Source organism: Bidens hawaiensis, unplaced genomic scaffold, assembly GCF_021521415.1.
Source record: "Bidens hawaiensis isolate Kalapana, Puna unplaced genomic scaffold, B.hawaiensis_p1.1 tig00023933_1, whole genome shotgun sequence".
NCBI lineage: Eukaryota > Viridiplantae > Streptophyta > Magnoliopsida > Asterales > Asteraceae > Bidens > Bidens hawaiensis.
The window spans coordinates 203,042-347,220 of NW_027493765.1; the positions used below are offsets into that span (position 1 = coordinate 203,042).

Genomic DNA, 144,179 nt, shown 5'->3' on the forward strand with positions numbered 1-144,179 from the left:
GTTGCTATAATTCCCTACATGCTCTACTTTTACTAGCCACCACTAAAAAACTTCCAGTTTGAATCTTCCTCAAGAAGCTTTCATTCCTTCACCGGCCATCACAAAACAAAAAAAATAAACAAACGGTCATGATATTGTGTTATATTATTCAATATGAAGCATATTAGGCTCTTCTCAATTTTTCAACTTACTTGATATGAACCGAGTGTACTCACCACTTAAACAAGACAAAACTTTCAGGTTTCCACATACTTACACCGGTTCTTAATATTATCATTCAACACTGAACCTACAAAACCCCCATCTAAACATAAAAATAATACTAAACTTAAGCTCAAACTTAGTGACAACGAATATGTGTTGAAGTGAAGACAACTATGGTTGGTGGTGTTGGCCGACGGTCAAGGTAGTTGGAGTTTAAAGAAATCGAGAGGAGTTTCGAGATGTTGATAACGAAAGCAGTCAAGAAATTGAAAGTTCGTTCTGGCAATGTCAATTTTCCCAAGTAAGCCATGTAACTGATTCAAGATGTCCATACCAGAAGCAACCAATAAATTGAAAGTTCGTTTCGCAATGTCAATTTTCCCAAATAAGCCCTGCAACTGAACGCCCTTTGCCAAATTTTGAATAATAATATATTATTGATAAATAAATAATATTAAAAATAATAAACATAAATAACAATAATAATAACAAAAGAAAAAAAAACATAATAAGACAAAACTGATGGGTATAAAGCTATGTGCGGCGTATTGGTGAGTTTTTTAGTAAAAAGAGTGGTGGTTGTAGAAAAGCCCTAAACTATTATATAACCGTTACTTATTCTCTCTTCCACCGCTTTGATGATCTTTTACTTATGCGCAATTTATAAAATAGTTGTAGTTCTTAAAATATTAATGATTCTAAAAATAATATGGCCATATATAAGATACGAAGGGTGTTCATCAAATCGGTTTGGGATATTCAAATTGAAAATTTTAATAATGGAATTCAACTTCTAATAAAATTCGCAACACCTGATTGAAATAAACTATACAAAATTCGGTTTTTTCGAATAAATCAAATAAAAATGAAAAACCACAAAACATCCATAACTAAGTTTGAGGCCCGTATTTAATGCCCAACTCAATTGATCATAACATTATAAAAAAAAACACTACATCATCTTAATTCGGTTTATTCTAATTGGTTTCTGATTCCTAAATATAAATTCAAACTCAAAACTTAATCCAGATAAAACCGATCCAAACATATCTATTTTCGAATTCGAATTCAACTTAATTCAGTTCAAATTTTGGGTTATTCAAATCCGATTCAAATACTTATCAAACTATAACAAACATAATCCTCTAAAACTTGGAGTAAATAAACAAACACACATCTCAACTCAACTAATTATAAACAGTAAATAAAAAGAGAAAACCAAAATCAATTTTACCAATTTAGAGTTTGGAATAATCAAACTCCAACTCAACTTTACTTCATCATCACTTTCCTATATAACCAACCAAACAACAAACAAACACACATCTCAATTCATTCTATACAAACTCAACTCTGTCGGTTAATCCATCTCTCTCTAGAAGCTTCCTTCAATGGCATCTCCGTCTCAAGCAAGTCTTCTTCTTCAGAAACAGCTCAAAGGTTTTAATTTCTACTTTTAATTCATGGGTCGTTTTGATTTTAATTTAATTTTGTTGGGTCATGATCCGTTGTTGATTTTGCAGATCTCTGTAAGCATCCGGTGGATGGATTCTCAGCAGGTCTTGTGGATGAGAGTAATTTGTTTGAATGGAGCGTTACGATTATTGGACCCCCGGATACTTTATAGTATGCTTATTATTATTAATATTATTATTGTTTTTGGTTATTTATTATTGTTATTGTGGGATTTGTTTGTTGGTTTAAGTTTAGGAAGTTAATTATGTGAGATTTATGATTCTAGGATGTTAGGGTTTGGTAATTACTATTGTTTAAGTTTAATTTTATGGTCTTGTTAGGTTATTGATAATCGGCCTGGTTTATATTGTTGTGTTGAATGTTAGTTAGGAGTGTAAATTAGCAAGAGGTTGGCTTGTTTTGATACACGAGAAGCTCGGGCTTTTTTTTTTTGAACAACAGAGGATCTCACGTGTAAACCTACCTTTCTGATGCGCGGGAACCGGATGGAGATCCACTTTATCGGGGTTCGAACCCTGGATTAAAGCCCTGATTCATCCGTTAACCCAGATGTCCCTCGAAATGGACCAAGTGGGAATCGAACCTACGTATTTGAGAAAAACTTTAACAAGCCTAAGCTTGGCTATTAAGTCTGTTAATTGTATTTAGTTAGGGTTTTAGCCCATTTGGTTAGATAGAGCCCATGGGCCTTTTATGGGCTGTTAGCTAGGGTTTAGTTGTGTATATATAGGTGTAGTGGCTTATGTATTAGATACACCTTCAAGTAATAAACATTACTTTCACTACAACCATCTTCTTTACAAAGTCCAAAACAGTAAAAGCTTAAAAATACACTAGGCTTGTTAAGGCTCAACTAGTCTGAACTATTTTTCCATACAAGGCTCGAGCTTGGTCTTGATAACTAAACGAGTTTTATTTGAGGCTGCTTAGCTTGGGCTCAATATGGTTTCGCTTGTTTCAAGCCTTTTATCGATCAATCTCGAGTAGCTTGCAAGTGGCTCGGCTCGTTTGTACCCATAGTATTAGTTAGGAATTTTATTTTGTGAAATTTGGAAAGTTGGGGCCTGTTAATTGCTCTTGTTTTAGTTTATTTTGTATTCTCTTGGGATATTGATTTTGTTTGTGATGTTAGGGTTTATTTTGTTATGTTCAATATTTGTTTACGAACTTATTTTGTGAATTTGGAATGTTAGGGTTTGTTAATTGTTCCGGTTTTAGTTTAACTTTATGCTCTTGTTATGCTATTGATTTTATTTGTGATGTTGGGGTTTATATGTTATGTTAAATATCAGTTTAGGAAGTTAATTTTGTGAAATTTGGAATGTTAGGGTTTGTTAATTGCTTTTGTTTTTGTTTATTTATATTATGTTATTGATTTTATTTTATTTGTGATTTGTGATGTTAGGGCTTAGGGTTTATCTTGCTACGTTCAATATTAGTTTAGGAACTTAGTTGTATTGATTTTAATTTAGTTTATTTTGTATGCTCTCATTAGTTTATTTTGATTAACTGTTGAATTCGAGGTTAAATTTCCTATTATTTTACTAAATTGCGTTATAAGTTCTATTTGTAGATCTTGTATGGAGTTGGCTGATTACTATTACTAGTTTATAGATGAAATATATGTTTCTAACTCATGATTCGGGTTCATTGTTTCAGTGAGGGTGGCTTCTTTAATGCAATAATGACATTTCCACAAAATTACCCAAATAGTCCTCCAACCGTACGGTTTACATCCGAGGTTTGGCATCCAAACGGTTAGTAGTTTTTATGTGTGATTACACCATGCAAGAAAATATAAAAAAAACCAACACTTTGGGTTAAAAGATTATAGGTTTTGAATATTATATTTTGGTGTTTTGACAGTTTACCCTGATGGTAAGGTTTGTATATCAATTCTTCATCCTCCTGGTGATGATCCAAACGGGTATGAGCTTGCAAGTGAGCGTTGGACACCTGTTCATACGGTATGCATTTGTTATTGCATTAATATTCATGTTCATGTCTATTGCTTCTACAATTATCTTTGTCATACACTCAAAACTGTTTTCAAATATGAAAGTCTTAAAAGTTTACATTGCTAATTTGATTATATGATCACAATATGTTTCACATTAACGTCGTAGATGCTCGACTTTTAGTTATACCATATAGATAATTGTATACTTGTATATTGATTGTAGTGTATAAAAGGTTTATGCTGTAGTCTTTTATTATCTTTTTAGTTCAGTTTTTGTTTCATTATATAACATTATTGTGTGTACAGGTTGAGAGTATAGTGTTGAGCATTATTTCAATGCTTTCAAGCCCGAACGATGAATCACCAGCAAATGTTGAAGCTGCGGTAATATACTTATTGTTATATTTGTTGATTGATATTACTTTATATTGGTTGATTGTTGACAATATTTGTGATGTTTGCAGAAAGAATGGAGAGAAAGAAGAGATGAATTCAGGAAGAAAGTGGGGAGGTGTGTGAGGAAGTCACAAGAATTCATGTAAAAGTGGTATGCCTTAATTTTAAACCAACTACTTGTAGAATCAAACATTGACAATGCCATTGCTTGTTTTATGGATTTTTTTGTTTGTTTGTTTGTTTGTTTTGTATTGTGTTGTTTTTATGATTCCTTTTGTTTATGGCTGAAATCAAATCAAATGAAATGGTTGGTTTACTTGTAGTTTGTTTTGAATCAAGGGAAATAATTTCGGAATGTGAGTTTGCGTTTGTTTACATGACATTAGGGTGATAAATATATTGGATTGTTAGAGCATTTCAATATTTGTTTACATCACATTAGGGTGATAAATATATTGGCTTGTTAGAGCATTTCAATGCATGAGATATGTCTAATAAAGCATGTGACATAAGGTTAAAGGTTGTCCTATAACATTCAATGCATGAGATACATCTAATAAAGCATGTGACACAGGGGTAAAGGTTGTCTGGTATGAATCTCAATTTGTTAAAACACAGTTACGATAATGTTCGTTAAACTTTACTAACCTTTTATAAATTTAAAAAATAATTGCAACTTAACTCTTTAACTTTTAACCATATATTTTTTTTAATTTCATTTTTAACTCAACTTTCACTCATTATTTTTAAACGGTCATAAGTTTTTCATACGTCTATATTTTAAAAAAAATGCATAATAAAAATGAGCATTTTATTCTCTTTAATTTAAGTATAGTATTGCTATAGTTTGTTTTTAGTTAAAAAAATATTAGCATTTTACGTAGCGATGTTTGTGATCCGGTTTTGATGGTTTTTATAACAAAGTATAAAATAATCAAAGGAAAAGTGAAGAAACAAAACAAGCAAGAGGAAGAATGGAGAAAATAAAATAAGTAGATTCCATCCCACATTGGTGGAGGAAGTAAGTGGAATGCTTCCACTTTCGTATAAATAAGAATGTAAGTTCTTATCTCATATCGATAAATTACAAAACTTGTAAGCTCTTTATAAGAATGAGAGCTCATATGATAATATTTTTATGTGATAAATCACATCCAATGGTCGTCTGGCGGAGTGCGATGGGCGCAATGTGGTGCTTCAATGTTGCACGCTCACATCGTTGTGAGCTGCTTAAGGGTCGCCTTAGTGTTTATGTGGAAAAGTAAGATTTTTAAAATCCTCCCATCGCGCTACGCGACGGGTTAGATTTGTCTCGTCGTGTATTGCGACGACGTGTAAGTTATCCAAAATTATTGCGGTTGTCAAGATACCTAAGGACCTTTAAGTAACCCATCGCGATACGCGACGTGGAGGTTACGCTGAAGAGACACGTTGCCTGCCACGTGGCGTGTCACGTAGCCTATCTAGGGCTGACTTAGCAACCCTATAGGTCTCATCGGGAAAAATGTGAGTTTTCCGGGCAAAAACATTTTTCCGGCGACCTACAACTAATGGCGTTAGAATTCTGTTAGTCGCAGACCGTTATGAACAAATACGTTAAAAGTTGGGCCGTTAGCATTCGATTCGTTAGTTAAAACCGTCAATCACCAAAGACGATAGTTGAGATTAATAAAATCCAATATACCTAACATAATCACCTAACTACTTGTTTTAAGGAATCACGGTACTCTTTTCATGACTGTAGTACGTTTTTGCTTTTCCCGTTATAAAAACAATAAAGATTCATGCTTGTTACATGAACCTAATTTCATAAGTGTGTTACTTCCATGTAATGAAAATTGCAACATCAATCAAAACCGTTAAGACTTATTTGTAAATACAACGTTGGACAATATGCATAACCAGCAGTTTCTATGTAACATGGTTTATATACTTACATAATTATAAAGTTTATATTATTCAATGTGATAAATTAATTTGCGTGAAAAATATGGTTTAAGAGGTTTTATGCATTATAAAAATGCACTTTATTAGGATTGAAACGGGTTCAGATCCTTATAAGTGTAAGGTTTAAAGGATTTTGGGTGACAAAATTTGTTGTTAAGAAAAAGGCATCACATATGTCACAATCTATACTTTATTATAATACATAGAGTAAAGTGCCATTTTTGTCTTTGTGGTTTGGCAAATAATGTGAATTTAGTCCAAAAAGTTTATTTTTTGCACATGGACCATTCACATTTCCCAATTCTTGCCAATTACATCCAAATCACTAGCCATGTTAAATTTAATCGTTAAGTTAGGGATAGACATGTTTTTTCACTCTTTCTTTATTATATGAGTAAAGTGCCAAAATCGTCCCTGAGGTTTGGTCAAATTTGCGAATTTCGTCCAAAAATATTTGTTGTTCGCCATTTAAACTCTCGATGTTTCTCAATCGTTGCCGTTCAAATTATTAACTCAATCTAAATTCATCGTTAACTCAGGGGTGCCACTGTCCTTTTACATGTTTTATTATTATTATTATTATTATTATTATTATTATTATTATTATTATTATTATTATTATTATTATTATTATTATGTCTTTGTTCGATGACATGTATAACATCTCATGATTCCTATGTTTGAATCCAATAAAGTATCCGTTATATTTTTATTCTTTATTTTTAGTCATATAAAGGGGTTAGCTAAGTGTAATAATAATAATAATAATAATAATAATGTAAACGAACATGTAAAAGGACAGTAACACCCTTGAGTTAACGTTGAATTTAGACCGAATTAACAATTTGGACGAAATTGGCAACAGTCGGGAAACATCGAGGGTCTAATGCCGAAAAAATATATTTTTGGACGAAATTCCAAATGTGACCAAACCTTGGGGGACGATTTTGACACTTTACTCATATAATAAAGAAAGAGTGAAAAGACATGCCTACCCTTGACTTAACGATTAAATTTAACAACGTTAGTGATTTGGATGCAATTGGCAAAAATTGGGAAACGTGGATGGTCCATATACAAAAAATAAATTTTTTGAACTAAATTTGCATTCTTTGACAAACCACAAGGACGAAAATGACACTTTACTCTAATACATATGAAAATGATATTTTAAGAATTGTTTGATTTCACGATTTATGAGTGTTCATTTATATGGTAAAACACTTGACGCATTCGCTTTAAGGGGTAATAATTTTTTAAATGGTAAAATTGTATTTTGAACAACTAATAATAATAATTAGTATACATTATTAAATAACAAAAATTTAATTCATGTCAATGAGTTGGTGGTGGAGTTGGTGGAGGTGACCCGATTCATGCTCCCATCATTTAGTTTTGGTGGCACCGGGTGATGATGAGAGACTAGGCGAGCAGGTGACATTCATCAGTTGGATCCTTGAATCGAACGGATTTTATCTCACCTCCCTGCCGTACTTTCGGGCAAGTGTTGACAGACGTTAGCCTTAGGTGCGTGTTTCCCCATATCGAAAGACACGTGTATCCCAATATAACAAATTTAATCAGTAGTCCATTTAAAAGATTCACTGGCCATTTAAAAAAAAAGTCACTATACTAAGTAAAATGCATATTTAGCTCGTTACATTATTTAATGTAACCTCTAAAAATTATTATTTTTATTTTAATAATAATAAGACCATGCCTATACTTTTAACTTAAGTTAAAGACATTATACTTTCCACATGTTCGTTGACATTCATGAGAACCAAACTACAACTAAACTCTAAATCAGTCAACCCACCAATCTCCACCTTCCTCACTTCATTCTTGTTAATATTATACAACACCACACAAAACGGTTTAACTAACCTTTTATCCGCAAATATCATCTCGCCGGAAAGCGTAGTTCCGGCGAACTTAAACCTCCTGCGATCTTTCATCTCACCAAACATCACCGGAATCGTGACACACTTCTTTACCCATTCATCTTCACCATCCATTAATATCCACATAGTCAAAATATTATCATCACCATTTGTAACACCTTGATGGTCAACAATAGTCAATCTCCAGTCGAGTTCGATTAAAACGCTTTCTTCCAAATTCGAAACCGGTTCATCGATCATTTTAATTATTCGAAACTCTTCGCAAGTAACATCGAATGCGATCATGATAGGTTTCTCCAAAGCGGACATGCTCGGAAAGGCCCTAAAGTAGATGTGACCATTTATGCATAGGCTTTCGTTAAAAGGGAAAGTACGAAGGACCTTCAGCGATCCTTTGCCAGGATCCGGATCCTGATCCGGATCCGATAGTGAATACTCGATGCTCCATGGTGATGTTGTCGTTATGGCACGTGATCCAAGTGTCTAGCACTTGGTGTGGTTTGACCGATGACGTGTCGCTGGCGCTAGTAACGGCGCATGCGACACCGTCCATGGGAGTTTGATGAATTTGCGAGTCGAGGGGTTGCAAACACACATGGATCCTAAATTTAAGCAAACGATGCCGTTTAGTGATTGTGAGACGAACGGGTGGGCGAATCCGGGGATGGTGAGGAGTCGGGTCGGGTTTGGGGCGGGTCGGGTTTGGGGCGAGGGAATCTCGAGGGAGAAAATTGTGCGTTCGGAGGTGAAGCGGTTGATGAAAGTGAGGATGAGAGTTACGGGAGCGCCCGCGGTGGCGGAGTGATGGAAGTGGGTTTTGGAGAAAGATGGGTGGGTGATGGTGGAGTTCCATCTAGTCGAAACGGAGCGAAATTGGGCCAGGGATTTAACCGGGAGGCGTGTGAGGATTTCGGATATGAGTTCGTGTGGAATGGGTACAGATACTGGTACAAGTTCGGATTCGGGTCGGGTGTTATTTTCTTCATTCATTGTTTTCGTTTTATGGTTTAGTTGTATGGAGGAGTGTGGTGTGTTATATAGCACGTAGGGACCAATCCGGGTTAAGTTGGACTTTCTAACCGGATCTTGATAACATAAAAAAATATAAAATGTTATTATATTTCGCAACCTATTAAAATATTTAACGTTACACCGTATCCAATTAATCTTTTTTCTTTCTGTCCAATACTTTTGAGTGTAAAATACTTCGTGCTTAATTAGACGGACTGATGTATGAAGTATGAACTTTTCTTTGATGACGTGTCAGCCTAGCACCTCATAATTAACACTCGAGAAATAGAGATGATCGAGTGAATTCATGACCCATCAGTCATTTAAATTACTGTTTTGAGAAAAAAAAATCTAGTTTTATTATGATCGTACATGTTTGATTATATCAAAACACTTTTTGGAAAAAGTCTGGAAGGATTGAAACACATGCCATTTTACACTGATGTCCAAAATTGTTAGCTAAAGTGCAAAACAACCCATGTGCAAAATCTTTCATATTTATAGTTTTTACTTTTTCGTAACTTGAATGCTCGATTGTTATAACTATAAAAAGGTGACAACTGAATGACTTTATTAATGCAATTAATCATTAGCGAGATTATAATGAAATCTGATTAACAAGGCGTTTGGTATTAAACTAAGTTGTTGTTGAAGGTAAGGATGAAAATTAGTTCGTATTTTATGAGATACCTTTTTACTCATATATCGTATAAAGTTACTTTATACCTTTATTTAAAATTGGATTTCTATATGACTAAGCACGTGTATATTAATAATTTAATGTGTTACAATATTATACTATCATAGATGTTTCAGATTAACCCAACAGGTGTCTAAAGTTGCATGTTATTACTAACGGGTTAGATGAAGATTATATATATATACTAAAAACCAAAATCCATTTCTCTCACAAAAATCACTATTCACCCATTCTTGAAGCCACACAAAGTTTATACTAAATTTTTGATCAACGACACACATGCCATCATCTATCACATATACAATTTATAGTACAAAATAACTAACCCTTTATTCACTAACCAAAGAGGTGCTGCTCATCTGTCTCATTTGCCACAGATATCACCACATTTTTTTTATTTGGTAAAAGATTTGGACTTATATATATAGGGGAGGGATTTTTGAGAACCATGTTAAGTTTTAAAACTTAAGAACTCCATTCTATGCCACACATTTAATTAAATGGATTGGAATATGTGGTTGAGATTAAATCTGGCAAAAAAGTCAAAGTAGAAGAGAGAATAAAGATGTAACTGATTACACTAACTTTTACGTCCGTTACACATATGTAAAAAGTCGACTCGGTGCGTAAAAAATTCTGTAATTTTTTTACGTCTATGTAGCCTACATATATTACGCATGTGTAAAAAAGAAAAAAAAATCGTTACACTGAGTTCTTTCGAGTTCTTAAAACTCAAAGGGGTTCTCATTTGAAATCTCCCCTATATATATATATACACACACACAATAATTGTATCATAATCTTTCATTGCATTTTTTTCACCCTTCAATTTGACAAACATTTCAATTTATTGAACTGGGAAGAAACAATGAATTAGAGTTAATGCAGGTTGTCTAATAATAAAAAGTGTTCAATGTCCGAAGTGTTTATGGCTATTTAATTAGTCTTGCGAACGTTCTTATTACACAAAAAAATCAGACTCTACCGCGGCGGGTCAAACAACTAGCTTCACCTAAAAACATTAAAATCCAACCATCACCCTTAATAATATCAATTGGATGTAATCATGTAAGGCCAATCTTAGTCTAGGTTTGACTTGCCCGTAACATCTTCCAAGAAAGTATATAAATAAAATAACCTTAAAAACACAATACGGTCGTTTAAAATAATATATAGAGAAAATTACTGTTTGTATCATTGTGGTTTTAGAGCGGAGACACAATGAGTCTTCGAAATTCTTTTTGAAATGGTTGAGTCCCTGTGGTTTTAGAAACGAACAACTTGAGTCCCTATGGTTTCAGAAACGAATAATTTGAGTCCCTGTGGTTTCAGTAAAATGAAAGTATACCCTGAAAGTTAAGTAACGGCAGGGACTCAAATGGTTCATTTTTGAAACCACAGGGACTCAACCAGTTCAAAAAAATTTTCGAAGACTCATTGTATCTCCGTCTTAAAACCACAGGAACACAAACAGTAATTTTCTCTAATATATATTTAGTAGTTATGGACTTATGGTTTATTGTTTATATAGTTCATTTGTAACAATGGGTCAAGCACGTGAGACATGATAGAGTTGTTTTGCGTGCATTATGGTGGGGCTGCAAATTGACAATAGTCCAAAACCATATCTCAATTGTACACTTTACAGTATCGACAAAACAAAATAATTTACTTAATAATGCGTTAAGATCTTTTTATATGACAGCTCCGTGTTATGTAGTAGCAACATATATTTGTGTGGCTTCCGGCTGTAATCGGGTAGGTGGGTGTCCCGATCTATTAAGTATCAAGCAAGCTTGGTGAAGAAATAAAAGTGTTCGGGTTTATGTGAGTTAGCAATAGATCACGGTTAGGTGGGGTCTTTTTGAAGTATTGTTGTAGCTTCCGGTTGTAATCGGGTAGGTGGGTGTTGGGTGGTAGTTTTATATGTTCCCCTTGGTGATGTTTCGTTTTCTTTTTAACGGTTGAGTTGGGTGTGTTTGGCGTCTTGCTAGCTCATGTTTATATATGATAAGAATATTTTGTTGGTCTTAAAAAAAAATCTTTAATCTAAAGGGCTTGAGCTGGCTTCTTACTACCTACAGGCGCTACAAGTCAGCGCTAATAGTTTATGACAATCAATCAACGCAACGTGACTTATTACAAAATTAAACCGACATGTACTTAAGTTAATAGGTGATTATAAAAGATGGCGAATTAATGATTAAAACATTTTAAAAAAAGGGTTCAACATCCTCAATTTCACATTGTTGAACATGCAGTTGTCTGGCACTGCACTGCCAAATGGGGTAAGTAGTTGCCAGCTTTTAGTCTAGTTAAAACTTTAAAGTCTTCATATAACCATACCAACAAATACCATAAAAGTCGTATCAAGTAACTTATTAAAAAAGGTCCATGTGAGGGTCCCTTAAACATCAATGAGGCACCTTATAATTTTTTAACTAGTCATTTAGATTTAGACAACACCAACCATTATAAAATCTTTCGACATTCATATCGTATTCATTAGGGACGGATCTAGCACAGGTTGAGGGTTAGTCTCCGTGACCCCTCAACTTTCTTAGGAAATAACATTTTAGTGTATTTTTTTACTTCTTCCTTTTATGTATTTGTCATCCCTTAATAGATTTTTTTTTTTAACCCGTGGTACCCCTCAAATGTTCTTCTAGATCTGCTGTCATGAATCAATAAAGCATCCATTAAAAGCACATGGTGTTCTTGATAATTAACTTGATATTATCTTCATTTGCAATAACCAATTAATTATCACATAAATAACCTGTTATTTTGATTTAAGAAAAATCCGATTTTATTTGTAGAATTCATTCTAATAATGACATGAATAGTATCTTCCCAAATATAATGATAAATAATAATATTTTAAAGAATTATTTCTCATCTACTCACAATCACTCATAACCACCCCCGTATAGTTTCCACTCACAAATATATGCTACGAGGAGGAGTTGGGGGAATGCTCTTAACACAGTGGATTTCGCATGTATACATTTAATAAGGTGACAAAAGTTGTCAAAATTTATCTTTTGACATTTGAAGTATATTTTGCACATGCAAAATATTTTACTATGGCATTAACTTTCTACATTTTTAGTAAAAGAAACTTTTATTTTGTAATTATATCTAAAATAAGTTTTAGCATATCTCCTGGGATGTAAAATAGTTTCTTAAAGATATATTTAAAAGTCATGTGTTTAGTTTTGGAATTTAATACAATTTCAGAAAAATGATCCTAAGGTTATAAATATTGTTATCACATGATTATGCTATTGCCATTGGCGGTCTTGTGGTCCAGTATCAAGAGGGTGATAGTTGACGTTTGTGATCTTTGTGGTCTTTGGTTGATATTCTGTCTCAGAATGACTCACTCGAACATTAGGTGTCGTTTCAAACTCTCTTAAAGAAAAGGCTAGTATTGTTATTGGGCATGTCGTCCAAACCGCTCGACGCTCGAACTCGCTCGTCGCTCGCTCGGAATATGCTCGGAAAATGCTCGCTCGTTTTTTCGCTCGATTGTAAACGAGCAGTTCTGCTCGGTTCGGTTTGTAAACGAGCCAAGCAACGAGCAAAGGTCTGTTCGGTTCGGTTCGGCTCGAATATTTTTAATTTATTTTATATATAATTATATATGACTAAATATATAAATATATAGACAATACACATAAAACATAAGTATATAATTTTTTTAACCCTTTAAAATTTTTCCTCTTCCATCAATTTAATAGTTTTATTAGTCGAGTCAACTTTTCAGAATACTAAAAGTTTGTTTACATATTCATTATATCTCACTTCAAACTTCGAACTCCTAAAAATTTACAACCTATTATGCGTTTGTCTAAAAAACTACTAATTTGTTTACAAAATATATTATTTATAGCATTCAAACTTGTTTCTTATTAAAATTTTTAAAGTGAAAAAGAAATTAAAAATGCTCGAAATCGCTCGATGTTCGATCGAAAAAAGCTCGGTTCGATTTTGACTCGTTTCGTTTTTCGCTCGATTTGAATTTCAGCCGTTCGGTTCGGTTGTAAACGAGCCAATAAACGAACAAGCCTTCGCTCGATTCGGCTCGGCTCGTCAACAGCCCTACAAAAGGGCCAACCCATTTTCAAGGTCTATTGTCTATATACCCAAAGCCTTTCCTATTACCTTTCATTCTTAACCTTTTTATGGGCCTACTTCGGATTAATATACGGATATATGGTCCAATGTCGTTAGATTTCGATGGAAGCATTGTCTTTTACTCTTTATAAATAAACTTTAGATTTATTCTGGTGTTTTCTAATTAATTTTTCTAGTGAATTTAACATACAATACATATGAAAAGCAAAATTTAATTGTTACATATAATACTTTTTATGTAAATATAACATAAATATAATACTTTTCAATTCGTGTAAAAGAATACAAAAAAAATTTCTAGCAAATGTATCATACATATAAAAAAAATAATATAATTGTTACATTGAGTTCTTAAAACTTAAATTAGTTCTCAAATGAACTCAATCCAAGTTAGGTTGCTTGCCTCCTTGGTTAGCCAAATTTAGCGCGCAATTTTTATAATGCTTATCAAACGATGGCGTTTCGATTTTACCAGACCTGACCCTGTCAATTTTTAATAGCATTTGCATTTTTCCAACCGTTTTTCCTTCTTGTTATAAATTGCATCCATATGTTTTATACATTTAGCTTTGAGCTTTCTTTTTTTTTGCCTATCACTTTTTGATCTCTCAACTTGCATTTCTTCAACGGTCTCCTTCTCGTCAGTAGAAATATCTTCTGGTTGATCCATTTTATACAAATTCACTAGTGATTAATATCCATTATTATCACACAAAACACGCAGTTCATATTCATGCGATGGATGTCCTACACTAGATTAAACTTAACATAATGAAAATACATGGTTTGTGTTATTTTTGGAGATAAGAGATTGATATTCATGTAACTACATGCACGACTTGTAAGAAACATTATGGCCAGTTACGTGAAGAAATTGATATTCATGTAAATTTCAATCAATTAATATTCATGTTATCATGTAAAGTTCAATCAATTAATCGTGAAAGATTCAATCAATTAATTAATATTCATGTTACGTGAAAAAAACGTATTTATATTAGTCATGTAGAGTTTAAAGAGGAAAACTAAAATCACGCAAATACGTGAAAAAATTGTGAACGGTTATTCTTTATCAAGGAATAAGATAAACAAATAAAGACATGTGAAGATGCGATCGAACATATGCAAGAGATTGAGAGGACTTTATGAGGGTGTTTGGGATTGCTTATTTAACTCTAAAAGTGTTTTTTGTCAAAAGTGCTTATTGGCTTCTGGCTTTTTGAAAAGGAGTTTTTAAAAAAGTGTTTGGATTAGCTTATGTGGTTGGAAAAACCATGAGCACTTTTTAAAAAAAGGTCTGGCTTAGCTTATTTACATAAAATGACCAAAAAGGGTAAAGGGTGGGTAGATTAGTAAAAATCCAATCAAAAATCCAAAAGTATTTTTGAAAAGCTCCAAATTGAGGCTTTTAGAAAAATGTCTTTTCAAGCCAATTAAAAAGCCAAAACAAAAAGGGCTTTTACATTTGCCAAACACCTTTTTTGCTTATTGGCTTTTTGAAAAAGCCAATAAGCTAATAAGTATTTTTCAAACACAATCCCAAACACCCTCTATATCTGCCTTCAGGTTGTAAGGAGATCATCAGAGAAGATTAGCATACGATCGTAACTAGGACGTTAACAAACCTTGAATATGAAAAGTTCGTTATAGAGATACGGATTAAAATTCTGAATTTGAATCTCTGCTTCTTAGTTCCAGGTATTGAGCTTTCGGTTTTACCTTGAACCGGTCGAGGAACCGTTTAATGCAAAAACTGAGAAATTGAAACCATAAGGTAACACATTTTGGCGGTTTTGATACATTGGTTATGTACCTGTTACTTGGTTCTGCCAGTTCCGAACCATTTCTTGCTCACTCCTATAGATCATCATTGATGAATGAATATCAAGAATACATGAAAAAAATCAAGCATATCACACGTCTGTCACTAATGCATCAAACTTAGGGTTGGGGAGGGGGGTGATTGTTAGGAATATTCTTAAGCGTTCACGCAAAACATAAAAGTCTGTAAGAAAAATCGGAAGATAGACAGATGATTGAATTTTGCCGGGAAACATAATTTTTGGTTTTACAAGCCTAAAATTCGTCAAACCAAAAATTTTGAACCAACTATTTGAAATAAATTTGGAACTTTGAAGATTGAACCAAATTCAACCTACCGGTGTTAAGACAATCTACTTGTGTTAGTGGACAAGTGGTGCACAAATCCACAACGATAAACTTAAGGATAAGGACCCACATGTTGAACGAAAAACCAAAACGAATTTAATACTTGTTTTCGTCGACCGAAATACCCCTATAAATAGCAATTCAAAGTCACAAAAGAAGATGAATGAGTGCAAGCGAGCTTAACATGCACCGGATCACTTCCAAATTTGAACTTAACTTTTTACATAAAATTCTTAGTATTTTTTGTATTAGCAAATAACATTCAATCACTTTTGTAAACATTTATAGGTGATATAAAATCAAAATTCTATACTCATTCTTTTGAAGGTTTGATTTCTTATTGCACACAAATTTTTATTTGCTATGTTAAAATCAATAAGATAAACATAACTTAGCCATTATCTGCACCGTTTATGATGCTACAAGAAACTTTGTTGCTACATATCATCACACACGAAAAAGTGCTAGTGGTGAAGAGAAAAGTAACAGAGGGGGAGTGGGAAACACATAATGAATTAATTAACGTGAAAAAACTAAAGAAAGAGTGGGGTCCGTAAGCCTCCCATTACATATGCTCAATGTTTTAAAACCGGTTTTTTAATTATACCGTATTTGGTTTAAAATCGGTTGAATCGGAATGTACCGGGAGGTTCAACCGGGCTGGATATATTACCACGAAACTCCATATAAATACAATTTCAACTCAAAAATAGCCCAAAAGTACATTAATAAACAACACATATAAACCAAATATCACACATTAACAATGCTCGAGTCAATTAGGAAGTTAGTACTTTGTATACGAACTACTATCGAGCCATGGGTCTCACTGGAAGTAGCCTCTCTATTCCTACGGGGTAGAGGTAAGGCTGTCTACATCTTACTCTCCTCAGACCCTACCATAACTTTGCTATTGGTGGGATTTACCGAGTACGATGATGATGATGATGATGTACTTTGTATACGAAATGAATTAATTACAAAAGATGTAAATAAACCAACTTTGGATTTGCAAGATACAAAATTGGTTTATTAATGAATCGTCGTATACCGTGCTTACTCGTTTCAATCTTATCCGTTAGGTTAAAAATCATTTTCAAAAATTATAGGCATCAAAAAAATATCAAAAAATCTCTTGGGTTTAAAACCGTTTTCCCGGTTTAAACCGGTATTTTTAAAAAACCCGGCAGCAAGCAAATCGCTCAAAAATACCGGGCTTTAAATACCCGTTGTCTTATCAAAATCCGGTATAATCGGTTCAACCAACCGATACGTACTCATTTTTGAAACATGACATATATGCTCATTGTTAACCCCTTTCCGATAGTAAAAATAAAAACAGAATATAAAGATTAACCTAAACTTTTAAAAAGAACATTAAAGTTTCAATAAATAACAAAACACCTCAACACATGATTCCCCTAAGCCATCTCCACTTTGGTGGAATGGTAAATAGTAGGGGGAAAGCATTAACATTAAAAAAAAAAAAAAAAAACATGATTCCCCTAAAATAGCATACGGTTCATGAACCCCAAGCCTCGTTTTAACACATTTCAATACACAAATTGATTCATTCATATTCATAATTCATAATTCATATATATAATCATAATAACAAACACACACACACACACACACACACACATTACATAATACATACATACATTACATACACCGGCGAACGGTGGAGAGGCTGACAATGGAGGAAACCACCACCACCGCCGCCGTGACTTCTCCGGCGATATCTAATCCTGCTGCTACTGATGCACAACCGATCTCCGATTCATCGAAAATCAGAGAAGAAGGCGAGCTTTCCGCTTCGGAAAACGACGTACATCTCTAAAACCCTAGCTTATGTCACTCAATTTTAGTTTATATAATTTATTCGATTCGATTTGTGATGTGTAATTGAATCTGTTGTTGTATATGTTTGCATCTAACGCGATTATATGGACTGTAGTTACGTGTATGTTTGAGGCGGTTGTTTTAGGTTTATAAGAAGCTCAATTAAACAGTCGTATTAATGTCTATATGGATATGATGTGGTTGTGGTGCATTCAGTTAGTTGCTAACGTCTGTGTTGAAGGATTTAGGAGCTTCTGAAGCTGAAGTGATATTATTAGTTAATAGCTATTTCGGTCGAATTACGTGGTTGAATGCAGTCTACGTGTCAGTAGGTGCATCAGTTCATTTTTATGTTGGTTAAGTTATTTTATAATTTATACTCGTTTTGTAGTTATTTACGTGATCTTTTGGAGTATATTGCTTAATAGGCGCAAATGTAATAAATGTATGGCCAGTTCAATTGTTACGTAGTTGGGAACTGCGCAACGATGCCATAGTTCATCGTAGAGTTTGTATTAAACTCGTGCTGTGTCACAATTATATGAACTGTGATTGCGTATTTGTTTGATGAGCGTCTGATTAGGGTTTTACGTATTCGTTTTTATTTGTTTTTCGCATATAAAACAGGTTTTTTTAAGGTTTATAAGAAGCTAAATCAAGTAGTCTTGTAAGATTTCAGTCAGATTCATAAGAACATTATTGACCTATATGTCTTTAGGACTATCTTATGTCAGTCAATGATTTTGGTATTACAACAGCATGATTCAGCCTTTTCATTTTAGTTTGTGGTTGTATCTGGTACTTCAATTAATGTCTGTATGGATATGATGTGTTTGTGGTATCTTCGGTTAGTTGTTAATGTCTATGTTGATAATTGAAGTATTTTAAAGCTTCTGAAGCTGAATTGATATTAGTTATTTCAGTCAGATTACACGACTGTATGAAGAAGGTGGATTTATATCCAAATCTTCATATACATTTTAAATATATGATAAATTGTTTGGACAAACTCCAGCTTCATATATAAAAGAGTTAGGTTATCTGGATTTATATTTATGGTGCATTCTATTTTAGCATATTCATTCATTTATAATTCTTTGATTTCTTCCAATATAAGTAACTTGCCTAATTTGGATTTATATCTAATTCTTCATATTAGGTTGTCCGTTGTTTTATACTCATTTTGTAGTAATTTACTCGATCTTTTATCACGTTGTACATTTGGTGTATATCTCTTAATAGGCAAAAATGTAATAAATGTATAGCCATTTTAATTGTTATGTAGTTGGAAACCTTATTGTGAGCGGAACTTGCATTTTCATCTCTTTTAAATATAGGTAACTTGAACCGTTTTCATGCTAATACAGTGAGTTTCTTTCAGGACAATGCGCGTTCTCAGTTCCCTGATGGAACAATTCTTCCAGCACCTCCAGTGAACAGGGGCACCAGTGTTGCTGAGAAGGGTAGGTTGGACTAGTCATTTAAATTTGTTTTCTTTAAAATGTGCACAAAACAGCATTTTGTTCTGTTGGATATCTTTTCTTAAAAGGTAAAAGTATGTCAAACACCACAAAACAGGATCATTTTTAGGTTACCCTAACATTGTCATCAAATCTATGTAACACAGTAATATGTGCAGATAATCAAATCTATGTAACACAGTAATATGTGCAGATAATCTATGACTCCATCTTTATCTATTTTGAATTAAAACATGGTTGATAATCAAACATTAAACACCTTTTTTAACACTTTCATTCATAGTTTTTCATAATGCCATAACTTTTGTACTGTGCAAGTAGTAGGCGCGTACTCATTTACTTAATAAAGCATGTTATCAAGTTTAATATGGTGGTTTTACACTCTTTTGACTTCATTTGTTTATTAATAATTACATTTTCGGTGAAAATGCTGATATGTTTTGATGTTTCTTGCATACTTAACAGGGGTGTCTGCACTGATTCATAATCCTGTTGTAGCTTCAAGAGCAATCACACATTCAAACAAACGGAAAGGCAAGGAGAAGAATCGAGTCCCATTTGTGATTAGTTTCTCAGATGATGATGACAGTGGTAGTGACTCTGAGGAATACAAGAAGGAAACGGCAATGGAATCTGCTGAGATGACACATGGCACCATGGATAATAGAAAGTTGTCCACTTCCATGGTGAGTTCACGGTCACAAATGGTGCAACAAACTGCCAAAACAAACACCAAAAGTCCCAAAAAGTTATCCGCAAGTCGTACATTCGTCTCATCAGTTAACAGAGTGAATGGAGCCAAATTCAAGAATGGTGGAAGCGCGTTTGTTGGGGTGAAAACTCATCTTAAAAAGTCAACCCCGCCTAGCGTTATTAAGTTTGGTCAAAAGGCCCCAAACATTCATGTCAACAGTAATAAACTCCAAGATTTAAGGCAACTGATTGCGATTCGAGAAAATGAGTTAAAGAGTAAAGCTGGTAAGGAGATAGCTTCAAGTTCAAAAAAGAACGCTTCTGATTTGAATTTGAAAAACAGTGCTGTTAAGAGCCGAAATCTCACTGAGCATATAGTTGTTGAACCGAAGGAGCAAGAAAAGAAACGTCTTAAAGTTAGCGAGCCACCTAGAAATGTTGTAGTTTCTGTTGGTCAACATGATAGGCCTTCAGGGTCAACAATAGCTGCTGGAGTTGCAATGTCTGTTGGTCAACATGACAGGCCTTGTTCGGAGTCATTAGCAGCAACTGGAGTTGCAATTTCCGCTGGTCAACATGGTAGACCTCCAGAGTCAACAGTAGCAGCTGGTGGTCAACATGATAGGCCTCCTTCAGAGTCAACAGCAGCAACTGGAGTTACAAATCTTGGTCAACATGGAACTTCTGCACTAGAAAATGATTGCTTGAAGGGTAGATATGGCAAAGAAATCATGACAATGCAGCAACATATAAAGGAACTGAAAAATCATGATATCAATAATCTACTGATAGGTTGGGAATAAAGTTTTGCGTTATTAGTTTATATAGTTTGTGTTCATCAAGGTATAATACAAGGCAACTGTTTGTTGTGTAGGCAGTGGCATAATCAACAATAGCAGGCAGCATAACAGGATAACAAATCTGGGAGAGTCTTCTGCACAATTAACGGCTAAAACTGATAAAACTTCTCCACCTAGACAGGTACATATAAAAATTTTTATTGCAAGACTTTGTTTTAATCTCTAAAGCTTAATTATTGTTGATATGTCAAATCACAAAACAGCTTTTGGTTGCATTACTATAACCAAGGCATCACCACCACTGAACCTTTAAGCTTTATAGTTATTATAAAGTTACTTACAGGAATACATCATAATCAATTGATGAGTTTCTGTGTATGCTTTTTAGATGTTTTTGTTTCAATATCTATTTGGCAGTTCTTTACACATGGACTATTCCCATTTTAGAATATCTCTAGCATTGTTACATATATATTAGAATACTAGGTTAGAAACCCGTGTATTACATGGATAACTGATGAATAAAGAAAATATTAAGAATTATAAAATGATATAAGATAAGATATGATTAAAATTATGTATAAAAGAGGCAGGAAAAAGAATCTTGGGCCCACAGAATTGTGACATGTGGTGCAACCGATTACTGTTTATTAGGTATAGATTATTGTTAGGTTTTAATTATGTCTAGCACACAGGGCCGAGCTAGGTTTCTCTAGGGTTTATGTCCTATGTCTTGAGGTTTCCCCTTCACTGTAATTACACATGAATACATGATTCACTCAAAATGTAGTCAATTACTTTTACAAGCATATAATTTACTAAAAATGAAACGAAGCATATGTATAACTTGGGATTCACTTGCTTTCAGCCTCTTCCAAGTTCACTCTTATGCCACATTCCATATGTAAAAGGGATAGCCTTAGTAGGATAGTTTCTTCTTTAGGTATTACAAACCCAGACCGCAATGATTTTTGGTTAACTAAGTTTAAGCTAGACATGGGTCTAACTTGCAGCCTGTGATGTATGTTTCTATAAAAGATAATTCTTAAGAGAATAGTTTCTAAATTTGCGTGGTGAAATGATAGATAGCATTACATTGGCACTCATATTAAAACAAGGCTATATGCGATATATATTTCCCAAAAGGTTCATCGTAGACAAAATTAGTTTCTATGTTATGATGATCAGTGGTCATTCTAAACGCTTTAGAACTTATGGAAACAGTAGTCACTTACGGGCACTAGATACTTAGAATTATTCAAATAAATAAAAACAAAAGGAATATTAAAAGTGTGGCCAAAGGCTGTGAAGACGCTGAATACAAGAAATCATTCATGTTTGTTCTATTAGTAATCTGTTATGTTATGAACTTGGATGTGAAATCTATGGGTTGAAAGGGATTTTACCACCAGTGTGCTTTCGATTGAGGACAGTCAACATCTTATTTGTAAGATCTGTTTTGAGAACTGAATTATATTGGTGTCTTTGATTTTTCCTTCGTACAAGAGCTGTGAAGCATGAAAACAGGGTTTTCTTGTTCTGGGTTTATAAGTCTCAAACAAGCACATACGAATGGAACAAGAATTAAGAATACGATTACTTGCCTTTTTGACTTCTTATGTTTATATATATGTGTACTTGGCGGATAATTCTCGGTTTTCTTCATTTGGCGGAGAATCCAAAGAAGCGTGATTTAATGTGTTATGAATTCTTGGTTTCATTTCTCAACGGATATTATAATTATAAGTTATAACTATATATTAAACGAGAATTTGGTGACGCAGCCACGCGATTTGTCCATGTGGCCTCATGTGATTGGTTGGCATTTTTCAATTTTGATTTTGATTTTTTGCTTTTTATTTGTTTTTTGTTTTTAAATTCGCATCGGTTCGCTGTCATAAAACACGTTTTTTTACCGTTGATACCGTCAAATGATTCCGGCCGAATTCGTTTCAGCTCGCGGTCGCAACGCGGGTTTTTTTTTTGCCGCGGGTTTTTTTTGTCCATTGATTCCGGACAAATACGCTTCGTTTTGCGGACACAACGCGAGTATGTTTTTGTTTTTTGCTGCATTTTTTTATTTAAACATGCTAATTTGTTGTATTTGGGTGTGGACGAATTAATTTTTTGCTTTAACTTCAGTGCCGTAACCCGATACCGACCGAACTCGTGTCGGTTCACCACCACGTGTGGTTTTCTTTGCACGATTTAGTGCCGATAACGTCGATTTCGACTGAATTCGCATCAGTTTACCGACAGCAGCGTGCAAGTTTTTTTTGTTCAATCAACGAATTCGTATCAGTTCGTAACTGCAGCGCGTGTTTTTTTTTGTTCGCCGCATTTTTTTCTTTTTTAAATATGTTAAATTGTTGTATTTAGGTGTGGATGAATTTATGTTTTGCTTTACTTTCGGTGACAAAACCACCACAACGCATGGCTTTTGTCTTGCTAATTAATTTGTTGTATATGGGTGTTAACAAACTTTTTTGGGGTTTATTTCCGTTCCATAACCCTGCATCAATCGAATTCACCTCAACTCGCAGTCGCATCACACAGTTTGATAAGCTGTACGACTGTCTATAACATCAACCTGGCGCAACACGCCGAGAACACTACCTAGTTTGTTTTTAAAGAGGGGCATATGCACACACACACACACACATATTTGTGTGTGTGTGTGTGTAGGGGATGAATACTTTGAATTGACTTTAAAACTTTTTTTGCATGAATTGACTTTTAACAGAGATGCAACCAACGTTTACATTACACAAACATTTGCAATTTTTTACTTTTTACCTTGTAATGTAAGCGCTTGTTTCATCTATTATAAAAGTCGATCGATGAAATATATATTTTTTTGTTTTGTAGCTGTAACTTATAATGCATATGCAATTTTTTTAAAAAAAAATATCGTTAAGTGGAGTTCTTTCGAGTTCTCAAATGATCTCATTCGTATATGTATATGCATAAGTGTGTATATATATACACACGGCAGATCACCGTCAATTCACTCGTCACCAATTTGGGGAAAGTTTCTGAAACCCTACCCCCGTTCTTTCCTGCCATCTGCTGCTCCTGGTCATTGCTGATTTCATAACAATAATCCCCCTTGTAATCTTTTTGTTCAATTTTTTTGAATTGCTGATTTACATCCATTCATTTTCTTATTTTGGCTCATATTTATCGAATCTGTGTAGGTTTTAGATATCCTAAGTTCCAGATCATGTCGCAACATGGTTCAGCATCTTCTAGATCTGTGTATTTTCCGATTTCGCAACAGGGTTCAACATCTTCTATATCCGTGCGTTTTCCTATTTGTTTCAAGATCTATTCAATCTTATTTCTAGATTACACGGGTTTAAATAACACAAGCTGATAAGTAATTAAATAGATAAATTCTCTTTCCATTTCTATCTCTATTCTTATAGCTACCGATCATCACAATTCTGCATAGCACCTCTGTTTTTACAATGTTTACAAACAGTTAGCAATTGTTATTTACATTATGTTAAATGTTGAATTATGAATCTGCAAATAGCTTTTATGCAACAATTGTTGACTGTTCACCTTACATGAACAACTACCTTTTTGTCAACTGATTTTAGGGTTCTCTGGCAAATTCAAGCTTTTGGAATCATTTTGGGGCCACAACTGGCGAGATGGATATCAAATCACTGCTAGAGCTTGAAGAATTGCAAGATAAGGAGCTAGATGAAGCACAAGAGTATAGACGCAAATGTGAAATTGAAGAAAGAAACGCCTTAAAAGCTTACCGGAAGGCTCAAAGGGATTTAGCTGAAGCTAATACTAGATGTTCATATCTTTATCACAAAAGAAATTTATTTTCAGCTAATCTTCGCTCTCACGTGATGGAGGATTCAAATATGTTCTGGTCAAATATGTCAAACATGTCGAATCAGCTTATTGATGCTAATGTGAACTCTATAACCAACATGTCAGAAAACGACACACCACATCATCAGGTGCAGAATGACTGCGAGGATCCTGATTCCAGTGGATCAGAGCCTCAGGATGAAGAAAAAACAAACGATAGTAATAATATGTTAGCTGATGATGAACAGACATCTGCTTTTGGGCTTAAAGCTGGTGATTCAAGTTTAGATAGTCATGTGGAAGGAATATGTAATGAAATGAATAATAATTCAGTTCCTATTGGCAACAATGAGGACTCATTGCTTCTAGAGGCATCATTGAGGTCTCAACTGTTTGCAAGGTTAGGAAATAGACAGTCAAAGAAGAATGAGCCGGTTCAAAGCCTGGAGATTGCTACTTCTGAAAAAGAGGATGGGGAAATTATGGAAGATTCTGGAAACATACCATCTTCTGAGACGGAGAAAGACCAAATTTATGATAATGGAGGTACATTACTACAGTTTAGTAATTTTATTATGGTTTAGTTGGTGCATATAATTTTTTAACTTCTTTTTCTTTGGAATATAAAGATATTGTGATGTCAGAGAAAGACCAGTGCGATGTCAATTATGGATCCTTTTTGGCTGAACCAATTCTGAAAAGTGCTTTTGGTCATGTAAAGTTCAGTGAAAACACACGGATTCAAACTGATGACATTCCAAATGGTGTTTGTGGGGCCCACCCTACTGATTCAGTTTCCAGCTCTTTATTGGATCTTTATGTCGGTGAAGTCGGTTCGTATTCAAACAACTTACCAATCAACCCCTTTTGGCCTCATTGCATGTTTGAATTACGAGGTAAATGCAACGATCATGAGTGTCAATGGCAACATTTCAGAGATTATTCATCAAAAAACGTTGATTCAAACAGCAATGGTATGAAATTTTGAACTATGAACTCACCGTCTTTTGTTTTTGGCACACGTTTTTATTTGTTTTAATGTGATGTTATTGTTGCAGATCGTGGGTCCCTTTGCTTAGCTCCACCTACTTATCTGGTCTGTTTAGACAGTTTGAAAGCTTATTCACATCCATATAAATATCTTGTGGCTCCAACCAATGAACAGCGTTGGAAAAAGTCGTATAGTGCCTTTTTAGTTGTTTCAAGTTCAATGCTTGCAGATTTGAACTCAGATGAATCATGTCTACATGGTCCTGAAACACGCATTGAGGTTCATGGTGTTTGGAATCGACAATCATCGTATTTTCATGGTCAAAATGTCAAAGAGGTCAGTCTACTTTCTCATTATACACACGCGCACACACGGTTTACAGCCCTTATGAATAGTGATTTACATGTTTTTAGAGCACAAAAAATGTATTAAGTCTTGAAGCTTTGTTTAACAATACATGTTTTGATTTTTTATTTTGTAATTAAGTATTATGTATATACTTTATGTACTAGCTCTTCAAGCACAAGGTACAGCTCCTCAAAGCTACTATCATCTACATATTTTAATTACTTTTGAGCATATTTTGTTTTTCTCTTATAAGTTTTAAAGCATAATGTTTTACAAAATTCTGAATATACCGTTATAACATGTTCTTTTATCTACACGCTTTCATATAAACGATATTCAAAACTGAACCGGGTCAATATAATATATATTTTTTATCTTTTTCCACAACATAATGATTCTAAAATTCCAAAAGAAGCACTGCGAGATGCTTATTTCTGCCTATGTTTCGAACTTTCGTTATGAATTTATCTCAAAACCGAGCTGCCGTAATTCACTGGAAGTGATACAATTCGGTTATAATAGTGTGTTATTTTTTTGCGTTATTTTATATTTAGTTATATTTTGATCAACTTTAAATGATATAATTGGCATTCCTATGAAAATGTAAGTACAGATAAACTTTTATTAGCTAATTTACCTTTTTATATATAAATTATGTTAATAAAGGGTCAATCAGATGAACATATGGATGGCATCTATCAACGCCTTGAAACGGCTTTTCTTAATCTCAGTAAGGAGGTTAGCAAGGAGAAGGGACGTACAGGGGTAATTGTGATGTTACCGACTCTTACATATATTATTATTATTATTATTATTATTATTATTATTATTATATTTTTGATATTATATATTTAATGTTTGATCATCAAAAAAATTGCAGTGTCTTACTGTCCTCGCTCGAGCGCTTGAGGAACATCCTACATCTGTGCTTCTCTGGATTGTTTATTTACACATTTTCTATAGCAATCAGAAGTCAATCGGAAAAGATGACATGTATCGTTATGCGGTACGCACTTTGTTTTCTTTCTCTACTTTTCAATATTGTATATTCGTATTATTTTAACAAATCAGGTTAATATTTTAATGTAATAGTTTTTGATCATTTAAATTACATTAATTATTTAGAGTTATAAAAAGATTATCAAAAAGTGTTGCAGGTCAACCTGACCTGTTTTTAGCTGTACGTAAGAGCCGTCTATGTTGGCATGAACCCATTTGCCTCTTTGTTAGGGGAGTTAAACGAGCTGAGCCGCATGAGTGCTTGGCTCATTAAACTTTTATTTGTTAGTTATTTTATTTAAATACACACACTGACACACACACACATACTGTTTAGTTATTTTACCAATGTTATATTATTATATATACAAATATACATTGATTTTTATTATGTGGTATATATTTGTTTAGATTAAATACAAAATTTCATATAATTATATATATATATATATATAACAGGCTGTTTAGGCTCGTAAGGCTAGCCATACTTCGTATGTTAAGCTTGGGCCTCGGCACCTTTACTAAACAAGCTTCGATTTAGGCTCAAACTTGGGCTTAAGCTTAGCTTGTTTAACCTCAGCTTGGTTTGAGCTTTTAGCCAGCTGATCTCGAGTAGTCACGAGTGGCCCGGCTCGTTTACAACCCAACTCTTTGTCAGGGTGTTTGCCAATTTTTTAGTTTAATTTCTTCATCTACTTTCTTTTCCTTTTTTGTTATTTTTGAAATTAAACATATTTGTTTTTGTATCCAGATTGAAAACAATGAATCATCTTATGAGCTTTGGCTAATGTTCATCAATAGTCGGGAAAAACTTGACGATCGGTTACTTGCGTATAACACTGCGATATCAGCACTATGCGGTCATGCATCAACTCTTAACTGGGATAGTGAGTGCATCTTAGACCTCTTTCTGCAAATGATTAATTGTTTATGCTCATCTGGTCAAGTCAACAATGCTATTCAGAATGTATATGGGTTGTTATCCTCTACAAACACACCCACCTATCCCCGTCCACCATTGTTTCCTGACGTTCAGAAATCCTTAACAAATCCGGACACATGTGTCTTATGGCTTTGTTCTGTTTACCTGCTGTTATATAAAAAATTACCTGACACCATCATCCAACAATTTGAATGTCAAAAGGATTTATCGGCAATCGAATGGCATCCTGTTCAGTTAACAGATGATGAAAACCAGCAAGCGGTTACCATGTTAGAACTCGCCCCTGAGTCAGGTATATTAATGCAACAGTTTGCTGTTAATCACATCAGATGTACAGCTGTCATTAAAGGTTTAGATTCTTGTAAGCAACTGTTGGAAAAGTACCTTCGGTTATACCCATCCTGCTCGGAACTCATTCTTTTATCAATTCGGGTCAATGGGGTTGACTCGACTGAGTCAACATTCTCAGCATATGAAGAGGCTCTAAGCAACCGTTTTGAAGAACATGGTATCCAGTGTATTTGGAACCAATATGCAGAATATGCCCATGAAACCGGAAAGCTTGATCTTGCAAAAGAGATAATGGGCCGATGGTATCCAAAATCTGGGATTATGAATATAAGTCAATGGATGTCTAGTTTGCCCGTGTCCGATATCGTATTTGGTCTGCTTAATCTCTCACTATATAGACAGTTACAAAACGATCATAACGAAGCCCGAATTGCAATTGAGCAAGCGTTTGAAGTCTCTTCTGTTGAGGATTACACCCATTGTGTGAAAGAGCATGTAGCTTTTTCACTCAAAAATGCTTTTGGTAAACCGAAAGCCTGTTTAGACGCGTTTTTGAATGCAATAAACCGTTACCTAACGGATCCCCGTGCTTTACCATCTCCCGAACCACTTTCTAGAACCTTCATCAAAAGTATCGGGAACCAGAAAATTCAAAAACTCGTTAACAGTCTTTTATGTCCGGTTTCTTCCAATTCATCTTTGTTGAATCAGGTTCTTGAATCGTGTTTTGGCTCATGTCTGTTACCGTTTGAAGGCTGTGAAAAACCGACCGATGTTATAGATCTTGCTGAAGCGTTGATGGAAATGAGGCCCACGAATTATGGATTAGCACTTTCGATCTGCAAGAACCAATCGGATGCGAACGCTAGCGTGTCTTTCTGGGCGAGCGTGCAGCTGATCGATTCTCTGTTTCAGGCGGTCCCGGTTGCACCTGAGTCTGTGTGGGTTGAAGCTGCAGGCTTGTTGAAAGACGTGGCTGGTTTTAGCGCGATCTTGGAGAGCTTTCATAAGCGGGCGTTGTCGATTTACCCGTTTTCTTTGAAGCTGTGGAAGTCGTATCGCGAGCTATATGATAATGATAATGATAGTACCAATCAGGTGAATGCAGTAGTTGAAATGGCCAGAGAAAAAGGTATAAAGCTTTGATGATGGCTGTTTATTAGTTGTGTTGTGACTTGTGGTTGACAGAAAGAAATTTGTGACTAGATATTATGGTACTTAAAAACTTGTTGACCAGTCAACGGCCAAACTTTACATATAGGGACGAAAAGTGTATGGAAGTTGAAAATGCCTACACTTGTTTTTACTTTTTAGGAAATGGAATCAACTGATTTTTATAAACCATTTCAGTGTTTTTTATTTTTGTTTAGCAAAATGGTTTTTCTTGCTAGTGCTATGTTTGAGTTTATATACTTCACATTATTTGGGAATGGGTCATGCTAAGTCTTTAATATCTGAACTTATCATGAAACTTACATATAGGGTTTCAGTTTGAGTTTCGTATAAACGGGTTTCGATTAGTTTCCGGTTATGCCTGAGTACACGCTTAGTTAAACTGGTTGTGTTGGGGGTTAATGTGGTGGGATCTAGGTTGATTTGCTTAACCGGTTTGGTTTTTATATTAATTTGAAAAGGCATGTCATATCATTTAAACTGGTTTATTTTATATCAAGTTTAAAAAGAGTGACCTAAGTTTTTTTTATACTTGAAACGTAAAAGTTTATATATTCATATTTTGCTTGTAGATTTGTGATTTTGAAGTAATAGCATCCATTTTTTAATTAGTTCAGGTTTATCCAGGCTTGTTTGTGTAAATATGTGTGCCTATCGGAGTTTATGTGGCTTATATGATTTTCAATTTTTATTGTTTGAATTCCGATCGCTGTGACTTGCCAACTCACAAGCAGTGGCGAAAGTTTACTAGAGCTAAAGACCCCCCCCCCCCCCCCCGGGTTCTCACTAATGTATGTTAACCCGATTTCGTCTGAAATGTTTTATATGTAGTGTGAGCTTACCCGTTTTTGTCTGAAAATTTTGAGCCCTCACCCCCATTTATGAAAACTTTTATACGTATTGAGTCTGCCTCCGCCGTTTTCGTCCAAGCTTCGTCATTGCTCACAAGCATAACCCGATTAGCATTCTGAGCTGTTGGACGTTAATTCTTGATAGATGTGATAACAAATAAAAAAATGTTAGCATTGAGCTATTGCCAAGATATTTGACGTGACAAGTTGTAAAAGATGACAAAGAAAAATGTATAATGTAAAGTTCAAGTGCATCTACATTCTACAGTAATAGGAATGAGACTGAATGGTATTTTTAATACTTTCCAACTATTTTTCTTTGTAAATTCTAAAATTCATCTACAAAACCATATTGCGTGGTAAATCAACCTTTTCTATCATTTCTTAGCATTTTCGGAACAATAATAAAAAATTATTCATTTAAAAGTTAAGAACGAGCTAATTAAAACTACTGGTATGAATTTTAAAAACTTAAATTGAATATAAACAGATAAAAAGGGCCCAACCGGGTTCGAACCGGTGACCTCTTGATCTGCAGTCAAATGCTCTACCACTGAGCTATGGACCCTGATAATGAGATGTATTATTTATCTGATATATTAATAATAAAGTTTTTGCTCAATCGGAGCAAAAAGTAAAACCAGTGACTTTCATGTTGCATTTTAACTCGATAATTAAAGAACCCGTATACACGCATTTTATAAAAAAAACTAATAACACATGACAAACGTATTACGATATGAATTAATTAGTCTTTTGTAAATTACTAGGTTGGTATGTTTCGTCCTTAGTTTTCATAATTTATAGAGAGAGAGATGAAAATGAAGTATATATTACTCTAGTTCTATTAATATACAAACATAAATAAGAATTTTGTTTGCAAAAGTACTCGATATAATTTCACTTATAGGAATGTAAGAGAAGGTGGACATTAGCTTAATCCCAAGAGATAAAATACATGCGTCTTGCAATTTATAAATGGGTAGCGGCGTAACTTATTGCCCGTTTGCCTTCTTTTTTGAGGTAAAAAAAATAAAAATAAAATTGAAGCCGTTGAAGCGTTGAATCCCATTGAACGTTATCTCCACTCAAAACCACAAATATATAAAAAGTCATGTTTGTGACAAAATAATATTAATAACAAAGTATCATGTTTAGTTATCTGATGTTGCATAGAATTTTCAGATAAATACATTGTAGAAATCTATGTTATCTATGCTATATATAAAATATAACTCATAGACAAATTAAGACACTTAGATTTTAAGTAATTTACAACTTAATTAACAAATAGTATAACTTGCATAGCATGTTGAAGAGGGGCAACATAGTCCATTACAAAATATGAAACCGTAAACTTCAATTTTTAAACATAGTTATAGTATTGCCCCTAAACTTTAATTAAATTTTGTAAATTTAAGTAATAGTTACAATTTTAGCCCTTTAAATTTTAACCATATATTATTTTTAATTTCACATTTAACCCAACTTTCCCCAACGACTTTTAAATGGTCATAATTTTTTCATATGCTAATATTTTTTTTTAAAATCGGCACCATAAAAACGAGAATTTTATTCTCTTTAATTTGAGTATGATATCACCTTAGTTTTTTTAGTTAAAAAATTAGCATTTACTTAGCGGTGTTTGCGATCTGGTTTGAAAGTTTTTAAATAAACAATTAGTAGCGGTTTTTGATCATCGTAAACTAAAACAAAACCATTAAAAATTGAAACCAACCATTATCAACGGCTTGTGTTCCCGTTGTATTGCGCGGGCACCCGTCTAGTCACAATACATAAGAATAGACCGTCGAGTTGAAACAAATAATTCCGAGCAGAGATTGCCATTTTGACGACCATAAGACCAGATTATCCCTAAAAGTACACAATAACTAGAGGCGGGCCGCCTTGAGTCTAGGCACTTCCATGCAGCATCAGAGTAGGCACATAATTTATGTGATCGCGAGGGAGATATGTGGAGGCCATGATAATGATTCCTTCCCGGTAGCGTAATACCCGTTTAAAACTTTAGATACTAAAGATCCCCCCCCCCCCCCTCCATAATTGTTGATAGAGAATTTCATTGGGAATATACTATACTAAGTTTAGAACCTGTGTGAACACGAGTGGTAGGTGGTTTACAATCTGTCATGTCTGGATTAATAAAGTGTTAGTTTGATTAGGTTAGTTATACTAACCACACCCAAATCCTAGGCAAATTGTCAACACTAAGTTTTATATTATTAAACCGATAATATTATATGAGGTAAAATATAGTCACAAGTATACACAAGTATTACAAAAAGACTACACCATTGGGTTCACGTTGACTTTCACATGTCTTCACGTCTACATATACACCATCTAAACTACGTCAACACACCCACCCACCCACCGCAAACTTCTATCTCCGGCTAGAAAATGAGTTATGATAATGAATCATATTGGATTGCAACAGTTGGTGAGATGTTCCACCACTGAGTCTATTTGATCTTTTTCACAAAAATAATTCGGTATATGACACTGCGGGTATTAGTAGTGATCAAGCACGAGAACCCACATTCTTCAGCCTTTTTTTACAAGATCGGACTCAAAGGCACGCGTCGGGTGCATATAAAAGTTGGTGGGATCCAACCAATCAAGCACCAAGTCTTTCGGATCTTTTGCGCAACAATAATTCAGTATATGGCACCAAGAGTGTTGGTAGTGAAGCACCAGCAGCACCCACACTCTCCGACATTTCTCAACTAAGACACAAGCGAGCATATGATATTATATTTGCATCTGAGACTGGCAAAAGTCCATGGGGTCCAAATGGTCCACCGCAAGCCAAGAATCTTTCAGATCTTATGCACGATGACAGCAGGACCGTCCCCAATAATCCAGAAAAAATAGGGGGTCCACCTTGCCCCCTGGATGACAGTGCTAGTAGCCAAGCACCCGCACCTGAACCAAAACCCACACCCAGTAGTGGGTTGGATCCAACTGATCGACAACATAGTTTCTCGGATCATGTGCACAATGGCGTTGCTCAACAGGATCCTAGTTACAACGGAGCATTTGCTGATGGTATGACCATTAAACCTGGAGGTGTACTAAATTGATCCAACTTGCTAAATGCAAAAACATGCATCGAGCGACTTAAGTTTGTGTGATTTGTTTCTTTAGTTTTAAGTCATCAATCATTTGTTGAGAAAATATATTTATAGCTTTATTGTGTGTTTATCAAGTATCATAAAGTCTATTGTGTTGAATAGTAAACATCCTATACAAGTCTTATTACATTAACAAAACATAGTATTAAACATTACTAGAAACTACATTTTTAACAATTCTTTCCCATAAACATTTCGGCTACTCAAAGGTTCGCTCCGGTAAGATGATCGGTGAAGAGGTATGTACCCGCCTCAACACCGAGCGAGGCGGGTCAACCCACAAGATATAGACAAGAGGCTTGAAATCAAGAAGGCACAAAGCCAAAACCTAAGCGCATGGCGCATATCACATATGCTCACGCATATGCTCATGCATCACATGCTCAGGCATCACATATGCTCACGCATATCACATCTGCGCGTGGCGCATCCGCGCGTGGCGCATATCACATGCTTGTGCATATCACATCTGCGCATGAAACATCTGCGCGTGAGAATAAAGAGAAGACCTCGCGCATCCTCAGGATAGGCGCATATCACACATGCACATAATCAACCTCGTCCTTATCCAAATCAGGATTAGGGCAACCTTGATTGTGCACGTCAGACAACCTTCCAGAAGGTATCTTTTTAAGGAATAAGAATATGCTGATGTTGACAGCTGCCAATGAAAGGTGGACAACTCAGCATAACCCATGTGCTACCACGTGATTACAACTAATGAAAAAGCACCAGGTGTCCCCAAGGACACGTGGCGCAAAGCAATTGGAGGAGGCCAACAAGGCTGAGCCTAATCAGTGGAAACCCTAGCACTATAAATACCACATCAACTCCACAAGGAAGACAGAATCACAGACAATTACAGAGTATTCAGCTATTAAGCAATACACTCCATTTTCCTTACTCTGATATTATTATCTTCTCCTACAAACACTTATTCTCACACCGGAGGGTTACCCCAAAGAGGACCCCTCTGTCCCTTTCTGAGGGGTAAGTTTACGGTGCTGTTCATTTTGTAGGTGGAAGAACCCAGATTCCAGAGATCCATCGGTGGAAGAGCATAATCACACCCGAGGAAAGTAGATCGTCTACTAGTGAGTCGATCCACGTTTCTTCATTGGCGCCATCCGTGGGACTATCAGACATACAACTGTAAAAACGAACGGAGGATGGCTCTAAAAGAACAGAGATCTGGAAGCAGAAGACGGTAATCGGAAAAGAACGAAGGAAAGGGAAAGCTTCGAATAAACAACAAAGAAGATGAAGAATAAAAGCTCTAAGGGCTTGCTTTTATAGGCCCAGGAGAGAGAAAATTTGGCACTGAACGGACTTCACGCGCCCCCACTCGCAGGTGTAAGCCAACGCGAGTGCGACACGTGTCCCTGATACTGTGTGAGGGGACACGAAAAGAAACGATACAGCTGCTACCATAATTCACGCGCCACCACTCGCAGGTACGGACCAACGCGAGCACGACACGTGTTCCTGACACTATGTGAGGGGACATGAAAGGCAACTGTAGCACCTCGAACACACGAAAGGTCTGACACGTCTCCATCACTGACGCATGTCAGCATCATCCAACCACGTACAGGGACGATTCGTTTTCAGCCAAAAGGATAGAATTTCGCGCAACGATGAGTAATAAGAAGAAAAGACAAACCCTATTAAAAAGAGCAACCTATTAAGTCTAATATCTATCTTACCTCGCTCGCGCGAGACAAGACACACATTAGACTGGGGGGGCTTGAAGAGGTATGTACCCGCCTCAACACCGAGCGAGGCGGGTCAACCCACAAGATATAGACAAGAGGCTTGAAATCAAGAAGGCACAAAGCCAAAACCTATGCGCATGGCGCATATCACATATGCTCACGCATATGCTCACGCATATGCTCACGCATATGCTCACGCATCACATGCTCACGCATCACATGCTCACGCATCACATATGCTCACGCATATCACATCCGCGCGTGGCGCATCCGCGCGTGGCGCATATCACATGCTTGTGCATATCACATCTGCGCATGAAACATCTGCGCGTGAGAATAAAGAGAAGACCTCGCGCATCCTCAGGATAGGCGCATATCACACATGCACATAATCAACCTCGTCCTTATCCAAATCAGGATTAGGGCAACCTTGATTGTGCACGTCAGACAACCTTCCAGAAGGTATCTTTTTAAGGAATAAGAATATGCTGATGTTGACAGCTGCCAATGAAAGGTGGACAACTCAGCATAACCAATGTGCTACCACGTGATTACAACCAATGAAAAAGCACCAGGTGTCCCCAAGGACACGTGGCGCAAAGCAATTGGAGGAGGCCAACAAGGCTGAGCCCAATCAGTGGAAACCCTAGCACTATAAATACCACATCAACTCCACAAGGAAGACAGAATCACAGACAATTACAGAGTATTCAGCTATTAAGCAATACACTCCATTTTCCTTACTCTGATATTATTATCTTCTCCTACAAACACTTATTCTCACACCGGAGGGTTACCCCAAAGAGGACCCCTCTGTCCCTTTCTGAGGGGTAAGTTTAGGGTGCTGTTCATTTTGTAGGTGGAAGAACCCAGATTCCAGAGATCCATCGGTGGAAGAGCATAATCACACCCGAGGAAAGTAGATCGTCTACCAGTGAGTCGATCCACGTTTCTTCAATCGGGTGCTAGTCTTCAATATTTCAAAATCCTATATCCTTCACATGCATCGGGTTAGCTTTGGGAATATTTGATACAATAGTATGTTACATCCCAAAAAAAACAAGCTAAGAGACCCGAAATGCATAAAAAATGTAAGGTCAGTGATCAAGTGAGCTATTTTTTCCAATCGGGGTTGTAAAATACACTCGCGGTTCACCACATAAGTGCAAAAAATACTTAATTCTTGTATGTATTTCCAAGCAAAAACCTGAATTTATCAACCACATAACCTGAATTTATCAACCACATATACCAAATTGATTGGATCATACTAGGGACACCCAGACACCCCCGATATGGTTATATGGGGGGTTTACGACCCTATACACCCTTAGAGCATTCCCATCCCAACCATCAAAACACCCACTATCTTTATAATTTAAAAAAATCATTCAATTACTCACTCCATCCTATCCCCTATCCATATTCTTCATCTCTAAATAATGAAAATATTGTACAGTAACTTTTCATATATGAAAAGCTACTGTAGCACACCCTATCTCAATTCTCAACTGCTATCATACTCTCACCCGCCTCATCACTTCTTCTCCCACTCATCTTTCTAGGGTTCATCGGCCTTTCTAAGCAAACCAAAGGCAACTGATTCTCTCTGAAGTAAAATCGTCAGCCCTCTTTACCATCTCCATTCCCTCTAAAGCAAATCAAACACCAAAATCAAAGAGTCCTGGTTCGAATCGAAGCAATTGGTGCCCTTGTGCTCACCGATACAAGCTGCAATAGGTACACCTCTCTCTATTTATCGCTCAATTTCATTATATTTATTATAGGATTCCAACTATCTTCATGTAATTTACCCTCACCCTTGTATACACTAGCAAGTTGAAGCCCTTATGCTGCAGATATTATTATTTTCGCTCATAAACATTAAATACACAAAATAGATTAATGCCCAAATTAGGTAAGATCAAATAAGTACTTGCATTTCATTCATTGCTATACACACAGAGGGGTCAGGTATAATGTCCACTATTAGAATGTGCTCTATCATGTATCCATATTCTCCCATCACCTGATGTATTAGGGACACAATTGTAATTTCATATGGTTCTAAACCATAAATATATTGCTAATACAATATAGTAATATACCTTCTTAAGTTCCTCCAATACTGTTTTTGCAACTTCATCTTTCTGTTCAAAGAGTTGATCCAAGGTCATTCTTGGAACTTGTGCAAGTACAACTGGGACGAAAGCCATCTTTAAAAGAATAAGATTTTTATTAAAGATTTTACAATTTTTTATTAAAGATTTTACATTCGTGAACCTACTATTATTTTAGAGGCGGTTGCCTCATATGATCTCTGGATATGGCATGCATTTTTTGGCATGCCCGGTTCACATAACGACATTAACGTGCTAGAGAGGTCTTTCATTTTCACGGAACTTGCGCAAGGGCGTGCTCCTCCAGTCAATTACACAGTTAATGGCAACGACTATACTATGGGGTATTACGTTGCAGATGGCATTTATCCTAAGTGGCAAACTTTTGTAAAGACGATTCCAGCACCAAGAGGGAACAAGCACAAACATTTCGCAAAAGCACAAGAATCTGTAAGAAAAGATGTCGAGCGAGCGTTTGGAGTACTTCAACAACGTGCAATCATTCGAGGACCTTCACGAATGTTCAAAGTGAGTGTGCTAACAAATATAATGAAAGCATGTGTTATTCTTCATAATATGATCATTGAAGATGAACGTGATGATGGTGACGACCTTAATATGGAGTATGATCAACTTGATGATGATCTCCCTGAATTGTCGCGCACTCATACATGTGAGTTTATGGACTTCATTGAACGTCATCTTCGTATTAGAGATAACTCGGCTCATCATCAACTTCAAGAAGATCTAGTTGAACATCAATGGCTACTCTATTCTCAACAATAAACGATATCGCGTTATATTTTATTATTTCGTGAATGTTATTGGTTTGAGTTAGAAGCATGCTATGTGATGATCATTAGAATTATTTATGTAAGAACATAACTTATTAACTTAACTTTTGTTTTAATTTGCATCTATTTGGGTCATTTGCTTGTAATGTGTTAGGAGTGTGCAACGGATACGACCCGGCCCGACCAACAATTTATTGCTTTTGTTAATCTTTTTGTTTGACTGATTAATGCTTTTGTAATGCTTCTCTAGATGTTCAATAGTCAAACTTGTTTTTCCTTTTTTTTATCGTTAAAACATAGTCAGTTGCCATTTTCACTTGTATATAACTTCCATATTTTTTTATCAGTCATATAGTGTATAAATGGAAATTTAGACTACTATAAATTATAAATAGATAGCTTATATCATTTTAAACCCATATATTGATTATAATGTTTGGTTAAGAATACTTCACGAGTTTGAGCCGAGCTTTGGTTCGTTTAATGTTTAATTCGATTTTTCTAAGTATTTAGAAACTTTTTAAAAGAAGAATATAATATGACAAAATAGCAAGTAGTTAATATTGTAAGTGAGTAGAAAGAGAAAAAGTAATAAAAAAATAATATAGAGATAGATTTAGATGATAGGATGTGAGGTGTTTTCTAAAATGAAAGGTAAATTTTAAAAAGTAGTTATTTTTTGTTAAATTACAGGGATAAAGATGATGGAGGGGATAAGAATGCTCTTATAACCCTATTAGTAGATGTTTTAGCAAGATGGGACGGTTTCCCTAAAATTTCCCTAATTGATTTCAACTTTATATGGCTTAGAAATTTTCATTTATTTTTTAATATATTTTTTTTAAATCATAAACTGTTCACACATGAATTTCAAGGAAGTTTCTTGTTAAATAATAATCCAATTTGTTATATAAAATAAAAAAAAAGACTAGGCGTTTGGTTGACCTTGACTTAAAACATAACTTCTTCTATATATATATTAACACACATGACATGACACCATCCATCCAAACTCATTCATTACACCCACCGGAATCCTATCTTCCTCCGGCCAAAAATGAACTCCGACAGCTACACACAACCTCCCTCCAACAACAACATCTACCAACGTTCACCCAGCCTCGACACCTCTAACCCCACCAGCTACTACACACCTGCTCCAAATATCTCATCCAATCTCTACGGACACTCCAACCCAGCAACAAGTCAACGCACGCTGAAGAAACACCAGTCGAACCCCGACAGATTACGAGTAACCTGAGGGTTAGATAGACGTTTCCCACGAGGGGTTAATTCCGGCAAGATGGTTCTTCCGATAACCTGCAAAACAGACACCGTGAGCTCGTCACTAAGAAAGGGGGGTTCCTCCTTGTGACCACCCTCTGGCGTGAGAATCAGTCTATATTACTCTTTGAATATAAAAGTATATTAAGAATACTAGAGCAGTTATCAGGTAAATTATATAAGATATTAGATGATATAAGATGATGAAATGATAATACCATTTGATGTCTTTTATAGCCGAAGGAGGGTTTCCAAGGAGGTTTAGCCGGCCTAGTACTCTGCCAACTGTGGCCTACACACGTGCCCTGCTGGTAATTGGTGGATAGGCAGTGACTGACAGTGACCAGGCGTGCTGTTCACTTTTCCTTTTCCACCAACTACAGGCTAGGCACGTGGTATGGCAGGAGTTGGTGAGTAGGCGACGGCTATTGGTCACAGTGCTGTGGCGTGTTGTCTGCCATGCTGCTGTCAGTGAGCTGTCGTATCCTTGGTCAGATCTTTTGTCCATACCTCGTCAGGTATCACACAAAAGATCCTCCATTATTATACGGACTGGCTCATTTAGGCGGGAGTTTTTCCCCCCTCCCGCCTTTATGCGGGAATGTTCCCGACTTTGCTCATTCCTTCTTCAGGTGACTACTGAATTATTACGAGTTTGAGCCTTATGCGTGTAGCCATGCTGCGCGGGTGGCCAGTCCCTAATGGCGGGTATCCACACCTGCGGGAACAGGCGGATACTTGGAAACCATAGGGAGGCATTTCCTGTGGGACCAGCTTGCGTACCGCATGTGAGGTCGTCACAACTCTGAGCGTAGTGGGTCCTGCGGGTTTGGTAGGTCGCGGCGCAGACGTCCCTATGGTGAAGTCTGCGGGTTCAACTGCGCAGACGTCCGTTTAAGGAGTCTTGCGTGTTCAACTGCGCAGACGTCTCCTTTTAAGGGAGTCTTGCGGGTCCTAACCACCTCTGCTGGGACCTACCTCTTCACACGCTGACACCAGATCAACCACTCTCCGGGACTCTCTGGTGTACGTGGACTAATCAACTCAAATAATATCACTGATCGTCATGGTGTGTATTCTGCCAATGATAAGTCACCTGAGATATCAGATCTTGTGCGCAAAAACATGTCGGATAATAATAATAATGGTGGTGGTCTTGTTGGGAGTCAACAGAAGCAGCCTAACATCTCTGACGTTGCTGGTCAACGGGATAAGAGTACGAATGGTGGTGAGACTGATGAGGAGAGTGGTGAGAGCATTGACCCACGAGACTATGTTGGGATAAGTTTGGTTGGGAGGAAGTTTAAGCAGGTTAATCCGGAGGCTTACTATGTGGAGAAAGGTGATCAATAGATCCATCATCATCATCCATTTGGATTTGTTTGTTTAAGATTTGTGTTTCAGTTTTAGATCTGTGTTATTGTTTGACATCAATAATTGTTATTATGGTCAACGTTTGGATGGTATAATATCTCTATTTTTATTTTGGTATATGTCTCACTATCGTGGCTTATATTTTTATTTTAAATGAACTTATTATGGACAGCGTATCGCACGAGCTACCGGTTAGTCTGGTCGAACAACTTTAGTCTAAAAAACACCGTTAATTTTGAAAAATTTGTTAAATTAAAAAATATATTTTTTTCCATAGTAAATCGGTTCAACTGGTCCGGTTCACGTTTGGACCAGTGAACCATTCGAACCAACCGGTTTTCTGAGAACCAAGCGAACTACTTGCTCGTTAGCGCCCTTCCTTCAGTTGGCTTCGCCTTATCTATTCATCTCTTTTCTAAAATGGATATTCAGGGATCTCTTTTGTTCATATATAGAAGCGGACCGACTAGGTGACCAAATCCCGGTCGAATCATTCGGACCGACCAAACCTGTCCAATCCCAAGAACACTATTTGTGTGACAAGTGTTTTTTTTCCCACTTATTAAAGCGAAAATTGTAATTTTAACTTTTAAGAACAAACTATCAGTACATTAAACAAAATAAATTCATAGATATACTTCAAACTTATTATTATTAATTAATAATAATCCAGTGCTTTTCGCTTACCAATTTACCATGCACCTTCACATTCACACTCACCCACACCTTGTCTGCGTCTTCAACCTAGAAGACGGGGCCCCACACGTAATCAGCTGCATCAGCATCTCCGAAGCTTTCATCCTCCCACTCCCATCACACTTATCCTCCACCGTCCGATCACCATCACCATCACCATCACCATCACCATCACCATACCTTCCTCCAGTCACACCATCCGAGCTCGAATTCGACGGCGGCGGAGACGGCATCTCCTCCGCCACCGCCACGTGTCCCTTCCGTTGCTCCTCCGACTGCGTCGCCGCATCCGCCGCAAAATTAGCCGCCAATTCTCTGTTGGATTCACACTTCACCACCATATACTCCTGTGGATTATCGAACGAACTCCATGACTGATTCCGGCGTCGGATCGCCGTTGAAGAAGTGCAGCTGTCGCCGGTGCGGTTGGTGTCCGGTGGAGGTTGAAGAAGCTCGGTGCCTTTGATGACGTAATCGTGGCCGTTTGTGACGTCAATTAAGTCGTCTTCGGATAAATCGTGCCATACGTAACCATTTTTGTAGCTCCTGTTTTTAAGTTATAAAATTTTAAATCAAAATTATGAGAAAATAGAAATTGATTAAAACGATACCGTTTGAATGACCAGGAGTACATGTTCGCCATTCCTTTTCCTCTGTGATAATTCAATGTGTTCATAACATCTGCCAACAAAATTACTACACATTCGTCAGATCGAACCGCAATGATCAAGTTAAATCGATCAATTGAACAAGCATTTTAAATACAACTGCTAGGTTTTCGTTACGAACTATGTGAGCTCGGAATTGTATGGGAAGTTCATTTGGGCTTGTCGAGCCTTAACGAGATTTATGTATTTTTTAGTTTTACCTTTTTTAGACTTTAGAGTACAAATTTCACATTGAGGTTTTCCCATTGAGGTTTTTCTCGTAAAATATAAAAATAATTAAAATTTTATATAAATTAATTAATAAATAATAGAAGAGCCACACTTTCAAAAAAAGAGCTAGAATTGAACCAAGTTCAAGTTCTCGAAAGTCAAAACAGGCCGAGCTCGACTGCTCGAGCTCTGCCCGGCTCGTTTACACACCTAGTTTTCATGAAATCTTCCTGAACACCATAGATTAAACTTGCAGAAATTAGTGAAATCCGTAATTATCAAGCTAAAACGATCAATCGAACAAGCATTTTACGTTACGCAGAGAAGAGAAGAAACTGCCAAGTTTTCATGAAATCTACATGAACACTACATTAAAGTTACATAAATCAATAAATTTCATAATTATCATAAACCGAACAAACATTTTACGTTACGCAGATTAAGAACCGCTAGATCTTCATTAAATCTTCAAATCAATAAACTTGCAGAAATCAGTAAATTTCATAATTATCAAATTGGTACATGAAACTTAAACTTAAAACTGTCTTATAGCCATAACATATAAAGTGGTTAAACGCGACACTTCTAATTGTAACCTGTTAAACACGATAAGAGCCGAATTGACAGAATGAAGCTAAACTGATTACTTCTAAGATAGAGTCCATCAACCGAAGAAAGCGGAACATCGATAAGATGCGGATGCTCAATGTGACCGTTCCGCGTAAGATAATACAGAACCGGGACTTTTCGCGGTGTGATTGCAACTGCTGGTGAGGTTCTAGGTGTGATAAAGTTAGGACTTGCATCAGGTAGTGAGCATGAGCGGATTCAGGTTTCCGGTAACGTTAATACGGTTTCGATTCTTCTTATTAAGTCTTCTGGAGATGAAGATCTCGTTTCTGGAATCGGTGGCCATGTGAGTGAGAGAAGAAGAAGAAGATGGCGGGTACATTCGGTTAGCTTCACTGGGGTATATTTATGAAAACTATTCCTAACACTTGTATTTTAGTAAAAAACAAAACATCAAAACTCGTCATTTATGTTTACACGTTTTTTTAATGGTTGTCATTTCAAAAACTTAATGACAGAAAACATCCTTTATGCATAAAAACCATATTACGTTATGTCCTTTAACACTAACCCCGTTATTTTTTCTCGTTAAATCTGGTCATGTGCAAGACACATGAGGGTAGTTTGGTAATTTTACAACTTATTTAATCATTAAAACTAAAAATATATTTATAAAAAACATATAAACTCTCTCTCTCTTTCTCTCTTTTCTCTCTTTCCCCCCTCTCTCTCCCTCTCCCCCTGTTACACTCCGGCAGCCACCGCCATTATCGTCACCCCCTTCCCTTCTGATGGCAGCACCAAACTTGTTTAAGATCTGGATTTTGAAAATCGGGTCTGAGTTTGACCGACGAGAGATCTGAGTTTGACCGGCAACATTAAACCTTGTTTCAGATCCATCAAATCGACAGCCACAAAACACCAAAACTGCCCAACGAACCCAAATTGATTTTTGCCCTAATTTTGTGTTGGTGGTGGCGATATTGTCGGTGGCGATTGAAGGAGCGAAGGTGCCGTGGTTGGTGGCCATTGGAGAACCAGCGGTGCTGGAGTTGATGGCGGTGCATCTGGCGATAGCTGGTAGGTGTGGTGGTGGTGGTTTCTGCTGCATTTGGAGGTGGTTGATAGAAATGGTTGCATATTGTATGTGGAGGCGTGTGGCTGTTGGTGTGGTGATTCTGTGGTATGGTGTTGGTCCGGTGGGGGTGTAGAGAGAGAAGAAAGGGAGGCGGGTGATGATGATTAAGGTTGTGAAGATGCGGTAGTTTACCTAGTTGGTTTAGTGTGGTGGTGGCGACGAGTAACAGAGGCGAGTGATGCTGGTGAAGGTGACAGCAGCGGCATGTGGTGGGTGGTGGTGGTAGTTGTGAATCCTTAAGAGAGAGAAGGAAGATGGTGGTCCTAGTGGATGATGGATGGATATAAGGATTTTTTTAATATATTTATTCTTTTGTTTTTAAATATTAAATAAATAAATGATATGTAAAGTTATAAAACTACCCTCATGTGCCTTGCACATGATAAGATTTAACAGAAAAAATTAACTGGGTTAGTGCCAAAGGACATAATGTGAAAGGAATCTGAAACATGAAGTATGTTTTCTGCCATTTCTTTTGCGAAAGGACGTCCACTGAAAAAACGATCAAACATAAAGGACGTCTTTTGCTGTTTTGTCTTTAGTAAATAATTGTTGGGGGGTGCTCGTGTGATGCACTGGGGTGCATGTGTAACTCGATACTAAATGACATAAAATATTTTTAAACCAATCTGTTTTGGTCTGACTTGATATTGTTCTAACCTAAAATTTGTTATGGCCTAACCCTTTTTGACTTGAACCCGTGCCGACCCGAATTAAAGTTACCTTTTTATTATATCGACTCGCTCCGACCTTGATCCATTTACATATGACTCTATTTCACTCGACGCGACTTGTCGATTCTAACTAGTAATCGCGTAACATGTTGATTTTTTAAAATGTTAATGCGGTTATTCACTATTTCACTATGAATCGTTTTCTATGGAACTCTTTATATATTAATAATTCAGTATTTTCGGTCTTGTTTTAACGGATTTTAGTTTAAGCCAAAAGTTAAGCCATGGCTATGTGTAAAAGGGCTACAAAATGGAGGGGGTGGGAGACAATATGTGCCCAGAGGGTGGTATCGTCTTTTGTCGCCCCACTATACAATGTTTTAATAATGGTTTTTATTTTTTAATGTGTGTACATGAAAAACAAAATGTTGATAAGCTGAAAGGGGTCAAATCAAACTGTTGCTACAGTTTACAGTTTGATTTCACAGTTTGGATTTATTTGGTTTCCTAACATGTAACTTTTGTTAGCTATTGGGGCGGCCAAAATTCTTTGAATATCTAATAATAATAATGTAAGATGTAAATTGACGTGTATTGATTTTTAGAAAGGAAACATCTTTAACTACTGAAAAAAAAATGTTATACAAGTAATGTTACAAATCTTATAACATTGTAAAATGTCATTCAGTTTATTGTATTTTCAGGATCAAATGAATGATTGAACGGTCACTTTCGGTTTGATACCAGTCGGTTTTAAACCGAACTTCACAAAAACTTATTATCAGATAACCGGCATTGATCCTCAAAATTATTATTTAAACATGATCACAAGACTTGCTTTTTTGTTTTGGAAATTTAAATCACTTTTATGTTCACAATGATTATCACAACTTTAGTTATTACAATAAAGTTTAGACCAAATTCAAAGTCCAAACAGCCTTTGGTATCTTATTTTTCTATTAAATTTTACAAAAAAAAAAGGGGGTTTATCTTTTGTTTTTTAAAAATGAACTTGTTTCAAGAAATAACTGGTATCAACAAAGATTTATAAATAATACTTGTATTCATTAAAAGGGATTTTAGCATGTGTTTAAACTTACCTTTTTTTTAAGACCAAAACAATAAAAAAAGAATCATTAAAAATCCAGAAGAAAGAAGTACGGTAAACTTTGGATTCTGCATAAACAAGTCTAGAAAATGCATGAATATCAATTCCCAAAAAACCATGTAACTCTTTTTTTACTAACCAAAAAATTATAAAGTAAAAATATTTATTTGTGCATTTATGATGGGATGGTGTCCTAAATTGGAAGGACAAAGGGCCAACACTTTTCCATAATTATATCAAAGGGTTATGATTTCTTTGTTGTATTTATGCAAGTAAACTAATAATATGGCTCAAAAGCCGGAGTCAACAATATTCCAAATACTTCACAATTTCCAAGTTGCCCCCCGTGAACCTCTTTTTTGTATGTATCCAAATTATGGATATAATTGTCATCCTTGACTCTCAAAAAGTCCAACATCAATTAACTGATCAAATTACAAGTACTTAACAATCACATGTAGTAATAAAATTGATATTATTAATCCATGTTTAACAAACTTGATTAGTCCAAAATGACATAACTAACTTTAAATAATTGTTAGAATCAACTTATCAAGTTACACTTATCAAATTTGTAGTACATATTTGGTGTTAAATTTGTCATGTTACAATAAATTTGTAGTACATAAATTTGTATTTGTATTAATCCGACAAAAACCCGATTTTGATTCTTAATCATTGTAACATGACAAAACATGTAACCAGCCAGAAACATTGGATCAATAGATTCAGTCATCATAATATGTCTTTGTTTCTTACTTTTGTCAAACAAGTAATGATAAGAGCAGAGCAGGTAGCATAAAGTGTCTATTTTCCCAAATAAAACAACCTACATTGTCAAAAAATTTATAAATCCACTTATACAATCATAAGAAATAAATAATGACTAGCAAAAAAACATTTTTCTGTTCTCTTCTCAAAACTTGTAATGTTTAAACGTTATTCTCAAACGAACCTTTGTTTCGATCTATGCAGAATCAGGTGTGAAGGCTACCAACCGGTTTGGTTATGTGTTGAAAGAAATGGACCATGACAGGGTCCACGGTTCGGGTCATGACAAAACCTGAAAACAATGATGAGTCGGAAAGTTAGCATCATTGTCTAGAACATATTATATCCATTCCATGAAAAATTGCTAAAGTTTGTCATGACATAGCAAATTATTAAGTTATTATTCTATGGAAACAACATAATGGGACCTATATGATTTTCAACTAGATTATAATGTATTCATGTCAGTGCCTTAAGGTAAGTTATCTGAAATAGATATAAATATATATACTTCAAAATGAAGACAAGTAAACATGTAACTAAATAAACTTGTTTTACCATTGATCATATATGGAATAATAATAATAATAATAATAATAATAATAATAATAATAATAATAATAATCAACTTACTTGATTAAGCTGCAAAACTAGTTTGTGATTTGTTGGGACACAATGAGGATACATGACCCTTTAAACCGCACTCGTAGCAATTTCTCCTCTTTAGCTTGCTATCACTAACAGCAACCGTAGTCTTAACTTCCTCAACTGCCACGAAATCATCTTCCTTGCTTGAATTCGCCACATCAGCAGCTTGTTTCTTAGGACATAATGACGATAAATGACCCCTTTCACCACATTCATAGCATGTTCTCCTCCTTAGCTTACCTTCAGTCACTTCCTTACCAGCAACTGTCACGTCAGCTTTCTCAACTTCCATGTCATCGCCTCCCTTTACTGAATTCGCCACATCAGCAGCTTGTTTCTCAGGGCATAATGATGATAGATGACCCTTTTCACCACATTCATAGCATGTTCTTCTCCTTAACTTACCATCACTAACAGCGTTGACCGTGTTATAGTCAACCTCTTCATTATCTTTGACCACCACATGTGCAAAAGTTTCAGAACGCGGGTTTGCCACGTCAGCAGCTTGTTTCTTTGGGCACAATGATGATAGATGACCTCTTTCACCGCATTCATAGCATGTTCTCCTCTTTAACTTACCATCACTGACCGAATTGACCGTGTTAAAATCAACCTCTTCATTACCTTTGACCGCCACATCTGCAAAAGTTTCAGGTCGTGAGTTTGCCACGTCAGCACCTTGTTTTTTCAGGCATGATGAAGAAAGATGCCCCTTTTCACCACACTCATAGCGCGTCCTCCTTTTAATCTTCCCATCACCAATATTATCAACCTCCATTTCATCTTTGTGAAACGCCACATCATCAATTCTGTTATATGTATGTGCCACATCAGCAGCCTTTTTGTTTGGGCACAATGAAGAAAGATGCCCTTTTTCACCACACTCATAGCATGTCCTCCTTTTAATCTTACCATCACCAACATGATCAGCCTCCTTTTCACCTTGGTCAAACGCCACATCATCAGTTCTGCCACCTGTGTATGCCACGTCAGCAGCCTTCTTGTTCGGGAACGATGAAGAAAGATGACCCTTTTCGCCACACTCATAGCATGTCCTCCCCTTCACCTTACCGTCACCAGCGTCCACGCTATCAATTGACACATCATCAGTCTTGTCACCAGTAGGCACCATGTCAGCAGCCTTTTTGTTCGGACACGATAAAGAAAGATGACCCTTTTCACCACAAACATAGCATGTCTGCCTCTTTCCTTTGCTTGCAACACCGTCACTACTATTTTTACTGATAGAGGGGTCCACTTTTGAACCAGGGTTAACTGATTTTGGTGCAACCGCACATCTAACTCTCACGGGTCTACCAAAAAGCGGTTTTTGGTCTAACTTTAACGCCATTGTTAACGACATATTATCAGCAAAATCCACATGTGCAAAACCTTTAAATTCCCCTGTTTCTTTATCCTTACCAAGTCGAACAGAAGATATACTGCAATCTGAGAAGAATTTCTTTAATTCATCTTCTGTCATATCCCATGATAAATTTCCAACATAGATTCTGTTGTAGCCCTCCAACATTGCAGGGGCAAAATCGGAAACTTTTTTATCTCTGGTTGCCTTGTAGGGTTGAATTTTGAGAGATAGTCCACCCCTGCAACAAGAAATAAGTTTTTTGTACACATTATTAGATAGAAGTCACTCAAAGTGGATTTTTAATTAATAAAAACCTTATAGATCACTTTCTTCAACAGATTTAATTATTACTAACAGAATAACAGATCTGTAACTAACGGTGTGCATGTGTCGGTTTTAGACTAAAACCAAATCAAAAACGAAAAGGCGAGTTTTAGTTTTTGAAAACCAATCCGTTTCGATTTTTTCAGTTTTCGGTTTGGGGTTTTCGGTTTACTATTTGGGCTTGAAATTTTAGGGCTGAAAAAAAGGAGTTGACGCAAAATAATGAATTCGGGCCTAAAACTTTTTGTTAAATATTGAGTAATTGATTTATTATACATTTGGGCTAAAATATTTTGGTCAACTATTTATTAAATTTTTGGAAATTACTTGACATTCAAAATAAAAGATGAAAATCCATACAGTCGTCCGGTTCAGTTTTTTTGGTTTTATTACATGCAAAACCAAAATCAAACTAAAATTCTGTTTTTAGCAAAACATAAAATCAGAATGCTGGTTTTTGTTTGGGTTTGGTTTTTACGGTTTCATGCACACCTCTGTTTGTAATAATACTTTTAAAAAGAATCAAAAAATAAAACTTTTGGCTCAACTTAAACCACACCAAAAAGTATCCATATTGCCCCTGTATTTGTAAAAATCATTTTACTAAAAATAGTTGTGGTACTCACATATCCGACCCATCAAGTCAAGCGCCAGTGCTCGTTTTGCTGCAGCTTCGGTCTGCAATGAAAAAATTGGAATGTGACTCCACATTAAAGGTTTGTAAATATACTATACTAATAATAATATTAATGCGACAAATATGTACAAAAATAAGGTTAAAAATATGTGTGACAATTAGAGCACCTCTTTATCATACCCGAAAACTTATCATAGCAATCCCATTAAACTTTCCAGTCTCAGGAAACTTTAGACAATCAATTTCAGTAATGCTTCCACATCCTTCAAAGAAACTTTGAATATCTTCCACAGTTGAGTAGTATGGAATGCCTCCAACATAAATCTTTGTACAAATATTCTCATCTTCTTTACTGCATTAAATATTTTAGCACAAAAATCAATCAAAATGTGTTAGCATCACTAGTGAAAGCAATGAGATACAATTGGTTTATAAATTTTAGATGCTACTCGACTTTCATTAGGTGTTTCAATCCTACGTAACTTTTTTATAAACATTAAGAAAGTTTAAAATTAAGTTATGTAAATGAAACATGTATGAATTTTGCTTACTATTTAGTGATTATCTATTAATAATTCTTATCTGTATTTTATAGTAGTATGTAATATGTATAAGCCTGTAATTTGAATGTGTGTCTAAACTGATTATCAGGGCTTGATGTTGCAGTCAGTGCTGTAAAAATCAAGATTAATCAGTGATCAATCGCTAATTGGTACTCTACTAATGCGAGTAGACCTAATTAAACATTTAAACCCATTAATCATTGTCAGTTAAATCAATCAAAACTGGCCCAAATCAGACCTTTTTTATATTATATTATTTTTTTTGAAAGAATCGTGGTTTTCACATTGATTTATTATGTTTACGTGTAATATTTATGTTTGAAGTATTTATGTGAATTTTAATATGTAACTTTTCAAAGTATATATAATTTGAAAAATCCCTATTAATCGCTTGTCGGTAACTCTCTTAAGACGTAGGATTAGGATTGAGGAGCCTTACGAGATGCTACAATTTTTGCTGACTTTGTTTGCTATTGTCTTTCATTACGTCTATCTATATGTTGTTTTATGATGTTACAACTAGTACTATCTTTTACTCCTTCGTGGCATCTTCTATTAATGGTAGCCTTCTATTTTGAAACCATCACTAGCACTATATATTTTTATATTATGCTTTCTGATGCTGGTCTTTTCTAGAGTCGAAGGTCTCACTAGAAGTCTAGAAGCAACCTCTTTGACCCTTAGGATAGAGATATGGTTTGCCTACATCCCACCCTCCCTAATAGCTTCGCTAGTCGGTACTCGGTACCCCACCTACCCACGAGCGCCTAACTAGTTCTACAACACTGGTTGCACTAATCTAATTTGATTTACATCAACAACTCATTAAGACATATTTAGCATACAAATCAAACATTCACATGAACATGAATAAAAAAAGATACCCAAATTGAATTTGAGATTGAACTTGAGTTTGACTTTGAGGTTGACTTTGAACCACTTCAATTTCTTTCTGCACACCATCTTCATCCTTCTTCACAACTTTCTTCTTCTTAACATTTTTCTTCTTTTTCTTTTTATTATTATTATTATTATTATTATTATTATTATTATTATCACTCAAGCCCTTATCTTTATCAACTCTATCTTTCTCCTCTCTCTTCCTCTTATTATTATTCTTCAACTGACCATCAATTTCTTCACTTTCTTTCTCTACACCACCAGTTTCTTGATCTGGGTTTGGCTTAACTGATGGGTTTTTGACTCTGCGAATCTCTCTTTTGGATAATTTGGGTTTTGGGGTTACCGATTTAAAGAACGATTTGAATGACTGGTGGGGTTGTGAGTCTGATTGGGTTGATGATTCGGCTAGTAATGCGGATCGAAGCTTTTGCTTAAGTTTCTTGTTCGATAGAACCATGGTGCATAAGATTTGAGTAACAATGGAGGCAGCTGAGATAGTGGCGGAGATGGAGACGTATAAACCCCAAAAACCCTTTAATGGGTGCTACAATTTAGAGCCTGAAGTTTGTTTTAATTCCAAAACAAGTCCTTATTGTGATAGGTTGCAAACGAGCCGAGCTGCCCGCGAGCTACTCGAGATCGTCTTGTTAAAAAGCTTGATCGAGCTCGAGCCTAAAGGTAAGCCCGTTTAATAAACGAGCTCGAGCCCGAGCTTCACTTATCGAGCTCGAGCCGACTCGCAAGCTTAAGCGAGTCTGTCGTTTATATAATTTTTTTAAAATGTATATGTTTAATAATCATTAACTAATGTGTGTGTGTATATAATGTTATGAAAAATGAATAAAAATAACAAAGTAATATATAAAATAATTATAATTATATTAAAAATAATTGATAAATAGAAAACGAGCCGAGCTCGAGCTTGAAAATCTACTCACGAGTCAAGCTCAAGCTTTGAAAATAGAGCTCGAAACAAGCCGATCTCGAGCTCTGTGTAGGTTAAATGAGCTGAGCTCGAGCGTGGTCGAGTTCGGTCTCAGCTCGGCTCGTTTGCACCCCTAGTTTTGATCTGGCTAGTGTAACAACTCGGGTTTTCCAACGAACAAACTTATATCCATAACCCGACTCGTTATATGATTTGTGTTTATTTATTATATTTATTTAATAATTTATTATATTTATTTAATATATATATATATATATATAAACTTTGGAAGATGCATGTTTTTAGCCCAAAACTAAACTCCGATCCCCTAATGTTTTCATCTTCAATCTTTGAGGACTAAATTGAAAATTTTGTGTAATCTTTATAACCCAGTTATCAAACCCGTAACGCATGACCCGTATACCCAAATTCGTGACCCGTATAGCTTACTTGAGCCATAATTATCGTTCTAAACTTGGAATTGAATCAAGTTTGTGATTCGTCTTACCATAAACGGCCTAACTAACCCAATTAATTAAGAAATCAGATCAAACTAAAGACATATCGAGATATTGTATGAACCGACTTGGTTTTATAATCAGTTATATAGCTTAGGATTAATTATAATACAATTCTTCACGTCTGCACACTCATATACCCGTCGCCAACCAAAAACCTATGCTTAATTGTTCAAACAAAGTCTGGTGATGCTCGTTTGGTAATCCTCGTCGCCGGCCCTGTCATGAAGCAATTATCCTGTGTTTAATCATCGTATTAGGTATCACTTATATGGTTTAGTTCATCTTGATCTGCTTTATATTAACCCTAACATTAATTAAGTGAACAATGAATGGATTGGACAATTGATAATCCAGGGTTCATAATCAAATGGGTTGTTTTTATCTTATGTATACAGGAAACAGTTTACAACTAATAACCTAAAATCTTGGTTTGGCTGTGGTCGCGGGTTCGAGTCCCGGCCAGACCCTTTTTTAGGATATTTTTGATTTTGAATGTTTTAATTGGTTATAATTATTTATAATATATTATAATTAATATTAAATATTAATTTAACAACATTTTCTTTAAACCGACATCATAAAGTTAATGTTCCGTGTCAATTGGTCTCGTGACGAGTTTTCGTGTGTCTATGTATATAAACTGTGTATGTATATATATATATATATATTATTAATAATAACTCATCATTACTTTATTTAAACCAGACACTAATATTAAGGATTTTCATTGTTAAGTTATTTTTATAAATTTACTCATATTTATATATATAAATATATATAGATATTATTATTATTCGCTTTGAACAAATCATAATAAACGTATTAAACGTATCAAATGTATTAATTATATTTTGACCATCGATTTTCGTTAAAGATTATGAGATATAAATTTTATGATAATATTATATTTAAACGTTTATAGTAGATCTCATATCATACTTATTTAAACTACTTGTACGTAAATTCGATTTTATAACGAACAATGATTTTTATAATTAAATAGTAATAACAATAATTAGTAGAGATCAATTGTTCAATTCATAAAGTACCCGACCATAAATATAACTCCAATCATATCGCAATCATAAATTCATCATACGTATTACATCCTTTATAATTCATTCATAATATTATTTAATTAGGATTCTTGTCGGTAATTCTCGAACAGAGTGATTTCCGCTTTCTTGTCGTATACATTCTTGTTTGACTTACTCGATCAAGTGAGTTTATCATTCCCCTATTTTACTCGATTTCATAAACGTTTTGGGGACATATGCGTACGAAATCATATTTTCATACTATATATATATATTCAAACAAATGCATACGTGTTATTGTGAAGTGATTTAATCAAACATACGTGCTACTTGCTTACTTGTGTTACCATTCAATCAATCATATATTGGGATTACTATTCAATCAATCATATAGCGGGTGTTCCTGCTGGTGACCAATGCCCGATTCGCCTGGCAACGGTCTATGTTGGTGCATGTTTTGTAACAGATGATCTTTCGTGTTTGTTAGAATTGAGAGCAACGGTCAAAGGGGAGACTGTTGGTGCATTTTGTGACCGTCGCTATGGAATTCAGACCAGCGGAGACGCCATAGGTGAAGTTAGAACAACTTCGCCTTAGGCGAAGTTAGAACAACTTCGCCAACGGCGAAGTTAGGACAACTTCACCTTAGGCGAAATTATCACAACTTCGCCATAGGCGAAGTTATGAACAACTTCGCCTACTGACGCCTACTGAAGTTTATATATATATATGCGTGTGTCTTATTTAGTTTTAAGAATCCAGTAATTCAGAGAGTTGTGTGTTACAGTTTGAGTGTCGAGAGAGAACAAACAGAGAGAGAGTGTCGTTAGAGACGACCCGAGGTAGAGCTCACCTCGGGTTGGACGTGTTTCTGTTTATGTTACGGTATGTAACGTGTTTGTTTAATTATTATTATAAAGAATCTGCAGATTTGATTATCCCGTTCTTGTATTTGTTCGTGTACGTGTTTGTGTTCTTCATATTTACACCAATAAACGAGTCTAGGAGGATTCCGCACTCCTAGACCTCGTGCGGATCTCGTATCGATCAGCGACGCCCCGGGGGGACTTACATGTGGTATCAGAGCCTTAGGCTCTTATGCTATGGTTCGAGATCTGCGTTTTGGTGTTTCTGGCACGTTTCTGTGCGTTTCTGGCCGAACAGCGCCGCAGGCGAAGTTATTGTTCATCAGGCGAAGTTGCCGTCACTGTTCGTAGGGTTTCAGCGAAGATATAAGGTCTGGCGAAGTTATGGACAGGCGAAGTTAGCAGCCAAGCGAAGTATGGCCAGGCGAAGTTATTGAGGGGCGAAGTTGACTTTTAGGCGAAGTTGACTTTTAGGCGAAGTTAACTTTAGGCGAAGTTAACGAGAGAAAAAAAAAGAGTATTTTGGTGTTTTCGTCTGTATGGCCCGGTGTACACGATTATTGTGAGACCGAAGATGTTGTTCCGTCGACGAGTGAAACTTGTTATCTCTGGGTCTTACGTGTGAACAAATACGTGTCAACTCTGGATATGGAGTTGAGTTTGTGAATGGGATATTGATTGAAACTGGATATTGACACATATTTGGGTGTTTGTGGGCAATGAAATTGTTGTTGTTCGAGGTTGACCAACTGAATAAAGTCAAATTGAACTGAAGGTTTTTGTCATTACTGGATTGCGGTCAGAGCATATTATTTATGTTATTTTCAAGGCGTTCGAGAATTGGATCCTGAAACGTGATGCTTATTTATTAGAGTGAAAATTCTGGAACAAGTTGGATTTAATCGGGAACTAAAGTGTTTATGTTCTTGATCGTTATCCCTGGTGATTGAAGATGTTTCGGATTAATTAATGGTCATGTGTTAGATTCTGTCAAGGTGGTTTTGTGATGAAATTGATCACTTGATGTTGAGTAGTTGAAGATTAAACCTTATCGTATGCCGACGAGTTGGTGAAGTTGTGGAGGAAGCCCAACTTCACGTGTTGGTGAAGTCAGATGGACTCACGTGATTGGTTGAGATGATCTATTGGCACGAGGATGCATGCATTTCAAAGACCTCAATCGTTATAGTCGGATAAGCTTACACTGAAGGGGAGATCTGATATGGAAGACGCTGGGTGATTGGTAGATTTGTGAAGCTACAAGACAGTTTCAGACACGGCTGGTTGAAGAGCAAACAGAAGATCATCAGTTAAGAGGGAGTCTTTTGGTGCATGTTTTGTAACAGATGATCTTTCGTGTTTGTTAGAATTGAGAGCAACGGTCAAAGGGGAGACTGTTGGTGCATTTTGTGACCGTCGCTATGCAATTCAGACCAGCGGAGACGCCATAGGTGAAGTTAGAACAACTTCGCTTTAGGCGAAGTTAGAACAACTTCGCCAACGGCGAAGTTAGGACAACTTCACCTTAGGCGAAGTTATCACAACTTCGCCATAGGCGAAGTTATGAACAACTTCGCCTACTGACGCCTACTGAAGTTTATATATATATGCGTGTGTCTTGTTTAGTTTAAGAATTCAGTAATTCAGAGAGTTGTGTGTTACAGTTTGAGTGTCGAGAGAGAACAAACAGAGAGAGAGTGTCGTTAGGGACGACCCGAGGTAGAGCTCACCTCGGGTCGGACGTGTTTCTGTTTATGTTACGGTATGTAACGTGTTTGTTTAATTATTATTATAAAGAATCTGCAGATTTGATTATCCCGTTCTTGTATTTGTTCGTGTATTTGTTCGTGTACGTGTTTGTGTTCTTCATCTTTACACCAATAAACGAGTCTAGGAGGATTCCGCACTCCTAGACCTCGTGCGGATCTCGTATCGATCAGCGACGCCCCGGGGGGACTTACATGTGGTTTTAGCTTTGACTGAACTGGAAGTGGAGGGAGAGTTAGCTTTGCCGGTGAAAGTGGAGGCAATATTACTGGAAGGGGAACGGTGTCGAACGGAAAGATGACATTGGAGAATGTCAACTTTGTAGAAGAATTGAAGCACAATCTGCTGAGTGTGTCGCAGATTTGTGATAAGGAGTACACCGTTCATTTTACAAAGAATGAGGCGATCGTGCTGAAACCGGGTTTTCAGATACCAGAGGAGTGGATTTTGATGAAGGCTCCTCGTGATAGGAATACGTACATTATGGATATGATATCAACTGAAATGGCCACGGCAGAGTCATGCCTTTTGACAAAAGCGAGTGAAACAGAGTCCGAATTGTGGCATAGGAGAATGGGACACATTCATCTTCGGAAGATGAACCACATTGTCAAGAATGGGCTTGTGCTGGGCGTTCCCTTGAAAAATTTCAATTTTGAAGATAAATGTATAGCATGCAAGAAGGGAAAGCAGCACAAGAAATCCCATCTCACCAAGAAAGTAAATTCAATTGCCAGTACTCTAGAATTGCTTCACATGGATCTCTTCGGTCCCGTGTATGCAAAAAGTCTAGGAGGTACTTCATACTGCTTGGTGATCACTGATGACTACTCACGATACTCGTGGGTATATTTCCTGAAATCAAAAGATGAAACGGCTCAGATGGTGAAGAATTTGATTACCAAAGTTGAGAACGTTATGGATAAAAGGGTTAAGTTCATCAGAAGTGACAATGGAACAGAGTTCAAGAATTTTGAGATGGAGATCTTCTGTCTTCAGAGAGGGATTGAACACCAATACAGCGCTCCTTATACACCGCAACAGAATGGAGTGGCTGAAAGGAAGAACCGAACGTTAATTGAAGGAGCCAGAACTATGCTGGCTGATTCAAAGCTTCCTGTGGTGTTTTGGGCTGAAGCTGTTGCTACAGCCTGTTATGTTCTGAATAGAGTCTTAACTGTTAAAAGACTGGGTAAGACATGTTATGAGCTTATGCATGGAAGAAAGCCCAACTTGAGTGGTCTTGAACCATTCGGGTCCCCTTGTTCGATTTTGAAGACAAATTCTAAATTTGGTGAAGTAGCCGATGAAGGAATCTTAGTCGGTTATATTGTTGGGACTCCCAACAGACGTGTCTTCAATACATCGACCAGCAAGGTTGAGGTGGTGTATAACACCGACATCACAAGTTACCAACCGCCAAAATCAAGCAACGGACCTGCTGAGTTTTTCGACTATGTTAAACTTTTTAAGTCTTTTAACATACCGGATTTAGATATCTCTGAAGAAGAAGAAAGAGTTGCTACGAAGATGATCCTTGATGAGGAAGAAAATCAATTGCAAAGACAGCTGATTGATAAATGTCAACCTTCCTCATCAAATACTATCGATACCCCTACTGCCTCAACTGAAGAAGAATTTATCAATCCTTTTCACTCTCAGCATGAAACAACCATTGACGAGCTCTCTTCTAACTTGGAAGACAATTTGCATGTTGGTTCTGTTCCGACCACGAGAATTCATAAAGATCACCCTTTGGAGAATGTGATTGGTGATGTGTCCTCCGGTGTACAAACAAGATGTAGCTTGGATGAGCACACCTGTGTTTACACAAGCACTAAGGAGACAGGAATAATCAACGAATGCTTGTACACCTGCTTTATCAGCCAGATTGAACCGAAAAATTATCAAATGGCTTTAAAGGACAGCTCGTGGGTCGAAGCCATGCAAGAAGAGTTGGCTCAGTTCAAGAAAATGGAAGTATGGGATTTGGTTGAAAAACCGAAAAATGTGCATGCGATAGGCACAAAATGGGTGTTTAAGTGCAAGAGAGATGAGAAAGGGATTATCATAAGAAACAAGGCGAGGCTAGTTGTGAAAGGATTTAATCAACAAGAGGGGATTGATTATAATGAAGTGTTCGCTCCTGTCGCAAGGTTGGAAGCCATTAGATTGTTTTTGGCGTTTGCTGCTTATAAGAAGATGAAGTTATTTCAGTTGGATGTGAAGAGTGCGTTTCTGAATGGGAAAGTTGATGAGGTAGTGTATGTTGAGCAACCTCCGGGTTTTCCTGACCCAGACTTTCCTGATCACGTGTACAAGTTGAGCAAGGCATTGTATGGACTACATCAGGCACCTCGTGCCTGGTATTCAACTTTATCAGATTACTTGCTTGAAAATGGTTTTGAAAGAGGGAAGATTGATAGCACGTTGTTCGTTAAGAGAGAAGGAAGCGACTTCCTGCTGGTGCAAGTCTACGTGGATGACATTATCTTTGCTGCATCTAAAGTCTCCATGTGTCAGGAGTTTGAGGACGTCATGAAGAAAATGTTTGAAATGAGTGCTATGGGTGAACTAACTTTCTTTTTAGGATTGCAGGTTGATCAGAAGAAGGATGGGATGTTCATTCATCAGACCAAGTATGTCCATGATGTGCTCAAACGCTTCAAGATGGAGGACAGCACTCCATTCGACACTCCTATCTGCGTCAATCACAAATTGGGTGCTGAGTCAGACGGTGATGCAGATGTGGACCCAACTCAGTATCGGGCTATTATAGGTTCTTTAATGTACTTAACTGCTTCTAGGCCTGATATAATGTTTGCTGTTTGTCTTTGTGCTCGTTTTCAGGCAAACCCAAAGGAATCTCACATGAAAGGTGTGAAGAGGATCTTGCGGTATCTCAAGGGCAAACCGAAGCTGGGGTTGTGGTACCCGAGAGGAGGAGACTTGGAGCTAGTCGCCTACACAGATTCTGATTATGGAGGGTGCAATCAGAGTCGGAAGTCAACAACTGGAGGATGTCAGTTTCTTGGTGGCAGATTGGTGTCGTGGCAATGCAAGAAACAGACTTCGGTCGCAATTTCAACCTGTGAAGCAGAATACATGGCAGCATCCAACTGCTGCTCCCAGGTTCTTTGGATTCAACAACAGTTGCGCGACTATGGTCTGAATTTCTTACTTACACCTATTTGCATTGATAACACAGCTGCTATCTCAGTAACTAACAATCCCGTGAAACATAGTAAAACTAAACATATTGACATACGTCATCATTTTATACGGGATTGTGCTGAGAAGAAACTGATTGTACTTGAAAAGGTGGATACGCTTGATAATTTCGCTGATCTTTATACAAAAGCGTTTGACAAAACGAGATTTCAAAACCTTATTGAGTTGAATGGGATGATCAATCCCGAGTAACCATGTTTTTCAAGTTTGAAATGTTTTTAAAAAAAAAAAATCACTATCGCTTAAAAGTATGTCGGTTACCACAGTTTGAAGGACATGTCTTCGGATATGTTTTGGTCCTCATTTTCTACTTGTAGAATTTGAGGATAGCCATTAACCAGATGACTGAAAGTGACCGGGGCGGTGTATGATGAGTTTTCATTCTTTCGCTTAAAATTAGTCGATATTACTTGGTTAGAGGGACACATACTTGTATGTGGTCGGTCCAGCTGATCCATTGGATCTTCGGGATAGCCGTCTACCTGAAGACTTTGTTTTGGTCGGGGCGATTAATGTTAAAATTTTTTTAAGGGAAATGAAATTATTTTTTAAGTCTACTACTTCGTAAGAAGTACGTTTGCTATGTTAATCAGAAAACTGATCCAACCTTGGAAAATGATAGATATACTGATTCTGTGTGCTTAACTAGTGAAGTTATTAGGCTTAAAAGGCTTTAGGACAGTCATTGTATGTCATGGTAACTTTTTATGGTGCGTAAAAGTAGATGTGATACAAACTAAAACTACTTGATTTTACGTGGAAACTCCTTATGAGTTTTGCATGTCTTCATATATATCTTTCCGAATGATAAGCAGAAAAGCGATTACCCAGTCATACACGAGCCCGTAAGTGATATGATTCCCGTGAAGATAGCGTTTCAAGAAACTGCAGTGATCCAGATTCGGGACTTGTAGTTGGTTACTACTCTGAAGTCTATGTAAAGTTTATCATAAAAAAAAAAATGCATGAGTTATTGAAACAATTTAGAGTTCAACATATCAAGACTTCTTAATCATGGAGTAAGAAAGAGAACGAGAAGGAGATGAAGAGTAATTACAAATTTAATCAGACACTAAGGGTCGAGGTCAACTAGGGGTGACTTGGGGAAAGCCAAATACGCTTTGAGAATAGATAGGAGGCATCATAATCTCTGAGTTGTTGCCCATTTAAGTTTTGAGCTTAATTAAACCTAACTGGTATCACAGAAACGATGAAAACCATCTTAAGTTATTTACCTGCTTACAACCTGTCTCTTTATGTCATAATACAGCTAAACACGGATCTATGTGACAGTCACATACTTAGTATGATTCCTATTCGGATCTTTTCTAAAACGTAGCAGTCCCTATCGAGACTGAAATTTGATCCCTTATACTTTAATTGTTTAAAGTTTTCTTTTTATGTAGTTGTATTTTTTTTATATAACAGGTTACTTGGACTTGATCGTGTCATTTAGTTCTTAAAGGAAAGTTTTATAACTTAATTGGAAAACTGTTAAACTTATAAGGTTAAATTTTGTAAATATATAGGCGATGTTGTTGAACAGGCGAAGTTGTGGATAACTTCGCCAACTTTGCCCCTATATAAGGATTTTCAAGAGTCAAACAGTTCATTATTCAAAATATCAGCGAACTTATTCTCCGTTTTCTCAGCGAACTTAACTCGATTTTCATCCGATTATCCTTTTTCCGATTTCAGTTAGTATTCAAGGTGTGTTTGGATTCTATATCTTTTACTCGATGTTCGATGTTGTTAATCCTAGGTTGTTTCGACACCCGGTTAACGACCTCGGATGTTCGAAACCTATACCCGATTTCAAAACTTGTTTTACGTGTTCATGTACAACCTGGTCGTTTAGTTATCATTAATATCATGTGTTTGAGCCTCCTCAATCGTCAAAGTTAATCGAAACACCGGTTTTCCGGATTTCGATTAACCTTACTGTCGCCGTTTCAGATTCAGGCGAAGTTATCCGTAACTTCGCCTGGAGCTTAAATTCGCCTGAGGCGAAGTTATCCGTAACTTCGCCTGATGCTCAACTTCGCCTGAAGCTTAAATTCGCCTGAGGCGATGTTGTGGTGAGGCGAACTTAAAGATGAAGCGAAGTTGTTCCCAACTTCGCTCCAACTTTAACTTCGCCTGGATCCTTTTAACTTAACAATTATTAGACGAACTTAAAGATGAAGCGAAGTTGTTCCCAACTTCGCCCCAACTTTAACTTCGCCTATACAGTTTATATCACAACTTCACTCATGGTAACAAGCGAACTTGTGTTATGTCTTAATGTTTATCTAACTTGGTTCGTTTGTTGCAGATATGGCTGCTGTTGCCGGTGCTGGAGGTGCTGGAGGAGATGACGGAGGAGATAATCAGAGGCAATTCTTCCCGGGTCACAATATGTTCATCACCTTAGACCCGGAAGCGAGTGGTGTGGAGGATTATCGCGAGATAATCACATTCCTCCTACGCTCGAGGATATTCCACGCAATCACGACGACACTGCCGATATCCTTACCCAATATCGAGGACTTCTGGCAGACGGTGGAGTACGATTGTCGTGTTGAGCCCCCGGTTATGAGAGCAACAGTCAATAATCAAGAAGTTCAGTTCTCATCTGAACAAATACGGGTGGCGTTACGTTTTGGAGAGGAGACTCGGAACGACCCTACGGAGTTTGTTGCTCCGTTTCGTGATGGAGCATTTCTAAGAATGGGCTATTCTAGTCCATTGGGCGATACCCAGAGACGGAAGGGGTTCCTACTTGATCAGTGGCGCTTCCTCATGCACGTTATGATAGTATGCATGTCTGGGAGGAAGGCGGGCACTGATGGTATGGGTGCGACCATGCAGTCCGCAATGACTGCACTGACCTATAACAAACGTTATAGCTTCAGTCAGATGGTCTTTTACGAGATCGATAGACAGAGGAGGGCGATGGCTCGTGAGCGGTTCATAATGTATCCAAGATTCATACAGATGATCTTGAACCATGTGGCTCCGAATTTGCCACAACGACGCCCAATAAGATACGTGGAGAGTGTGAGCAAGCGTATCTTTGCTCAATGCCGTACTTCGAGTGTGAGGAGCAAGCCTGAACGTCGTCCAAGGCATACTCCACTCTTTGGGTTATTAATAAACCCGGGGTATGTGCCAGCTAGGGGGGATGAGTTCAGAGACCCTCAACCACAACAGGCAGGAGCAACTCGTGATGTACCTACTGTGCCTGATGTATCGGTTGCGGAGGATGTTGACCTTGATGCTGCATTTGGTGGTCAAGGATTATTCGACATGGATCGTTTTGATTCACATGAAGAAGTGCAGGTCTCTGCTGCACAGGTTAGGGAAGTGAGTGTTACTAGAGCAGCTACGACGGTGGCTGACTCCGATCTTGACGATGTTATGAATGAGGCGAGGAGGATGTTGGTGACTAGAGAGAGGACGTTGGGGAAGAGAAAGAGGACGGTGGATGATAGTGAGTCAGAGGAAGAAGAGGATGACATACACAAGTTGATCAGACGTTCGAGACGTGAAAGGACAGGTGCTGGTATGGGAGCTGGAGAGACTTCACGTGTTATACGTTTTGCTCCATCCGCACTGTCAGGTATGTCAATTGTACCTACTTCTGTACAGGTTACAAGCGCTGCAGATGTTCCTGTGGTGGCTACATCAGCTGTTGGCATCCCATCCATCACACTACAGACGACGACTCCGGAGATTGTGTCGGTACCACCTCCAACGCTTACTCCTTCAGAGGTGGTGGCACGGTTTGTAGAGTCGACGGTCGTCGCAACTGCAGGGTTGTCGGTCACGATACCACCTGCGGTTACGTCCACAACTGCTTCTGAAGTCCCAGTTGCATTCGAAATCCCTGCTGAGCATACTCCAGATACATCTAATATGAGATTTGATTTCGATGCAACCATCTCAGACTCGGAGAGAATAGCTGCACTTGAGCTGGTCGTGGCAGAGCAATCAAGGATCAACTTTATCCAGATCCAGGCTATTCAACGCCTTGTAGCAGAAAATCAACTACAGTCGTCCCTCCTGGTTGAGCATGGGAGGATTATAGATGCTATGAAGGCGTTATTGGCATCTCAGGGGGAGACAGGCTGTAGAGGCGACGAGTTAAGGACTAAGAAGAGAAACGACAGAGACGATGATCCCAATGCACCGAAAGGTGCATGTGGTGAGTTGCCAAGAACTACTCAAGCTCTTGGGACTTCCACAGCTCAGGGGGAGTCTGCAGGTGCAGTTGGTGGTGATGAGGTGGTGATGGTTGATGATGAAGATGATGTGATTGATGCGTTGAGAGAGTTAGATGATGATATGCTAGATGATGATGTGTTTAACTAGTGAAGTTATCATACTTGTTTGTGTTTTGATTATACATACTGCACTTATCACGTTATGCTTATTTATTGTATTGTGTCAAAACTGGTGATATTCTCACTCAATTTTATGTTGACAAAAACTCCATTTTATACGCATATGCAGGTTGATTGTATTGAAGATCGAAGTTTGGACACGTAGACGAGACTTTAGGATATAATCAAGTTAACATTTATTTGAGTTTATGTTTATATGTTAAAATTGTTTATTGTATTTGGTTGTTGTATGTATAAATAAAATTAAATAATTAATTAGATATTGTCACATTTAACCTTGATAGTATCTTCGAGCTGTGAACAATCGGATCACGTCCCGACATTTCCGTCTTAGGTTGGAGTGTGATAGCTAGGGTGTGTCCATTGTGTCGGGTTGATGAATCAAATTTTGTGTTAAAGAACATTAGTCATGACTTGGTGTGTTGAAAGTTGTGTAGCATGGATATGGTTTTTGTAAGTCGTCTTTTTAAATTAATCAAATGGGTTTATATAAAGCTAGCACTTATTATACAACTTGCACTCCTCTTCAACAGGCCTTGTTGTATTAACTTTTTTTGAATGAGTCGGCATAACTGATCCAAATGCATCAAATGAGACCGGTTGCGCTACACTTTTTTCCTCTTGATGATTTCAGATTTATCTTACAATAACCGAGTGGTGTATCGTTCATATTATGAATAGAACGATCCAATTACAATGTTTTTAACAATACAACATAGGCGTGTTCAAAAAAAAAAAAAAAAAACGAAAACAAAATCATACCCGTAACCGAAAAAACCATGTCCGAATTCAGAATTCAATTTCCGATCGGTTATAACCGAAAACCGATCCCTGATTATTATTACCATGAATTAAACACGGGTTCTTTACCCTCAACCAATATCATTATTATTATGATATTATCTCAGCACTCTCCCACAGGTCAAACACAGCATTTCAATCTTCCCCAAAATGTGTACTGTAAACCCTAAATCCCTCAAACTTGTCTTCTTCACAATTCTCTCCATATGTCTCCTTCAAACCACCAATTCACGCACCATACGTTCTCCCTCCGACGATTCATCCATCACGTACCTCTGGCCGTTACCTTCACAATTCAATTCCGGCAACCAAACCCTAACCGTTGATCCTAATTTATCAATCTCACTCTCCGGCAACGCCGGAGACTCGGTTATTGTTAGAGAAGCGTTCAATAGATACAAAACGATTATATTTATGCACGCCTATGGTTACAAATTGGGAGGAGTTAGTGATTCGGATTATGATATTGGTAAAGTTAATGTTATTGTTCATTCTAGTGATCAACAGGTGAGTTTGTTTTGTTTCAAGGCGTGCAAACCAGCCGAGGAGCTCGGTCGTGCTCGGCTCTTATGATCTCTATTTTTAAAGCTCGAGCCGCGCTCGTGAGTAGTTTTTTAAGCTCGTGCTCTGTTCATTTACTGTTTTGTTAATTAATTTTATATATAACGTTTATAACATTTAGTAATCTTTTCATAGCATTATATATATATATATATATTAATTATTATTATTATTATTATATATATGTTTATATACGTTACAAAAATTATATAAATGACAAGCTCGTTTAAGCTCCCGGACCGGCTTGAGCTCGGGCTCATTTAAGCTCTTTTTCACGAGCCGATCTCAACTAACTCGCGAGCGGCTCGGCTCGTTTGCACCCCTGTGTTTTTTTTAAGGTGTTTTGGATTAGGTTAGTGATAATTGTTAGGTGTTTGAATGTGTTTCAGCTGCAATTAGGTGTTGATGAGAGCTATACGTTGCTGGTTGCCAAGAATAATGATCTTTCCATTATCGGAGAGGTTACAATTGAGGTAATGTATATTAATTTTACGAAATTTTATAAAAAAGGCTTGCGTAATACAAACACCACCTTCGTTATTCAGACACTAGTATAGGACCTGAATTGTGTCGGTTGTGTCGGCAGGTTTCAGTTTTTGTTTCCGGTGCCTTGTATAGACCTGTACTGCTCATATATGCACAGAGTTTTTTCTTTTAATTAATTAAAACTTGTAAAAAATATAATCGTTAGAGGTTGGTTAATAACAAGTCGATTGATGATGGTGTCAAATGACGTTGACAAAAACTTACACGAGTAGTATAGCGTGTATACAAGTGAAGGTGAAAATTTTGAACAAAGAATGAGATATTATGGCCTATACAAGGCATATAGTTCATCCATGAAGAGCTATACAAGCCATATAAGGTCTACAAAGCATATAGGGCCACAAAGAACTATACAAGACATCAGGGCCTATACGAGTCGTATAGGCTGCGAAAAGCTGCGACTCTGTCCGTACATATGTTTGGCACGCAATGTCTATACAAGTCGTATAGGCATGTACAAGCACCATGGGTGTTGGTGTCTGTATATACATCTCATAAACAAACAGAGGATTGGATTTTACAAATGACAGTTGATTTTCCCAAATGTTTTGAATATTATGTTTAAAATGCAGGCAAACACAGTGTATGGTGCACTGCGCGGATTAGAGGTACGAACATATAAGTCAATATTATAGTTAAATTAGCTAGCTAATTGTAATTTGCCTTAAAAGTTTAAACTGATGGATTTTTTTTTTATTGCAGACATTTAGTCAATTATGTGGTTTTGATTATGGAACTAAAACTGTACAAATATACAAAGCTCCATGGTTTATCAAAGACAAACCAAGATTTAAGTTTCGTGGGCTTTTGCTTGGTATGTTACAGTTCCTTTTTTAAAGTTTAATATTATTGTTTTGTTGTAGCTTTGCTAGTTTGTAATTCTGGTTTGTGTTTACCTTGTTCAATAGATACTTCAAGACACTATTATCCAATTGACATAATCAAGCAAATAATCGAGTCTATGTCATATGCTAAACTTGTAAGTTACTCTTGGATGTTTCAGTATTTATTATTTCAGTATAAGTTCATATGTTTCTGATATTGTGACTTTTGTTCAGTAGAATGTTCTTCATTGGCACATCATAGATGAACAGTCTTTTCCTTTAGAAGTACCTGCATATCCGAAGCTATGGAAAGTGCATATACAAAGTGGGAACGGTATACTGTTGAAGATGCTTCTGAAATAGTTAAGTAAGACTCCGTGTCTATTGTTTATGATTGTTATGGGATTTATATTTATTATGTATGCTTAGTTTGTGATATCTTAAACCTTGTGTTAACATGTAACTTTGTTTCTGTGCTACTAAAAGTTTGTTTGTTGTTTCATGTTTCCATGGTGATTTTACTGTAAAGCTTTGCAAAAATGAGAGGTACATTTGTTTAAATAAGTAAACTTGATTGGAATAATATTTGATGGCGTTTAGTTTCGTTAATGCTGGTTCCTTTTTAATTATGTTGATTGTTTTCATGACAGGTATCAATGTAATGGCAGAGATTGATGTTCCTGGTCATGCAGAATCATGGTAGATGAGATTGACCATCCACATTCTTGATTACGACATAAATTAGGTTGTTATTAATCAATAGTGAGCTGCTTTCATTGCAGGGGTACTGGATATCCTGATCTCTGGCCTTCATCTACATGTAAAGAGCCTCTTGATGTTTCAAAGAACTTCACTTTTGAGGTGCTTACCGGAATTCTACAAGGTTAAACATATTACTTATTATGTATTTCACTTTATTGTTTTTTATCGCATGATGATAACTGGTGCTTTGTTTATATAACTCAATATTTGCAGACATGCGAGACATATTTCCTTTTGAGCTTTTCCATTTAGGAGGTGATAGGAGGTGATGAAGTCAATACTGGTTAGTAAATAATGATGATACAATTAAATATGAATATTTTGTTTGCTGTCTTACACAATCTACATTGGTGCAGATTGTTGGAAAAACACCCCACATGTGAAGCAATGGTAAAACCTTATCTAAATTCATCAGATTCTTGCTTTCTCACTAATCTGTCTATATATAGGCTTCAGGAGAGGAACATGACAGCTAAAGATGCATATCAGTACTTTGTGATCAAAGCTCAAGAGATAGCAATATCCAAAAACTGGACCCCCGTCAATTGGTATCGTGAATTTAAAACCTTTGTATACCAAATAAGTGTTTTATTCAATTTACTACACCCATTGTATTAAATCAAAATAATCTTTTCCATGCCCGTCATAGTTTTAACTTTAGCAGTCAAAGTTCAACTCAGAAGTGAATAATAATGGTAACCACATTACAGTATATAAGTACTGAACATTTGTCAATTACTTGATATGTGTACTTATTTTATGCATATTTATTTGTAATGTAGGCCTACAAATGAAATGAACGAACATGGAAGGATTTAATTTTAACCTAAGAAACGATTAAACACGAAAAATTAAACGAACAAGGTTTTCTTATTTGTGTTCGTTCGTTAAGAAAATGAACTGCTTCTGTTTGGTTTATGCTCGCTTGTTAATATTAACGAACGGTTCACGAACGAATAGAACTGAACATTAATGAACAAACATAAGTAGGCTAAAACTGATTAAATGTAATGTGAAGAACATGTCTTGCGCCTAAAAAGTTATTTAAACTAGACTAAATTGTAATGGGCCTTAAAAAGGAAATGGGCGTAAATAATGTAATTGAACGAAGTTAAATGAATTTAATTGAACGAATGCATATGAACGTTCATGAATGAATGAGACATGTGCTCATGTTCATTCAATTAACTAAATTAAAAAAATTGTATTCATGTTTGTTCGTTTATTAAATATATGAACTTCTCAACAGCTCACTCAAAGTTGGTTCGCTTATAGGCATACATGTGTGTGTATATATATTTATTTATTAAATAAATTCTATCTATACAGGGAAGAAACATTCAACACATTTGCTGAAAAACTCAATCCAAAGACTGTTGTGCATAACTGGTGAAGTTTCCTGTTTTTCCCCCTACTTTATATTAGCATTAAAACATTCACATCTAAATAAAGAAGTGGTGTTATATTGTCACAGGTTGGGCCCTGGTGTTTGTCCAAAGGTGGCTGCAAAAGGGTTTAAATGCATTTACAGCAATCAAGGGTTTTGGTATCTTGATCATTTGGATGTCCCATGGGATAGTGTTTATGATGCTGAACCACTTGAAGGAATAACTGATCCTGCTCAACAGAAACTTGTGATTGGTGGAGAAGTTTGTATGTGGAGTGAGACCGCTGATCCTTCAAATGTTCAGCAAACAATATGGCCACGCGCCGCAGCTGCTGCAGGTATCTTAACAGGCATGAGCCCAAGCCCGGGCCTAAAATGAAGTTCGCTTAATAAATGGGCCCTTGAGCTTTATATCCGAGCCTATTATTTTAAAAATATAATAGTTAATTTAGTATCATAAGCATATTACATAATAAATAATAATATATATAGTTATGATAAAGCTAACTAATTAAACTAACTTTTATCATATATATAAAGTTAGGATATGAATTATTTTGAACTTTCAAATAGTGATGTGCATTTAGGTCAGTTTTGGGCTCAAACCAAACTAAAAACCAAAATTTTGGTTTTTGAGTTTCTTTTTTTTAACTCTTCGGTTTTTGAATTGGTTTTGCCATTTGGGCTTGAAATTTTTGGTCTGAAAAAATTTGGCCAAAAATAATGACTTTGAGCCTAGTTCTTTTGGTTAATAATTAATTGTTATTTGTACATTCTTATAAATTACTTAAAATTCAAAACTAAAAATTGAAAAATACATAAATTCGGTTCATTTCAGTTTTTTTGGTTTTAATACATGCAAATCGAACCAAAAGTTCAGTTTTACAAAAACATAAAACCAAACTGTCGGTTTTTGTTTGGGTTTGTTTTGTTTTTTTTTTCCGTTTCATGCACACTCCTACTTTCAAATAATTTAAGAACTTTAAGAACTCTTTAACCAATCATTAGTTTATTTATTTTATATATTTAATATTATTTGAGGGTGGTTTTGTCATTTGTTATATGTAACCGTTGTTACACCTTGGCTTTTACATTTTCTAAATATTTATTAATTTTTGCATTTTAGAGCGGTTGTGGACGTCAAAGGAAGCTGCACCTATAAGCAACACCTCCGAGACTGCATTACCCAGGTTGCAGTACTTCAGGTGCCTGCTGACTAGGCGTGGTGTTCAAGCTAGCCCCGTAACAAATTCTATGCTCGGAGCCCGCCTATTGGTCCAGGATCATGCTATGACCAGTAACTCAATATGCTGGTTTCTAAAGTCGTATATATTATCAATTCAGGCTAAATGATTCCAGAAAGCCCAGATGGACAACCGTCATGATGTGTGTTCATGGCATGTTGTGTTTAAATTTCTGATTAATATAAGTAAAATGTGTGTTGGTGTGTAGCTGGACTTTTTAAGTTTGTACTTGTGTTTTGTTGTTGTGGGTCATGATGTTGTAGATTGTTTGTTGGATATGTTGTGTCTTAAAATTTCAACCATTTGCATTTCTTTTGGATTTTTAAAAGTTTTAATTAGTTGCGTTATGACAGATAAACCCATTATGTAAGAACCTATTGCGGTTCCAGTGTGATTCTAACAAGTGTATACCACTAAAAAGGAGAACATCATTATTAAAGAATTTGGACTTAGGTAAATTGGGTTGTAGGTTGTATACGGGCGATAAGCCCGACAAACAATGACACTAAAGCCGTCCAAAAAAAAAGTGATTAGGTTATGTTTATTATTTTATATTATAACTTGATTTGATATGATATAGATTGATTTGATTTTATCGTAATTTAATATGATATGATGCAACATAATTTAATATAATAAAAATATAACATTAAATGTTATTTAGTGTATAAAGTATAATATGATGCAATATAATATCATAGGATACGGTGGATTTGTAATATAATAATATAATATATAACAAAATTACTATTATTATTTTACTTATTGCTTTGTCAAAACGGTAAAACCTTTTTCTTTTGCTTATTTTAATAAGAATTTTTTTAATAATATAAATTATTAACTATTAGTCAATATTAATCTCTAGTAACATTATGGTTAGTGACAATCTCAACTTTCAATTATATTATCAATAGCAATCTCAGTCTAATAGATTGTTAATATAGTGATCATAATGCTATCTCATTTCTTAAGATGTTAACGGACATGCGATAAATTATCGGCTAACCGATTAAAAACAAATTCAAATCAAATTGGGAAAAAAAAACAAATATTCGTATACAAAAAGATCGTGTGGGGTCATGTCGTTTCGCGAATGTTGTTGAAGGTTTCTTTATAGGTAGCAATTAAGTAGTAAAAAGTTTCACATGATCAAGATCTATCAAATAATTACAATTTCAAATCGAATCAAAACTACTTTTTTTTAGTTAATTTTCTTAATGTTTGTTAATAGTGTATCTTTTCTTTTTTTCTTTTTCTTTTTATTTTATAATTTTTAACCATGCTTAGTAAAAGTCTAAAATATTGATAAATGTTGCATCCAATGGAGTTATAGAACCAAAACCAGATTGACAAAAAGCAAACTGATAATTAAAACTTCTAATTCATCAATTAATTTTGCAAACACACTTACATCATCATTTTTTTTGTTGTTGTATATGTACATCATTACATCAAGACCGTTTTTACACCTAAACAATAATAAAATGTTAATTGCTCATGGGATTAATGAACAGGCATCGAAGAGAATGATACTGCAAGATCCTAAGGCAATTGAGAGTGAGACACCATGGGTGCGAATTCGACTGAAAAACTTCTAACAACATGGAGCCATATGGACTGCTCCCCACACCTAAACCATATACATCAGAAAAAAAAATGTAAAGCACAAAAACGATTAAAACAAGATACCAACATAGTTAAGTAACTTACCATGACGAACCCCAAGTGATATACGCTCTAGGGAACAATATAGGCCAACAAATGCCCCAACATCTTGTCCGAATCTAATTAAAACAAAAGTTGTAATAATTATTAAAAACCAAGGTGTTAGATTATTTGACTTGGCTTGAACAACCACTAGACTTACCATCCTCTTTCTCGACAAAATGCAAATCATCAAACGTTGTGATTGTGACCAATGATTCGACTTTATTATCATCCTGTAGGTAATAAAACAATCCATGTTATAAACAATATCAATCATAGTTAGCATAATAGAAAAATGCTTTCCAAAGTGGATCCAGGGCTGCAGACTGAATGAACTTACGGTTGATAATGGTGAGTTCATTGCAAACGATGCTTCGTCGCCAAGAATGACCACGAACTTTTACCCAAACCAGATATCCTATGTTAAATTGGATCTCCGCTGATCTTGGTATTTTCGCTTCAATGTGTTGCTTTACACTCCACTCGTTTTCATCTTTAAGCACCCCTTGTTTAGGCTTTATACCCATAACAACTCATGCAATTCTGTCCACATCAACTCACTTTTTTACAAATAGTTGATGACTTGTTATGGCCAATAAAAAACTGACATGTTGTAACTCGTGCAATCATTGAGTGACACGGCGCACCTTTTACTCACAATGACACATTTATTTCTAGTATAATTATTAAAAAAAAGCCTGGATTTTCACCTCACCTTTTATTAACTTTACCATATTACTATGTAAATTTGTTAACTTAAGTTCTAACACCATATATTCATCATAAAAAACTAAACTTCTATTCCATATCAAGTCATCATTTGTGACACCCTGTCAAAATAAGTTATTTTCCGTACGACTTTATAAAGTAATTAAATCGAAAGCAATTGTTATAGGCTTAATTATAGGTAATTAGGTCGGCATGTGCATCTAGACGTCCACATCATCATATGTCTTGTATTGGAAATTAGAGGAGGATTACCGGGTCACAAATAAGTCAGTCTAACACGTACATGCTAACATTGTTGAAAAAAAAAATAATTAGTATTAGAAGGGTATTAAACAAAAGAAATAATATATAAACTAGTTATGTATTTTTATATGAAACTTAAAATAAGAGTTTTGTTCGAAATACGTATTTATATTTTGTAAAACGATGTCCCATAAAATTAGACAGACATATATAATATATAAACGGGTTAGTGAGTTGTGTTCGTTTATTATAAAACATCAAATATTACCGACCAATAAACCATGATTTAGTATGATCATGAGGTAATAATAATTGTATGCGGATTAATAATTTATGAAACGCGATCGAAATACGTTTATATGCATATACGACGCACACATACATACATAAACATATAATACATATGCATGTGTTATACCTACACCAAGAAGCCTATTTGTCATTTAGATGACCAAATTTATGTAACTAAAACAATAACTTAATATGTTTTTAAAAAACAAAAATAAAAGAGAAAAGAAAAATGCATGCAAGAAACCTCCAACTAGCATCATTTGTGTTATCCAAACCATGCAAAAGTCAAACCCAATCCCAATTCACTCTTGATTTACAAACACACCACAAACATACTAACTATTGGAACTATACTCTCTTTCGGTTCAAAGCGAAAACCAACACAACCACCGTCAAACACTATTCATCATCAGCGCATCACTCGGTAATGGCTACGAAACCGAACCGGGACACCTCTACGGTTCGGTATTAGACCCGGACCGAAACACTCTACGGTCTCTTCCCGTAAACCGAACGCATGGAACTCTAAACCGGTTTTCAATCAAAAACAAGGACTTGGAGTGTCGAGATGTCGAACCGAGCATCACAAAGTGGAAGCAGTACAAGCTCTTTGTCTTCTTATTCCTTAAAACAAAATCCTAGAATTAAGTGAGCAAAACTCATCCTTAATCAATTCTTTATGTCACTATATGTTGTATTTATGTAGTAATGATGTTCACCAACATATAAATGGCATAATGCCCACTAATTATGAGTTAACAAAACTAGATATACACTAATGAGACTATAAAGCTGTTAAACAAACTCACTCTGTCTAAATTGATCATAAACATACACCTAATGAATGAAAGGTTAATTGTTTGGGAAGTTGGATATACAAAAGATGATACAAATACATAAGGATATGATTAAAGGTTCGTTAACGGACTAATTACATGGCTAGCAAGTTATTGTCAAGTTGGTGTTATGAACATAAAGTCAGTTTTATTGAAAATATATACTATGTTTTGGTTGAAGCAGGACATAAGTATATATAATTTTGTATAAGATATCATATAAAAGGTTTACTTATAGACATTAGTTTGGTTAAAGTTATTACTTTATACAAAATTTGGGGTATTTTGCTAAAGTATTTTGCGCATCGGGAAAATAATGATCATAAACTTGTTTTATTAAAGGATATATGGTTTTCAAAGGTTTTCGTTTAAAACCGACACATTTTCCTTAAAAATATATATACGTACACATAGATTGAAAGTATTTTGGGAATAAATAAGTGCCTTACAAATATATATATATATATTAGAAGCATGTATAATTACAACAGTGTACGTACATAACAAAACGATATCTTCTTGGAAGAAAGATATATTTTTATTAAAAAATGTCACGAAAAAGTATACGTTGGTTAATAAATATATAAAGTGATATGCAATTGGTTAGTCGATCAAGTATCATGATAAATATAAAAGGGAACTATGTATTTGTTACAGCTACAAGGTTAAGGAAACTAAAAGAAAATCATCAAAGATTTTTAACACAAAAATCATAAATATAACATGCCGGGTGAACACATTGCATAAACCGATTTGTTAAATAATTATATCAGCGCGATATTAAAGTAGTCTATTACGTGCTAGGTCGTATCTAGGCTGGTAGTTCATTGGGACTATGTATTATCCAACGCTCATTGATCATAATTCACAAGGTGAGTTTCACGGCCCCTTTTAATTTAATTGTTTTGAAACTTTTGGGGAGAATGCATGGAGAAACACATGTTTGGAAACGAGTAGAAATGCGGTCTCATTTTGTTACATGGGTTGAATCAGTAATGCGGTCAAAGTCCCCTAGAATCTGTGATCATTACCTATTGTAGACGTGGTCGATATGAATAGTACTATTTGGGAGTAACACGCCCCACCCGTGGTTAGTCGCACTAACTTTGATTGGAGGTCTAGCAGGTGATATTTGTCCATAGTTGACCTCAATGTTTTTCGCATTAGAACATCAAGAGGGGCGATCATAGAAACGCTGTTAAGTCTTGATCATAGAGCTCATGGTAACTGTCTGAGAAATTGGTTGACTCGTTGTCCAAGAAACACATATTTTTAGATGTCATATAAACCTGTGAAACTCACCAACAATTTTTGTTGACGTTTTGATACATGCATTCTCAGGTAATTGAAGCATTGGAAATGTATATGGAGTCACATGCATGTAGAGACATTTTGATGAAGTATCTATTGTGAAGTCTATAAACAGTGACTATGATTCATGACGTCATCACGACCCCGCGTTTCCGCCTTCGGCGGGGTGTGACATCATTAAATCACGTAGATATCATACCTAGTGAAGCCAAGTCGAATTGGAAACAATCAACATAAAATAAGAGTGCTTATCCTTTTTACGCTAGTAATTCCAAATTTCCAACATAAACCAAAGAAATTCAATCCATAAACATAAATACTAAAAACCAATTTTATTAGACAAATTGGAAATAAATAATCCCATCTTTTGTGTATTGGCCGATAATAATTTCACATATAAAAATCACTATCAACGGTCCGACATTTCAACTATTTTTGTCTCAATGGTTCTCCGTTAAAAATCACTTAACGCTGTTACGTTTTTTTCCGAGTTTCAAACCAATATTTTAGGGATTTTGATGAGAAGAAGGTCAACTTTTATCCATCTCCAATTTTAGAGATTTCTTCAGTTACTCTTCATATGACTCTTCATGCATGCCTATAAAATATAAAGAATTTGCTCCCGTGTATTTAGAGAGACCATTCACATCTTCAAAATTGAAAGGTTATGCCTCAACTATTTTGGTGTATACATCAAACATGCAAGAGATATTCCAATCAAAAACTGATCACTCTAACTATTAAGGTTGTGCCTTAATAATAGTAAAATGCAATAAGTTAAGACAAAATTTTAACCAATCTGCTTTAGTTTCTACCTGATCCTTCAATCAAAAACTTTCTTCACTAGTCGTTTCCCTTAACGATATGATCGCCAAATACGTCTCACTAAGCAAAGGCAGTGATCGCTTTCTTCAATGCACTATTTCAAGATAATATGCATTTAAAATTCTTCAAATATTATGCCAAGATAGTTAATTCCCTTAAACACTATATCATGTTTTCCCGGCCCTTAATACAATTAACATTGTATCGAGAAGAATTCAAGATGGTTTTCCCCTCTCAAATCATCAAAAGAATGATGAATAACCTCTTAACAAATTATTAGAACAAACTTTAGTGATGTCCCCATAATAACACAAGATTGAATGAATGATGTTGTAGCTCTAGCTCTTCTTTTGATCTTGATTTCTTCTTTAATTTAATGCTTAATTGATTTTAAAATCAAGAGATATATTTAGTTGTTAAGCATATGCAGACATATATTAATAGTCCAAACACAAACACAAGTCTTATGTAATTTGATCACCCGACGGTCGGTCCTATCGACCGTAGACGACTAGTCACATTTTTATTTGGTTTTGTGATATGAATATTATGAGATGTCTTTGTTACTTTTACCAACCTTATTGTAGATGTTTTCAATCATCAAACATGTCACAATCCGTAGTATTTGACGATTTGACCATGCGTTAACAATTCAAGTTTTACACCAAACGAATTATGTACAATATGGTTTAAAAAAAAACAGTATGCATGTCATCTTTGTTTTTTACTTAACAATTTATGTCAAAGTTAAGTCTTCAATGTTAATATAGATGGAAGACATCCCCTAAGTGAAAATATTCTTTTAAGTATTATTTAAACTTCAAACAAAATTAAATATTGTGGGGGCGATTTTGACTTTATTTTTATCAACCGCTGCTAATGCCCTTATTACTTTACAACAAATATATTCTTTATTATTACTTTAGTTTAAAACTACATCTTATTGTCTAACACCTCACCCAGTAAGTTGTCTCTACGAATGTCTGCACTCTTCTATCATAAACTCAAATATTGTAAATTAGTGGTGTATTGAAAAATTAGTTTTGCTATTCATGCTTTAAAAGAGTTTTTGCTATTCAAAAATATAAAAGGAATCAAAATCAACAACAATAAAATATATTTATAATTTCTCTTATAATCTCATTAGTGACATTCAAAATAAATTCTTGTGGAACCTACCACAGAATAAAGTGACTTGTATACTCGTATCCTAGCTAATGGCCATATGAACCCCACTTGTATGTTTGCCGAACATATTGACCTCAAAGATCATATACAACGATAAATACAAGTAAAATAAAATAATATATTATTGTAAATACAAAGAATAATTACATATATAGTACTAGGGGGTATGTTTATATTATATTTTGATAGCTAGCCTTCATAAATCACACATTCGATCCTCATCATTCACTCATCCGTAACGTGTCTGGCCTTTCGCACTAGCAAGCGTTGAAAGTTTTAGCTAAATATAACGAATTGATCAAAATACCATTACAAGTTAAAACAAAAATTGTGGACACAAGCTCTGATAGTGCTTATAAACGTGACATGAGCCACAATCTACATAAGAGTAATCACGTGACATTCATTTAAAGTATATTTTAAGTGACAATAGGGAATCTAAAACAAAAAACAAAAACCAAAAAAAATCCTAGTTTTGTGGTTTTCATCTTTTTAATATAATATGTGGTTTGTATATCTCACTAACTCCTGCACCTAGGATACATATCATGGATTTTTTATGATTAATTTTGAAAATTTATTATTTCATGTGAAAAAAATCAAATAAGTAAACTCATTAGTTTTTTTCTAAAATAATACCTGATATGCCACAAATATTCTATATATAATTAAATATGCTTGTTAGTATTTTACTATTCTTGTAGATACTCAAAAGTCAAAAGTCAATTACTGTGAATATATATATTAGCAACTTAAAATTATTTGCCGAAATTAGTTTCTTTTTGAAGATCTTGAATTAAAATAAAGAAAAAGAATGACTTTCTTGTCCCCCACTTGACTCTTTTGAGTCATATTGTAGACGTGACCGTACACGATTCTTCCTCGACCATGGCATCGTAACCCACTTTCTATTATTCACCACCACAAGATACCGCCACGTGTCACCTTTCACCAATCAAAAAGCATGTATATTTATCGCAATCACGCATCTTAATTATTATTCGCCTTCAAATCAATTAAAACGATTCTTGCGTATCAATGCATATATTAATAATGTTATCTATCAATGTAATTTTTAAAAAATTTAATTTATAACTCAAAAGGAGCTAACTACCGCTTGCTATTCATTTGTTTACTATTATATATAATGGCAATAGTAGTGTTTAAGACACATCTGCAGGTTTGAAATATACAAGAAATACATTAAAAGATAACTAAGCACAATCGAAATTATTTAAAACTGAACCAACTTAAGTAGTTGGTTTTTGTTAGCTATTTAAAAACCAAATCAGTTGTTAGGATTTTTGTTTTAAAAAGCAAGAATTCGATTCAAACCAACTAACAAACAACTGTCATTTAAATTTTATCATCAACATAATTTTATCCTTGACTAACCTAAGTTGATAACAAATAATAACAATAACAATAATTATTCAATTGAAAAAAAAAATCGAACCGATTTTGAATTTCATATTCTAGATAGTTCATTTTAACTTACATGAACTTAGTTTGGTTTTAGGCTACAAAACAAATAATCTAAACTAGGCACAAACAAGTTGAGCTGACTTTGAGTTACTCAAGATCAGCTCGTCAAATGCTTGAATCGAGCCGAGCTCAATCCTAAAAATAAGTCTGCTTAATAAACGAGCCAAAACCCAATCTTCACTTGTCAAGTTTGAATTGTCTCGCGAGCCTAAACAAGCCAAACTTGAGTTATGAAAACATAACTCGAAAGAAGCCGAACTCAAACTCAATATAAGCTCGTCTCGTTTATACCGGTTCTTTAAAGCTTAACCACATCCTACCCCTTACCTACCCGCTCGCTCGGATTGGATCTTCTTCTAAATCCCCAAACTACCCTCCAGCTTTTCCATATTTACATCCCACACCTCTTTATTACCCAAACAAATACAGATTCTGTTTCTGCAACAGACTACAAGCATATTCAAAAATATCTCAAAACCCTCCTTCAACTTCAACTCCAACTCCAATCCGTAGTAACGTTTACAATGGTGGAGACGATGGCCGCCGCCGGCGATCACGACGGAGACGAGGAGGAGTTTCTGCTAACGGAGATGAGTATCATTGGCGGCGGCGGCGGCGGTAACGGTGGATGTGACGTGTCATGGCGGTTGAACTTCGACGGGATTCAGTTTTCGTCGGAGCATAAGGAGAAGCCGCCACGTGGACTCCATGACTGCCTTGGGGTTTTAGGTATAAATATGTTAGAAATTTAATATTAAATTAATTTGATAGGTTAAATAATTTGATATGAAGTGGTTAAGTTAATATTGGAATAGTGATGTTAGATTCTGACGGAATTATTGTTTGTTTTTTAGGTTTAATTGTTTGACCAATTTTGTTTGTTTATGAAACTATTGGATTTGTGAAATTGATTTAATAAATAACTGGAAATTGTGACTAATTACAAATTAGGTTATGAATTTTGATGAGAATATTATTGTAGTTGGATTTGTGCATCTTGATTTGTTTATAGTTTGTGTGCTTATTGCTAGATGTGTAATAGTGATTGTTAGGGTTATAAATATCTAGCTTATGAAATTGATAGTGTTTGTGGGTGAGTTCAATGTGTCATTCACTCATTTGTTTGTATTCAAATATTATTAATTTATTATAAGGCAATTTCATATTTACCCCCCCTATAAACTTGCAATATTACATATTTACCCAAATTATGCTTGAATGTTATTGTAAAATATGTATTGGAAACATATGTTTTGGGGAAATATATAGTCATGCTGCAAGAACTTATGGTATGTATGTGTATTTGTTTGACTATGGTTTTAAATGTTAACTTATGAAAGCGGTAGTATTTGTTGAGTGAGTGAGTGCAAAGTGTTATTTGATTGTATTCGAAAACAGTTTATATTATTTTTGGGGTGATTTCATATACTGTCTTCTAAACTTGAGATATTACATATTTCTCTAAATTATGCTTGGATAGCATTGTAAATTATGCATTATGTATTTTATTATTTTGCATAGTTGCATTTAAATTGACTTTTGTAAATTTTCAGTCCCGGAAGACAATGTAGCAGAGTATTACCAGCAGCAGGTAGAGACACTGGAGGGATTTACTGAAATGGATGCATTAGCAGAGCGTGGTTTTGTGCCTCGGTTGTCGGCGGTAAGAGTCAAATGTTTGACGTTTTGACTTGAACTCAGCGAGGCGTGGGCTTGAACTTTTGACTTTGACTGAGATGATTGTTTGACTTTGCAGGAAGAGAAAGCAAGCTTGGCAAAAAAGGAAACACTTGCTATTAGAATATCAAATATTGCAAACATGGTTCTTTTTGCTGCAAAAGTTTATGCATCTGTTAGGAGTGGTTCATTGGCCATAATTGCATCAACATTGGATTCGCTTCTTGACCTGTTATCAGGGTTTATCTTGTGGTTTACAGCATTCTCTATGCAGACTCCAAACCCTTACCAATATCCAATTGGAAAAAGACGAATGCAACCTTTGGTTAGTCTTCTTAACTGTCACATTAAATTAAAAAACAACTTGAAAGATTTGTTGTTGTATTGCATCATTATTTTTTAAAAGAATCATAACCTAATTGCATCATTTTCGTATCTATTTTGTTTCTATAATGTGTGACTGTGTTAATTTTGCAAAAATGATTTGTAGGGAATTCTTGTGTTTGCATCTGTTATGGCTACACTTGGGCTGCAGATAATCTTGGAGTCGGTTCGGACATTGGCATCTGATGTAAGTAAATTAGCATGATCTTGAGGCTTGTAAACAAACCAAACAAGCATGAATGGAGCATGTTCGCGTTTGCTCGTTTAGCTTTAACCGAACAAATAACCGGACACGAACGATTAAAGGAGCATGGTTTTCTTGTTTGTGTTTGTTTGTTAAGAAAGTTAGCGTGTTCGACTGTTCGTGTTTGTTCATGTTCGTTGGTTAACAGCATAAACGAACGGTTCACGAACGTAAAATTGAACATAGATGAGCGAACATAATTGAAACTAGAGCGATGTGTTGGGCCTAAAAGATAATTTAAACTAGACTAAGTTGTAATGGGCCAAAAACTGGTAAATGAATATATTAACGACTGTAAACCAACAAACTTAAACAAACGTAAACTAAGGAACATAATTGGATGAATGTAAGCGAACAAGTAGAAATGAGTGAATCTAAACAAAAGTTGAACATAAATGAACGAATGAGACATGTGTTAAAGTTTGTTCGTTTAATCTAAATGAACAAAAAAATTTTGTGCATCTTCGTGTGTTTATTAAATAAATGAACTTCCTGCTGAACGGTTCATGAATTGTTCACATGAACATTCAGTTCGCTTACCGGCCTATGACAAAAATGGTCTGCACATGGTTTTGTAGTATTAACCGTTAAGATTGTTTCAGGAAAAGGATTTTAATTTGACCAAAGAGCAAGAACAATGGGTTGTTGGCATTATGCTATCCGTGACACTTGTGAAACTTGTGCTGTGTATATATTGCCGATCATTTACAAACGAGATTGTGAAAGCTTACGCTCAAGATCACTTTTTTGATGTTGTCACTAATCTGATTGGGCTAATTGCTGTGCTACTTGCTAATTATATTAGTGACTGGATGGATCCCGTTGGAGCTATTATTGTAAGTTTCTTTTTTATCCTTTCCCTTTGTAATTTGGGTGGTGTTTTATTTCTCAAACGGGCCAGTTAAAAGTGAGCTAAAAAGGGGTTGCAATGGGTTGAAATCTGTAGTGTGCTACCGCATACAACCTTACTAAAATGTTTTGCTTAGATTATTTTGGTAATAACTCTTAACATGTCATTTATTTTTCAAGAAAAGTTACAAACAGGTTATGTTTGTAAACGGGTCAATTGGATTATGTTTTATTTTAAACGGGTCAAATTTGGGTTGTGCTTTTATGTCTAACGGGCCAAATTTGGGATTTGGGTTGTGTTTTTATCTCAAATGGGTTGTTTTTTTAACTCAAATGGGTCAATTTGGGCTGTGTTGTTATCTCAAACGGGTCAAACTTGGGTTGTATTTATATGTTAAACTGGTCAATTTGGGTTGTGTTTTTATCTCAAACGGGTCAAACTTGGGTTTTGTTTATATCTCGAACGGGTCAATTTGAGTTGTGTTTTTATCTCAAACCGGTCAAATTTGGGTTGTGTTTATATTTTAATCGAGTCAATTTGGGTTATGTTTCATTTCAAACGGGTCAATTTGGGTTATCTTTTATTTCAAACGGGCCAATATGGGTTTTGTTTTTATTTCAAACTGGTAAATTTGGGTTGTATTTTATTTTCAACAAGTCAAGTAAATAACAAACTAAAAGGGGAAAGGGTTGAAAGTCACAATGCATACAGCCTTACTAAGATGCTTCTCAAAAGATATAAATTATTTTTGTAATAATACTCAACACCATTATCTACAAGAAAACTTATAAATGGATTTAAGTGTTTAATTTTAGAGGTGACACTTTCAACCCAAGTTCTTATCAATGGGCCGATCATCTGGATTGTGTTTAATCTCAACAAATCAAATAAAAAAGAAATATTTATAAAATTTATTATTATTGAAACAGCTGGCTCTTTACACGATCCGCACATGGTCACTAACGGTGTTGGAAAACGTAAACTCATTAGTTGGAAAATCAGCAGCACCAGAATACCTCCAAAAACTAACATACCTCTGTTGGAACCACCACAAGGCTATACGTCACATAGACACCGTGCGTGCATACACGTTCGGGTCCCACTACTTTGTTGAAGTGGACATTGTTCTACCATCCGACATGCCTCTGCAAACGGCTCATGATATTGGTGAGTCACTGCAAGAGAAACTCGAGCTTTTGCCTGAAATTGAACGTGCTTTTGTTCATCTTGATTATGAGTACTCTCACAAACCTGAGCATGCGCACACACATCATTAAACAAAACAAATATTTGTGATTCTTTGACCTTTGCGGTCTGTTTGGGTCGGGTCGGGTCAGGTCGGGCCAACTGTCTGTAACTAAGTTCTCACAAACATGATGCAGAATACTGATTATTGTATTTTCCAAGTTCCTCCGTTTGCTTGAGGTTTTAGAGGTTGTGGAGCTTGTATAATGAATGTGAATGTAGATTATGATATGGTGACCATTTTGTTTTTCTACTTTTGAATTTACCTGGTCTAAAGTATAACATCTTTAGAGCACGAGTACAGTAACATATGGCATGTGGTTTATATGTAGCCAAGTAAAATCTTGCTTTATAAACATTTTTGCTGTTTTAAGGGTGTGTTTGGTTGGAAGAGGATGAAAAAAAAGGTGAGAATGAATGAATTTGATGAAATGAGATTCTTGTGTAGTTGTTGATTTCATTTCATTGACTATCCAAAAACCTCTTTTTTTCATTTCGTCATAATGACTTATTTCATTCCTGCTGTCATTCTTGTATACCAAATGTCACCTAAGTGTTTTATAGTTTTGATTTTGATTAGGGGTTTATATGATTTGTGGTCGTTTACTTAACTTTTTATACATATATAAAGTAACTTTTATACATATATAATTATTTACCTAAATGTATGTGTATGTTATTTTGTTTATGTCATAATAGTTATTTAAGGAATATCTTATAAAATAGTAACCAACTTTCAAAAGTGTTCCAATTAGGTCATTCATGTATATTTTTTCCAAATTGGGTCACTAAATCTTTAAATCGAGTCTCACCGATTTTTTTGTGCGTCAAGAAAGAAATGGAGAATAAGATGTGGGGGCCAGAATTTGCAATATCATCATCATCGTCGTACTCAGTATATCCCACCAGAATTTGCAATATATGTAGTTAAATTTAAAAAAATTCAAAAAACGTTAATTATATTAAAATTTAAAAATAAAAAGTAAATTTGCGTTGCCGCTCGACGTCAACTTCAAAAAAAAAAAAGATAAAAAGATTTTCTATGTGAAACAAAAAATAAAAAAGGCTAAAAAAACATGTTAAAACCTTTAATTTAATAAAATATGAAAGTTGAATGACTTAATTGGAACACTTTTTAAAGTTGAGTGATCTGATTGGAACAACTTTGAAACTTAGTTACTATTTTATAAAGCTGCCTCAGTATTTGTTATATAATTATAAATTATATTAAATAAGCATGTTAATATCTATTGTGGTGTACAAAGATAGTTGTGTTTTACCAAGGGACATGGTGTGGATGTGGGGTGGTAAGGAGCCTCAACTCTATCTTGAACGTTTAGTTGATTTATGGAGTATTTATTCTGAAGTAGGTTAGCAAAGATGGCAGCGGTGATGATTGGGGGATGGGTGTTGGAGTAAGAGGCGGTGCTCGACATCCATAGTGGTTTGGGACTTTGGGTTGTGTAAAATGACATTTAAGAGTGTTTTCTCTATGTTGTCACACTTTGAGCAACTTGAAATGGATTCCAAGTTGAATAAAATAACAAGCCAATGGCCCGATTGATCTTTTATAATTTTCCTTTAAACAACAAGTATATAAAAATAAAATTCCCGGTGTCAAAATAAGTGGATTCGATTGTTAGGATTTAGATCGAAGAACGCTAGCGCTCAATCATTTGAGAAGTAGAATCTTAATACCACTAGCGCTAGAACACAAGCCAATTAGTATTTTGTTGGTTAGCCTTTATAGCACGGCTATTGCATGGCCAACTCTTTCTTAAGCAACTATTAAACATTCATTTGTCATGTTTAAACATCCATTTATCATGTCTAATTAATTTTCAGAGTGTCATTCACATTGTCCAAAATCACCATTTTGCCATTCATGATTTTTGAAAGTAATCTGCATTCCCATCCAAAAATTTTCTAATGTCGATTTTAATCAACTTCCATACACCACAATTTTAAATAAAATTCCAATGTAGATCAAAATGCACCAAAAACTCACACATTCAACTTTTAAATTTTTTTTTTGATATCTTACATACCCAAAATCAAACACACCCAAAAAGTTCTAATCAATAGATCTGGTTTTTCTAAGCTTCACAAATTGCATGTTTGGTACAATTTCTTGCGTGTTGGGCATCCACACTATATATCCATGAATTTCTAGTGCCAATTAGTAGTGCACTTGACACCAAAATCAAAATATTCACACAGGGACGACTTTTCAAGTAAATCACATATAAACTACTCTAGCGGTTTGTTTTCGTTACATGGGTAGACGTGATCTCTAAAATCCGAAGTACTCATCAGACTAATAATAACAGAAGAATCCCAACAAAATTGTACAAAATCAACTTATAATAACAATACAATTAATGGTTAGGTCAACATAGTAACTAGACATTTATCAAAAGATGTTATAGTTGTATTAGGCTACTTGCCCAGATCTTTTATTTATTTATTTATTTATTTATTTTATATATAGGAGTGCACGGCTTGGAACGAGATGAGCATGCATCAATTTTCATAGAGCCTAAGAGAGCACATTCATAACTAAAATTCTTTAATGCCTTTCCCAATGGCACATATAACAAAAGTTTTCAATTGCTCGTTCAATTAACTTATTTTGTGTGCATGTCAGCAACGATTTGGAATGAAAGGTTTCAAGAATCGTTTGATTTGTTGTTCGTTCGTTCAATTCCTTGGTTTCAATTAGGAAAGGAACAAAGCTTCTAGCATTGTTTAAATTCGTTCTTCTCAAACATTCGTTTAGTTCGTTGTTTTCAATTCTTGCGTCGTCAATGGCACAAATCAATAAAAATTTTCCATTCAGTGTTGGACAATCAATCAGTTTTTGGATTATATCATCTAAGTCAGTTTCTTTAGTTCATTTGATTAGCTTAGTTTTTTTTTCTCCATGCAAATTGGGTTTACTTTAAAGTGGTTTTTTCATTCCAATCACATGTTAGTAAATAACAAAAAAAAATAGGGGGAAAAAAACAAAACTGAAAATTTCTTAAAACATATCGTATAAATTTTAACAATTTAAAATATGTTTTCTTTGTAGTGTTTACTGTTTCAGAAAACTATTTGATTTTATTATAAAACAGAAGTAGGACACCATAGATGGAATGAACTTGGTGAAGAATGGAGTCCAGGTACATCATGCATCATTAAAATTTATATCTTAGCACGACATACATCTCCTGCTGACAGGCTTTCTATTTTAATGTGACTTTTAACTAAACAAATATCTGATATTCAACTTGGTTGATAACTTGATAAACATACAGTAAATCTTGCACGTATATTTGACCAAATACATTGCATTTTAAACTATACACAACATTTAATTACAATATTAAATCCAATTAATTACAAAAATCTTTCATTAAATACACAAGCACTTTACAAAACCACCAACTTTCAATGCGTTATTTTGAAATCCATTTATGTTATTTTCTTATAAAATCAAGTAATTTAGATAGATTGCATATGAATTTCGATTATTAAGTCTATAGAAGTTTTACATCCGGATATCCAAACTACTAGACGCTTATAAACAAGTCAATTAGCTTAATTCGATTTGCAAACAAGCCAAACTTCGTTTGGGTCAACTGTTTTTGTTTGAACTACCAACGAATCTTCCAAATAGTTATTGGCTAAATTCACCACATTATGATACACTAGCTTTTCCATCAGGGGGAAACTATCATCTAAGACCAACACCTTTGAACACTCGACCGAAGGCATGACATTGCTGTGAGATAAAACCGTGAACGCTACCTACTCGTCCAGTCTTTCATTATCATATTGGTGCCGCCTACACTAAATGCTATGGGGTAGGAATTAAACTTGGGCCGTCTCCGAGAATCATGAAATTTTTTTGGACCAAAGGTGAAAAAAAAAATTGGATATTAAATTAGTTAAGTAATTGAGTTTAAACATTAAGAACACATTTGTTTTTCAAAAGATATAAATAATTTTTTATAAAAAATTTCGGGTCGGCTTTATCTAATTATATTTCTATAAATGGTAATATTTGATTATTATTTAAACAAATTTGTAAATATAGTTTGTTAATAGAAATGAAAAGTATGATTATTGGACCTACAAATCGTTGACGTAATGAACTTTACAAACACCAAAATAGACTTTCAATTGGTGGTTATCGGCGTAGGCTTCTTCCCTCATAATAATAATATTCAAACGCACACCAGACATGGAGATAACCTACGCCTCCTCTAGTCTCTCTGACCTCGTGTCCGTCTCATCATCGGCGTCCGCCATGCCACGAACTCGTCCGGTCAAAGTCATACCTCTCCAACACCCCTACGCCGTCGCCGACTCCACGCCGTCATCATCATCATCATCCTCCGCCGCGTCGTTTTCGAGATGGAAGTCGAAAGTGAAGCGGATGAAGACCGCAGACTGGATCGATTTGTTCCTTCCGTGCTCCAGGTGGATTCGGACGTACAATTGGCGCCAGAATCTGCAGCCTGACGTCATATCCGGCGTCACCGTCGGAGTTATGCTCGTTCCACAGGTGTTTATTGATTGTTGATTGATAAGTGTTTGACTAGTAATGGAATTGATTTTATTTGATTGATTGAATTGATCCGGATGCATTTAATTGGCTGGATAGTAAGTAATTTGACACGTGTTTAATTAATTATCGTGTTATAATGCAAGTAATAATAATAATAATAATCTGTTGATGAAGTTTGTCACATTCAGATCTGATCTGCTACTAAATTTAGGATTTATCATTTAGTGTAACTGATAGATTCAGATATAAACATGTTAAATTGGCCACACACGACACGACATGATTAACACAAGTGCTAAACAAGACCTGCATATAAACGTGTTACATGACGCGGCCTGTTTAGCACGATTAATAACTGGAGTGGCAACTGGAGTATTGGACGACTGATAGTGGTAGAATCGTAGAGGTGTGAAGGAAGGAAGTAGTTGTAGGACTAATTGACTAAAAGAAGCGGCTATGGTTTTAGTAATTAAATATGTATATTTTTTATGATGATATTTAAATAAAAGTTAAAATATAAATAGGTATGATCAGGTCTAAACAGGTTAGACATGAAACCTGTTAAGCTCACACCCAAAACTGTTCAACTCTGTGTTGTGGTGTGGTAACACGTCCGTGTCTTAAATTTCCAGCCCTATGGGTGGATGGTGAGTTTTGATTCCATTTTCAAAATGTGGTACCAATTTGAAAAGGTTACAGTCATATTGTTCAAAAATAGTTGTTTTAAGCACCAGGAAATTGTTTTTGTGCGCTTAATTTTGTGAGGTTGATAGTCTTGTTCTTAAATATAATTTCGTTATTTGCCTGAATATAAATGTGTAATCATTTATATATAATCCCCCTTTTTTTTTCCTTATTTCTGTTTTTGTGTGATCAGTCTATGTCATATGCAAAGCTGGCTGGACTACAACCTATATATGGACTTTGTAAGCTGAACATTTGGTTCTTACATTTTAGAATCTAGTTTTATGCTGTGATCACAAGAAAATCAATTTAACTGTTTATTATCGTGCTTTTCAGATACTGGATTAGTGCCTGTATTTGTGTATTCCATATTCGGGTCATCTCGCCAACTGGCAGTCGGTCCAGTAGCATTGGTTTCTTTACTGGTCTCCAATGTTCTTGGCAATTTTGATTCATCTGGTGAATTGTATACAGAACTCGCGATATTGTTGTCACTCATGGTCGGGATTCTAGAATGCACAATGGGGCTTTTAAGGTATTTGTTCTTCATCTTCCTTTTTATTATTATAAGTTATAACAACTTCAAAATGGTAAAATTAATGTTCTCTAATTAGCATCAATTATTGAACGGTTTAATTAGTTATGAATTTTCTCTTAATGCTTATAGGCTTGGATGGATCATTCGGTTTATTAGCCATTCTGTAATTTCTGGCTTTACAACTGCTTCAGCTTTTACAATTGCTTTATCACAAGCAAAGTATTTTCTGGGATATGACGTGGACCGAAGTAGCAAAATAATTCCATTGGTCAAAAGTATTATAGCAGGAGCAGATAAGGTATCCTATTTTTCACCTGATTTATATTCTATTGGTGCTAATAGATAATAATTATTTCTTATATTTTCACAATTACTATTTCTAACCATTGACAAAATTTCATTGCTTGTAGTTCTTATGGGCACCTTTCTTGATGGGGTCTTTTATCCTATCAATTATTTTAGTTATGAAGCATTTGGTATATGTTTTTTTCAGTTTAATATTTTCTTACCTATTGTGCTTGAATTTTTTTATTAAGTTTGATGGTTATGTTTACAGGGGAAAACAAGGAAGAATTTGCGGTTCCTGCGAGCAGGGGGCCCTCTCACTGCTGTTGTTGTGGGTACAGCTTTTGTGAAAATATTTCATCCCTCTTCCATTACTTTGGTGAGAATAATGAGAGATGAGCTTTATGAAATAAATTGAACTTCTAAAATTATTTGATGACTGTTTTTATAGATATGATGCATCCGTTAATCTGTTGATAATTAAACAAGAACCTGAATATGGGATAGTTGTGTTTTTATTTTTAATTTGCTGGGTTCAGATTGGTATACTGGTTACTTGTTCAGCTGGAAAGAAAATGAATTTTGCGAAATTAATGCAAGTGTTTGTTACATTCCTGACAAACACAAGCTAACTTCAGTATATGCTCATGAATATTTTATTCTTCTGAGAAAGCTATTTACTTTCTGTACCTTCTGTATTCTTATTTCTAACACACTATCATAAAATATTATTATAAAATATTTCAGGTGGGAGATATACCTCAAGGGCTTCCACCATTTTCCATCCCTAAAGACTTTAGTTATGTCAGGTCGTTAATCCCGACCGCATTCCTCATTACTGGTGTGGCTATACTGGTAAATAAGATTACTGTGTAATTAAATATAATCATTAGTAATAGTTAATTTATTATTTTACCCATGTAATGATTAAGCTGTACTGTAGGAATCTGTGGGGATTGCTAAAGCTCTGGCAGCAAAGAATGGATATGAACTGGACTCAAACCAAGAGGTGTGATTTATAACCAAATAAACAACCATAAGTTTATATTATCGTAATATCTTAAATTTTTATAAACAAAGTGACAAAATATATTGTTATTTTGTAACAGTTATTTGGCCTTGGTGTGGCTAATATATGTGGATCCATGTTTTCCGCATACCCGTCAACAGGTGAGATCAGTGCAAGGGTATTATTATGTGTAGACAAATCTGATAATAATTAAAATACACGTTACGCTTTTTATTTGTTATAGGTTCCTTCTCAAGGTCAGCAGTTAATCATGAAAGTGGGGCGAAAACTGGTTTATCTGGAATCATCATGGGCGTTATAATGGCTTGTGCTCTACAATTTATGACACCATTATTTGAAGTTATACCTCAGGTATATTCCTTAACTATGACATCATTATCAAATTATTATTATTATTATTATTATTATTATTATTATTATTATTATTCTCTTTTTAAGTATTTTCTTAATCTCTGCAGTGTGCTCTTGCTGCTATTGTCATTTCTGCTGTCATTGGATTGGTTAGTATTCTTATTATAATCTGATTTCTGTTTTGCCTTATGGTCTTCTTTTTTATTTGAATATGTATTCCAATTTGTTTACTCAAATAATCCTAATTTTTATTATGTGTTTGTAAAGGTGGATTATGATGAGGCTATATTTCTATGGAAAGTTGACAAGAAAGATTTCTTTCTTTGGGCAGTTACTGGTGCAACCACTTTGTTCCTCGGTATTGAAATCGGTGTCCTTGTTGGGGTAAGCTACTCCCAACCTATACGCGCACACACATACAAATTCTAAAAGTTACCTAATCCAATCGACTGTTTGGTGTTTTAATATATGCAGGTTGGTTTTTCTCTGGCTTTTGTGATCCATGAATCAGCAAACCCGCATATTGGTAAGGCTATCAGTTACATATTTATTTCTAAGAAAATATTTTTCCTATTGATTAATGATTATAAATTTGTATTATTGCAGCCGTGTTGGGACGACTTCCGGGGACCACCGTTTACAGGAACATCCAACAATATCCAGAAGCATACACATACAATGGTATTGTGATTGTTAGAATTGATTCACCTATATATTTTGCCAATACAAGTTATATTAAAGACAGGTGAGAATTATAATTCAGCTTGATTGTGATTATTATTTTTTTGTGCTAAAAAGACTTTTAAATATTTTTTGTGAAATACCAGGCTTCGGGAGTATGAAATTGTGGTTGATCAGTCTAGCAAACGCGGTCCAGAAGTTGAGAGAATATATTTTGTAATCTTGGAGATGGCCCGTAAGTTTATTTTTCAGTTAATAGTTAGCAAAATGATTTATTAATTATATATTTATACGTTTATATTAATGCCTTTTTCAGCTGTTACTTATGTTGACTCCAGTGCAGTTCAAACACTAAAAGAACTGTATCAAGAATACACCTCAAGAGACATCCAGGTAAACAATTTTTTTTAGAATTTTGGAAGTTGTAAAATTACAATCAAAGTTGCTAAAATTGGGAAAAAACGTTAAATTGAAATTGGAGTTCCAAATGAAGAATTTGGGATGTTAGAGGCATTTTCGTCCATTACTTATGGGATCATATGACTCCGAACAGAGCAAAAGCGATGCTCGTTTGAAGTTGGGCCCTTTTCTAGTCCACCTGCCTCTATCCAGTTTGGGGTTGTAAACGAGCTGTGGGGTTGGGCTTCGCTTGTTTACAAGCCGAGCCAAGCCAAGCCAGCTCGCTTATCTCAACAAGCTGAAATGTTGAGCTTGAGGCTGGCTCGTTAGAAGCTTGAGCCAGCACGTGGCTTGTTGAGCCGAATGGTTTGTTTTTTAAGCTTGGTATCTTTTACGTACATATGATGCAAAATTTATAAGCTACAAATATATGTTAACATTTGGGTTTTAGTTGATATATATTAAATTTGGGATTTACTTTTAAACGAGCGAAACGAGATTTTTTTAAATCAAGAGAATTTTCAATAATTTTTATTTTTTTTTTATTAAAAAATGCTATACGACGTTAACTTATATACATATATAAATAAATTTGGGCTTTACTTTATATGAGCTAGCTTTTTTCGAGCAAGCCGCGAGCTTTTTGACAACCCCTGATCTAGTTGGTCCAAATATGACTTTGCCAACTCTTGGATTAGCTACATATCAATTTCATTGCTTAGATGGATCGGTTTACTTCTTTTTTTTTAAAATCTAATTTTGTGATTTTATAATATGCAGATAGCTATTTCCAATCCAAACAAAGAAGTACTATTAACACTTGCAAAATCCGGATTCATTGACCAAATTGGTAAAGAATGGTGTTTCGTAAGAGTCCATGATGCGGTTCAAGTTTGCCTCCAACACGTTCCTAATTCAAACGACCCACCAAAAATACCAGACTCATCTCCCTCAAGGTTTCTAGAAAGATTAGGAACACAAAGAAACGAGGATCTATCTGCATCTAAACTGGAGTCGGGTGAAGGAGATCCTAGAGTATCTAAAGATTCCAACTCGCATCTTGAACCCTTGTTACCAAGGAAGTCTCAGTAAAGATTCATTTGCATTGATGTTTTACCATATTCTTGTGATTCAATCAAGGTGTTGATGATTCTTTATAGGGTTGTTAGTTTCTGTAAGTTATGTTTAAAGTTCTGTTGGTCCCACCATTTTGAGAGTCACCATCGGTGTATATTCTATGATTCTGGCTATATGTTTTTGTAATTAATCAAATAAATTTGATGAAATATCATGTATGGTTGAAGTTGAAAAAACTAGACTTATGTATTCTCGTTTACGCTCGACATATATGATGCATATACAGTATATGCAGATAAATCACAAACAATGTACATTTTGATAGTTAACTAACACAGCACAGCCATACGTTAATTACGCATATGATATATGCCTTTTGAGATTGAAGTATTGTTTTTGGTTCTTTGGTGATACACGGCTTAGATAGTTGGAAGGAATTGAGACTGACAATGAGTTGGAATTACAAATGGTTAAAATGTTACGGTGAATTAAAATGTAATGGTTTAACTAAAAAGTGCATAACAACGTCTTGCCATGCAATTGTCATGAAAACAATGAGCTTTAACTAATCCACCCTTTAACTATCTCGTTGTCGTTTAACTAACACTTAAAAATCAATTAATTAATAAACGTGTATGTGCTTGCATGTGATTAGTGGAGAGAAGTGGACCCCACCCCATCCGAAGTGTGGGACGATATTAAAGGGCTAGCGCCCTTTGGTGATGTCGGTGTTGTGGTTTGGCGGACACAACTTTGTTAAAATGGTTGTGAGGTGGTAAGTCCTCAAAGTTTCCCTATCCCACTGCCAAAAAGAAGACAACGACAATCTAGCTCCTCGTACTACTTCTCTTAGTAAATACCATTCTTTTAGTTAGTTAGTTAGGTAGTAAGTAGATAGACGGATTAGTACTTTTACCCAGGGGTAGCCTTCCTTGTCGCCGCTATCCTACAATAGGTACTTTAAATGACAACCTTTTGAAAATATTATGTTCATTATGTACCCAACTTCACCGGTTAGAACCAAGACCGAAAACACGTTTAGTTTGTGGAGTTTAGAGGAATTAGAGTCGGAGCTCATGACATGGTTAAAGATCTTACGAGCGAACAATACCGAACAAAGTAAATCAAAATCGAAAATGAACGAACAAACAAAACAACCAAAAGCCCACCGAAACCAAAGAGCATACAATCGTTTCCATGATCTTTCAATCCAGTTGCCAAACTGAAAGTGAAAAGTTAGAAGACCGATTGATTCAAACCTCTACGGTGGAAATATAACTAAATGAAGTGAGAAAAGAGAAAACATAATGTATCTTATATGTATATCCCACATCGGGCAAGGGATATAAATGAAGATAGAGCACAGTTGTATAAGTAGAAGGCATATGTGCAACTGTAAAACTTGCCTTAAACTAATGAGTAAGGAAAACAAAGCGAGTGGTGAGAGCCGGTCGCCGTGCCACTCATAACCTTCTGAGCGCAAGAATTTATGGAGGGGTTATAGGCTGGCCGAGTGCTTATGTTTGCAGATCTCACTTGTGTGGGCCTCCCGAACCCACCCCTAATTACGCAGGTTAAATATGGTCGGCCATCCCAATTTCTTCTTTGCAAACCGGGCCAAAAACCCAATAGGCTTTACAACCCCACACTTTTTTCCCCAAAAATACGAGAGCACTTAACTTCATTATATATATTGACTTGGGTCGGTAAAGATGATTGTGTTTAAACGATACAAATGATGTATGATGTTTGACCAAATGACACAAAGTTAGAAGTCCCATTCACGTACTTCGATATCCAAGATTTCAAAAAGATGGATCCGATTACGTCTATTCCTAATCTTAAATGGAATGAATCTTAAATGGAATGTAGCACGTCAATGAAAATACAAAGCAAAACAAATAAAGAAAATCGGATAAAAAAATATCCACATGATTTCATTTATCGATATGCCTTGAATTGGTAGGAAACATGACATTCAAACCGGAGAGATCACAAACCATTCGTAAAGATGCCAATGTACTTTGAGCTAAATATTTTTTTTTGAACGACAAACAAAGAAATGCATATTAAACCACCAAAACGGTATAGTAATATACTAACCGGGCCAGGTACGCTCTACCTCCCGAAAGAAAAAAAAACACACCAAGAAACAAAAATAAACACCACCACAACACCTCCTTACAAGTTAAAAGACTTCCAATTCTCCCACGTGATATTCGTCATTTTCGATCTATTCTGCACCCATAAAAGGCCCAAAGCTTTTATATTTCCCACTACTAACACCTAATTTAGCTGATTTCTCATTAAAAATGACGTCGTTCCGGGTCTTCCAAAGACACCAAATTGTCGTAAGGCAAATAGCTTGGAACGCTTTAGCCTTCCGCTTTTGGAATCGAGTATATTTATACAGCTCCAAAATATCACGAGTACCGAAAGTAAAAAAAGACGAGACTTTACACCATTGGGATATCACTTGCCATGTTGCTTGGCCGAAGGGACATGAAACCATAATGCTCTCTGCCGATTCTTTAATTAAACCGCAAATTGGGCAAACAACCGTCGAAACTACTACGTTCCGTTTTACAAGCGACAGGAGGGAAGGAATTTTCTCCATTTCGGCTTGCCACGCAAGAATACCGACTTTTTTCGGGACCCAATTATTCCACTTTGAGCTGAATATATTTTAAGTTCCCCGTTAATAAGTTATATATTTTATATCTAAATAAATAAATATTGACATTTTCATTTTGTTCATATGTTGATGAAGAAAGGATGATTTGCCCTAATCCGGCCATGGAACAAAGTTACAATGACAGACAGTTAATCAGCAACAAAACAATAGAATAGAATGGAGATATTATTATTATTACTTCCCAGGGGATGACACAAGGCAAATAAATATCTTCAATCTCCATCTCTCTGGTTAGTCAGTCTGTTCATCATCATCATCTTCTTCTTCTTCTTCTTCTTTTATGGCTGTAATTACACTCACAATCCACCACCCCTTTAACACCAACACTTCAACAACCCATACTACCTTGTTATCCTTAAACCACTACCACTCTAAATGTTGGCTCAAATGGAACAACAACAAGAAGAAACGTAGGACGGCTGTTTGTGTTTCCGTAGACCCTAAAAACAAAAACATGTCTAGCGACGAAATTACTAGGTTTCTTAACTCAATTTCCGACCCATCTCAAGCTCTATCTTTCTTCAATTCAACATCTCAACTCCCAACCCTAGTCCACAACACCCAATCCTGCAATTACATGCTCGACCTCTTGCGCCTTCATCGCCGAATCCAGGACATGGCTGCCGTCTTTAATGTGATGCAGAAACAGATTGTGTATAGAAATCTTGATACTTATATAACCATTTTCAAAGCCCTTGGTCTCAAAGGTGGGATTAAACAAGCCCCATTCGCACTCGATGTAATGAAAGATCACGGCTTCGTGTTAAACGGGTATTCGTATAACGGTCTCATTGACCTCCTGTTAAAGTCAGGGCTATGCAAAGAGGCGTTTTTAGTCTATAAACGAATGCTGTCGGAAGACGTTACACCGAGTCTCAAAACGTACTCTGCGCTTATGGTTGCGTTGGGGAAACGAAGGGACACGCAGAATGTGATGCGATTGTTGATTGATATGGAAGAGTTAGGACTCAAACCGAATGTTTACACTTACACCATATGCATTAGGGTGCTTGGTAGAGCGGGTAAAATAGATGAGGCTTTTCGAGTTTTTGAAAGGATGGATTGTGAAGGTTGCGGGCCGGATGTTGTCACGTACACTGTTTTAGTCGACGCCCTTTGCAATGCGGGAAAACTCGATCGGGCCAAAGAAATGTTTTTGAAAATGAAGTCTGGCAATCATAAACCGGATCGTGTGACGTACATTACGTTAATGGATAAGTTTGGTGATTGTGGAGATTTAGACTCGGTTCGGTCGTTTTGGGCTGAGATGGAGGCGGATGGTTATGTGGCGGATGTTGTGACGTTCACCATTTTAATCGATGCGTTATGCAAAGTTGGGAATATTGAGGACGCGTATGTTACGTTCAACTCCATGAAAAGTAAAGGGATTGCTCCGAATCTGCAGACGTATAATACGTTCATTCGCGGGCTTTTGAGAGTTGATAGGTTAGACGAGGCGTTAGAGTTGTTTGCAGGTCTCGGTTCTTTAAACATCGAACCTACTGCTTACACGTACATACTTTTTATCGATTATTATGGGAAATTAGGTGAACCGGATAAAGCTGTTGACACATTTGAAAAGATGAAGGCTCGAGGAGTTGTACCTAACCTTGTCGCGTGCAATGCATCGTTGTACAGTCTTGCAGAGCTTGGTAGAATCGGGGAGGCGAAAAAGATGTTTTATGAGCTTAAACAGAGTGGGATTGCACCCGATTCGATTACTTATAATATGATGATGAAATGTTTTAGTAAGGCGGGTAAAATTGATGAAGCAATGAAGTTGCTTTATGAGATGATGGAAACCGGATGCGATCCGGATGTGATTGTGATTAACTCGTTGATTGACACGCTTTACAAGGCGGACCGAGTCGACGAGGCATGGGATATGTTTAAAAAAATGAAGGAAATGAATCTTTCACCTACAGTTGTGACTTATAACACGCTATTGGCTGGTTTGAGGAAAGAAGGCCGGGTTCGTGAAGCGATTAAGTTATTCGAAAGCATGGGTTCATGTGGGCCCGTTCCAAACACGATTACTTTCAATACGCTCCTTGATTGTATCTGCAAAAATGATGGGGTTGATTTGGCTTTGAGGTATTTGAATGAAATGAGTTACAGCAGCTGCAGGCCTGATGTGTTTACTTACAATACGATTATTTTTGGTCTAACGAAGGAGAATCGGGTTTGTGATGCGTTCTGGTTTTTCCATCAAATGAAAAAATGTTTCAATCCCGACTGTGTAACTTTATGCACGATAATCCCGAGCATTGTTAAGAGTGGGAGGGTGGATGATGCTTTGAAAATGACTGATGCGTTTATTTGTGTCCGAAATCGAAACCGGCCCAATAAGATATTTTGGAAAGATTTGATGGAAGGAATCACAAGTGAAGCTTCATTACATAATTCCATCTTGTTTGTTGAAGGATTAATAGTTAATGGAACTTGCGTTAACGATTCGATTCTCATCCCTCTTTTTAACACTTTATGCAAGCAAAAGAAGCCCTTAGACGCGCATTCGTTATTAGTAAAAGTAACAAAAGATTACGGGATTCAACCGACGCTTGAAGCATACTACCTGATAATTGACGGGCTTCTAGAAGATGATTTTAATCAACACGCGTGGGATTTGTTCAAAGAAATGAAGAACTCGGGATGTGCACCAGATGTTTTCACTTACAATATGCTGTTAAACGATCTTGCAAAGTCGGGAAAAGTCAACGAGATGTTTGACTTGTATGATGAGATGCTTTGCAGAGGTTGTAAACCGAACACGATAACACAAAACATACTGATTACCGGGCTTGTAAAATCAAATAGTTTAAAAAAAGCAATGGATTTATACTATGATCTTATCAGTGGAGGGTTTGTTCCGACTCCGTGCACGTGTGGACCGCTAATCGATGGTCTGTTAAAAAACGGGAAGTTAAACGAAGCAAAAGAGTTCTTTGATGAAATGGTGGAGTACGGATGCAAACCGAATTGTGCAATTTATAACATATTAATGAACGGGTATGGAAAAGCAGGTCATGTTGAAACCGCGCGTGAGTTGTTTAATAAGATGGTGAAAGAAGGAATACGACCCGATTTGAAATCGTACACAATTCTTGTGGATTGTTTGTGTTTAGTCGGAAGAGTGGATGATGCTATGTACTATTTTGACCGGATGAAGGAAACGGGCCTTGACCCGGATGTGGTTTCCTATAATTTGATGATTAATGGGCTTGGGACCGCGAGGAGAATAGAGGACGCATTGGGCCTGTTTGAGGAGATAAGGGTCCGGGGGATCGTTCCAAATTTGTATACGTATAATGTTTTGATACTTATTCTTGGAATTGTTGGGTGGATTGATGAAGCGGGAAGGATGTATTCGGAGTTGCAAGTTATGGGTTTGGAGCCGAATGTGTTTACATATAACGCGTTAATAAGAGGGTATAGCTTGTCGGGAAATCCGGGCCATGCGTATGTTATTTATGAGAAAATGATGGTGGGCGGTTGCAGTCCAAACATGGGGACATTTGCTCAGCTTCCTAATCAATCTTGATAACCAGGTCTGTATTTTGTAACTGTGACCTATTGACTGTTTTAGCAATATTATTGGCAGTTCTAACTTTTACTTTTGCGTATTTTGATTCCCCTCATGTAATTTTTCTTTCAGGATTCGTCATCATATCTAGGGCTGCTAATGTATTCATTCTTGTACATGTTAGTTAATAGAGCAAAGATAATTGAAAATCACACAAAATCATCTGTGAATATATATATACCATACTCGTTCCGCAGGTATTATAGTGTTTTTATTAATTGTTGATTGATAAGTGTTTGACTAGTAGTGGAATTGATTTTATGTGATTGATTGATTGATCCGGATGCGTTTAATTGGCTGGATAGTAATTTGACACGTGTTTATTTAATTATCGTGTTATAATGATTGTTAAGTATAATAAGTAATCTGTTTAGATATGTATGATTAAGCTGTTGATGAATTTGTCACATTCAGATCTGCTACTACAAATAGGATTTATCAGTCATTTAGTTTAATTGATAGATTCACTTCCGACAAAATAGATCTAAACGTGTTAAACTGATAAGACACAAATAGCAGCACGAGTGCTAAACACGAACACGACACTGAGAAAATGATCGTGCCATTTTCTTCAAACACGAACATGGACCTGTTTAGCACGATTAATAACTGGAGTAGTTGTAGGACTCATTGACTAGAAGAAGCGGATAGGGTTTTAGTAATATAAATAATTAAATATGTATATTTTTTAAAAAAATTATAAAAATATGAATAGATATGATCAGGTCTAAACATGTTAAAACCTGTTTACAGTTTATCATGTCTTAAACGTGTCGACCTGTTTAAGACACTATTAAGCACGCCCGTGTCTTAAATTTCCAGCCCTGTGGGTGGATCGTGAGCATTGTCTCCAGTTTCAAAATTTGGTACCAATTTGAAAAAAATTAGTCATATTGTTCAAAAATACTTATTTTAAGCACCGGGAAATTGTGTGAGGATGATAGTCTTCTTCTTAAACATATATATTCAATATTTGCCTAAATATAAATATTTAATCGTTTATATATAATCTTTTTTTTTTTTTTTGCTTATTTCTGTTTCTGTGTGATCAGTCTATGTCATATGCAAAGCTGGCTGGACTACAACCGATATATGGACTTTGTAAGCTGAACATTTGGTCAAACTGGTTTTATGCGGTGATTACAAGTAGATCAATTTAACTGTTCTCTTATTATTGTTCATTTCAGATACTGGATTGGTGCCTGTATTTGTGCATTCCATATTCGGGTCATCTTGCCAGCTGGCAGTCGGTCCAGTAGCATTGGTTTCTTTACTGGTCTCTAATGTTCTTGCCAATTTTGATTCATCTGGTGAATTCCATTGGTCAAAAGTATTATAGCAGGAGCAGATAAGGTATCCTATTTTTCACCTGATTTATATTCTATTGGTGCTAATAGATAATAATTATTTCTTATATTTTCACAATTACTTTTTCTAACCATTTTGAGAGTCATCATTGGTGTATATTCTATGATTCTGGCTATATGTTTTTGTAATTAATCAATAAGTTTGATGGAATATTCTTTATGGTTGAAGTTGAAAAAACTAGACTCGTGTGTTCTCGTTTACACTCGATACATATTATGCATATACCATATACGTAGATAAATCACACATGATGTTACATTTTGATAGTTAAGTATTGTCTTTGGTTCTTTGGTGTCACACAGCTTAGCTTGTTGGAAGGAATTGATAAATGAATAAAATGTTACGGTAAAATGTAATGGTTTAACTAAAATGTGCATGGCGTCTTGCCAATTGCCATTTCACTGTCACGTAAACATTGGGCTTTAACTAACACATCCTTTAACTTTAACTATCACGCTGCTTATTAACTAATACTTAAATAAAAATAATAAATAAATAAGTGTTTGCATGTGATTGGGGGAGGGAAGTGGACCCCACCCCACACAAAGTGCGGGACGTCGTTAAAGAGCTAGCACCCTTTAGTGATGTTCGTTAAAGGGCTAGCACCCTTTAGTGATGTTGGTGTTGTAGTTTGGCGGACACAACTTTGTTAAAATGGCTTTGAGGTGGTAGAGGCGCTGCCCCACAATGGGTACTCTAAGCGACAACCTTTTGAGTATGAAATATTATGTTCATTATGTACCCAACTTCATCTATTAGAACTAAGACTGAAAGCACGTTTAAGACCCGCTTAGTTTGAAAGCACGTTAAAGACCTAACAAATGAACAATACCAATACCGAACAAAGTAAATCAAAATCAAAAATGAACGAACAAACAAAACAACCAAAAGGCCACCGAAACCAAAGAGCATACGATCGTTTCCATGATCTTTCAATTAACGAAACCGAAAGCGAAAAGTTAGAAGACCGATTGATTCAAACCTCTTATGGTGGAAATATAACTAAATGATTGAAATGATTAAAGAGAAAACATAATAGCTGGTTGATATCTTGATCCCACATCGGCTAAGGGATATAAATGAATATAGAGCAGAGTTGTATAAGTAGAAGGCATATGTGCAACTGTAAAACTTGCCTTAAACTAATGAGTAAGGAAAACAAAGCGAGCGGTGAGAGCCGGTCGCCGCGCCACTCATAATCTTTTGAGCGCAAGAATTTATGGAGGGGTTATAGGCTGGCCGAGTGTTGACGCTGCTTACTTTTGCAGAACTCACTTGTGCGGGCCTCCCGAACCCACCCCCAATTTTTAGATCTTAAATATTTATTCATTCTGTGTTTCTTAAATCTATTCACTCCGTGTTGCTTAAATTTTTCAGTATAGAAAATCTAAAAATTAATTTATAAGTTGTAAATAAATTAAATGTTTTTCGACCATAGCCGTTCAACATGGCGGATCGCTTACATTCACCTCGGCGCTTTAGATTATTTACTTTAGATTATTTATTTGGTAAAAGGTAAAAATCAGTCACACTTTTTTAGCAATTTGATTTGCCGTATTAGTTTCTAAAATAACGAATGCAACAATAAAGATAAAAAATCACTCACACATTTATTCGTTCTCCATTCGATATTGCATTAGCTTCATTTAGGCCAGAAGGATGTGTATATAAAAAGCTGCTATCCATAAAATCTTTCACAACACCATTGTTTTGTGATGTATACGAAAATCTAGCTTGCTTTTTATTTATTTTATTTTTTCTCTGGATTAGCGATTATTCAATACCAATTAACTAGTAACATCTTTGATTCTTCTGTTATTCTGGTTTGCGAATAGGAATCGAACGTTGATATTAGCAGGGCTAGGAAGTTACAAACTTACAATATCCGCTTCTAGTCTTGTAATGTTGTTTTGTTCTCTCCTATACTTCTAGCGCCTTGCTAGAAGGTTTTCACTTACAAAAATGTGCTTGCTATATGAAAAAAGAAACAAATAACTAGTAAATCAAATCCAAACAATGGTGAACCCGATCCTTGAATCAAAAGCAAATTTTTGTAAAGGGTTATGTTTACACATATGAAACAATACTAAAGAACTTATAAAATGGATACTACAAATAATAATAATAATAATAATAATAATAATAATAATAATAATAATAATAATAATAATAAAAAGATAAAAAACGAGATTATAAAGGATAGAAATTGAGTCTTCTATATAAAGACGTAGTAACAACTAACAGAAGCTTTTTCTTTTTGGTTTGTTCGAGTAAGCAGTTAGCTCTTATTTGTTTATTATTGAAAGAAGATGATGCTGGAACAGAAGCATTCAAATGGCTCATGACACTTTAATTAGTCAAAGACCGATAACCTAAACCATAGGTTCCAAGAACAATGTTCTTTTATTAAACTTAATCAAAAACTAACAATCGAAACAACCTTGGATCCCTATTTATACTAAACATGGAAAAGATAAACTAGGAAACGAGATAACGTAAAATAATAAAAGATATTAAAAATCAAAATTCAAATATGGAGATAATTCTGCATCATACTCCCCATCTTCGAAAAAATTTGTCCTCGAGTTGTGTCTTTGGACCAAAGCCACCTGGATCGAAAGGAACATCAGCGCGTTCCTTATTTATTAACTTCATCACATGGCCAAACAATTCAACTTTGCGAAACGCCTTGCGCGACTCTAAACGTATACCGCCCCAGTCGAATGTAGCATTAGCACGGTTTATGTTTGTTCACGACTTTACCCGCTCAACTAATTGAACTTCACGAGTCGCCTCACCCGACTATAAACTCGTACCACCTGGGTCTATTGGTTGTCGGGTCTCTCCATCTCATTCTCCCCGTCTTCGAGAAAGACTCGTCCTCGAGTCTTGAGAACGTCGAAAAGATCGGCTTCTTTTTTTCCATTTGTAAGTTCTTCTGCATGTTTATTGGGCTTCATCTGAACTCCCACATCTATATTAATCTTTAGCTCCCCGCTAACTGAATTATCCTTATCTTCTCCCGTAATATTGTTTTGATCCGACTTGTTAAACATCCCACGAATATTACTTATTAAATCATGTGGACCAAAACTGTTAAATGCTTTATTAATATAAGCCATCATGTCCTCATGTGCATGACGATGATGAAATCGGTAATGCATGGAAGCTATGCAAATATAATTTCCACAATCAATATCCATTCCATTTTGAATATCGAGAAAGTCAACATTATTCGAAGACATAATTGATGAAATCTCAACATCCATTTGAAATTTAATTACCTGATTTCTTGGCTCCATAATCAAGTATAAATTAGAAGCCTTAATTAATGAAAATTCCAAACAAACTTCCTGATTTCCATCAACACTCGTTTTATCACCATAGAACCATCAACTCTTGTGGCAGTATTGACCTTGGAAATTGATTCATCACGTGTTACTCCGCTAAGACTATTTTGCAAAAACAAACATTCTTCTTCATCGAAATCAACCCCATCTTCATCGAATATGGTTTTTCCTTTCGATAAACACTCTTGATAGATCGGCTCGTCGAACCGGTTTTGGATGACGGCTAAACGGCTGCTGCTCTCCATCGCCACCTTTGTCCTAAACGATGGTGCTCGACTCGGTTTCCGCGTTGTGCATCTCCCGTTGTAACTCGAGATCACGGACTCGTTTTCGGAGCCGTTGGATCTCTTCAAGATCCCGGACTCGTTGTCGAAGTCGTTTGATCCCTTCAAGATCGCGGACTCGTTGTCGGAGTCGTTTGATATCCTCGATCCCGTGGATCGAAACAGACTCTATCGTTGCCTCGGGCGGCGAATCTGCGAGTAGGATGTCGATCTTCTCTACGAGCACGTGAGTAGAAAACACTTCTGCCGTTGCCTCTGGTGGCGAATCTACGAGCAAGCAAGCATTCATCCTCATGTTGAGCCATTTGAGAACCAAAAGCTCTGATACCAAATGATGCCGGAACGGAAGCATTCAAATGGCTCATGACACTTTAATTAGTCAAAGACCGATAACCTGAACCATAGGTTCCAAGAACAATGTTCTTTTAATTAAATTTAATCAAAAACTAACAATCGAAACAACCTTGGATCCCTATTTATACTAAACATGGAAAAGATAAACTAGGAAACGAGATAACTTAAAATAATAAAAGATATTAAAAATCAAAATTCAAATATGAAGATAATTCTGCGTCAGAAGATCATGGTCTTATGACTCTTATCGTCTATCGAAATATCCATACTCTATAAATTTAAAAAATCAATGACTTTGCTTGACTTTGCTTCACCATACTTAGCTCCCCAACTCCCCATTATTTAGTGTTGGCTAAAAATATTAGTGCAATAAGTAGTCTAATATGTTGGCATGATCATCTCTAATAATCCTTTAAAATTTTGGGGTATGAGACTGTAGGTCCCAAGTTGGGTGGATCAAACGTCTTTGGATCAACCTAACTTAGTGCTAGTGGAAATCACACTAAGCAACCAAGAGGTCTCGGTCTTGAGCTTATTTTCAGTCACGGATAGTAGAAGTTAGAGAGAGAGAAAGTAATAGAGATCTTGCAAAAGGTTTTCTTATGTATATCAAACTTCAACAACCTTGCTTCTCATGGCATGCTCCCTATTTATATAGAAGCATGCATGAGAAGTATGATATGTCAAATGCCCAATGGGCTTCTTTACAATGGACCGTGGCCCAACAATATACAAAATGACCCGTAGGCCTAAACATATAACTTAAACAATACAAAAGACTAAATATACAAAATGGGACTAACAATCTCCTTCTAGTCTTTAGTATTGAAGCCCGTCGGTGTCGTAAATCAGGCATTCGTCCTCGGTCAGTGGAAGTTCAACAAGTCTACGCACGAACTTGTTGAAGGCTTCCACTATCCGGTCGGTATTCTGACGGCCTATATCCTCGACGGTTCTCAGCGGCTTCTTGTAGAGCTTCTTCACATCTTCAATGTGGAGTCCCATAAGCTCATGCTCGTCAAACACTCTGATCTCGTGCATACCACGGCAATGAATAACGGCCTCGCCGGTTTTGTTATCAAATTCCCAAACAATGAAATCTCGGAGAGTATTGGGAAGATAAGGCTCGCCATGATAGATCTCGTGACATTCTTTGGGCGCCTTGTATCTCCACATCTTGCGAGGCTCTCCGGTAGCCGGGTCTATTTCTCTTGGGTTCCGGTATCTGCGACCCTTATTTGGTTCAAAGTCTTCCAACATCTTCTTATTTCCTCTCTCATATTTGTAATCAGACTGGTCATTGATCTTTAGAACCCTTCTAATATCCTCCTCTGTGATAGTTAATTCTTGTCTGGCAACTGTCGTGGTGAAGGACATAGAATCATCAACAATTTTGGCGAATGCCCAGAAATCTAAGATCCACTTGTAGTAGATTGCTGGATCTGCGGTGATGGCATATGAAAGGGGCGATTGCCTGAGCCCCTTGACCATAGGAGTAAAAACCTTGTCACCCTTTGCTTTAGGCAACGCTAGAGTACAAAAGTTGTTATGACCCTGAAATGTAAAAACAAAAGATCATGAGAATCATCATTAAGTCAGACCAAGACAAACTAGATATTTACATGGATATTAATAATTTATACATTAGATAAGTTAGATTTAGCATTATGTACATTCTAGATATAATAAGTTAATAAGTTAACTTCAGCCAAATTACAAGTTAATAGGAACAAAAGGTACAAAGATCAAGTTCAGATCAGTCAACAATTTCAAACAGTGTGTTTGAGATAACAGATCAGTTGCATTGTGTTTGAATTTCTGAAAAATTTTCTAAGTATGAGTTTTTCGCATGAGAAAGAGTTTCGCTTCGCATGGACAAGGAAGCGAAACAGAAAATGTTTCGCTTCGCATGGTCAAGCGAAGCGAAACAGAGAAGTGTTTCGCTTCGCATGGTGAAGCGAAGCGAAACAGAAAGTGTTTCGCTTCGCATGGTCAAGCGAAGCGAAAGACCCTTCAAGCGAAAAACCTGTACTTAGTCCCTTTTAGCCACTTCTCACTTTACTCAAGATCGCCTTTAAGCGAAGGGTTTGAACTTGAAGCCCTTATGATTTCTAGGTCAATTTGTCCTATGAACTGATGAACAAAAACTTAAATCTACAAACTTTGTACAAATAACCCTAACACTAATAAATAATGATGATACTCAAGTTTTACAAGTCCAAAACAGATTAATCTTTAACAGATGAACCAATTGCATATGAAGATCAATTATGAATTGATCCGACGTCTCATTTGAACCGTCGTCTCAATCCATAAGAACCTAGAAAATATGAAGATGAATGATTTATGAAGTTTTGATGTTATACCGAAGGTGGATACACTGGATTCAACGGCATAATTGTAATATTGAGGACCGGATGCTTTGAAGATTTGAAGAAAAATCTGGCTTTGTGTTTGAAGATTAGAGAGAGAGAGAGGAGAGTGAAACGTTAAAACATTTTGGTGAATAGTAAAAGAGATTTTAGGTTTCCCTTATATATAGGGTCAGCCTATCTCGCGATAAGGTCAAAACATCGTGAGTATTCACCGAAAATGCACTCTCAGTCCTCGGTTTTTAACAATATTTGCATTTTCAAACCCGAAAAACATTTACCCACCGAATCCAAGCACTAAATTGTTTATAAAATTTTCTTTTGTTGATCCATAACTGTTATCATTTGCACGATCGATCTCTTTTGTCAAAACACAACATAATAAAAGATTTTTTTTTTAAATTAAATAAACAAAAAAAAAACAAAAATTAAAACAAAAATAATAATAATATTAAATTAATTTACATAGTACTTTCTTTGATTAATTTTCAAATAATGATCGCGATATGGAATCATATTAATTTGCAAAGCTCTATATCGCGTTTCCATTATGAAGTTATTGTGACACAACATTGACTGTAGATATTGTCCTTCTTTTCAACTTGACTAGTGTTTTGATGCCAAAAGTGATACAATTTAGGTACAATTTGGCACGGTGCTTATGTGGTCCCCACTCAATCGGACATGTTACTGATTTCGTCATATCTCAGGCCTTCTTTGTGTTAACATATCACCTCAACTTGACTTAAACCTTTCTTAGTTGATCACAGTACACTTATTAACAGACTGACTACTGTACACCGTACACAATACATATGACACTTTGTGCTTTGCACACTTGACTTAATCTAGAGGGATTAAAATAAAGCAGAAGTTCAGGGCATGACAATCAGGTCGGATAATACCATATTATCGCGCAGAGAAAGTCCAAGGCTTGAACAAAAGAAAGAAAATCAGACAAAGCAGAAGATTCAGGGCCTTAACAATCAGGTCGGATAATACCATATTATCGCGCAGAGAAAATCCAAGGCTTGAATCAAAATAAATGAAGAAATAAAGCAGAAGTTAAAATTCCTAGAACTGACTCTTTTTCTTGAATTTTTTTTTTCTTGCTTTTCTTGACGCTTTATTTGACTCCTTTTCCTGACTCAATGAAAATTAAAAATGACACTGATTTTTCATAAGACGACTGTGATCAGGTAAAGAGAGGCTTGGGTATGACATGTGTAGTTATATTTTTGCCTTCATAAATATGACTACACGGAATCATGCAACCGCTTCATACTTGTATATCCATTAGCACCGACAAGAATTTAAGTTTATATCACTTGAGACTTACTTGTTTGTCAAGCCTACCTACACATCAATTAATGACCTTGGAGCCTTTTGTTCTTTTCTTGTAACGCGCTAGAGTTATTAGAAACCAATGTATTATCATTTTCCATATAGTCGGATCAAATTCTCAAAAATTTGAAAATTTTAATTTTCCGACTCCCTCTAAGCAGGAGCTCCCTCTAAACGGGACAATTCTTTTTGAATTTTCTTTAAATTATAAAATTAACATCTTTTTGTTAAGTCAAATGACTTGGTTTTGTTTTACTGAAAGTAAATTTAAAATCTTTTTGGTGAGTTAGAGTTAGAGTTAGAGTTAGAGTTAGAGTTAACTCATTTTCTCCCTCTAAAAGTGTGACATATTTGAAAAATATTTACAGTTTTAAACTAAAAGATAGACAATAAAAATTTACTGAAAGGAGATCATGCCCAATGACTCAACGAGAAACAAAAATCGGGCACGACAGAAGGCTTTTGTAAAGAGATCAGCAAAGTTAAAATCAGTATGGACTCGTTTTATGTCGACAAGCTTACGATCATAACAATCACGAATAAAATGTATTCAGATGTCTATGTGCTTAGTCTTTGAGTGCTGGACCGGGTTTTTGACAATAGCAACGACCGCCTCATTATCACATTTGATCGTTGATCCGTAGAAATTCAAACCGTAATCCAGCAGCTGATGCTGGATCCAAATCACTTGAGAGCAGCAGCTGGATGCGGCGATGTACTCGGCTTCGGCTGTGGATGTAGACACAGTGAGTTGTTTCTTGCACTGCCATGAGATCAGCCGATCTCCCAGGAATTGACATCCACCAGATGTGGATTTTCTGTCCAAGTGGCATCCTCCATAATCACTGTCGGTGTAAGCATGAAGTTCTAAGGAGAATTCTTTGGGTACCAAAGACCCAAACGTAGTCTCCCTTTCAAGTATCTGAAGATACGTTTGACAGCAGTCATGTGGGATTCTTTTGGGTCAGATTGATATTTGGCACACTGGCAAACAGGGAACATGATGTCCGGTCTGCTTGCAGTGAGATACATCAGGGAACCAATCATTGACCTATAAAGACGTTGATCGATTGGCTTTCTTGATGGATCAGGAGCGAGAACAGGACGAGTAGCGATTGGTGTCATAAAAGCAGTTGAGTCCTTGAATCCAAATTTTTGAACAATGTCATGAACGTGCTTTTCTTGGTGAATTAAAGTCCCATCTGTCTTTTGCTCAACCTGTAAGCCCAGGAAGAAAGTCATCTCCCCTAAGGAACTCATTTCAAATCGCTTTTGCATGATCTCAGAAAACTCCTTGCACAGAGTCTCATTCGTGGACCCGAAGATAATATCATCAACATACACTTGAACAAGAATCAAATCATCATTCACTTTCTTGACAAAGAGAGTTTAATCAACAATGCCTCTCTTGTATCCATTCTTTACTAAATGATCAGCCAGTGTGGCATACCAAGCATGAGGAGCCTGGTGAAGACCATAAAGTGCTTTGTCAAGTTGGTAAACGTGGTCAGGATAATTTGGGTCTACAAAACCTGGAGGTTGGCTCACATAAATTTCTTCTTTTACTTTCCCGTACAAGAAAGCAGTCTTCACATCCATCTGATATACTTTGAAATTCATATACGACGCATAGGCCAAAAAGATACGAATTGCTTCCAATCTGGCCACAGGTGCATAAACTTCATCGTAATCAAGTCCTTCTCGTTGTCAAAAACCTTGTACGACCAATCGGGCTTTATTTCTGATGATCACCCCCTTGTCATCTTTCTTGTTACGGAACACCCATTTTTTTCCGATTGGTTTCTTGTGATTTGGTTTCTTCACCAGCTTCCAAACGTTTAGTTTTTTGAACTGCAACAGTTCTTCTTGCATTGCATCAACCCAAGAATTTTCCTTCAAAGCAACTCTGTAGTCCTTGGGCTCTACCTGTGAGATAAAACAGGCAAAAAGACATCTGTTTATGTTACCAGAAGTGCTGTGCGTTTGGATGCCAGCGGATGGATCGCCTATGATGTTCTCAGTCGGATGTCGACGATGGATCGGTAATTGTGGAGTGGGTTCGACACTCACGAATGGTGTTGCCTCCAGTTCAATGGTCAGGCTCTCTATGGGACAAAAGACCGTAGTCACATCGACAGCATCATTTCGTTGTGGATCCCTTGCGTTTTCTTCTTGATCAACCAAATGTTCGTGAGCGATGGTGCCTTCCCATAGGTTGTCGTAGAAAGGTACGACAAAATCAGGAACTGATGATGAGATGGTGCTGCGAGAATTTCCAATGGGAACGGTGTCAATTTGCACATCATTTTGAACAGCTTCCTCTGTAGATCCATGAACGTCCTCACCTGAGGAAGGTGTAGGAACTGATTCAACTATACTTGGATCAACAGCTGGGGAAGTATTCGTTTGGTGGGTTTGTTGATCTGCCGCTTGATTGGTCTGAACGCCTTCAACATTGTCAGCTGACATAAATGAGTCGGATTCTGAATCATCTGTGTCTTCGACCGCGGGTATTTCAGTAGATTCTGCAAATGTTTGCACATTGACTACCGGGACAGGTTGATTAGCCATATGTGGAACATTAAGTTCGGGTGCAGGTGCAGCAATCTGTATGTCCGTCAGACCTTTCATAACAACATGCATCAAGATTGATTGATCAACAATTGTCGGAGTTGGTGCAGAAACATCAGGAGACATCACTGGCGCAGAAGATGGTACATACATTCCTCGAAACTGCCTGAACAAGCCTTCATAATCAAACATCCAATCAGGACCATTGTGTGCATCGGTAGGGTTTAGTTCTTGCCAATCGATGTTGTAGGACTCCAAAATCACTCGGGATTTCTTGTTGAACACACGATAAGCGCTTTTGTTAGCGGAATAACCTACAAAGTAGCACTCATCTGCCTTTTTAGCAAACTTTGAAGTTGTGGCAACATTAGATTGAAGCACTGTGCAAGGACAACCGAATGTCTTGAAGAAATTAACCCTTGGCTTGTTTCCATAAAAGACTTCATAAGGTGTCTTATTCAGTCTTTTATTCAGCAACACGCGATTCTGAGTGTAGCACGCAGTGTTAATGGCTTCCCCCCCAGAAGAATAAAGGGAGTTTGGAGTATGAAAGCATGCTTCTTGCAGCTTCAACTAGTGTACGATTCCGTCGTTCAGCCACCCCATTTTGTTCAGGAGTGTAGGGTGCACTGAACTGATGTAGAATCCCCTTGTTGTGACAGAATTCGTTGACAGCCTTGTTGCAGAATTCCGTTCCATTGTCACTTCTGATGCACTTTACTCGTTTGTCCGTCTGATTCTCAACCAACACAATGAATCTGATAAGAAACTGAGATGTCTCATCCTTGTGACCTAGCAGAAAAGTCCAACTGAAACGCGAGTAATCATCAGTAATAACCAGACAATAGGTTTTTCGACCTATTTCCATTGGTTGAACAGGACCAAAAAGATCCATATGCAACAGTTGAAGAGTGGAGTTCATGGAATTGACCATCTTAGGGCGGTGAGGGAGTTTGTGCTGTTTGCACTTAGAGCAAGATAAACATTTTTCAGCACAAAGAAATGATTTTACAGGAAAGCCCCTCACATGATCACCTTTAACCAACTTATTCAAGTTCTTAAAGTTTACATGCCCTAGACGTCGATGACATAAGGATGAGTCGTTCTCCGAGGCCTTGGACATCAAACAAGAAGCAGTACGCATGGAATAATTGCTTCTCATGTCCAGAATGTATGCGTCACTGTGCCTCGGAGTACGTAACAATCCACTCTTCCGGGACTTTAAAAATTGGTTTAAGAATAAGACATTCATTTTCAGTGAAAAGAGTTGAAAATTTCTTATTGTAGATCTGAGAGACACTGAGTAAGTTGTGATTGAGTTGTTTCACAAGATTGACTTCGTCGAAGGTCAATGTGCCATTGGAGACCTTGCCTTGTTTCGTGATTTCTCCTCCTATGTCACCAGCAAAGGAAACATGTCCACCATCGAAGGGCTTTATATCGAACAATAGGGACTCATCTCCTGTCATATGTCGGGTACAGCCGCTTTCCAAGTACCAAATACTGTTGACAGGCCTTCCAGGCTGACCCTACATACATGAGCAGCTAGTTAGTAGAAGGGTCCCGAGACGAACTTGTCTCGGGAAAAGCAAACAGAAAATCACCCAATTTTATTTTATGATGTTTGAAAATGTAATCTTTTGGAGAATCCGAATCTGAAGTGCAATCACTTGAGGAACTAGTGTTGGGATTCCCTCGGTTCTTAAAAGATTTTCTTGATTGCCTTCGTTTTGACTGGGTTTGATTGTCAAATCTTCTTTGTTTGCTTTTGAAAATGGTTTAGAGGGGTTTTTAGAGTTTTCAGCTTCTGACCCTTTGGCTAACCGCTTCCTTTCTCTTTGTGTAAGCCAAAAAGGTTTCTTGGGTTTGTCGGTTCTTTTAATTGTTGAATCCGTCTTACTGGCTGAGGTACAAGTTTGATAAGACATTTTCTTAGGTTGAACGTTTAACTCAGTAAATGTCTCACCAAACCTGCTTTTGGCGTCTCTTTGTTGCTTATGCCAGTTCTTGTAGTGTCTCGCAAGATGAGACGGATTACCACACACAAAACAACATTTTCTTTTGTTACAATCATAGACATGTTGATCACTGAAATATGTGGGGTGAGGTGATGTGGGAGAGTTAATGGATTGAAAACCTCTATCTATGAACACATTTGAATGATTCGATGCAAAATAACTTGACTGCCTGGGTTTATGACCAGTGTAGTAGTAGGTGCTATTAAATTGATCATAAGATTGAGAACTATTTCTATTAGTGGTATTATGTGAAAATGAAGTTTTCTTTGAAGGCATATATTTACATGACGTGCTTGGTTTTTCATTTTCAAAGACAATTTCTTGTTTTCGTAAGTCCTCAAAATCATGATCAGTTGATAGGCACCTAGATCTTGTTTGTTAATTAACCTCAGTTACATTTGTTTCATCAAAAATTGTTTCATGATCAGAATCAGATGAAGAACATTCACTTTCTTTACATACTTCTTTACAATTTTCTTCACGAGAGGTTTCACAAAATATAGGTTTTGATTCTGACATTAAACAATCCAACATTGATTCACAAACTTTGTTACAGACAGGGTTATTAATGCTTTTGGTTAGACCCACACATGACTCAAAACGTGGTTCTAATCCTCCATGTTGCTTAAGATCCTGATTAATTTTCCCACAATCACCATTGTTTACATTTCCTGCTTCACAAGACACATTGACGTTAGCATTTACAAATGATTGAATTGGAGCAATAGTCTAAGATGCTGTGGGAATAAATGTCACAGGTTTTGGTATCCTACCAACACCGTATGCCATTTCCTCATCAGGAGAAGTATTATAGCTAAAGTGAGGCAAACTGGTGTAATTATCATTGAATGGTGGTGGTACGGCCGTGTAGTCGTACCCCAACCCCGTTTTAACTTTAGTACTTCTCTGGGCTCCAATAAGATTATCTAACTTCTCAGATGATGCCTCAAACCTTTCGACTTGTTTTTCCATTTCTTTCTTATTAGTAACTTCGAGTCTTAATTTCGTAATTTCTTCTTTTAAATTATTGATTATGTCCTTATAGTAAGTGACATTATGTTTTTCTCGAAAAATTTCAAGTCTAAGATTATCGACATCATCGTGATGAGTTTTGATCTTTTCAATGTAGATCTTATCAGCTTTTACATATTCAGTGTTCAGCTGACGAAGTTTTGCATTTTCTTTCAAAACTTCGTCTTGCAAATATCTATAGTATGTAACTTTGTTGACACATGCTTCTGTGCAGAGATTTCGTTTTACCTCATCAAGGTGTGATGCACAAGAATCGACAGCAGAAGATGAAGATGGTTCATCGTTTGAAGTGAAAGCCATGCTAGCCATATTTAAAGGATTCTGCAACTCTTGAAACTGTTCGTCCCAATTCATATCGGTGTGGATTCCTGTTTGAGAAACAAGGGCTCTTGAATTTGAGCTTGAGCTGCCCTTGTGTGAACGATTTCCGATTCTTTGAGCTGAGTTGTTTGCCCTTTGATCCTCAGGCCTCTTTCCAACAGCTTTTGCGTCCTCTTCTTCGGTTACTTCTGTCACCTGTATATCGTTTGCTGGTTTGGGAGGATTTGTGCATTCTCTAGCAAAATGACCCATCTCTGCACAGTTGTATCATCGAAGCTTGCTCTTGTCAAAACCAATTCGCTTTCGATCCGAATCATTGAAGCTGTCTTTTCCGTAGGTTTTGATGAAGTTGGTGGCCCTTTGCACAGCCATGGCCATCTGATACTTGATGTCCATTTTCTCAAGATCCTTTTGATTTATGTCTTTCAGATCACCTATTTCAAACTGAGCAGGTAACAAATTCCCTTGCAACAACTCTTCATGACAAGACAGAAAGGCTTTAACTAGTGTCACATTTGAATCATTTAGCATGGAAATTGCTTCACAATAGCTGGATGGCTTATTTGTTTGAGGTTTTGTTGCAGAAATTCCATGTGCTTTCAGAGCTTGAGCAACTGCACTGTCGATTGCTTTTTGAAATGAACTTGCACTGGATGGAGTTGATGGGATGTTGGTGGAGATGAAAGCGGTTGATTGTGAAGGGATAGTTGGTGAGTACTTGGGATTAGTCACGAGATATACATTCGGTTGGGTTTTGCTGACAAAAGCTGTTGGCACACTTGAGGATGTAGAACTTACTCCGGCTTGATTCAGAGAATTCATGTGATTGTTTATCCTCATTTGTTCATCCATTTCGAATGATTTGATGGTGGATATTAGTTCACCATTTGTCATCCCATTTAGATTTGTGGTTCTCTTGATAGTTATTGTGTTTAAACTCCAGTTGTAAGGAAAAGAGTTCATCAACTTGTGATTTACCTCAGTGTTGGGAATGTTAACACCTGCAGCTCTTACTTTGACCATGAGCTTCTCAAACCTTTTCACTAAGTCAAGCACAGCTTCACCTTGACGATGGTTGAACATATTGAATTCTTCCTTCAACAGTGCCTTCTTGTTTTCTCTTATTTCAGCATTTCCTTCAACCATTTCAACAAGAGCTTCCCATAAACCCTTGGCACTTCTGTGTTCTCGTAGTGTTTCTGTGATTTCATTTGACAGACAGACTGTCAACAACAGAAATGCCTTCTTATCTTGTGCTAATTTATCCAAATCATCTTGATCATAATTCTCTGGTGCCTTAGGCTGTTCTCCAGCATCAATGCGAGTTATTGGAACATGAGGACCAACTTTGTAGGTCCTCTAAATGGATCTCAAGACTTGACTCGGATCAATCCGTGTTGTTGGTTAGCGGAAATCACCAACGACACTCGGATCTCGGATCTTAGTTTGTTTGGTTTATTTGCTTGAAAGAGAGAAAAGGAGAGAAGTGGATGAGAGAAAGAAACTTCTTTATTTCCAAGAGTTGTGAAAAGGGGTTGGAGTTAGTTGGATAAATGGGTTAAGTGGCCCTTTTATAGGGTCCCCATTTATCCAAAACTTACAAAATAAACGTACAAACTAAACGTACCGAGTACGTACTACACCGACTAAAAGCAAACTAAAACGACATATACAATCCTAAAAACAATATAGAATATTGGCCCTACAATCTCCCTCTAGGATTGAGTATGTCGAGGAACCTTAGTCAAGTTCTTTGCTTCGTCTTTATTTCTTGAAACTTAGTACTTGTCTTGATCCAGGATCTTGAACCAGATTGGATATTGAACAGTTCTTTATTTTCCAGTCTTATAGACTTGAACTTCAATCTTATTTTCTGGGAAGGATCGGCAACAGCAAATTTTAGAAACATCAGATGCGGGAGGCTCGACATCTAATTTTCTCTTGTTGACTTTCTTGAGCCAACTGGTTTCTTTCCTTGTTTACAATTAGTTCTTTTTTTAGGTTCAACTACCAACTTTCACGTTCTCATTTTCTTTTTAAGTGCTTCAACATCTGCAACTCCAAGCAGACTTGATCTTGATCTACCTGTCCATGTATAGCTGCACAAACCTTAGAACGATAAGATTCGCTCACAGACCCTCTCGAGGGTCAAGAAGAAATCGTTCATAGGCCCTCCCAATTTCTATCCCTCCACTTATAAATGATTTGTTTAAGTCCCAGATTTCTAACGAACTTTGCTTGAACGACCTTGACAACAAAACACATGATTTTGAATGAAACAAAGTTTAACAAAATATGTACGAACATAATAAAAACTTAAAATCTTTTTGGCATTATCATATATTTTAAATATAACGAAAATATATACATAACATTATGTAGTTAAAACTAAAATAAAACAAAATCCAAATAAACAATAAAAGATAGGAGTAAATATGAAATTAATATTATATATCAATAATATTTATAGAAAACGTTTACTAAATTATTTTTCTGAGAAAGATCACAATATGGAATCACATTATCTGTTAACGTTCTATATCACACTTCTATTTGGACATTATTATGCCAAGAACCCAAAGTCGATTGTAGATATAATTTGTCCACTTTAAACTTAACAAGTATTTTGATGTCAACATGATACGTTAAGGTACAATTAGGCACAATGCTTGTGTGGTCCCCATTTAATCTGACAAATTACAGACTCCATCATACCTCGGGCTTAATTTGCTTTCACATGTCACCTCAACTTGACTTAAACCTTTCTTAGTTGATCACAGTAATCTTATTAACACACTTGACACTTTGACTTTGTGCACTTGAAACTTTTTACACTTAACTCGATCTAGAAAGATTAAAATAAAGCAGAAGTTTAGGCCATAACAATCAGGTCGGATAATATCATATTATCGCGCAGAGAAAGTCCAAGGCTTGAACAAAAGAAAGAAAATAAAACAAAGCAGAAGATTCAGGGCCTTAACAATCAGGTCGGATAATACCATATTATCGCGCAAAAGAAAGTCCAAGGCTTGAATCAAAATAAATGAAGAAATAAAGCAGAAGTTAAAATTCCTAGAACTGACTCTTTTTCTGACTCTTTTTCTTGACTTTTCTTTTTCTTTTCTGACTCTTTTGTTTTTCTTTTTCTTGCTTTTCTTGACGCTTTACTTGACTCTTTTCTTGACTCAATAAAAATTAAAAATGACACTGATTTTTCATAAGACAACTGTGATAAGGTAAAGAGAGGCTTGGGTATGACATGTTTAATTGCATTTCAGCCTTCATTAATATGACTTTAGTTGAAGTCGGCAACCGCTTCATAACGTGTAACCACTAGCATAGGCAAATATTTAAGTTTATATCAATATGACACTTACTCATTTGTCAAGCCTATCTACACATCACACAATGATCTTGTTGGCTTTTTATCTACTCTTTTCATGTGCTAGAATCGTTAGAGATAATTTCTTATCATTCCAATGGTCGGATCGATTTCTCAAAATTTTAAAAATTTTAAATATCCGACTCCCTCTAAGCAGGAGCTCCCTCTAAACGGGACAATTCCTTTTAGATTTTCTTAAAAGTAAGATAAAATCTTTTTGGTAAATATCCGATTCCCTCTAAGCAGGAGCTCCCTCTAAACGGGACAATTCCTTTTAAATTTTCTTAAAAGTAAGATAAAATCTTTTTGGTAAATCGAATGATTTGTTTTTGCTTTTCTTAAGATGAATTGAAAATCTTTTTGGTGAGTTAAACTTAACTCATTTTCTCCCTCTAAAATTGTGACATATTTGAAAAATATTTACAATTTTATATACAAAAAGATAGATAGTTTGTTTTAATCAAAATTGATCATGCCGATCTATTTGACCCGAAATTCAAATCGAGCATGATCGATGGTTTTAGTGAAAAGGTCAGCAAAGTTGTTGTCAAATGGACTATCTTAAGCATGCATTATCACATTGTATGACAAAGTTGAAGAGATTCAAACCGAGATCCAACAGCTGATGTTGGATCCATCACTTGAGAAAAGCAGTTGGACGAGGTTGGTTTGAGAAACGCTCTAAAAGTTGTTGTTGAACCATTTAAACAAGGCTTCCCTTCCATGAAGTTTGTCCTCCCATGTCGCTTATGAAAGACTCGAATCCGCCATCAAATGGTTTAACATCAAATAGCAAGAGTTCGCCTCCCATCATATGCCGGGTGCAATCACTATCTAAGTACCTAATACTATTGATAGTCCTCCTTGATTGACCCTGCATGCACTAAGCTTTCAAATAGACATGGGTTCCCGGGATACTTTTATCCCGGGAAGGTCAACCGTAAATCGGCCAAACTTGATTTTATTTCCTGAAAACCATTTATTTCTTGTTGGACCTCACTTGTTGAAGACCGGTCCTTAGGAATCAAAGCAAAAACTTGTTCCTTGGTTTTGGCAATTTTGGACTTCTCTTTTCTTGCTTTTGAAACTGTTTTTGGTAAATCCTCAGACTTTACAGTATTTGGATCCTTTTTGATTTTATCCTTCTTGGTTTTCCAAAAAGGTTTCTTTTTGTGTTTTAATTTATTTACTTTGGATCTCACATCCATTTCACTAGGTTCACTATCAGCTTGATCAGTCCTTGAATCAGGGCTACTAAAAGCTCTTTTTGGGGGCTGACTAAGCCGCCTTTGAATATTAAGCTGTTGCTTGAACCAGTGCTTGCAATGTCTTGCAAGGTGAGAAGAGTGACCACACACAAAACAACACTTTCTCCTGGGAGTGCCAAAGAACTCATCTGAACTGTAATGTGGTTGGTGTGGTGGGAAAGGTGATCCATGGAAAGGAACATGATTATAAAACACATTTGTATAATATGGATCAACAAAATTTTGTTGATAATGACCATAGTAGTTGTTATCACAGAAGTTGTATGACTGAGGGTTTCTTGATTGATTGGTTGTTTGAGAAAATGATCGTTTATTTGGTGGAACATATTTACACGACGTACTTGTCTTTTCATTTTCAAAAACTTTGCTTTTACATGAATTATCCTCAGTCTCACAACTTGATGATGAACAACTTGATATGTTCACCTCAACAGGCATACTTTCGTTGACACATTTTTCAACAAAAGTTTCATCACAAACGGTTTCATAATCTGAGTCAGAAGAAGAACATTCACTTTCATTACGTACATCATTACAACTGTCTTCACTAGTGGTTTCGCAAAATACAGTTTTTGATTCCGACATTAAACATCCCAACATGGATTCACAAACTTTATTACAAACTGGATTGTTAATAGTTTTGGTTAGATCCACACATGATTCAAAGCGTGGTTCTAACTTTCTTTTTAGCTTACAACCCAGGTTAACCGTCCCACATTCACCACCATTTACATCACCAGCTGCTACACAAGACACATTGATGTCAGATTTATCAGATGATGGGACTGGAGCAGCAGTTTGAGAGGCAGCAGGAACAAATTTCACAGGCGTTGGTATTCTACCAACCCCGTATTCCATTTCTTCATCTGGAAAAGTATTATAGCTAAAGTGGGGCAAACTGGTGTAGTTATCACTGAATGGTGGTGATACGGCAGTGTAATCGTACCCCAACCCCGCTTTAACATTAGTACTTCTCTGGGCTCCAATAAGATCATCTAACTTCTCAGATGATGCCTCAAATCTTTCGACTTGTTTTTCTTTTTCTTTCTTATCAGAAACTTCGAGTTTTAATTTCTTAATTTCTTCTTTTAAATCATTAATTATGTCTTTATAATAAATGACATTATGCTTTTCTCGAAAAATTTCAAGTCTAAGATTAGCTACATCATCGTGATGAGTTTTAATCTTTTCAACGTAGATCTTGTAAGCTTTTACATATTTAGCATTTAACTGACGAAGTTTTGCATTTTCTTTCAAAACTTCGTCTTGATGATATCTATAGTATGTGACTTTGTTGATGCATGCTTGAGAACAAAGATTGTGATTTACCTCATCAGCTGGCGATGTGTCGGGAATGATAGGACATGCGATGTGTCGGGAATGATTGTTTAAGAATATAGCACCCAAACTTCCAAAAAGTCAAAAAGACTTTAGTATAAAAATCAATAAATCGGCCTAGATCTGAGTTTTAAGCCGAATATGAGCTTAGACACAAAAACTTAAAATACTAAAAACTTGGATTTAGTGATTCTCGTGTATTTCTAAGGTGTAAAGGACTCCAAAAGAGATGAGTAACACGAAATCAACCTCAAATCCAACAAAAACTAAGATCAAAACCCGAAAAGTTTGACCCGAAAACCACAAAAAGTCGAGCCGAAAGCTCTGATACCACTTGTAGGTCCTCTAAATGGATCTCAAGACTTGACTCGGATCAATCCGTGTTGTTGGTTAGCGGAAATCACCAACGACACTCGGATCTTAGTTTGTTTGGTTTATTTGCTTGAAAGAGAGAAAAGGAGAGAAGTGGATGAGAGAAAGAAACTTCTTTATTTCCAAGAGTTGTGAAAAGGGGTTGGAGTTAGTTGGATAAATGGGTTAAGTGGCCCTTTTATAGGGTCCCCATTTATCCAAAACTTACAAAATAAACGTACAAACTAAACGTACCGAGTACGTACTACACCGACTAAAAGCAAACTAAAACGACATATACAATCTTAAAAACAATATAGAATATTGGCTCTACAAACTTCAAAACATCTCATTAAATCAGTTTCAGTTAATGAGATGAAGTTCATGAACCTCCATTTAAAATCAATGAAGTTATCATCTAAGTTCATAAACTTAGGAGGTTTCTGAGGAGTTCCAACTTGATTTTCTAACAACAAATAACCCTTCAATAACTCTGAATCAGTACTGGCCATGGTGTAAGTCTTCAAAAGAAATTAATCTTCCAAAGCGAAGCGAAATGATCCCAAGTGAAGAGAAATGATCTCAAGCGAAGCAAAAGGAATCCCAAGCGAAGCGAAAGGATCCCAAGCGAAGCGAAAGGAATCCCTTATCAAACCAACAAACCTGGAACCCGTAAATATCACCTTTAACACTTATGACTTTCAACACAAACACATTCTAAGACATTTTATGAAGATGTTGCCAATTCTTATGACTTTGAACACTTATTTTCTTCTTTTCAAGATCAAAACCCAAGGTTGTGATCCAAAAACCCTCAACTAGTGAGCCGAAGCTCTGATACCAATTGTAGGTCCCAAGTCGGGTGGATCAAACAACGTCTTTGGATCAACCTAACTTAGTGCTAGCGAAAATCACACTAAGAAACCAAGAGGTCTCGGTCTTGAGTTTATTTTCAGTCACGGATAGTAGAAGTTAGAGTGAGAGAAAGTAATAGAGATCTTGCAAAAGGTTTTCTTATGTATATCAAACTTCAACAACCTTGCTTCTCATGGCATGCTCCCTATTTATAGGGAAGCATGCATGAGAAGTATGATATGTCAAATGCCCAATGGGCTTCTTTACAATGGACCGTGGCCCAACAATATACAAAATGACCCGTAGGCCCAAACATATAACTTAAACAATACAAAAGGCTAAATATACAAAATGGGACTAACAGAGACGAGTAAAACAACGAGCCATTAAAATCGCGTTCTCAATTATATAATAGATAATTTAACAATTTTACTATTAAGGCTGTCTTTCAAAAGGCCAAAACAAACAAATAATAATAGAATGTTACTAAAATGACATATAAAATGAAAGTTTTTTTCTATAAAAAAAGAACACTAATTGTGAGTCAAACCCATGACCTTTGTTTTCATAGTCTAGAACACTTTCCATTCAACCAAAAAGTCATTTTGTTGGCTTTTCTGTTTAAAACAAAATTATAGATAAAATTTAAATTTTATATTTTAACAATTATGGGCCTCTTGAAAGAATAAGCCTGGGTCTGTCGCCCTCCTCGCCCTCCCCTTGGGTCGGGTCTGCGTGTTGACCTAAAAGATTAGTGTACCAAGTAGTCCAAGAGCCTTTTATTATGAATAGAGTGGCACACAACGAAAATAATTAACACACTAGTACAAACGAACACCACGTAGAAACAAAAAAAATAGTAAACAATAAACAGGACACAAGAACTTTACGTGGTTCTGTAAGGCCTCGTTCCCGGTAACCCTACTTTGGTGTTGGATTTACTCATAAACACAGTTCTAAAATCAGAGTAAATTAAAAACTTCGCGGAATAATTAAAAACTTCAAACATCACATTACAAAACATTCATTCTTGTCTTAACATACAAATTATCTTTTCATAAGTAATTAATTAAAACAGTCATAACACTTCATCATGGATGCCAATCTCTTCAATCCATGCCCTGTGTCCCTCCTCAAGTCAGCTGCCTCAACCTATTTTCCTGCGTGCATACTAAAAGTCAGCTACGCTGAGTGAGTTCTAGTTAATCAATTAACATACAATACATTCATACCCTTACTCATACGCGTCCGAAGATACGTATTCATACCTTAGTTTTCTATTACTCCTTTTAAATATACATTCTATACATGCATACGTACTTACATACTTTCTTTCATAATACCCTATGGTATACCATAAGCTATTCTACATTAAACATCATAGATATTGTAAGGGTCTGGTCCCTATCATCACAGATATTATAAGGGTCTGGTCCCTACTGCCTCGAATAACCATACATTTATCATACGTGCATATTTTACCTGTCTTATGTATATAATATATATATATATATACATGCTCATTCATACTATCATTATATAGTAATAACATCCAGTACATAGTCATACACGTATCATATACTTATCAATTTAATAAATGTATTAACTATCACATAGGGGTATGCACACAGTCCCGAAAACATTTCAAAGAGAAATGGGGCTAGAACTCACCTGGAGTCGATTTCTCTCGCCGTTAATGGTAATTCCTTTCTTTAGTTGTGCACGGCTAACTGTACAATACATTACGCGTGTCAATTATCTATTACCACTACTTCCTACATCTAAATTTATGAAACCCTCAACTAACGGGGGTCCGGGGGCAGCGCCCCTGGTAGCGGGGTCTAGGGGCGGCAGCCCCTAGCAGGGTCCAAGGGGCAGCGCCCCTGGTTGGGGTTGAGCTGTCAATTATCGCATGGAAGAATTTCGTTTCGCATGCATGGAAGAATTTCGCTTCGCATGCATGGAAGAATTTCGCTTCGCATGCATGGAATTTCGCTTCGCATGACCTTTTCGCTTCGCATGGAACTTTTTCGCTTCGCATGGAACTTTTTCGCTTCGCATGGTCATGCGATGCGAAATTATTGATTTCGCTTCGCATGGCTGTGCGATGCGAAATTCCTGCCTTTCGTCGTTTTTACCAATTTAAAGCCATCTTCCGACACATTTTGACCCCATGCGCCTGATCCTGAACCTATATAGTCCAACACCACATTTTCATCTTAAAGTGCACCCAAGAGGTTATAACTTACCAAGTTTATATTTTTCTTACGTTTTACAACCCGATCTATCATTATATCTGTTTGCATGACGATTCTAACCATAAAACTTAACCATTTAAACCGAAACCCACATTTTGCTTCGGGTTCGAGTTTAGATCTGAACAATACGTAGATCTAGACGTGATTCTTGTTGCTTGATGATGTTAAACACGAGATTCCACCCTTCTTTGGCTTGGATTTTAAATTCGAGTGCTAGAGAGAGAGTATGTGTGTGTTTCTTGAGTGTGTGTGTGTGTGTTTGTGTGTTTGGATGAGAAAAGAAAAGAAAGGAAGAAGTGGTTGGGTTTATATAAAGGGGGGGGGGGGGGTTCATGGGTTCCACCACCCATTCCCAATTCCTACTCCAAATATTATCCAAATACTTAACACACGACTAACTTAACGACACACAGTTAATAACAAACTTTCTATTATGTATTTTTTTAACAAAAGTTGGATGTTACAGGTTCGGTACTGGTAGGGATATATATATACAAGATTAGGTTAGCAATGCCTAGCCAACAAGAAAACAATATGTATTTGAAGTTTGGTAACTAGAATCAATAAACACAAAAAAATGAAATTTATATAATAAAGCTCGATCTCTATAATTTTCATTAGACTCGAAAATTACAATCACAATGATGTAATTCACAAACTCAGGTATATATACTAATTTAAAACAAATCTAAATAATAAATTAATAAATTAAACTCAATAATATTCAAATATTAATTAGTAAAAACAAATCTAAATAATAAATTAATAAATAACTTCCTTGTAGTCTAAGTCATTGACTTTACTTGTTCATCAAGTAATTTATTACTTGTAAATCAAGTTATAGACTCAATTTGATAAACAAAACACCAACCCATCATAAGCTTAACAGGTAGGCCCAAATGAAATTACGGGCTGATGAGAATTAGGGCCGGCCATCCCAATTCCTTGCTCTTTGCAAACCGGGCCAAATGCCCAAAAGGCTTTACAACCCAATACTTGTTTGTAAAAAAATATGACGGCACTTAACTTCATTACACATATTGACTTGGGTCGGTAGATGATTGTGTTTTAAACGATACAAATGATGTGATATTTAGACCAAATGACCATTTGATGACTTGTTAAGTTAGAAGTCTCATTTGTGTAACAACTAAATGTACAGTATTATTTCTGTGCACATCAATGAAAACACATAGCAAAACAAATTAGGAAAACCGGATAAAAAATATCCCACATGATTTCATTTATCGATACGCCTTGAATTGGTAGGAACATGGACATCCAAAACCAGAGAGATTGAGAGAACTATAAAAAGACCGAAGACAAGCCATTTCTAAAGATATATGCCAATGTGTTTTGAGCTGAATACACATGAAAAGGATTCATAAATCGATACATAAGAAATTACGCTTAAAAGATTGTTAAAGAAAAGAAAAAAAAGTTATGTTTAGGTGTGTGTCGGAGATTTATGGTGATTTTTGCGAGAAGGGTACCCAACAAACCCTATTTTGTATTTTTATTGTTTCGCAAGTTGCATGCCCCGACAGTAATCTATCTGTGATGGTCGACGGCATACCACTGATATATATATATATGTATATATATATATATATATATATATATATTGGCTTTGTTTGATTCGTCGGTGTTCATCGACAGAAAGTTATGTTGGCAAATTTCTAGGGGAAAAAATTGTTTTCTAGCTAATAGTGATAGAGATTTAAGAATGGTTAGGTCCTCTTTAATCTGTCTTTTTCAAAACTATAAGTTTCTTTTTGAAGTGGCGGAGGATTGCAAGAGATATTTTTAAAATCACATAAAGTGAAGGTTTTTTTGGGTTGAAAACAAAATGAGATTAGTGCTCACCAACCGGTCTAACGAACATTTTACAAGAAGTAAGTCATTAATTGTGAATAGGGCAGGAGGATAGTGCTCAGGCTTGATCTAATTAAAACCACCACAAGATCCCTACCTCCTAAAGGCTTATACAAAATAAGAAAGAGAAACATATATATAACTGAATGAGATGAGTTTCATTGATTCAATGGAACGCACCGGTTCACATATGTGATGCCTATTGTGATTTGTTGTCAAAAGGTGACAGTTCAAAGGCTCGTGATAACAGTTACCGATGAACCATTGTGACCTTTGATAAATGCGCCTATTCAAAAAGACTGTGTAACAATTTGAGATGTGACAAAGACGCTTATATATATATAATAACCACAAACTTCATATGGAGAGAAGATAATCCTTACATAAACACATCAAAACTTTTTTCTGTTAGTTACTAGAAAATTATACATGAATTTTCTAGTTACTTGAAATCCTTGAAAAGGTAATCACCATCCGTGTAGTGTTGATAAGATATGCCACTCGTTGCTTAATTGTATATTATGAAGAGACTAACCGTAAAAAAACACTTTACATTACTAACAAAATACAACCCCGTGAATATAGTCCCCATTGTATCCCAATTTTGATAATCCCCACACACAAAGTTTCGATTTCACCAAACTCATGTAATCTTTGTTAGCTTTTTAAATAACATTTAAATACATAGTAATGTTAATTTTCTTTTTGTCAAGATATAAATTTTATTGAAAATCAAGTTGTATTCAAAATTAAGTTTTGTTTAGTATTGCAAACTAGGGATTCGAACTTTTACCAAGTACCGGCAGCGTGCCTATATCAACCAAACAACATCGATACTGATATTCATATTTATGGGTTTTTGTTTTAATATAAATCGTTTTCAATATAGAATGTACGCTCAGGTGAATTTACTATTTGTATATTTATTTACAGGAGGGAAATTAGAGATCACATGTCTCTTTATAATAAATTGTTTTTCAATTGTCTTTCATCCTTTATTTAGAAAACAAAAAACAACATTCTAAAAGGTTTTGTGTTTTGTCTTATCCTTTGTAGCTATTACAAACTTCAATTTGTGGGTCAACTACAGATTATATTGGAGGTTCAGTTAACTTTACTTGCTAATAGATCTAGAAGATGAAGAATTGAGACCCTTTATAAATTAGTATTTTAGTTAATTTATATCATATGTTTGATTTAATTTATTTTGTATATCCTTGTCACTTTATGGAATTACATATATATACCAGAAATATTAATAACAGGAATATGTTTACAAGATTCATTGAATGTCAGCAGAAGCCAAATCATGAGCAAAATGAGGTTAGATGTAAGGCTTAGCCAATACACGCCAGTGTCGAATCAACTTGTGAGACTTTAAGGATTTTGTGGTTGTAGGTTAATTCTTTTTTAAGATAAGGTCATGATCCTTCTCAACATGTAAGGGTGTTTTCACCTCTCATTTAACTGTACACTGGTAAGTTGCAATTTTCATGGTCCCCAGTACTTGTTCATATTTCCATTGACATATATATGTGATGTCCATATGTTCTTTTGTGACGTTTGTAGTTTGTCTATATATGTAGCTGGGCCTGTCCAAATTCTTTTGTTACATAGCATCAAATATTCTATGAGATTTTATGCATACTTTACTCATATAAGTTGTCTAGATTATTGAGCATGTGTTTCACCTGTGTTAAACTGAAACCCTAGCTGCATCTTTACGAATTATCGGTGAATCACTTTTGTTCTACAAGATTCTTCATGTTCTCATCGGCGATTATAATTTCTACACCGTCTCCTTTTTCTTTTGATATGCTTAAGGATGAATTGGAGTCGTGTGTTTTGATCTTTCTTCTGACAGTTTATGCCACTTGAACCTTAAATCTACTTTTCTTTTCTGAGAGAAGAAAGAAGACAAATCAACCACTTGACAGGAATCTATTAGAAAAAAACAGAAACAGTGGATCAGTATGAATGATGGAGATGCATGCCATAATATCTCCCAGGGTTAAGATCAACAATGAGTTCAGTAATTGAGTATTAAGAAACTAAAGGTGTCAAGATCATTGGTGTCTTTCTCTAAATTGATGTCCGTCCAACCAATCATATAGCATGAAACTGCCAAATGGACAAATATTATACATGCCAGCACAACATATTTATGTTTGGTATTTCAAATCTTATCCTGAATAGATTTTTGAATCGTGTCATCTCATTTTCATAAGTATTTCGAGTGTATGAAAACTATAACGAGATAAGTCAGAAGTTTTGTAGAAAACGAGAATATATCTTTAGTGAAAAACAAAATCTTGAATTTATCCGTTACAAAAACTCATAGTTACAATTAATTGTAGTATATACTAAACCTAGTTACTACTACTTAGAACATACCAATGCTTGGCGGCAACTTGCTACTACTCTATAGTAACTTACTATTGATGACTTCCTTCCCGATAATGAGTAGTAACTTTCTAAGTTTCTACTAATCTTTTAGCAATTGGGAGGAAGACCATATTTACCACACATAGACCGGTCGCAACTAATCTCAGTTAATTACCACTTAAGATCAATAGGAACCTATTATCGATTCCTACTGACAATAATTTTCAAGCAACTTTTTGTTAGCCATGCAAGTTTGAAGTAATTTTCCTTATAGGCCTGGTCACTTGGACCCCTTCATGTCAGTACCCAATTTGCCCCTACCCTTGAGGTTCCTTGGTGTCGGTCCAATCTCATGGGATGGATGGAGGAGATCAAACTTATCTTGGGGACTAAATTACCTATCCTAAAATAAGTTCACTTGTACTTTTGGTGTTTGTTTGGATCAAAACTAGAGTTTGATTTGTTTCCTAATTCTAGGTAGCTTGTTCCTTAAGTTTGTATCGGGCTTGCTAGGTTTATTATTATTATTGTATCTCTTCTTCTTGTTTTCATTTATTAAAGAAAGAGTAGCTCGTACGTTAGAGCAACAACGACCATGTCTTGGGTCTTGGACTTGATTACCGGTTTCACGTTTTTAAGCATAACATGTGGTAGTAGAGCCAACCCATTAAACATGGCTGATTTTCAAGTTGTTGATAGCGTGAAGAAATTGAACAATCAGAACTACTACATGTGGTCGATATGTATAAGTTCGTATCTACAATGTCAGCATCTATGGAAGGTTGTTCAAGGGTTAAACGCAATATAATCGACACCAATGGGGCGATCAGCAAGTAAAAGATAAAGGTGGGGAAAGTTATGTTCGTGTTGAAAAGCATGATTGAAGAAGGGCTTTTGGATCACAAGACCTAGCAACCTTAAAGCAAGCATGGGATGGTTTGGCAACACCTATCTCCAAGGAAAAGGATGTGAAGCTTCAACTCATTGAAAACGAGCTCCTCTTGATAACTCAAAACTATCTCACAATTCCTCAATACCTCCACAAGGTTAAGACCTTGTGTAGTGAAACTAGGGAGCTCGATCTGCAAGCTATGATTGGGGATACTCAACTGAAAAGAATTATAGTACACGGTTTAAGAGCCGAGTGCCGGAGTTCCATAGTCGTGGTTAAAAGATGGCCGGCACAACCATGTTTAATGGAACTGGAACCTTCTCGCGAGCCAAGAAGTGTTGGCTAAATAGATTGGTGATGTCTCAATTAGAAAATCGAAGTGGCTTGGGACGTCGAGTCTATTTTAAAACGAAAGAACATGTGGTGGCCTTACCTTTGTACATCGAAGTCAGGGACAATTCCTTGGATGATTGGATGGTTGACTCTGTGTGCTCAAATCACATGAAAGGGGAGATAACGAAGGCTAAGAAACTTGGTCCAATACGAAGGTAATAACATGGTTGTCATAACTGACAACTCGAGACACAAAATCGCACATGTTGGTGATGTACGGGTCAATCGCGTAAACAACGGGGGTTTATGTTTAATCATGTATACCACGTTCCAAATATGAAAAATAATTTACTCTTAGTCCCAGATCACATCTACGGGTCGGTACGTTCTATTTTCTGAATGACGTCAAGGTATTCAATAAGTTCAAGACCTAGTCCAAAGCCATAACGAAATGAAGGAAAATGAGACAATGCACGTTATTTGGCACCAGTGTCTCGGTTACGCTGGTTATGACTGGCTTGCCTTAGTGGTCAAGAAGCCCTTGTAGCAAAATGTTGAAGATCGATGTCTAGACAAATGTGGTGTGCGTTGGTTGCCAATTTCGCAAAGCTCGACCAACTTAAAATTTTAATGATCTAAATTTCTTTTGAAGACAGAAAAGTATGACAAAGATGGGTCGCGAAAGAAAACATGAAATATTATATCCGCTTCACTATTTTCTCATGGATTTTCATGCCCTTGCTGTGAAAAATGGTATATGCATATGAAATGGGTGTACAAGTTATTATATATACCATGAGTTCATGACCAATTCCTAGTTGGTCCTATATATGTGACCTGCTGTCAAAAAAAGAATTGCAATAGCTAAATAAAGGTGTGTGTTATCCATTATAAACCTCCAAGAAGTAATAACCCTTACAAAACTAGAGCAATGCCTAATTGAAAATGAATTGAATTATTAATTGGGTCATAAAGGTCTTAGCAATAGGGGCCAAATTAATGGAATTGTTGATCTTGTAGCAGTTGAATGACAATAACTTGGTTTTTGTATCAATTATGTTTTTCTTTAGACCTTTTGTAACATCCTGAAAATTTCCATACCAATTTTGTCAATTTAGAAAGTTGAGGGACCAGTTAGTCATTTTGCTAAAACTATATGAAATTGACACGTGTCCTATGACTCATCACCATGAAAAGGCAGTCATGTAGTGGCAACACGAAAGGACACATGTCAACACGTAACCACACGCCTCCTCATGAAGTGACATGTTGCTAGTGACTATTCAGCTATAATGCCACATGTCAACACCAAATAGCATGACTCATCATCAAGAACGACACATGTCGCATAGTGGTGAGTGACGGTCCGATCGGGAATGGTTATAAATAGTGAACATGGGCTCCTCATTGTGGCATCCAAAACAAAAGACCACTTTCACTTTCTCGAAGTTCATGCCATCGAGTTGGAGTCCCGACACCATTCCGAAGTTTCGACGTTTCACACCCCGACACCCTACATATATTTGAAGTACTCCTCGTTCCTCCTTAAGTGTTATACCCATTTTAAGGTAAGAGATATGCTTAAGATATTTTACTTCATAGCTTAGATCCTAGTCGAGGGTATAGCCTAAACCTTGGAAAGTTTATAGATATATCTAAGCTTTTTATATATAAAGGTTTAGAAAAAAATAAATATTTTTTTATTATTAAGATAAATAAAGTTTTACATACAAAGGTTATTGTAATTGACTTTCTTTTAAAGGATGAAACATTAATTTTTATATAAAAGATATTTATAAATAATTAAACAGGAAAACGTGACGAGCATGTAGTAACTGGAAGGGTGACCATACCGAGTCGAGTTTCTTATCTAAGAAAAGTAATTCGTATAAATTCCAACCAACCGCGAGACCGGTTTACTTTCTTGAAGAGCTTGATGAGAGTGTTTGAACTTATTAGGCCAAAGCATGCCACACCAAACGTCATACAAACTAAAGTAAGCATTTTGAATATAAATGAGTTCTATATAAAAAGAAATGTTTTATCAAGGTTTAAAGCTACAAACTAGACTAAAGGTATAAAGCTAGATCAGTTGATCCAGATATTCATACAAAGTTATTCTCGTAACTACAGGTTTGAGATAACATGCACAACATAAATCAGTAAAGGCATACTGATCATAACAAAGGTGAGTACATTGACTCTAAAACTAATTCGAAGACGCTAAGCATTTTACATATGATTTAAAAATTAAACACATGGGTTGAATGGTTTTCAAAACGTTTGACGCGTAAAGGTAATCTACCAAATAACATTCAGGCCATAAGTGCACGTATAGTCGGATCCAAGTTTATACACATGTTACGGATGAAAGGCCGTAACATGGCTAACAAAGAGACTCAGTTGTAGGCATGCGTAAAACTACAGTAAATATGGGTGAAAAGACTAGTGTGCTCCATGGTTGTGCACTCGGGTGAAACAGTCCCGCTGAGTGTGTAGATATATTAATACAAATTACGATTGAACTAGTCATAGATTCTTGCCACATAAAATACTTTGTGTCTGTTAATGTTATTCGCCAGCTTTTAGCTGGCATAATACTTTAAACATTTTTAGGTAATCAATAGTAAGTGATAAGGACAATAGAGTAACAGGGAGACAGCTCATTGGAGATATAGAAGGATTTGTGGGCTAATTTTCTTAAATTCCTTGTAAAACATGATTATGTAAAAATAAATATTTTATATTATCAAAAGAAATTTCCGTTGCAACAAAATAAGCCCTGATATATTTTCAAAACTGATACCAACTATTGGTCATACGTCTAGCGCCCTAAGGCCGGGTGTGACACCCTTTATTTCATACGGAATGCAGAGGAAATCTCCCATTCACAAGCTTGAGTCGTCATGCCATGAAGCCCATGGAGCTTATTCATTCTGGCGTGTTTAGTATGATGAAACAAGCTCCGATAAAAGGTATGAGATACATGATTACATACATTGACGATTTTAGTAGATACCTTTGGGTATACTTTATGAAGGCAAAATCGGAACCATTTATGAAAAAGAGTTCAAAAGCGTGGTGAAAATGAAGACCAAGACCGAGATCAATATCGAGTGGTTCCGATCTAACAATGGGGGCGAGTATACATTAATAGAGTTTGATAACTATCTAAAAGACTAAGATTTTCTGCCAATTAACTTGCCCGAATACCCCACAACAAAATAGGGTCAACACATGAAAGAAAGAACTAAAACCTAATCAAGCTTGCTAGTAGTATGATTCACGACAAAAACGTGTTGGTTCAGAATTAGAGTTTAGCTTATTCCTTAAGTTTGTATTGCATATGCAAAGGGTTTGCCAGGTTTATTATTATTGCATCTCTTCTTTTCATTTTCATTAATTATAGGAAGAGTCAGTCATACATTTGAGCAACATCGATCGTGTCTTGGGACTTGGATTTGATTACCGAATTCACTTGTTTAAACGTAACATAACAATATACTATATGTAAATTCACTTGTTATACCCAAGTGGTTTGATAAAGAAAGCCATTTGTCACACCCTGATTCGTTGAGGTTATTAAGGATGATAAATTCACAAGCTTTTTATGGTAAGGATGCATTCCTCCGACTAGGATTGATGTAATGGTGTTAAACTGAGAATGTTGAGGATGGGACCCAGGGTGGCTGCCTAATAGGATCCCTAGAAGACAGAAATTTTCATTTCCAAATCTCCTCTAGTTTCATCTCCACCATTTATCATCTATCTCCCACATGGACTCTTGGCCCACCTCACCATCTCTCCTTCATTTTCATCTCTCTATATAACTTTATGATGCATTTTCTTTTGTTCATGGTCACTCTGATCATTCTAATACATGTTTTAATTTGTATTACAAAAACAGTTTAGAGAGTGATCATAACATGAGTGACCCTTCAGCTTCATACATCCACATGGTATGATGGCAACAAGAACAAATAATTAAACATATATGTTACATAATATTTTGTATTCCTTATACCATATATGATCACACAGCATGTTTTTGATTTAGGTACAACATATGATTGAGAAGTGTTTGATCTTCCGCATGAGCAAAGAAGAGTGCATGGAAGCCCTTTCTAAACATGCAAACATCAAACCAGTCATCACTTCAACCGGTTAGTTTTTTATTATTATCATTATCACCCCAATCTACTGATCACTTGAATGCAAGCATGTCATATCTCCGTGTTTACTTATTTTGATCTATTAAAGTTTGTCTTTTCCATACGCACACGATTTTAATCATAAAAAGTGCTAATGATACAAGTGACAACGTACTTTAACTCGAGTTTCTTGAACTTTTAGTACTATTTGGTATATGAACATAATCATGATCATGGATACTAGAGTGTTTGTGTTTTTTATTGTTACATGATCACAATCATCACTGTCACATTAATAACCTAACATGGTACTGATTCAAAGCTTGTACTGCTAGAGATGGCAAGATTATGGTAAGGTTTTAAAACAGTTCAGAGACAAACCTGTTATGTTAGTACGCGGTGTACTAAAATTACTTTTCATGTGATTTTAAATATGTGTTGTTCCATTTTTTGCTAGATTTTTATATGACGAAAGTTATCAAACTCGTTCATAAGTAAATAAGTCAAAATTATCATAAGCCCATAAATGATTATAACTAATGTCATTATGCAGTGTGGAATGAGTTAAAGAAAGAGAACAAGGAGTTCTTTGATTCATACACTCAGTCTCAGTCTTCAAGTGGATCAAACAGGATGTCAGAAGCCGAAACTAGCGAATTGATTCAAAAAATAATATCCGACAATGAATCAAACAACTCCGATAAAGATGGCCAGTAATTAACTCTCACTTCAACTGTTATATTAATTCTAGTACTAGCATGTGTGTATGTATGTTATATGTATGGTTAGTACCATGTATTATTGGTAGTGTTACCTTCCTGATTGAAGTGAAATGACTAGATTACCCTTGGACAATGATTGGGTTGTTCATGAAATGGCATACGGGTATTTTTGTAAATTCGGGCTAGGGTGGGGAATATTGAATCTTAGTGTATCAAATTTGCTGGGAAGTGGTCACTGTCCAATGCAGAGCTTCAGCATATAATATTTGTAACATTGGGGAGATCTCATGTGATGTGAGGATTGTCCCTTTTTTGTTCTTATGTTTATATATAATAAATGAAGCTAAGGTTGTTGGTCCATCAATTGTCTATGTCATAGTTTATACTTTGTTTACTTTAACATTAGATTGAAAATATCTCTCATTGATGATTGTTTGGATTTTGTCCAGAATAATAGTCAGCTCACAGATGAGTGTGTGTTCGTGCGCGCGCTTTAGGTCTTTCTAATATTAGATCTTTGCTAGTTCTTTTTAAGATTATCCCATTTGGGGTGTAATGAGTGTTGGTGTAATCCCCAATCCGATTTTAACACGATTTACAAACTAGACTCATGAGGTGTCTAAATATACTCGAAAAGATATAAAACCCTAGGTGAGTCATACATCCATGCCTCGTTCAATATGTGGATAAGTATCATCCTGGATGATATCTAAAGGACCCCCTTTAGATATTTGTTAACACCATAAGCGAATTTCATAGTAGTTGTGTCCAAGGGAGATGTTTGTTAACAAGAAATGTCAGCTTCAATTACCAGCGCACCTATGTTTAGTACATTTCGTTTAGTCGACACAGCGAATAATACTGATTGATACAAGGGATTAGAAAAGGGTTCAAATCTTGTGCTAGAAATCACTGATTTTTTTTTTGTTAATTTTGAATCTACTGATAGCCAGTTGCAGGGTGTATGTAAAGAATTGGTGTAATAAAAGTAGTTTTAGTAATACATACAAAATAGCCTAAATATTTTTTAAAATTTCAAAACCATGTCATCTGATTATGGTGGTAAGGCAATTGGATGAGGCCAGGTTTGTGTGGTAGAATTTTGATGGTGTATTTGCAGATTTGTCTTGATATGATATATGGACCGACATTTGGCATCAGCTAGTATTATTAATGGTCTTGCTAAAAACCTAGAACCTCTAGTAGTGATCGCTTTTACATCAACTCTACAAATATATTAAACATCAATAATTCATCTTTGTTATTTTAATAATTTTATATTGTGTAACAAAAGTCAGGAAATATATATCTTGACATATGTTTTTTGATGTTCAAATCGACATATATTAGAAGTGTATGCCTAATATATGAATTATATATTCATAATCAACATTTTATTGTTCACGCTCTTAGTTTATGTTAGTCCTATTTTGTTTTAGTCTTTTGTATTGTAAATATATGTTTTGGGCTTTAGTTGTTAAAGTTAAATGTATGGGCCCAAGGGAAATAATGTTGTAAAGCTCATTGGGCATTGGATGTGTTTTACTTCTCATACATGCTTCCCTATAAATAGGAAGCATGCCATGAGAAGTAAAGTGGTTGATTATTCAATAGAAAACCTTTTGACAAAAATTCTATCACTCTAACTTTCTCTCTTCTCATCTCTCGGCTCTCTCTCTCTCTCTCACTCACCTTTCTTTAACCGAAAATAAACTCAAGATTCGTGGTTGCTTAGTGTGATTTCCGTTAACACTAAGTTAGGTTGATCCAAAGACGTTGTTAGATCCACCCGAATAGGGACCTACAATTGGTATCAGAGCTACGGCTCACTAGTTGAGGGTTTTTGGATCACAAACTTGGGTTTTGATCTTGAAAAGAAGAAAATAAGTGTTCGAGTGTTCTTGACAAGAAAATCTTCAAAAACAACAAAAACAAGAAAAATAAAAAAATACAAAAAGAATTGTGCTAAAGATTGGGTTACGAGTTCAAAAAGTTGGCCAAAATTGATAAAGAACAATTTTGCTTCTCATGGCATAAAAGTTTGTGCAACAACCTTTGACCTAGTACGGATAAGGTTAGGTGAAAACAGATCCCAAGGAAGATTTGCTTTCAGAAAGATAAAATTCTTTCGCTTCGCTTAGCATCCTTTCGCTTCGCTTGGATTCTTTCGCTTCGCTTAGAATCCTTTCGCTTCGCACAAAGCTGTTTCGCTTCGCTTGAAGCTGTTTCGCTTCGCTTGGAGCTGTTTCGCTTCGCTTGAAGCTGTTTCGCTTTGCTTGAAGCTGTTTCGCTTCGCTTGAAGCTCTTTTGTGCGAAAAAGTTGACTGTTTTGAAGATTAAGCTTTGTTGAAGGCTTGTAACTACTTAGACCATGGCTAGCACTGATTCAGAACTATTGAAGGGTTATTTGCTGTTGGAAAACCAAGTAGGAACCCCCACAAAGCCTCCAAAATATATGACCTTAGACGATAACTTTGCAGATTTCAAATGGAGATTTATGAATTATATCTCTTTGACTGAGACTGACTTGTTGAGATGCTTTGAACAAGGTCCTCATGTTCCAGTGACTCGCACTGATGCTGGGGAACAACTTAAGGCTCCAGAAAACTATGATCAAGCAGACATGGACCTGTTAGCTCAAGATAAGAAGGCCTATCCCATATTGACTGTTTGTCTTTCAAACGAAATCTCTGAAACTCTTTGTGAACACACAAGTGCCAAGGGTCTGTGGGAAGCACTTGTTGAAAAGGTTGAGGGCAATGCCGAAATCAGGGAAAACAAAAAAGCCCTGTTAAAAGAAGAGTTCAATATGTTTAATCATCGTCAAGGTGAAGCTGTTTTGGAGTTGGTAAAAAGATTTGAGAAGTTGATGATAAGAATTAGGGCTGCAAATGTCAACATTGCAAATGCTGAGGTCAACCACAAGTTGATGAACTCTTTGCCATACAGCTAGAGTACCAATACTGTCACGATCAAGAGAACTACCAATCTAAACATAATGACAAACACTGATTTGATATCCACTATCAAGTCATTTGAAATGGATGAGCGGATGAGAATGAACAATCATCTCAGTTCACTGAATCAAGCTGGAGTGAGTACTACCACCTCGATGCAAACTGCTTTTATAAGCAAAGCTCAACCGAATGTGTATCCCGTGGCCACTCCCAAGTACTCCTCATGTGTTCCTTCACAACCAACAGCATTTATCTCAACAACAAATCAATCAGATTCTTTAAATACAAGCTCGTTCCAAAAGGCAGTCGACAGTGCAGTTGCCCAAGCCCTAAAAGCTCAAGGGATTTCATCATCTTCAAAACCTCAACCAAGCAAGCCTTCAAGTTTCTGTGAAGCATTACCTATGCTAAATGACTCCAACATCGCAATAGTTCATGCTTTTCTTTCAAGCCATGAAGAGTTGATGAAAGAAAATCTATTTCCACCTCAGTTTGAAGCTGGAGACTTGAGGGATATCAATCAGAAAGATCTTGAGAGGATGGATATCAAATATCAGATGGTAATGGCAGTGCAAAGGGCTACTAACTTCATGAAAATGTACGGGAAGGATAGCTTTAATGATTCAGACAGGAAAAGGATCGGGTTTGACAAGTCAAAGCTGCGTTGCTACAACTGTGGTGAGATGGGTCACTTTTCCTGAGAATGCACGAATCCTTCAAAACCTGCCAATGATATTCGTGTGACTGAGGTGACAGAGGAGGAGAACGGCAAGGCTGCAGGAAAAAGGCATGAGATGCAGAAACCAAGCAGCTCATCACAAAGAATTGGAGGTCATCCACCCAAGGGCAACTCAAGCTCAAACTCAAAAGCCCTTTTCTCTCAATCGGAGGTCCAAATTGGTGTGGATTGGGATGATCAATTCCAAGAGCTACAGAATCCACTTAACATGGCTGGTATGGCTATCACAGATAATGAAGCTTCCTCATCTGCTGCTGCAAGTTCTGATGCGTCACCATTAGACGAGGTAAAAAGAAATCTATGCACTGAAGCTTGCGTAAATAAAGTTACATATTATAGATATCTTCAGGACGAAGTTTTGAAAGAAAACGCAAAACTTCGTCAACTAAATGCTGAATATGTAAAGGCTGACAAGATATATGTTGAAAAGATTAAAACACATCACGGTGATGTTGCAAATCTTAAACTCAAAATCTTTCAAGGAGGGCACAATGTCATCTATTACAAAGACATTGTAAATAAATTAAAAGATGAAATTGAAAATTTGAAACTTGATCTTTCTGATAAACGGGAAAAAGAAAAACAAGTTGAAAGATTTGAGGCATCATCTGAACAATTAGATGATCTTATCAAAGCTCAGAGAAGTACTAAAGTTAAAACGGGACTAGGATGTGATTACTCAGCGGTGCCCCCACCATTGAATGATAATTACGCTTGCCTACCCAATTTTAGCTATAATACTTCTCCTGATGAAGAGATGGCATATGGTATTGGTAAAATACCAAAACCAATGAAATTTGTTTCAGCCGCCTCTCCATCAACAACTCAAATTTCGTCATCTGATAATTCTAACGTCAACATGTCTTGTGTAGCAGGTGATGTAAGTGGTGGGAAGGTTAACCAGGATTGTAAATCAAAGGGAGTGTTAGAACCACGTTTTGAATCCTGTGTGGGTCTAACAAAAACAATTAACAATCATGTCTGTAACAAAGTGTGTGAATCAATGATAGGAAGTTTAATGTCTAGATCAAATGATGTATTTTGTGAATCATCAAGTGATGACAGTTGTATAAATGTTTGAAATGAAAGTGAATGTTCCTTTTTTGATTCAGAATGTGAAACTATTTTTGATGAAACAGACAAAGTCAAGGTTAATGAACAGACTGGTCTAAGCTGCTCATCAATTGATAATAAGGTTGAGAACTTAATAAAAGAGAAAGTTAGCTTTGAAAATGAAAAACCAAGCACTTCATGTAAATATGTGCCACCCAAGAAAACTTCATTTTCTCAAAATACAAATTATGACAATAGTTCTCAATTTTATGATCAGTGTGATAGTACCTTTTATTACTCTCGACAGAAACCTAGGCAATCAAATCATTTTGGAACTCATCATACAAATGCTTTCAATTATAAGTCAGATAGAGGTCACCAACATGTTAACCAAACAACATCACCTCATCCCTCATATCTCAGCGAGCAAGATGTCTATAAATGGAACCAAAGAAAATGTTGCTTCATTTGTGGAAATCTGTCTCATCTTGCAAGACATTGCAAGAACTGGCACAAACAACAAAGAAACTTCAACAGTAAGTTTGGTCAGACATTTCCTGGGTATAATGCTCATACCAAGAAAATGTCTCACCAAACTTACACTTCAGCCAGTGAGACAGATTTAAGATCCAAGAGAACCTAAAAACCCAAGAAACCATTTTGGCTAACCCAAAGAGAAAGAAGGGGGTTAGCCAAGGGTTCTGAAGCTGAAAAAGCCCAAGAGCCCTTCAAAGGTTTTCTCAAAGGCTAATCAAGAAGATTTTGTGGTTAAGCCTAAATCAAAACAAAGACAATCCAGAAAACTTTTCAAAAACCGAGGAAATCATAATTCAAGTTCCTCGAGGGATTGTTCTTCAGATTCTGATTCACCAAAAGATTATATTTTCAAAAACTATAAAATTAAACTTGGTGATTTTATGTTTAACCTTCCCGAGACAACCGTGTCTCGGGAAACCCTCCATTGACTGGTTCTTCGTGTGTAGGGTCAGTCTGGACGGCCTGTCAACAGCATTTGGTACTTGGACAGTGGCTGCTCCCGACACATGACAGGAGATGAATCGCTGTTGTTCGACATCAAACCATTCAATGGTGGTCACGTTTCCTTTGCCGGTGATATTGGAGGAGAGATAACGAAACAAGGGAAGGTCTCGAATGGCACGTTGACATTTGATGAAGTTAATCTGGTGGAACAGCTTAACCACAACCTGCTAAGCGTCTCTCAGATCTGTTATAAGAAATTTTCAACCCTATTTACTGAAAATGAATGTCTCATTCTGAAACCAGGTTTTAAAGTCTCTGAAGAATGGATTATGATGCGTACTCCGAGGCACAACGATGCCTACATTCTGGACATGAGAAGCAATTATTCCATGCGGTCTGCTTCTTGCTTGATGTCCAAGGCCTCGGAGAACGATTCATTTTTATGGCATTGACGGTTGGGTCACGTCAACTTTAAGAACTTGAACTCCAAACGAATGTTGGAACGACTTCCAAGTTTGCTGAAAAGGCAGATGAGTGCTACTTTGTTGGTTATTCAGCTGATAAAAGTGCTTATCGTGTGTATAACAAGAAATCAAGAGTAACCTTGGAATCCTTCAACATTGATTGGCAAGAGTTAAACCCTACTGATGCACACAATGGTCCGGATTGGATGTTTGATTATGAAAGATTGTTCAAGAAGTTTCGTGGAATGTATATGACACCAGCTGCACCAATGGTTTCACCTGTTGCTTCACCGCTTGCTCAACCTGATAATGATCAGTCTATCCTGATGCATGCTGTTTTGAAAGATCTTGGACATGTTGACATAGCTGCTGCTACACCCATACTGAATGTACAACCAATGGCTAACCACCAAGTCCCGATTGGTGATGAGCAGCCCTCTGCCGACACCACTGAAATGCAAGCTGTTGAAGACATGACTGATTCAGATTCTGACTCATACATGTCAGCAGACAACAACCAAAATGTTCAAGACGATCAAGCAGATCTGCCTCCTGCAGAACCAAGTGTAGTGGAATCTGTCCCCACACCTCCCTCAGAAGAAGACAATCAAGGTCCTGCAATGGAGATTGATGCATCATGTGGGCAGGTGGAACCTCGTCTGAATGAAACTTCTGATAACACCAACACAACTTCTGTTCCAACTGTTGTTGTTCCATTCTATGACAACCTATGGGAAGGTCCCATTGCTGCTGAACATTTGGTTGAACCACAAGAAAAAGGAACTGATCCTCAACCAAGTGTTTCTGTCCCTGCGACCACTATCATGCATCCCATAGAGAGCCTGTCCATTCAACTTAAGGCCACACCAGTCGAGCATGTCGACCAAATTCCACAGCTGCCAATTCATCGTCGACATCTGACTGAGAACATCATCGGAGATCCATCTGCTGGCATCCAAACACGCAGCACTTCCGGTAACATTAACAGATGTCTTTTTGCTTGTTTTATTTCTCAGGTAGAACCCAAGGACTACAAAGTCGCACTAAAAGACAACTCCTTGGTAGAGGCTATGCAAGAAGAGCTGTTGTAGTTTCAGAAGCTGAATGTTTGGAGGCTAGTAAAGAAACCAGAAAATAAAAGGCCGATTGAAACGAAATGGGTGTTCCGAAATAAAAAGGATGACAAGGGGGTGATCATCAGAAACAAAGCCTGGCTTGTTGTACAAGGTTTTTGGCAACGTGAAGGTCTTGATTACAATGAAGTCTATGCACCGGTGGCCAGACTAGAAGCAATTCGCATCTTTCTGGCATACGCCTCGTACATGAACTTCAAAGTATATCAAATGGACGTGAAGACTGCTTTCTTGTAAGGGAAAGTAAAAGAAGAGATCTATGTCAGTCAACCTCCAGGTTTTGAGGATCCAATTCATCCTGATCACGTTTACCGCCTTGACAAAGCACTATATGGTTTTCACCAAGCACCTCGCACTTGGTACGCCACACTGGCTGATCATTTGGTGAAAAATGGTTACAAGAGAGGAATCATCGATCAAACTCTCTTTGTCAAGAAGGTCAACAGTGATTTGATTCTGGTTCAAGTTTATGTCGACGACATCATCTTCGGGTCCACGAATGAGGATCTGTGCAAGGAGTTCTCTGAGGTTATGCAACAGCGATTTGAGATGAGTTCCTTAGGGGAGATGACCTTCTTCCTGGGCTTACAAGTTGAGCAAAAGAAGGACGGGACTTTGATTCACCAAGAAAAGTACGTTCAAGACATTGTTTAGAAATTTAGTTTCAAGGACTCATCATCATTCATGACACCAATCGCAACACGACCTGTTCTAGCTCCTGATCCATCGGGAAAACCAGTCGATCAACACCTTTACAGGACAATGATTGGTTCCCTGATGTATCTCACTGCAAGCAGACCAGACATCATGTTCCCTGTTTGTCTGTGTGCCAGATATCAATCTGACCCAAGAGAGTCCCACATGATTGCTGTCAAGCGTATCTTCAGATACTTAAAGGGGAGACCACGATTGGGTCTTTGGTATCCAAAAGATTCTCCCTTGAAACTTCATGCTTACACCGACAGTGATTATGGGGGTTGCAACTTGGACAGAAAGTCTACATATAGTGGATGTCAATTCCTGGGAGATCGGTTGATCTGATGGCAGTGCAAGAAACAAGTCACTATGTCCACATCCACAACAGAAGCCGAGTACATTGCTGCATCCAGCTGCTGCTCTCAAGTGATATGGATCCAGCATCAGTTGATGGATTACAGTTTGAATTTCTATGGATCAACGATCAAATGTGATAATGAGGCGGCCGTTGCTATTGTCAAAAACCCGGTCCAGCACTCAAAGACTAAGCACATTGACATCCGGATACATTTTATTCGTGATTGTTATGATCGCAAGCTTGTCGACATAAAATGGGTCCATACTGATTTTAACTTTGCAGATCTCTTTACAAAAGCTTTCAGTTGTGCCCGATTTTTGTTTCTCTTTGATTCATTGGGCATGATTTCTTTTGAGTAAATCTTATCTTTTAGGTTTTAAAACTGTAAATATTTTTCAAATATGTCACACTTTTAGAGGGAGAAAATGAGTTAACTTTAACTCACCAAAAAGATTTTATTTTAATATATAATATTGATTTCATCTCTACTCTTATTTAAGTAAAATCTTAGAAAATTCAAAAAGAATTATCCCGTTTAGAGGGAGCTCCTGTTTAGAGGGAGTCGGATATTTAAAATTTGTCCAAACAGTTTATTTCTGTCTAGAATTTGATCCAATTTTTTTTTTGGAAAGTGATAGTACATTGGTTTGTAATGATTCTAGCACGTTAAAAGAATAGAACAAAAGGCTACAAGGTCATTCATAGATGTGTAGGTAGGCTTGACAAACAAGTAAGTGTCGGGTGATATAAACTTAAACTAATGCCATTGCCAGTGGCTATACGTTTAAGAAGCGGTTGCATGATTCCGTGAAGTCATATTCATGAAGGCAAAAATGTAACTATACATGTCATACCCAAGCCTCTTTTTACCTGATCACAGTCGTCTTAATGAAAGTCAGTGTCAGTTTTAATTTTTTATTGGGTCAAGAAAAGCAAGAAAAAGAAAAAAACCAAAAGAGTCAGAAAAGAAAAAGAAAAATCAAGAAAAAGAGTCAGAGAAGGAGTCAGTCCTAGGAATTTTAACTTCTGCTTTATTTCTTCATTTATTTTCAACTCAAGCCTTGGACTTTCTACGTTTGTAGTCATACAAGATCTGATTGTTAAGGCCCTGAGTCTTCTGCTTTGTTTTATTTTCTTTCTTTTGTTCAAGCCTTGGACTTTCTCTGCGCGATAATATGGTATTATCCGACCTGATTGTTATGGCCTGAACTTCTGCCTTATTTTAATCTTCCTAGATCGAGTCAAGTGTGCAAAGCACAAAGTGTCATGTGTAAAGTGTACAGCAAGTCAGTCTGTCAATAAGAGTACTGTGATCAACTAAGAAAGGTCTAAGTCAAGTTGAGGTGATATGTTAACACAAAGTAGGCCTGAGATATGATGGAATCAGTAACATGTCTGATTAAGTGGGGACCACATAAGCACCGTGCCTAATTGTACTTTAAACGTATCATTTCTGGCATCAAAACGCTTTCAAGTTAAAAAGGAGGACAATATCTACAGTCAATGATGAACTTGTGTCACAATAATTTCAAAATGGTAACGCAATCTAGGGCTTTGCAAATCAATATGATTCCATATCGTGATCATTCTTTGTAAATTAACCAAAGAAAATATTATAAAAATTAATTTAATATTGTTGTTTTTAACTTTAAAATGTCTTAAATTCTCTGTTTTATTTTGTGAAATATTAAATATCTGCATAGTTTAATATCTTAAACTTTATTCTTATTTATTTTATCTTTATTTTATCTTTAATTTTAAATTTTAATTTTATTTTTGTTTTTAGTTTGGTGTCTTCTTTTATTACGTTTTATTTTGACAAAAGAGATCGTTCGTGCAAATGTTAACGCTTATGGACCAACAAAAGAAAATATTATAAACAATCAAGTGCGTGGTTTCGGTGGGTAAATGTTTTTCGGGTTTGAAAATGCTAATTGTTTTAAAGACCGAGGACTGAGAGTGTATTTTCGGTGAATACTCACGATGTTTTGACCTTATCGCGAGATAGGATGACCCTATATATAAGGGAAACCTAAAATATCTTTCACTATTCACCAAACACTTTTAACTTTTACTCTCTTCTCTCTCACATCTTCAAACTCTCAAACCCTAATCTTCTTCTACTTTTCAAAGAATCCGGCCCTCATAATCACAAATATGCCGTTGAATCCTGAGTATCCACCCTCGGTATAACATCAAAACACCATAAATCATTTCATCTTCATGTTTCTAGGTTCTCGTGGATCGAGACGACGGTTCAGATGAACCGTCGGCTAGATCCATGACTGATCTTCGTATAAGTTGATTAATATGTTGTGAATAATCTATTGTTGGACTTATTGATCTTGAT

The 144,179-nt window shown here is 36.1% G+C and overlaps 8 protein-coding genes, 3 non-coding genes and 3 pseudogenes across 13 annotated transcripts; 10 read left to right on the forward strand and 4 right to left on the reverse strand.

Moving 5' to 3' along the window:
- Nucleotides 1–1,476: 1,476 nt before the first annotated feature.
- Nucleotides 1,477–4,336, forward strand: LOC143568323 (ubiquitin-conjugating enzyme E2 7). Its single transcript, XM_077054504.1, has 6 exons — nt 1,477–1,644; nt 1,728–1,830; nt 3,340–3,437; nt 3,547–3,647; nt 3,947–4,024; nt 4,105–4,336. Exons 1-6 carry the CDS (start codon nt 1,596–1,598, stop codon nt 4,180–4,182), a joined length of 507 nt encoding a protein of 168 aa, XP_076910619.1. The 5' UTR covers nt 1,477–1,595; the 3' UTR covers nt 4,183–4,336.
- A 3,380-nt stretch (nt 4,337–7,716) lies between these two features.
- Nucleotides 7,717–8,912, reverse strand: LOC143568324 (putative F-box protein At1g47790; annotated as a pseudogene).
- An 8,667-nt stretch (nt 8,913–17,579) lies between these two features.
- On the forward strand, nt 17,580–29,300 carry LOC143568335 (uncharacterized). 2 transcript variants are annotated; one of them, XM_077054513.1, is made up of 10 exons: nt 17,580–17,738; nt 19,134–19,215; nt 19,699–20,718; nt 20,801–20,907; nt 24,332–25,106; nt 25,190–25,534; nt 25,619–25,887; nt 26,566–26,664; nt 26,780–26,905; nt 27,650–29,300. In XM_077054513.1, exons 1-10 carry the CDS (start codon nt 17,607–17,609, stop codon nt 29,276–29,278), a joined length of 4,584 nt encoding a protein of 1,527 aa, XP_076910628.1. In that variant the 5' UTR covers nt 17,580–17,606; the 3' UTR covers nt 29,279–29,300. The 2 variants fall into 2 exon arrangements, with proteins under 2 accessions (XP_076910628.1, XP_076910629.1); XM_077054514.1 differs by having other exon boundaries at nt 25,205–25,534.
- A 1,352-nt stretch (nt 29,301–30,652) lies between these two features.
- TRNAC-GCA (transfer RNA cysteine (anticodon GCA)) lies at nt 30,653–30,724 on the reverse strand. The gene has a single exon. It is a non-coding gene; the product is annotated as a tRNA-Cys (tRNA).
- A 6,647-nt stretch (nt 30,725–37,371) lies between these two features.
- LOC143568343 (uncharacterized) lies at nt 37,372–37,932 on the forward strand. Its single transcript, XM_077054518.1, has one exon. It carries the CDS (start codon nt 37,372–37,374, stop codon nt 37,930–37,932), a length of 561 nt encoding a protein of 186 aa, XP_076910633.1.
- Nucleotides 37,933–41,314: 3,382 nt separating this feature from the next.
- LOC143568345 (protein SOSEKI 5-like) lies at nt 41,315–43,088 on the reverse strand (annotated as a pseudogene).
- A 3,538-nt stretch (nt 43,089–46,626) lies between these two features.
- Nucleotides 46,627–51,331, reverse strand: LOC143568346 (phragmoplastin interacting protein 1-like). The gene is made up of 6 exons (XM_077054519.1): nt 50,856–51,331; nt 49,589–49,760; nt 49,407–49,449; nt 48,811–48,814; nt 47,067–48,685; nt 46,627–46,725 (listed from the first exon to the last, which is right to left on the reverse strand). The coding sequence occupies exons 1-5, from the start codon at nt 51,329–51,331 to the stop codon at nt 47,071–47,073; spliced, it is 2,310 nt and encodes a 769-aa protein (XP_076910634.1). The 3' UTR covers nt 46,627–46,725; nt 47,067–47,070.
- Nucleotides 51,332–64,522: 13,191 nt separating this feature from the next.
- Nucleotides 64,523–69,984, forward strand: LOC143568336 (beta-hexosaminidase 1-like; annotated as a pseudogene). The gene is made up of 15 exons (XR_013141560.1): nt 64,523–64,914; nt 65,358–65,441; nt 66,087–66,122; nt 66,217–66,328; nt 66,423–66,493; nt 66,576–66,705; nt 66,868–66,884; nt 66,989–67,037; nt 67,121–67,221; nt 67,314–67,383; nt 67,457–67,490; nt 67,550–67,648; nt 68,430–68,489; nt 68,575–68,825; nt 69,614–69,984. The product of XR_013141560.1 is annotated as a beta-hexosaminidase 1-like (transcript).
- Nucleotides 69,985–78,870: 8,886 nt separating this feature from the next.
- On the forward strand, nt 78,871–82,976 carry LOC143568325 (metal tolerance protein 11-like). The gene is made up of 6 exons (XM_077054505.1): nt 78,871–79,075; nt 79,900–80,009; nt 80,103–80,348; nt 80,514–80,594; nt 81,254–81,487; nt 82,431–82,976. The coding sequence occupies exons 1-6, from the start codon at nt 78,871–78,873 to the stop codon at nt 82,776–82,778; spliced, it is 1,224 nt and encodes a 407-aa protein (XP_076910620.1). The 3' UTR covers nt 82,779–82,976.
- A 3,998-nt stretch (nt 82,977–86,974) lies between these two features.
- LOC143568338 (sulfate transporter 4.1, chloroplastic-like) lies at nt 86,975–92,532 on the forward strand. The gene is made up of 17 exons (XM_077054515.1): nt 86,975–87,298; nt 88,179–88,227; nt 88,322–88,520; nt 88,653–88,821; nt 88,934–88,999; nt 89,080–89,187; nt 89,556–89,663; nt 89,752–89,817; nt 89,918–89,978; nt 90,062–90,189; nt 90,297–90,338; nt 90,457–90,573; nt 90,664–90,715; nt 90,796–90,934; nt 91,017–91,105; nt 91,187–91,263; nt 92,050–92,532. The coding sequence occupies exons 1-17, from the start codon at nt 86,975–86,977 to the stop codon at nt 92,359–92,361; spliced, it is 2,106 nt and encodes a 701-aa protein (XP_076910630.1). The 3' UTR covers nt 92,362–92,532.
- A 1,216-nt stretch (nt 92,533–93,748) lies between these two features.
- On the forward strand, nt 93,749–93,903 carry LOC143568348 (U12 minor spliceosomal RNA). The gene has a single exon (XR_013141565.1). It is a non-coding gene; the product is annotated as a U12 minor spliceosomal RNA (small nuclear RNA).
- A 1,592-nt stretch (nt 93,904–95,495) lies between these two features.
- Nucleotides 95,496–98,582, forward strand: LOC143568326 (uncharacterized). Its single transcript, XM_077054507.1, has one exon. It carries the CDS (start codon nt 95,496–95,498, stop codon nt 98,580–98,582), a length of 3,087 nt encoding a protein of 1,028 aa, XP_076910622.1.
- A 2,542-nt stretch (nt 98,583–101,124) lies between these two features.
- LOC143568347 (U12 minor spliceosomal RNA) lies at nt 101,125–101,288 on the forward strand. The gene has a single exon (XR_013141563.1). It is a non-coding gene; the product is annotated as a U12 minor spliceosomal RNA (small nuclear RNA).
- Nucleotides 101,289–132,466: 31,178 nt separating this feature from the next.
- On the forward strand, nt 132,467–133,856 carry LOC143568327 (uncharacterized). The gene is made up of 3 exons (XM_077054508.1): nt 132,467–132,534; nt 132,633–132,738; nt 133,280–133,856. Exons 1-3 carry the CDS (start codon nt 132,502–132,504, stop codon nt 133,441–133,443), a joined length of 303 nt encoding a protein of 100 aa, XP_076910623.1. The 5' UTR covers nt 132,467–132,501; the 3' UTR covers nt 133,444–133,856.
- The last annotated feature ends 10,323 nt before the right edge of the window (nt 133,857–144,179 follow it).

Coding starts and splice junctions, on each gene's coding strand:
- LOC143568323 (XM_077054504.1), top strand. CDS start 1,596: ATGGCATCTCCGTCTCAAGCAAGTCTTCTTCTTCAGAAACAGCTCAAA. Junction 1,831..3,339: donor GGACCCCCGGATACTTTATA/GTATGCTTATTA, acceptor TCATTGTTTCAG/TGAGGGTGGCTTCTTTAATG. Junction 4,025..4,104: donor CAGCAAATGTTGAAGCTGCG/GTAATATACTTA, acceptor TGATGTTTGCAG/AAAGAATGGAGAGAAAGAAG.
- LOC143568335 (XM_077054513.1), top strand. CDS start 17,607: ATGGAGGAAACCACCACCACCGCCGCCGTGACTTCTCCGGCGATATCT. Junction 19,216..19,698: donor CACCAGTGTTGCTGAGAAGG/GTAGGTTGGACT, acceptor CATACTTAACAG/GGGTGTCTGCACTGATTCAT. Junction 25,535..25,618: donor CGTTGATTCAAACAGCAATG/GTATGAAATTTT, acceptor TTATTGTTGCAG/ATCGTGGGTCCCTTTGCTTA.
- LOC143568343 (XM_077054518.1), top strand. CDS start 37,372: ATGCCCGGTTCACATAACGACATTAACGTGCTAGAGAGGTCTTTCATT.
- LOC143568346 (XM_077054519.1), bottom strand. CDS start 51,331: ATGGTTCTATCGAACAAGAAACTTAAGCAAAAGCTTCGATCCGCATTA. Junction 49,761..50,855: donor CAATCTCAAATTCAATTTGG/GTATCTTTTTTT, acceptor TATTTAATGCAG/TAAAGAAGATGAGAATATTT. Junction 49,450..49,588: donor TTGCTATGATAAGTTTTCGG/GTATGATAAAGA, acceptor TTTTCATTGCAG/ACCGAAGCTGCAGCAAAACG.
- LOC143568325 (XM_077054505.1), top strand. CDS start 78,871: ATGGTGGAGACGATGGCCGCCGCCGGCGATCACGACGGAGACGAGGAG. Junction 79,076..79,899: donor TGACTGCCTTGGGGTTTTAG/GTATAAATATGT, acceptor GTAAATTTTCAG/TCCCGGAAGACAATGTAGCA. Junction 81,488..82,430: donor ATCCCGTTGGAGCTATTATT/GTAAGTTTCTTT, acceptor TTATTGAAACAG/CTGGCTCTTTACACGATCCG.
- LOC143568338 (XM_077054515.1), top strand. CDS start 86,975: ATGGAGATAACCTACGCCTCCTCTAGTCTCTCTGACCTCGTGTCCGTC. Junction 89,818..89,917: donor AACTGGACTCAAACCAAGAG/GTGTGATTTATA, acceptor ATTTTGTAACAG/TTATTTGGCCTTGGTGTGGC. Junction 90,574..90,663: donor AAATCGGTGTCCTTGTTGGG/GTAAGCTACTCC, acceptor TAATATATGCAG/GTTGGTTTTTCTCTGGCTTT.
- LOC143568326 (XM_077054507.1), top strand. CDS start 95,496: ATGTCTAGCGACGAAATTACTAGGTTTCTTAACTCAATTTCCGACCCA.
- LOC143568327 (XM_077054508.1), top strand. CDS start 132,502: ATGAGTGACCCTTCAGCTTCATACATCCACATG. Junction 132,535..132,632: donor CAGCTTCATACATCCACATG/GTATGATGGCAA, acceptor TTTTTGATTTAG/GTACAACATATGATTGAGAA. Junction 132,739..133,279: donor ACCAGTCATCACTTCAACCG/GTTAGTTTTTTA, acceptor GTCATTATGCAG/TGTGGAATGAGTTAAAGAAA.